At 44.2% G+C, this 144,179-nt stretch overlaps 4 protein-coding genes across 8 annotated transcripts in view; all 4 read right to left on the minus strand.

Annotated features, from left to right (window-relative positions):
- Positions 1-5,291: 5,291 nt before the first annotated feature.
- Positions 5,292-10,175, minus strand: LOC133141153 (UDP-glucuronosyltransferase 3A1-like). Its single transcript, XM_061261578.1, has 7 exons — positions 10,037-10,175; positions 9,312-9,413; positions 8,782-8,902; positions 7,889-8,417; positions 7,437-7,668; positions 7,058-7,277; positions 5,292-5,958 (listed from the first exon to the last, which is right to left on the minus strand). Exons 1-7 carry the CDS (start codon positions 10,122-10,124, stop codon positions 5,694-5,696), a joined length of 1,557 nt encoding a protein of 518 aa, XP_061117562.1. The 5' UTR covers positions 10,125-10,175; the 3' UTR covers positions 5,292-5,693.
- Positions 10,176-18,897: 8,722 nt separating this feature from the next.
- On the minus strand, positions 18,898-77,216 carry spef2 (sperm flagellar 2). Its single transcript, XM_061260465.1, has 38 exons — positions 77,105-77,216; positions 76,200-76,302; positions 73,907-74,159; positions 71,639-71,809; positions 68,999-69,139; positions 62,162-62,241; positions 61,684-61,831; positions 61,258-61,446; positions 56,978-57,165; positions 56,569-56,737; positions 56,076-56,295; positions 54,182-54,273; positions 53,284-53,377; positions 52,364-52,422; positions 49,629-49,732; positions 48,738-48,991; positions 45,483-45,555; positions 44,701-44,942; positions 43,767-43,943; positions 43,360-43,461; positions 39,423-39,565; positions 37,072-37,199; positions 35,266-35,404; positions 34,327-34,464; positions 33,012-33,172; positions 32,253-32,333; positions 31,070-31,187; positions 30,095-30,227; positions 29,260-29,388; positions 28,683-28,821; positions 28,220-28,449; positions 26,677-26,783; positions 26,415-26,597; positions 24,909-25,001; positions 23,169-23,342; positions 21,956-22,141; positions 20,586-20,708; positions 18,898-19,833 (listed from the first exon to the last, which is right to left on the minus strand). Exons 1-38 carry the CDS (start codon positions 77,160-77,162, stop codon positions 19,777-19,779), a joined length of 5,379 nt encoding a protein of 1,792 aa, XP_061116449.1. The 5' UTR covers positions 77,163-77,216; the 3' UTR covers positions 18,898-19,776.
- A 914-nt stretch (positions 77,217-78,130) lies between these two features.
- lifra (LIF receptor subunit alpha a) lies at positions 78,131-119,248 on the minus strand. 4 transcript variants are annotated; one of them, XM_061260274.1, is made up of 19 exons: positions 112,716-112,882; positions 105,794-106,026; positions 97,593-97,749; positions 97,070-97,218; positions 96,354-96,507; positions 95,713-95,994; positions 94,202-94,331; positions 92,266-92,432; positions 91,791-91,936; positions 89,943-90,096; positions 88,795-88,859; positions 87,637-87,856; positions 86,905-87,078; positions 86,549-86,650; positions 85,789-85,938; positions 85,467-85,601; positions 83,709-83,802; positions 83,490-83,556; positions 78,131-83,116 (listed from the first exon to the last, which is right to left on the minus strand). In XM_061260274.1, the coding sequence occupies exons 3-19, from the start codon at positions 97,657-97,659 to the stop codon at positions 82,475-82,477; spliced, it is 2,898 nt and encodes a 965-aa protein (XP_061116258.1). In that variant the 5' UTR covers positions 97,660-97,749; positions 105,794-106,026; positions 112,716-112,882; the 3' UTR covers positions 78,131-82,474. The 4 variants fall into 4 exon arrangements, with proteins under 4 accessions (XP_061116258.1, XP_061116261.1, XP_061116257.1 ...); XM_061260277.1 differs by lacking the exons at positions 105,794-106,026; positions 112,716-112,882 and adding an exon at positions 119,156-119,248; XM_061260273.1 differs by lacking the exon at positions 105,794-106,026.
- A 5,071-nt stretch (positions 119,249-124,319) lies between these two features.
- Positions 124,320-144,179, minus strand: part of rictora (RPTOR independent companion of MTOR, complex 2 a) — a 56,023-nt gene continuing 36,163 nt past the window's right edge. For both annotated transcript variants that reach the window (XM_061260638.1, XM_061260639.1), the window contains 16 exons: positions 143,892-144,056; positions 143,399-143,475; positions 141,662-141,740; positions 141,087-141,196; positions 140,252-140,339; positions 140,011-140,103; positions 139,528-139,634; positions 138,767-138,999; positions 136,212-137,226; positions 133,252-133,429; positions 132,323-132,407; positions 131,556-131,768; positions 130,160-130,315; positions 128,725-128,848; positions 128,294-128,432; positions 124,320-127,557 (listed from right to left, as the gene is read on the minus strand). In XM_061260638.1, coding sequence (XP_061116622.1) covers positions 127,483-127,557; positions 128,294-128,432; positions 128,725-128,848; positions 130,160-130,315; positions 131,556-131,768; positions 132,323-132,407; positions 133,252-133,429; positions 136,212-137,226; positions 138,767-138,999; positions 139,528-139,634; positions 140,011-140,103; positions 140,252-140,339; positions 141,087-141,196; positions 141,662-141,740; positions 143,399-143,475; positions 143,892-144,056 — 2,937 coding nt within the window. In that variant the 3' untranslated portion in view covers positions 124,320-127,482. The remainder of the gene's footprint in view (positions 127,558-128,293; positions 128,433-128,724; positions 128,849-130,159; positions 130,316-131,555; positions 131,769-132,322; positions 132,408-133,251; positions 133,430-136,211; positions 137,227-138,766; positions 139,000-139,527; positions 139,635-140,010; positions 140,104-140,251; positions 140,340-141,086; positions 141,197-141,661; positions 141,741-143,398; positions 143,476-143,891; positions 144,057-144,179) is intronic.

Genomic DNA, 144,179 nt, shown 5'->3' on the forward strand with positions numbered 1-144,179 from the left:
TTTCCAAAAAAGACATTTGGACACATTGAAACTAAATGACATTATGGGTCTTAATGTGTAAAATACTGTATTTTGCTTAATAAAGTATACAACACTTTTTATCCTGAAAAAAAGTGTTTGCACTTCCCCCCGACTGTCACCCTCCCCTACGGTAGTCCCTCTCTCTCCTTGCGCTCTCTTCAGACAGCAACAGGTCGACAATATTGTAAAATAAATAAGTACAATAGTCACAATAACAACATCTTGTATACTAATATTTACATTGAGGTCCATTGATTTAAGTTTTTGTCAAATACCAAACCCCCATCAACTAGTCAAACACATTCCACAATTTCACATGCTATTTATTATTCAAAAGTAGCCTTGTTCCTTATTTATAAGCATACTGCATAATAATAAAATATTTTTGAGAATATATTTAAATGCTCACTGATATAAAACGGACATCCTCTATTTTGACATAGGCATCGCGAAATACATCTTTTGTTGTAAAACATCAACCTTTTTGGCCTTGAAATATGTTTTTGCCAAAGCGTAACAGTCTCACTGTGTGTATTGAAAATGGTACAGTTTCCTTACGCAGGCCAAAAAATACTGCATTGTTTTATGCAAGCCTGACAGACTATACATCATTGGAAAAGTAATGTCTTCAGCTAAAATGCTTCTGCATGTTACTTGAGCACCATACCACCAGCCGCAGTGCTACGGCAGTATAACAGCTGAAGTTATAATGTATTTTTTGCCTATGGATGGGGATCATATCTTTACTCTGCAACTGGATTAACGATACTGGTCAGATACGCTCGTACGTTGGCTCATCCTGTTCGAGAGAGCCGATACAAAATGTAGATAATCGCATTCCTATGTACAGGAACTTTTGTACAAGTATGCAATGGCTAGGTAAGCAGTGTTTGGGTAGTTAACTTTGGTCACTTTTGCTCTGTTTGTTTGTTCAAAAAAAAAAAAAAAAAAAAATGGCCCTTGTCCTTATCTTTGTTGTACAGGTAGCAGTTGAAATTGTACTTCCCTCTAGGGTCTTTCAGCGAACTTATCCCTGGTTATGGGTATGCACTTTGTTGTACGTCGCTCTGGATAAGAGCGTCTGCCAAATGCCAATAATGTAATGTAATGTAATGTAAACAGACAGAAATGATAAGTCCTCCAGAGACATTCTAAGTAAACAATGGACACCATTGCCACCCACCTTAAGGAAAAAAAATAAGGAACTGTTGTCGCTAAATGGCTTGACCTCTTACTATAGTGATTGAAAATTGCCACACTGGCCCTGCCCTAGGCCGGTGAGACTAAATAAAATGGTTAAAATGGTTTGTTATTTCATGCTTTGTATGCTGTACAGTACAGTGGCTGGTTTTTCCATTGGAACATTAACTTCATAAATGTACTTTTGTTGTGGAAAAGCATTGTAACCTAACTTGAAGCTTATATCCAGTTGCCTCACTGTTGCTTCATACTGCATGATTTTCTTATGAAAATGTCATTTTCAGTACAAAACCTCCACTTGGTTCAGACAAATGTTATTTTATGAACTGCAGCCCATAGTCATACACTTTTGAAATCCTTTGTCATTCTATTTGTGTGTAATTGTTTCCCATTTCAGATATTTTATTGGCAAATACAAAGTCTACGTTTGGTAGGTATGCGGCTTCATGGTGGAATTTAGATATAAATATATAATATAAATATAAAAGCCCAGCAGTCGGTCCTGCAATTTGACTTTTCAAGTAAATTGATATATGGGATATTCTGCAGAAGTTGCAAATTGAGGGTTGGAAAAAAGGAAATTTGTTTTCTTTCTCCAAACATCTCTATAACTTCATCGAGGATACATTAATATCCCAGTTTAACTGCAATATTGTCATTTTCTCAGTCAGGATGAATTTAGTAACTGCTCCAAAATTTGTTACAAACGAAACATGATGCAAACCCTGCTACAGAGATTACATTTTCACACCAAAATGATCATTTTTAAAAACTGACTGCTGTTGGAAAATTGTCATTTTATATCTTTTGTATGTCATTTTAGATTTTTGATCGATTTTTCATTATTATTCTACATTTTAAAGACATACTAGGATTTTCACCTTATTATAAAACAAACATGATCAGACATTACTGTGATACACAGGCAACCTGTGTATTCACTTCTGAACACAGAAGAGGAGACGGTTACAGTGGTAAGCGGGGTTTGAGAGAGTAGCCTTGGTGGCTAACCATTAATCAAGTGGCTGGCCAGCTTTCAGTAACATTATTTAGCTTCCACGTTATAAGTAAATAACTAAATTCAGTTTTGTATAGGGCTGAGTGATTATTCTATTTCACACCGAAATCTCGCTATGAAAGAACGCAATTTGCAAACCGCAAAAATTGGTGTTTAGATTAATTCTGGACCAACAAGATCCAAGTTCATTAATTCAATTTCATTAGCTATTTTACAAAAACACAAGCTGTGCAACTATTAATGGGCTACGTTTACGACCGTCTTATCGTTTTTATGAGTTTGTATCAACATGCAGTAGCCTACAGGCTGCGGAGTGCAAGAAACAACTCCCTGGCTACCTGGCCATCTAGCCAAAATACACTAATCGATGCATCTAAAAAAAAAAAAATACTGAACGGCTTATGGTGGTTAACATTTCCAAATAAAAACTTACCCAGTTTAGAGAGTAGCAGGTTTTGCACACAGTTGCATAAATACTATGGGTGTTATATTCTATCAGCCAAATATTGCATGACCTCGGAATTTTGAGTGCACAATCCAGTCTGCAACAAAGTTGTTCACAGCAGCATATTTACAGATTACCTGCCAATCAAGTCTCAAGCAGAAGCCATAGGGAGGAGGGATGAAAAAATTTTAAAAAATGACGCACAATCGACCTGGGATCAATTTCTACAGGGATTTCTGCAACTGTGAGGTTACACTGAACAATGTCAATGTAAATGTAAATATTTAATGTTGCAATTAGGCTGACTTTATCGGACTTACAGTGTTGCCATTTAACTATTGAGATGGCCCAAAATAAAGTAGTGCAATTCAATTTCTCAGTAATTCAGTTGAAAAATACGAAGCAGTATCGGTTAACCGTTAAAAAATGAATACAATGAATAGTTCAACCTGCTGATTCGGATAATACCCGTTTGGTTCCTTCACAGAAAGACATTGTAATAAAACAAAAAATCCACGAGTCGTGGAAAATATGTTTTTTATTGTATTGCTATATCCTAAGCTAAGCTGCTAAACTAGCTTGCTATGATAATTCAGGAATGGATACATTAATTTATGAGTTAACTGGTTAAATCTTGGCAGTGCATAGTAGCCTGCATTTTGGGTGTACTTCCCATCCTTCTTTCATGGGGCAGCTGCTCTGGGCTCACGGACATTGAGAAGAGGGGGTATGCTATTTTTGTAGGGGGAAGGAGCTGGGAGCTCAGGTGCCTCAGGCCACCTCGTGATTCCCACCGGCGGATCACGGCCCCCAGAGCTCGGCCCAGTTAATGAAAGGCAGGTCACAGATGACCCGTCCTCAATGGGGCTGGCTCCAGTCTGGGCGCAGGGGGAGGGAGGGGGAGCCTGGCAGCGAGGCGTGACCCGCGGGCCTCATTTGCGGTGGTGTTGGGTCCGGCCCGTCTCTGCCGTGGAGCCGCACAAAGCTGTTCACTGTGCCGAGAGCTCGTGTGCAAAATGTGAGAATCCACAGATCATTACAACCAATGTTTCTGTAGCTGGAGGAGTCACTCATAAAGAGCTGTGCCTGCTTGTTTTAGGGCATTGCATATTCATTTTGATGGATGTTTGGTTACAAGAGTTAATTGTACCTCAGTACTTTAGGACTATCATTGGTACCATGATTATTAGTAATTTCCTAGTAAATGTATTCCCCCAACATAACATTGTATTACCTGGACATTGTGCATGGACTTGTTCAAGTTATTTAGAATAATGTAGGCAAAAGGCTTTCATAACAGGGGCGTCACCAAGGTTTGAATACATTTGGGGCTGAGCCAAAGTCATTTGTGTGTGTGCATGTGTGTGTGTGCATATGAGGTCATGATCTCAGTATTTTAATGATATATTTACACCAGATTGATGCATTTAATTGTTAAAATTGTATAAAATTATATATTATTTTGGGGGATTTTCTAGGGGGGGTATAGTCTGTAGTCTATAGTCTGTCAGTCTGTATATATAAATGTAATAAACAATGAGCCTGATGACAGTAAATTGGATCGACTTATTTGTACTTTGGGAAGTCTGTATAATGCAATGGGTGCATACACAGCCACCTAGTGGGTGGTCAAAACCTATTTACGATATTTTTCTTATCCAAATGTTTTTAACGACCATAAAATGTAGGCTACATAATCTCACAAATCCCAAAGAAACATGTCTACTTAATGTAGTTGGTAAGTTTATGTTGCTATTTAGTGCTTGAACAATCCACAGCAGTGGTTCACAGTCCACTGCAGTGGTTCACAATTTTTACCTGACATAGTTAAATACATTACATAGCTTACGTTAACATTAGTTACATAGCTAGCTAAGGAAAATGCTGTCAAGTTAGCAGCTGACGTTAGCTAGCTGCAACAGACAATGCTAAGGATACCCTCGGTTAGCCTCATCATGTTTTTGGGATGTAACATTAAGTTAGTCCTTCATAATTGACACTTACTTGTATTAACCATATTATCATATGTTTTTTAAATGTACCTTTTCGTTGTAATGAAAAACACCTGCTTCAATCATCACACGGTGTCAAGATCACAATATCAGATAATCTCCTGCCTAAACCTGGTTGTAAAAATGATCCCCATTGATCAACACATCTGATATTAAATAAGCCGGGACTAAACTTAAACTCACATGGGAACATTCTCATCCAATGTTCAAGTCAGGCAGTTAGTTTGCCTGCAAGTTTGTCTGCACTAATTTAACAGTAAGTTAATGCAAGTGGTGAATAAAGCGTATTACTGTATGCTAAGAAACTTATAACACACATTTTCCAATACGTCCAAAGTTCTGCCCCTCTCACATTGTGGCTAAAATGAAGTAGGCTGGTAAATGAATGCACTAAATACCTAATGCCTAAGATTGGTACCAATATTTCAGAATCTACTGTATCTAAACCATATTTACATTATTATTTATGATTCAAATTCCATGAATATAATAAAGACTGGTTCCTTGAATTGTTTTATTCATTGTTACAATCATTTATAAATCAAATAATGTGAAAAAAGATACAAATTCAGCTACTTGCATAAAAATAGCAACATACACTCCAGTTGTTGTATTGTGTGTACAGATGTACAGATATACTGGATGTTATATCATTAAAGGTACGATAGGTCATTTCAGACTTTGAACGGTCAAGAGAGGAATTGCAGCAATACGCACCCTCAAACCACAACACTGTTCATCCCTCCCCCTTCTCTGTGAAGGTGCTGACGTTGAAACGCCATTGGCTGTGTGTTGGTCCGTCAACAGCATATTTTGAAACCCGAATTTAAGGACTATAAACACAGGCAGAGGGTGAGTCAGCATGTCAGTGAGCCTTTTTCAGTGATAGGAAGGGATTTACAATGGTCTTGTATCAATGTTTTAACACAAAAATCTTATCTATTGTACCTTTAATATCTCTGCACGCTTCACATTGTTGTAGTAATGGCGCACTGACTTAACTGACTTTGAGTTTTTGGGTACGGCACACACAGCGCACAGCCAGAGCCCCCAGGCCCAGGATCCCGAGCAGCACCAGAGCCAGAAAAAGGGCCACGTCCAGCAGCCAACGCTGGTACCAGGGCTGCTGGAGGGACCGGGGCCGCAGGTGGGACCCCCCTCCACTGTGCAGGATGTGCTCCACCCAGTGCACCAGCCGTGGCCCTGGGGCGAGGGGCTGGGACTGATGGATCCTGCTGAGGGCCGTAGCCGTAGCCTTGAACCTGTGAGGAGTAGAGACGGAAGTCATTTACCCCTCCTTCCCATCGGTCAGACCTCACTGTACACAGGTATCTCCAATGTAGGCCCTCAGATACAAATAGTGGATAGATTGCCTTTTATAGATTAATGATATGTGCTGCACTTTTAGTAGCTTCGCCAAATTTAGAATTTTGGGTGCAGGCTGCTGGAACTGGGGAGAGGGATTTAATAGCAAAGGTAGTTGAAATTAATTATGAACCAGCGGGGAAATTATTCGTACTGGAGATTTAACATTGTCCAGTCGGGACTACAAAACAGACCTATATAAATCATTTGAAAACTGGACAAAAAACATCCAGCAGCCCTAGTTGTTGCAGGTGACTGGCCCTTTCAGAAAGCCTGATTTAATTAAGTTGTTACATAATGTTCCAAACTCAATGCGAAGGATAAACCAGAGCAGAATATGTGGCTGCCTGATATCAAACAGGAGTGTTCTTTTTCTGTTACTGTGTATGAACTGAGGTTAACTGAGTGCAGTGTAAACACCAACAGTCTGTTTTGACGTGTTTTCAAACCAAAGACAGTAATGTAGTGCACAGTGGTGAAGAGAGGAGGGCAGTTATGGTAGCATACCCTACGCAGATTGCAGAAAAGGTAATTGGGTGGGACCAGGGCCATAACTACCATTGAGGACACCAAGGTCCTCTGTATTTATTTCATGTCTATTTCCAAAGGTTATATTAACTACATATTTTTAATGAGAACATCAGTTGAAATGTATTTAGATCAGGAATGAATAGTCTCAAATATTATATCTAATTTAAGGCAGATTTAGAAGCTTATGTACATCACTTACACCTAAAAATGCCTCACTATTTTGGTCCTGGCTACACACTTTGGTGGGGCTTGCAGAGGCAACCCTTCTGGAAAAAAACAGCTTAAGCTAGGTTTTGAAATAGCTGGTAGTTGGTTGACCAGTTCAGACCAGCTCAATTGTCAAGCTGGTCAAGCTGGCATAGCTGGAGTTTACAGCAGGGAAGAAAGCCCTCTCTCAGATAAAAACAGAAAAACTTCCTGTTACAGGAAATAATAAATGACCCTTCGAACCAACAGCTTCCCCACCTTGTGTCCTCTATGAGTCGCTGGATTGTGGAGCTGAGGACCTCTCTTTTCAGCTCAGTGGCTTTCAGAACCAGACCCAAGCCTTTCACTTCAGCGCGTACCAGGTTATCAAACTGGTCCCCAAAGAGGGGGATCCCCAGCACAGGGACTCCATGGTACACTGCCTGCAGAAGGCTGTTCTGGCCCCCGTGGGTCACCAGCAAACAAGCCTTTAAGTGTCCTGTGGGATGGAACACGCACTGTCAGATCAGGTCAGGGAGAGCACTCGGTTTGATTCTCTTTGCATCCAATCCATAAACCCTGGGAGGTATAATAAAATAAGTGGGAATGGGAAGGGTAGTTGGGCGTTCAGGGCTTTAGGACTCTCAGGGGGCCTCACCCAGCAGGTCATTCTGTGGCAGCCATTTCAGCAGCTTGATGTTAGGAGCAGGCTGCAGGTGAGGTGGCCAGCGTGAGGGGTCGTACCTCCAGATCACCCCATAGGGGACCCCAGCAAAACCTGCATTCATCTCCTGCAGGATGTGCTCTTGGGATACGGTGGACAACATGGATCCCAGGGTCACCACCACAAACCCCACTTCACTATAGTCTGAGATAAAGTCTTCCAGCTCCTATGACAGAGAGAAAGAGACTTCTTTTTGTTCCGTCATTAAAACATCATAGTCAATTCATTACACTAGAATACATTTAACCAAAAAATTAACCAAAGACACCTGCCAATACACACACACACTATAAAACCCAAAAAAATAAGATGTTACTGTAGAATACACCGTATCCATGTTGTCATTGCATCAGTTGAGTAATGGAAGCAGAGTGTGAGGAGCAGACCTGAGGCACAGGAGCGGGCGGTTTGGAGAGCATCCCTCCGACGCACACGGTGTAGGGCAAGAGAGGCTGGGGGAACTCCAGGGAGAAGTCGGTGTTGAAGGCCCAGAGCTCCGCCTGACTGTACAGCTCGGGGAGGGAAGGGGGAGTGGCAAAGTGCCGTTCTCCCACCTCTCTGAACTGATCTTGGATCTGCCGCTCGGCGACGGGGGACACTAGGCCCCAGGCCACGTTCTTCACGCGGCCCCAGAAGCCCATGCGGTCTGACAGCTGGGAGTTGAAGACTGGCACGTAGGAGAGGGGGCGGGGGAGGCTGACGGTGAGGGGACCACTGAGGCTGCCGGGGTAGAAGGCCACATAGCGCAGGCCCAGGGAGTGGGCCAGCAGGAAGGTGCAGGGCATGAAGGCGTCCAGGATGGCCAGGTCAAAGTTCTCCCTCCGCAAGCTGTCCATCAGGCCAGTGTCGCTGAGGATGAGGTCGCACTGGTAGGCAAGGTGGCCCATGAAGTGTAGGAAGTCACTGAATCTGTCCCTGCAGGTGGAGGGGGGATACAGGAAGGATTTGGGGTACAGTGATAGTGTGCTGAAGGTGATACACATCATCATCACCCCATCATCTTTACTGAAGTTTATGGAGTTATTCTCAAAAAGCATGACACAGTTTGGGGGTTCACATTAAGGTACATGACTGGGACACGCAAGGTCGGTGGTTTGATCCCTAGTGTAGCCACCATAAGATCCACACAGCCGTTGAGCCCTTGACCAAGGCCCTTAAGCCTGCATTGCTCCAGGGGAGGATTGCCTCCTGCTACTCAACTGTATGTCACTCTGGATAAGAGTGTCTGCCAAATGCCATTAATGTAATGTAGTTGCTGCAAGTAATAATTCAGCCAGACCTGCCTAAGAGAAAATCTTTTTGCCGCTCCAGGAACCATGCATTGTATTCCTTGATGTAGCTCTCACTTGTTGACCATGTGGTGATTTTGTAGCTGTTGGGACGTCCAACATACTCAAAGCCTAAGGTTTGGAAAGGAAGAAATGTTTCTTTAGCATTTTAACTCAAGTGACTGCAGTCCAGAGTATTGTTTTACTGCTGGTTCAATAAGTGATGAATTGAAGAAACTTAAAATGTGTCTTTTTGTTTGTTTTGGGACTTCTTAGATACAAAATTAATATTGTCCAAAAACAGTTTATCATAAGATACATGTGCACTACTGTGTTGTTACATTTTTGTAAAAAATGGTTAAAAAGCATTTAGAGGTTTATTCTTAGTTAAGATTAGATTTAGTATTTAAGATTTAAGAATCAGTACAGCTGATAGCAACATTCTTACCGGCTATGTGCTGCAGCTACACTTCGCGGCTGCACTTAGTTTCGAGGTTGCCCTCGTTGAGGGTAAGTTCATGTGGAGGTTGGTGCATCTTACCTTGGATGACAGGGTTTCCCATCTGCACCAGCATTTGCACTTCATGGCCTCTCTGGTGGAAGGTGTGTGAAACCTCATCCAGAAGCAAGTAATGGCTCCCTCCTGCAAAACCCATCCCACCACCACAAGCAGACAGTGCTGACCAGATACCTCTATCACTAAAATCACCGTTTGACTTTGGCAGCAAAAATTTGAACATCACTTCACTTAAACACAGTGAATGGCACACAATATTGGTTTACAATTATACTGCACTACTTGATAACAAAATATGTATTCAGCAATTGTAGGTTGTGTGCTGCAAGTGTGCTGTAGAAACCTTTGTGTCAGTTTAGAGAGAAGTTAAATCATGACAATTTGCCAAGTAGCGGTATTTCCCCAAGCAAAGTTTCCCCTCCTGAGATATTGACTCTACTTTGCTGTTTACCCTTAGAGTAACCTTACAGAGGAATTCTGACCAAGCTTGCAAAGAGTACTTGTTAAAAAAAAGTACAGCAAATTTCACAATCCAGTTTATTCCCACGTGTACATGTTCCTTCAGATTTCTACACTTGCAGTACAACATTTCTACATTGACTGTACTGAGTGTACAATATGTGGTCAATGTCCCAATGTCTTTGAAGGAAAAAGTTTGGACTAACTCCCACAATCTTTCCTCTTTGCAAAGGGGGGTTTCCTCTCACATTGCCAGTTTCCCATTCCCAATCCCATTCAGTGTGACTTACCTAGCAGGCATAGGGTGAGGATCTTGGCAGACTCCTGCAGGATGGGGTAGTCCAGGAGGAGAAACAGCACCAGTGCCAGTCTGCTCATGTCAGCGCTCCAGAGCCAGTGTGTAAGGCAGATTGTGTCTGAGTGCGTGTGTGTGTCTGAGAGATGTTTGGACTCTGTGTGTGGGGAAAGCCAGTTTTGGCAGGATTGAGAACTGAGATAAGCATGCGTGAGAGTCAAAGTTTGAGGGAGGGAAAATTAGTGGGAGGGAGGCAGGGAGAGAGAACGTGTGTGTGTGTGTGTGTGTGTGAGAGAGAGACTGTCCAAGCCCCTTCCCCCTCTCATTCCATTTAACAATGAGGACAAACTAAAGAGAGGACAACCTACATGTGGTAATGGAAGATATACCCTATAGAAACTAGAGAGGAGGATTGGGGAGAAGCCCTGCATGAGTTGTATGCTGGAGCAGTAGAGAAACATTATGTGCTATTTCATGTAAAAAGCAATTCTAATAAATCTAATATACAATGTAATGTAATGTGATGTGCTATCTCTAGGCAAGGAAGGAACAGTATTCTCCATTTGAAATGAGACTACAATGAAACAGAGCACACTATCTATCAGGTTTGTAGAACACCAGACCCAGATGCGAGACCAAGACGTAGATTTTATAACAAAGTCTTTATTATAGATAAAGCTGGTCAGACAGGCAGAGGTCGAGAGCTAGCAAATGGAATCAGCAGGGATAACGCAGTTTGCAGTAGAGTGTCCAAGCAATGGGTCAATACACCAGCAAACAGGAACAGTGAGGATAATTCAAATCGGGGTCGTGGTCACAGACGAAGGGTCGATAACAGACGGGCAAAGAAGACAAAAACAGAATCTGAAAACAAAAGTCGTAAAGCTAAAACGGGCCGATAAACTACGGTTCCAAACTTGACAGACGGGATGCAGAAGTCGGGGGCGAAACAGGTCGTAACAGAAATCTATCAGATAACGCTGGAGATTATGATAAAGACACATAAGAATATGGCGACGAGGGGTTTTTTGGTAACAAGAGGAAATGGCAATCAGGTGTGGGAAACAATCGGGAAATGAAAATGCAGGTGAAGCGAATACCAATGAATAAACAAACTGACAGGGAGACTACGGTGTACACAGAGGATACAAAGACACGGAAACACAACACAAAAGATGACAGTGAAAAACACAAAACCTGACAGAACCCCCCCAGGCGCCCCTAGTGTCCACTTCCGGGTGTTCCCAAAATAAGTCTCTGATAAGGGAAGGTGGTGTTTGGGCACCCAGGAGTTCTTCACTCCACCAGGAACGACCCTTCGTGCAGAAGGCCTTCCAGAACTGACTGGAGAACTGAGGGCCCCGGTCCGAGGTAACCTCCAGGGGAAGACCGTGCAGGCAGAACACATGGAGGACTAGGTGTTCGGGTATCTCTTTAGCTGATGGAAGCTTGGGTAAGGCGATGAAATTCACATTTTGAAAACTGGTCTACCACCATCAGGACATTCCTTGGCTGGTCAATTACCCATCGCATCTCCTTGGAGAGAGCATGGGAATCAGATCATGCTGGGGTTTGTTGATACCATATAGTGGTGGCCCAGGAAAGGGTGTTGCCCATGAGACAAGTGATTAGAGAAGCAACTGCTGACTCCCAAGAGCCCGGGAGCATAGCACTGCTAGATGCATCTCCAGGCTCTCATACTGCCTCCCCTTACGGATCTGTAACCACCAAAGAGGCTATTCCTTCAATGAACTACAGACTGTACTACTCCCAACTGCCACTCGGGACACACCACTGCATAGCTGTACAAATAGCTAATTTCTTCTTTATTATGTTTGTTTTTCTTTATTTTTCTGCAGAACAGGAAACCCGTTTCTAACTGAGTTGAGACCAGGTTTTGTTTGCACTTACCGAGCCTCATTTATGAAGCGTGGAAATACATTTCCACAAATAATGTGGGATTCATCAAGGTGTCAGTATTTTCGTAGGAGCCGAACAAACTTCACAGCTGTTCGTATTGGGCACGGAAATGGAAGCACATGGTTGTAAAGCGTGTTTTGTTATTTTATTATTCCATGAATTAATATTTTCAATTTCAAGTTCAATTTCAAACATCATGGTATGGAAGTAGCATGATATGTGGCTGATGCGCTTCATTTGTTTATGAGTTTTGTTTTTTGCCTCACGTTTAATGTCAGAGGGTGACGTGAACTGTTTTTCCCAGTAGGAAGGTAGTAATTTGGTCATTCCGATATGACATGAACGCAGCATTAGTCTCTATTTACGTTACATTTACATTTATTTCATTAATAGAACATTAAAGCAGGGCTTACTCCATATTCATATTCAAAGATTGAGCTGATTTCTCGAGTCGGTTCTGACTGCCTAGACACCTCCTTCTCAGTTTGTGCAACACACTGGAGCCAGAACAGAGCTTGTGCTGACAGGGGTGATAACCCCTTTGTCAGGTTTGTCTAATCAACTGTACGTTGCTCTGGATAAGCAACGTCTGCCAAATGCCAATAATGTAATGTAATGTATTTGTTAGACCACCCTTACTCCCATGCCCCGCCTAGGTTGTCTCATTCCCCTGTGTATTTATACCTGTCCTTTTCAGTTGCACCCTGCTAGTTTGTCTTGTCCTGTTTCTGAGTCCCGAGCCCTTTTCTTACATCACTCTGTTCTAGCCTCCTTGTTCCCAAGCCCATGTTCCCGAGCCCTTGTTACCGAGCCCTTGCCCTTGTGGCATTCTGTCTTGTTTTGTTGATTTCTGTATCTGGATTTTTGTTTATGACCCCTGCCTGCTTTTTGGATCAGCTTGTGTGCCTGTGTGGACTGACCCCCTGGATTTGATCTTCGCCTGTTTTTTGATTATGCACTGCCTGCCCCTTCATCCGTCATTAAAAACCTGCCATTTTCCCACACCCCTGTATCTGCTTCTGGTTCCTCTGCCCACTTGTTCTGCCCACTTGCAGAACAAGGGCTCGGTAACAAGGGCTCGGTAACAAGGAGGCTAGAACAGAGTGATGTAAGAAAAGGGCTCGGGCCTCAGAAACAGGACAAGACAAACTAGCAGGGTGCAACTGAAAAGGACAGGTATAAATACACAGGGGAATGAGACAACCTAGGCGGGGCATGGGAGTAAGGGTGGTCTAACAAATACATTACATTACATTATTGGCATTTGGCAGACGTTGCTTATCCAGAGCAACGTACAGTTGATTAGACTAAGCAGGAGACAATCCTCCCCTGGAGCAATGCAGGGTTAAGAGTCGCCCATAAACATCAGGTGAGACACATGAAAGGGTAATAATACAATAACGAGGGGGAAACGAAAACGCGGACTGGATTCACAAAGACACACATGTAATACAAACGGCTCCGGACTAGGGAGTAGACAATTGTACAGAATCAGGAGATGTAGAGATACGGAGACACAGATGTGAATACTTCACTGAAACTAAGCAAGTAATCAGTGACAGAGTAGGGAGGCGGAGTTACAGAACAGAATTGAAACTGGAGATGCGTTAGTAAGTTAGTTAAATGATTTAAATTACAAATACCCAAAACTAGTGAATGTTAGTTTGTTAGTTTGACGAACATATTAGTGTGTTAGTATAATTAGTACTGTACAAATTCTATGTTAGTTGGGTTTGGTATATTAGTGCTATCTACAAACATGAAATGGAGAGAAAGCAGGAAGTAAGGAATGCAAGATTGGAAGGAAGGTTGAACCCTGGAACTACCGTAAACACCCGAATAGTGAAGCACACAGACAGGGGAGTGACTTGGACTTGTAAACATTCAGACTTGGACATCACAGGGGAAAACGAGTGCAAAGACTAATAAAAAGAACACCAGACATGAATATGAAAAATAATAAATGACAAAAATAACGATACTAAACAATGAAACTAACAGACAGAACTCAGGAACATAACATCATCATATGTTGTATAACAACATGAAAACCTAATGAGATGTTTAAAAAATGTCTTCCCCTTTCCTTTTTTCCCAGTTTTTCCCTTGCTATCGTTTCTCTCGATGTAGAAGGGTTTAAAGGTCCTCATTACTGCTTCTGAACTGTCAGTCTAGAGGCAATTAAAATCTGTTTACCTATGGTAATCAAAACAGCACCATTATTACTTGATGAATAATTCAATAATGAGTCTTTGAGTTTTATGTACGCTGTAAATGCATAGCCCGGGACCTGGATCAATTGTATCGCGTCGTCAGTGATTTGTTAAGATCGTCCCCATTAAGAGCTATCCACAATAGACGCAGTCCTAGGACGGCACACAATTATCATTGTCGCTCAATCCAACAATCAAATCATTGTTGCTGGTTCATGGACCAGGGCCTTTGGAAGTGGACATTACCAATGCTGATGGAAGCCAAGAATGCCAGCTGTCACATCAGCCTGGATCAGGAAGAAAATGGAGGCTGGACTGGTCTTAAAATAGCAAGCGGCAATAACATCCCCAAAGCACTGAGGGGTGAAATTACTGGGATGCATAGTGCAGGAAAATTATAGTCTCAATAAACTCAGTCAAGCACATTTGTATTTACTGTGCATGTACATATCCCACAGACAGGGGCTCCAACTGTGCCACCATTTTGAAGAAGTCTGTATAGTGTGCAGTTCACTCCAGTGTTAAGCATAAGTTATTTTATGAGGAGAAACGTGTGCAGTAACAGTTGTCCTTACCTGAGTGTAATTCAGTCCTCTGACTGGGTCTTTTTCCATTCAACAGCTGCCTGGATCCATTTCTAGATGCCCAAGCCCACCCATTTTTCCCCCCTTTTCATTGCCCGTTTTTGCTTAGCTTTGGCAACAGATAACCCCCACGTACGGTCATATGTGTACATCAATTCATTATGTATTGCATTTAGCCCGCAAATGTACCTCGCTAGCAGCAACAAAAGTTAATATTAAATCTTAAAATAAAAAGCTTGATACAAAGGAGTATTCTTCAGTGGCAGCTGCCATTGGAAATGTTGCATTGGTACGACTTTTCCCCAAGAGCTGAAACTGTAAGGGAGCAGGGACGGAGGACCAGACGCGACCGAAAAGGGAATCTTAAAGCGACCCACAGAACGTGTGATAACCACTAATATAGTCTAGGGGAACCACTAGAGGAGAAAGGGAAAACTGAAAAGTCCAACTAAAAAAAAAGTACTGAAAACGTGGTAGAAGAGTCTATTTAGACTTAAAGGTACAATGGGTAATTTCGGACTTATAACGGCCAAGAACAAATACACTCAAATCACAACACCGTTTATCCCAGCCCCTTCTCTGTGAATACGCTGAAGTTGAAACTCATTTTCAACCAATGAGCTTTAATTATTGTACAGCTATAGATGTTTTGGTACAGAGTGCCGGCCCATCAAATGCACATTTTGAAACCCGAATTTAAGGACTATAAACACGGGTAGAGGGTGAGTCAACAGGTCAGTGAGCCTTTTCAATAATAGGAAGGGATTTACAACGGTCTTTTAACAGAAAAATCTTACCTACTGCACCTTTAAGAGGCACTCCCAAACACGGAAGTATCTACAGAATCACTGGAGCAGGGTTCTTCCAACTGACTGAAGACAACCAAGTAATTTTCTAAATCTTGCTCACAAACCGGAGGGCGTTAGAAAGATGTGAGAGAACATTCAAGAAAACTGATATGGCTACCCGAATACAGGGCACACGCCTTTAAAATATAAAGAATGCCAGTCTCCCAGGCTACCTCTAATTGGCTTGGTGTCTGAAGCGAAATGCAACACTCAAGCAGAAAACAGAGGAACAATGAGCCTTAAATAGAGTAGAGCCTGCCTACCAATAACAGATCATGTGTGTGCCCTGCGATGGACTGGCGACCTGTCCAGGGTTTATTCCTTCCTTTCGCCCAATGTATGCTGGGATAGGCTCCAGCCCCCCTGCGACCCTGTTCAGGATAAGCGGGTTAAGATAATGGATGGACCGCCAAGTTTTTTGCGGTGAACTTTCTATTTTACTCTTAAAATTCAAGCAAAAACTGTTGTACTTGCTTCAAGCTAAATCCGTGTAAGTATTGTGATGCAGCACTCACACTAATTAAGTTAGGGAGGTTTATGGCTTTGGCTTAACAGATTGGCCGTTAGTGATAACTCATGCCTGCCACGATACTGTGTTGAGCAAAACCATCATTGTGTGAAGTCAAAGAGCTTCGGCTATGTCTCTGTAGCCATTACGAAAGCCAGTCATTCAGTAAAACTGGGTCAGGTGATTGTGCAGCACTCTTTCTTTGGTCTTCAAGTAGTAACTTGGAAGTAACTTCAGTTGGTTTAAAATATTTCAAAATCCTAAAACTTTGTTTATTTTTCGGATATGTTTATTTGGACCGCACTGTATACCATCCTATGTTTTCATTCCAACCCTAAAACAGCAAAAAAACATGTGTGAGCTATTCACATTCAAAGCTGCACAAACACTGTTGGAAGACACATCCTCCATGTGTTTTTAGGGACCAGACAGAATTACTTGCTCATGGGGGTGAGTCCATGAGCCAACCTGTCACAATGTTTGCCAAGCAAAATAATTTGTTTCGTTGGATACAATACTATTGATGGGACCAAACAAAAGTTGTACTCTTGCCTGCACCTTCATTAACAGCACTTCAGTGTCGCATTCAGTGAGAGATTTTTTTGAGCTGCGAATTAGTCTGGTCAGGTGTGCCAAATTAGGGTTGAAATGAAAACCTACAGGATGGTATATCCTTAGGAACAGGGTAGGTCACCACTACTCAAACCGGTTTCAGGATGGTATATCTTTAGGAACAGGGTAGGTCACCACTACTCAAACCGCTTTCAGGATGGTATATCTTTAGGAACAGGGTAGGTCACCACTACTCAAACAGCTTTCAGGATGGTATATCTTTAGGAACAGGGTAGGTCACCACTACTCAAACAGCTTTCTGGCCAAGATGGTTCTGGCCAACTCTAACAGAGTTTCAGTGTCAGCAATGATGACTGTGGAAAAGGGTGTGAAAAAACACCACATTAGCATTTTGTAAATGGACTCTTTTTGGTGCATGAAATCAAGCGTTAACCCATTCACAGTTATGACAAATTTATACAGTGGTGAAAAAGTGTTTGCCCCCTTCCTGATTTCTTATTTTTTTGCATGTTTGTCACACTTAAATGTTTTAGATCATCAAACAAATTTAAATATTAGTCAAAGACAACACAAGTAAGGTTTTTATTATTAAGGGAGAAAAAAAATGACAAAGTGAAGTAGACCAAATGATCCTCAAAAGCTAGACATCATGCCGAGATCTAAAGAAATTCAGGAACAAATGAGAAAGAAAGTAATTGAGATCTATCAGTCTGGAAAAGGTTATAAAGCCATTTCTAAAGCTTTGGGACTCCAGCGAACCACAGTGAGAGCCATTATCCACAAATGGCGAAAACATGGAACAGTGGTGAACCTTCCCAGGAGTGGCCGGCTGACCAAAATTACCCCAAGTGCGCAGCGACGACTCATCCAAGAGGTCGCAAAAGACCCCACAACAACATCCAAAGAATTGCAGGCCTCACTTGCCTCAGTTAAGGTCAGTGTTCATGACTCCACCATAAGAAAGAGACTGGGCAAAAATGGCCTGCATGGCAGAGTTCCAAGACGAAAACCACTGCTGAGCAAAAAGAACATTAAGGCTCGTCTCAATTTTGCCAGAAAACATCTTGATGTTCCCCAAGACTTTTGGGAAAATACTCTGTGGTCTGACAAGACAAAATTTGAACTTTTTGGAAGGTGTGTGTCCCATTACATCTGGTGTAAAAGTAACACCGCATTTCAGAAAAAGAACATCATACCAACAGTAAAATATGGTGGTGGTAGTGTGATGGTCTGGGGCTGTTTTGCTGCTTCAGGACCTGGAAGACTTGCTGTGATAAATGGAACCATGAATTCTGCTGTCTACCAAAAAATCCTGAAGGAGAATGTCCGGCCATCTGTTTGTGACCTCAAGCTGAAACGAACTTGGGTTCTGCAGCAGGACAATGATCCAAAACACACCAGCAAGTCCACCTCTGAATGGCTGAAGAAAAACAAAATGAAGACTTTGGAGTGACCTAGTCAAAGTCCTGACCTGAATCCTATTGAGATGCTGTGGCATGACCTTAAAAAGGCGGTTCATGCTCGAAAACCCTCCAATGTGGCTGAATTACAACAATTCTGCAAAGATGAGTGGGCCAAAATTCCTCCACAGCGCTGTAAGAGACTCATTGCAAGTTATCGCAAACGCTTGATTGCAGTTGTTGCTGCTAAGGGTGGCCCTACCAGTTATTAGGTTTAGGGGGCAATCACTTTTTCACACAGGGCCATGTAGGTTTGGATTTTTTTTCTCCCTTAATAATAAAAACCTTCATTTAAAAACTGCATTTTGTGTTTACTTGTGTTGTCTTTGACTAATATTTAAATTTGTTTGATGATCTGAAACATTTAAGTGTGACAAACATGCAAAAAAATAAGAAATCAGGAAGGGGGCAAACACTTTTTCACACCACTGTAGGACATATTTTCGGCACGAAACGCAAGTTGGACTAATTCATTTGGGAGGACTTTAGAGACCCGTTGTGGTTGCACTTTATTTTCTGACAAACCCACATCACATACATTACTGATGTTTCATTTCAGTTCTTGCAGATTACCCAAGAACACTTTTAAAACTATTATTCAGGAAGTGAGAATTTAATTGATGGTGATATATACTTGTATGTACTTGAATGTATGGAAAATGATTATTGTTGCTGATTTTAACGATACACATTTCATAAAAACAAATTGCACAATTCTATTGTTGTTGAGACTGAAATAAAAGACAGATCTATACAAAATAAATACATTATTTATTGTGATTGTTCTCAGTTTGCCGAGAGTTTAAGATAGATGACTACAATCTCATTTAACCATTTAGCTTCTCAGAAATTAAAAGGTGAAAAATTGGCTTCTCCGTTTCTGCAACCAGAGTTGAGGCCCAGGGATGATTGTGACCCTAAATGACCTCACAGAGTTCAGTGTTTATGCCAGCAGCCGACTCCGGCTCAACAAACTTTTTTTTACCTGCATTTACAACAGCCTGCCATAAGGGGTCACTGTAGCCACTGTTTAGAGCAAGCTTTGCGGCAGCATCACAGAATACTCATAAAAGGCAAAGAAAGATAATCAAATGGAGAAGAAATACAGTACAAGTGACATGCCTGACAACACACTATAAAACATTTCTGACACTTGGCAAGATTACACATCACGGACACATAAAAACAGAAAATGATTTCAGAGAAGAGGGTACCTTTCAAACATGACAAACTATTACTGACCATTATTAATAAATCTCTTTAGTAAGATAGAGATTAGACATCATAGCATCTGTAGCACCAAGACACAGAAAATCACAAGCACACTATGATTACACGACAGTATTTGCTATCGGTTATGTCTGAATTAATTGGAATAGTCTCCATTGGAAAGGGTGTGTTTTTTGCATCTAAACATTTTTAGGATTTATTTTATTCAAGACTAATTTTGTAAAAAAAAAAATCTAATTGCACACATATTATACAGTATTTTAGATGATAAGTAATAGTACATCACAGTGAAAACACATTGATAACCTTGCACTGAATTAATGAACTGTATGACAACTATAACAAACAGGGACATGAGACCTCATCGCTGGCGTCTCTCAGTGGATGAGATGAGATGCTCTAAGACACCGCAGACCCCCCCTCGCCCACATGGGCCTGCAGAATGCCATGGAAGTCCTGTGAAGCCACACAGAAAAGGTCACTAGTCAAAGCTGACATCATCTCTGCTTCACTGGGAGGACAAAGAGCGGCCTTGTTTAGGATTCAGTCACACATTAGCATCCTGCTTGTGAGTGAACCCTACATTTTGGACTATTCCCACCAGGATCACAGCTTCTAAACTGAAGCGATTGTAACCACGGGTAGAATGCTGGCTGCATGACAGCTGCTCTCTGCCTCTGGGCCATGCCATGCCAACTCCAGGAGGTTCTACCACAGCACCTCTTGGATTGGTATATTTTTCAGTGTGTTGATAGACAGTTATGAGATATAAGATACCTGAAATCTCGAGGTTCATCTTCCATTTTGTTTTCCCAGTAGAGCCAATTAAAGTTTGCCAGGTGTCACAATGAAAAACACGTTGTGCCACGGAATGTGGTATTTAGAGGTCCATAACTTTGTATGTAATTATGTATGTACTTTGTATGTAGGTTTCTATAATTCTACATACAAAATTACATATAGATACACATTTTCACAGATTTATGGCTTTTCCTTGCTCAGTTATGGACCTCTAAATATCGCATGTCGTGCCACAGTGCATTTTTCATTGCGAATTTCACACTGCTTTCTTCACTTCAACTTCAGCACAATCCATCACCTCATGCTCTGACATGAAATTGATACATACAGTCGATGTCCTCAAAATGGACGGACAGGGAAAGTGTGCTCTTATGTGGGTGTAGACTTTATGGACCCTCTGAACTTACAGTCAGCTGGTACTGTGGGGCAGAGTCCATCAGCTCCTGGAGCAAAGGATGCTGGGACAGGACCCCAAAGGGGACTTTCTCCTCAGTGCTGAATCCCAGGTCCCTGAAGACCTTCCTGAAATCCTATTCACACCATGACGATCACAAATCAATGTTAATCATACCCAATGCTTTTCATTAGACTACACACCTCTAGGAACTAGATGTGGTTGTCATTTTCTTGAGATCTTGCTGCGATATCATTAGATATCAACCAGCATTTACTTACACTTACATGCATAGGTTCTTCCACAAGTTAAAGCATCACATCCATAACTAGTAAAATACACATGAATACAATCATCGATATATAGCATTTATAATCTAGGTCTTGAAATTTCAGCTTTATAGTTTCTCAGCTGCATGTTTATACTTAACCCAAAAATAACTGACAAGGTACATTTTTTGTACACCGTCATAGTCTGCATTACCTGACTTAGGTACCAAATAGGTGTGATTTGAATGTCACACATACTTTTCAACATTATCTACAAAGTACATACATTACATTACATTAATGGCATTTGGTAGATGCTCTTATCCAGAGCAACGTACAGTTGATTAGACTAAGCAGGAGACAATCCTCCCCTGGAGTTAAGGGCCTTGCTCAAGGGATCTTATTGTGGCTACACCGGGCGGGAATCGAACCACCGACCTTAACCACTACTCTATAGGCCACTCTACTGTATACAGTACATACTGTACATCAGAGTTAATGAACTTAAGTACAGATGCTACAATAGACCTTGAAAATAAATGTGACAAGAGTTTATAGTTTAGAGTTTACAAATAACATAAGGTAATGCAACAGGCCATTCAGCCCAGCAATGCTTGTCTTTTCCTACTCCTCTAAGTGTACCTACTGCCTAATTTGCCTAAAAGCTAAATCTAAATCTAACACCGTATCAAGCCTGGTCTTGAAAACCCCCCAGTGATTCTGCCTCCACTACATGTACTGGCAAGCTATTCCACACATTGATCATTCGCTGAAAATACTTCCTAATATCTGTACAGAATTTCTCCTTTGCCAATTTCTATTTGTGTCCTCTTGTTCTGCTAACCGAACTCAACCTGAAGATTCCCCTATAATTCACTTTGTTAATCCCGTTAATAATTTAAGCCTCAATGAAATCCCCCCTAAGCCTCCTTTCACTAAACTTAAAGAGATTAAGCATCCTAGTCTATCCTTGTAACTCTTATCTTTTATACATGGAATCAATCTGGTTGCCCTCCTCTGAACCTCTATGTCGTTCTTATAATGGCTGATAGTTTTGTATCGTAGGCTGTAGATGAGAAGTTCATAGCTGCTGTATATTCATGTGAATGCGTACCTCCTCATATTCCTCTTTGCTCTTCCAGTCTGGGTGAAAGCGGTTGTAGCTCGCTGACATGGTCCCCCCGTGACAGATCACCTTCAGGAGATTGGGAATGGACACCTCTCCCCCCTCCTCTGCTCCCAGAGTCTCCGGCTCCTCCGCCGTTTCAGTGGATGCACATTCCTCAATGTATGGCACTGACTACAGGACACGGCAACAGGTCAGCTAATGACCGTCTGTAATGAAGTCTGGATTGATGTATTTAGGTGAGGCCATTTAAAACAAATCATAAAATAAGCAGAAAACACACAGATCCCCACAGTTATAAGATTAGTAATAATAATCCATCCATCCATCCATTATCTGAACCTGCTTATCCTGATCAGGGTCGCAGGGGGGCTGGAGCCTATCCCAGCATACATTGAGCGAAAGGCAGGAATACACCCTGGACAGGTCACCAGTCCATCGCAGGGCACACACACCATTGACTCACACACTCATACCTACGGGCAATTTAGACTCTCCAATCAGCCTAACCTGCATGTCTTTGGACTGTGGGAGGAAACCAGAAACCGGAGTACCCGGAGGAAACCCACGCAGACAAGGGGAGTACATGCAAACTCCGTACAGAGAGGCCCCAGCCGATGGGGATTCGAACCCAGGACCTCCTTGCTGTGAGGCGGCAGGGCTACCCACTGCACCATCTGTGCTGCGTAATAATAATAATAATAATAATAATAATAATAATAATAATAATAATAATAATAATACAAATAATAACAACTATAACAGCCTGTTGCACCAGTATAGTGTAAGTTTGATTACAACTTACAGTGTAGTCGAAACTAAATTGTATGTTTTAACTAGTTAATAATACATTTATACTTACACTACATCTTAGCTAAGTTGACTTTAAATGATTGAACTGAATGAACTGAAACATTGTCACATCCAACAGCTTTTAAAATTGTTCAAATCAATGTGCAATTTCAATGGCTGTCTTAGGAATAACTTTACACCTAGTAGGGAGTAGGTGTACATTTTAAGTCGCATCTCAACCATACGTGAGAACTAAATCAGTTGGTGCTGATTTGGTAACCTTAAATTAGGTTATGGCGCAATTCCGAATTCCCGTCCTAATTATTCTAAATTTGAACTTAAGTTATACTGGTGCAGGCTGCAGATGTTTTATTTTGGTCTGCATTTCCACGGCACGCTGGAGGGTCACCTTCAGGAGCAGGGGGCTGCCGGGCCGGAAGCAGAGGGCCTGTCCAGTGACCACGCTGAGCGCGCGGGCGAAGCCCAGCGAGGGGTCAGGGTGCGCGGCGAAGTACAGCAGCATGTTCACGTAGTCCAGCCGGCCCGGCCGAGACCCGCCGTCCGCAAACAGAGTGAAGAAAAACTACACAGAGACGCCAGGCCTGGGTCAAATACGCTACTGTTTTGCATTCAAATACTTTTCTGTGCTCAATTGATCTTGCCTGGTGCAAATGAGCCAACCGAAAGGACCAGAAGGCAGGGTTTGCCCTTTTTTTTATTGAGAATATTTAATCATTTCAGTGTCTCAAAATGCACACTTGTGTACCTTTTCACTCCTGTTCTTATAAGCTTAACTCACAAGAGCACCAACCAGCGCATCTACTTACAGGCAGAATGCAAGAACATAGAATCTGCTCATTGGCGATGCACTTGTATTACGAGGACTAAAAAGACACGCATCCGACTAGAAGCAGCAACTGACATCTGAAGTGACATTTAGCTATGTCATACAAAAAAAAAAAATTTGTTGTATGCATTTTTGGTGAACATACAGTATTGTGCAAAAGTCTTTGGCACAAGTAAAAAAAATCATAAAGTAAAATTCAGTAAAGCTTTCAAAAATAATGAAATGAAAAGTTTCTAAAATATCAAAAAAATGTACTATAAAGAGCAGTGAACAGTTAAAAAACTAAATCAAGACAATATATCCTTCACTTTAAAAACTTCATCAATTATCTGAGGTACACTGCCCAGTTCTATAAGAAAATCAGCTGGTAGGTTGTTCCGAACAAGGGGAGGGTGAATGAAAGCTCAAATTAGCTATTTTCTACAGACACACTAATGCCAATAAAAATAATAAAAAGAAAATCTAAGACCCCGTTTATATATTCATGAAATCTTGGGTACTTAAGACTTATGCACATTACTGTATGTTGGTATCCTTTTTTATAAAGTAAAAAGGAAAAATGCTTAGCAGTATTAAGGTGAAAACTTAATATTCACAGCTGCATGTCTGCATTCATTGTGCTGCATTTTTAGTTAGATAGCTTACATTATGTTATATTTGATTAAATATTTAAAATTCCAGTAAAATCCAACTGACAGAAAATTCTTCTTTGCTGACAGCTCTCAAAACACAATGACTACTGGGAACGGAAAGTTGTACTTGAATTTGGGACACATGATCACATCCGTCACATCAACTTCTGTGTTTGATTTACGCACTAACTAGTCCACAAGTCTACAATTTGAGTCACGGCCATGGATTCCAATAAACCAGACAAGCTCAGTAAAGCATAGAAAAGGATTTGAAGCCAAGACAATGACATATTTGAGGTAAATATCTCTTTTTCATCGATGGCAAAATATGTGAAATAAATATTTATCAATCCATTATTACAATTAAAATGAGTTCATATTCATGACTATTTACAACATTTTTTACAGTAAATGTTACAACTCTCATCTCTAAAACAATATACTATATAATGCAATACTATACTATACTGTAAAAACTGTCAATGCCTCTTAAACTTTGAGATTGTTATGTCATATGCGATATGAACAGTTGTTGATTCACAAAATAAGGAATACATTCAACATAAATTCCTGATGTTATGGACTATTCGACAGTTTGGCTGTCCGTACATGTACAGTACACGTGGTGTATAGTCTGTGAGGCTGCTGATAGGAATGGTGGAGCACTCACCTTCCTCAGGTTGCTCAATCGGTCATAAGGCAGCGGTTCCGATGGGTCGTCTGGAATGGGAAGGTTCGTCTTCCGGGGAAACCACAGGTCCGTCTGGCCGCAAGACACAAAACTCTCAAGACTAAAGTTCAAGCCATGAATGGACTTTCCAGTGACACTAAAAGCTGTTTCCAGTCTTCTCAAGGGTAAAACATTCCATGCGACACCTGCATTAGCTCACATTTCCCATACCGTACGTGTTTGCTATGAGATGCGTGGCAATGCAATATGATATTGTTTTACTTGGCTTGTAGTCAATATGCATGTTGTATCGCTTTAAATATGACAAGCTTAAGATGATCTTAACCTTCTGACATCTAAGTGAAAAAAAAAGTATTAAAGTATTTGGACAGTGACACATTTTAGTTTTTTTGGCTCTGTGCTCCAGCACATTGAATTTGAAATAAAACAATGACTGTTAATTTACTTGCTTTAATTTTACATCCATATTGGCTGAACATTGTGGCTGTTTTTATACAGTCCCCCCAATTCTTTGGACAATTGGCTGCTCAAACGTTTCTTGGTGTGTCAAGTTTCATCATTAGTTCATGCATAAAAGGGCTAGACTAGTAAAAGTTCTAGAGTTGCATTTGGAGTCTATTGTCTCTCAACATGAGAACCAAATAAGTGTCCATGTCGGTAAAACAGGCCATCAATATGTTGAAAAATCTGAATAAATCAGACATTTCCAAAAAATGACATGTGTCAAAATCAACTGTTTGGTACATTGTTAAGAACCTGGTAGACCGCAGAAGACCAGTGTAGTGGATGGCAGAATAATCCATCATGATCATCATATTGAAGAAGAAAAATCCTTAAAATTGGGGGGACTACACTGATCAGCCACAACATTAAAACCACCGGCTTAAACCAGTTTTTTCATGACTAAAATGTTTTAAACTGTCTAAACTTTTCTATAAAGCGGCCTGTAGCGTAGTGGTTGAGGTAAATGACTGGGACAGGCAAGGTCGGTGGTTCGATCCCCGGTGTAATCACAATAAGATCCGCACAGCCGTTGGGCCCTTGAGCAAGGCCCTTAACCCTGCATTTCTCCAGTTGGAGGATTGTCTCCTGCTTAGTCTAATCAAATGTATGTCGCTCTGGATAAGAACGTCTGCCAAATGCCATTAATGTAATGTAATGTACAAACACCTAATATTTCACTATATGATATGCGTACTTATATAAGCAGATAATTATATGTGAATTGCACATTTATCTTAACGGATGCTCCAGGATTTGTAGAATTTTTCATATTTAAAAAAAAGAAAGCCAGCCATATTTCGAAAATGCATGGGCTCCATTCCTACGTAGGTTTCACCACATGTAGTACCATGCAATTCCAATGGAAGGAAGAAGGGTGAAACTGATGTACCCCTGAATATGTTTCTTGAGAATAAGACCAGAGACTTGTGAGCTGTACAGGGGAGAATTGCCGGGTCTTAGGAGGAGGACGTGGAGACAGACCTGTAAGTAGGGCTCTTCAGCGATAAAGCCTGTTTCTCCAGGGTCTGCAGCCCTGAAGCCAGCCAGGGCCTGCAGCAGCTGCTGCTGGGAGGGGATCGGCCAGGGCAGGGCTGCCCCCAACAGGAACTGCCGCCAGTCCAGGATCTCTGAGCCCCGGGCTGCCGCGGACACCAGCTCCAGGATCTTGGAGAAGAAAAGTACGTTGTGAAGAGCAACCAGGAGGCGAGTCATTCTCCACTAGAAGCTCTCTGCTGCACCTTACCTGGGCTTCAGACAGTTGCATCCAGGGCTCAGGTAAGGCATCGCTGCCGATGCTCATAGAGATGAGCTGCTGCAAGCTCTCTGCAAGCTTCTGACTGGATAGGACACCTGAGGGGATGGAGAATGGCAAATATTTTAGTTAACGATGCAAAATGTGGCCTAACTGTGGACCGATTTAGTTTGGTTGTTTTTTACAGTCTGAAATAGTGTAGACAAAATGAGAAGGAGTCACATCACAGACCTGATTTACGGAGTGATATTTTCAGTAGCTTCCTTTTATTCACCTTTCTTATGATCTCGTTATTCTGATGTTTTTGCAGAAGCACGTGATCACAATGCAAACTGTATGCATTTGACTGGTGTAACACTTTGATTGGATTAAAACGTGACTAAGCTTCCTAAGCATGTTTGCATGCTTTATTTTACCTAATGTCAGAGTGGACGGGAATGTAAAGTATTTTTACCGCAAGTGTTGCAACTTTTCCTTGAGTGCCAGGATGAGTGGGGAAACAGAGAAGGTCAAACTGGGGGGGGTCCCCTGGTTACCAGAGCATTATGGGATATGTTGTCACGGTTTCCCCGGCATACATGGGGAAATTCTGGGTTTTACTTCTCTAGACCGTGAGAGGGCGTGCAGGACACGTTCATCATGATAAAGTACCTGCCGGATGTGGAATGCACGTGTTATCATTGCCAATCACAGCCAGCTGCGTGGAGAGCTATTTAAGCCTCTTCCTGGCATGCAAACTAAAGAGGTAGTTGGAGGACTGAATTGCTTTTGGCCTTGAAAGGCATTCAGGAACCTCCTAAGAATGAATTACAAGCATAGGGACTGGTAGTTCTACTTTTCTTTGGTTGGGTGGTTCACTTGGACTTTCCTTATTTTTTGGTTTCTTTAGCCCTCTTCACTTTAGAGGAGCAAGAGGTGGAGTTTGCCTCTGGGGTTTTCTTCCATGTCTCCGGAAGAACCCTGAGATAGCCTTATCCAGACTCTTCTGCTGAGGAATCTCGTTTTATCCAAACCAATGCTATTTTCTGTTGCCGAAACGCCGGGGAGTTTTGGTTTGGTTTTGGTCATTTTTTCAAATGAGACTTGCCTGTTTCTTAGGGAATTCCGTTCTAGTCTGCAGACCCTGCTCAACCGATTTTGCGGTTTCAGTTGGTGTTTCACCAGGGAGTTTCTTTCCTGTTTTCTGTTTTTCCCCTCTCCTCTAGTGGCCCCACACATGAGGAGGGGTTCCTAAATTATATCAGTGGTGATCCAACTTATCGTGGGTAACTTTGTGATCCCATCCTGGCCGCTCTTGGTCTCCCACCCCTGCTCCCTTACATATATAGTGTAACAGTTAATCTCCTGTTCCTTTAGACCTACTAATAATATAGTAAACACAACTTGTATAAAACGTCTCACTTCTTTAAAACACTTTTGACGAGACTGTACATAAACCTCGACAGTCTATTCTGCTATTGTGTGACAGAATTACATTTTTGGGCTTTTGGGGAGCTGGTAAAGCTAAAGGAACTGGTGGGTTGGGGTAGCTGACCTTCTGGGGCGACCTTGAGGAACTGGGCGTATAAAGCCTCCAGCTGAATGACGGTGAGGCTGCTGCCCACCAGCACCTCCACTGCAGGCGGGCGGGGAGCGGGCTCTGGCACGGGCACCACGCGGACGTCCCCGTTGAGGAAGAACTCTGTGCCGCGCAGAACCAGCTCGTTCTCCAGCTTAGCGGCGAGCTCGATGTGATGTCTCGCCACCTGTGCCAGCTGGTCGATGCTGTGGGGCATTTCAGAGGAGTCGGGCTAACGAGGCTGTTCTTCAGAAAGCCTTGAAACATTCTCCTGCCTTTATTCCCTAAATACCCAGCTGCAGGTTCATCCAATTATGTACCATCATTTAACCGTCTCTACAACCTTCACGTTCGATTACTGTCCCCCTATACATAACAGTATCAGAATTGGTTACCACATATTCTACACGTCTCCTGCTTCCTCTGGTTGTTCCTTTACCTGGTCATCTCCGCCAGGAAGCGTGCCCCCAGCCACTCCTCCATGTCCGCAGTGGCCTGGGCAGCCCGGTGCTGCAGGCTCTGCACCACAGACAGAGCTTGCACCTTGATCAGCTCCAAACGCAGCGTCACAGCGCCGTCTGGTGTGAAGACAGGTCGCGAGAAAGACAGAACATAAGTTCCTTTTTTGGGGATCTGTTTTCCAAAAATGATTACGACATTAACTATAATCTCCTTTTTGATTGTCCTACAGTTTTCCTGGAGATGATTAATAATTATTTATCTCTACAGATGCTTCTTCACAATATGGTTGCTTAAGAGAAAGCAGGTTACTTTTATTTAACACCAGAATAGAGAAAAGTAGAAAGTAACACTACAGATATGTACAAAATGTGGAGATATGTAGTGGAACCCAGATCAGCCACAACACAAAGTAAATAGCAGAAATGATTGTGCTCTTAGTACTACTAGGAAAAAAGAGAAAAAAAAAAATATATATATATATATATATATATAATAATAATAATAATAATAATAATAATAATAATAATAAACTACAGGAACAGCTCTGGCTCTACCTTCGTGCTGGAGCGCTGCGCTGTACTCCTGCTTGATCCTGGCCCTGACCGCCTTCCTCTGGAGCTCCGCTGCGTCCTCTTCCACAGGGGGGGGCGGGGGAGTGGGCTCTGGGGCTGGGGATGAGCCGCCTGAGGGGACAGAAAACCGCTGCTTTGCCTTATGTGCACCAGCGCAACACACTGCTTTGTCTTATGTGTACCAGTGCAACATGCTGCTTTGTCTTATGTGTACCAGTGCAACATGCTGCTTTGTCTTATGTGTACCAGTGCAACATGCTGCTTTGCCTTATGTGCACCAGTGCAACATGCTGCTTTGCCTTATGTGTACCAGCACAACACTTAGCTTTCATTCCTCAAGTGACTCATTGTATAAACAACCAATAAAAGGCCTTTTCTAGTTAAGCAGATGCTGATGAATCATGACGGTATCTGAAGTATGTGAAAAGAACATTAAGAAGTTCACTAGGTATTTCAAGGTACGATTCAGTTAAATATATTTTAGTAACTCTTGCACCTAATATCTGCAGACATGACAGGGCATCAAAATGAACAAATGAAAATTGTTTTGGATTCAAATAATTTACTGAGCTCATCTGCTGTTTTGGAAATATCCTCTTCAATATCCTACACAATGAAATATCCTCTTCAATATCCTACACAATGAAATATCCTCTTCAATATCGTACACAATGAAATATCCTCAAAAATGGCTCGACTGCACCAGGTGAGATCAATTTGAGCACAGAAAACTATTAGAATCCAAAAGAAATGTTGGTTTGGTGAGAGACTGGCATGAGCATTGTGTGGCTGTGCAATGTCAGAGGAAGGCGCTCACTCTTCTTCTTGGCAGCTTTCTTCTTGGCGGAGCTGGCTCTGGCCGAGGCCATGGACATTCTGGGTGCGCGCGCCCTTTGCCTCAACTGCTCCTCATTCTCCTCCGCCTCCCGCTGCTGCTCTTCTGCTGACACCTGGGAAGCAGGAGGGAGGGAGGAAGAGAGGGAGGGAGGGAAGGGGGAGCAGGAGAGAAGGAGGAGCAGGGGAGAGGGAGGGAGGGGGGAGCAGGAGAAACAAGGAGGCAAGCACACAGAATTACTCACATACTATACATGCAGGTATGTGTACAGTTCCAAGTGCTAGAAGTGACCACATAGATTGTAGATTAATCAGTTGGGAGGGTTGCCGTTTGATTCCACCCTGGGTGTGTCAAAGTGTCCCTGAGCAAGACGCCTAACCCCCAAATGCTCCTGACGAGCTGGTGGTGCCTTGCCTGGCAGCCAATCACCGTTGGTGTGTGAGTGTGTGTGTGAATGGTTGAATGAGAAACATGAATTGTACAGCGCTTTGGATAAAGGCGCTATATAAATTTGAACCATTTACCAAACCAAATAGTAAAATAAATATACATAAGTGATAATGACAATATACAGTACATGGCGATTAGAGAGAACTAATGTGAATAAACGCTAATGTGCCTACAGGCATGGTGAATAAACGCTAATGTGCCTACAGGCATGGTGAATAAACGCTAATGTGGGTACAGGCATGGTGAATAAACGCTAATGTGAGTACAGGCATGGTGAATAAACGCTACTGTGCATACAGGCATGGTGAATAAATGCTAATGTGGGTACAGGCATGGTGAATAAACGCTAATGTGGGTACAGGCATGGTGAATAAACGCTACTGTGCATACAGGCATGGTGAATAAATGCTAATGTGCATACAGGCATGGTGAATAAACGCTACTGTGCGTACAGGCATGGTGAATAAACGCAATAATGCAATAGTGCCTCGTGCTCGCCACACCCACCACGTTCCTGACGGCGGTCATGGCCATCTGCCAGACGTCGCACAGCAGCCTCTCGTGGGCGGGGCCGCTGCCGGACATGGCCTCGGAGGCCAGGGGCCCCCTGGGGATCAGGGGGAGGCTGAAACACAGGAGAAACTTGTGGCATGAAGACGGCACCGCACTGGACACACTGAAGAGGAGATGGTCTACGGAGAGTCTATGGACAGTTAGATAGCTAGATGTGACGTGCAAGGTGCGTTGAGTTGTCCTGTGTAGCCTAGCTTTCTTATTTTTGCCTTTAATGTTAAAAAGTTAAAAGGTCCTTGACATTGTCCCAGACAGACTCGATGATGTTGAGATCAGGGCTCTGTGGGGGCCATACCATCACTTCCAGGACTCCTTGTTCTTCTTTATGCTGAAGAGAGTTCTTAGTGACATTGGCTGTATGTTTGGGGTCATTGTCCTGCTGCAGAATAAACTTTTTCTGACCAAATCCACAACTCCATTTGCAGAAATGCAGCCCCAAACTTGCATGGAACCTCCACCATGCTTCACTGTTGCCTGCAGACACTCATTCTGGTACCACTTTCCAGCCCTTCGGCGAACAAACTGCCTTCTGCTACAGCCAAATATTTCACATTTTGACTCAGCAGTCCAGAGAACCTGCTGCAGTTCCTGAGTTTTCATGCATAGTTGAGTCGCTCGGCCTTGTTTCCTTGTCGGAGGTCTTCTGACATTAAACTGTCTTCCACAACCTCACATTGGAAGCAGAGTTTGGCTGTTCCTCACCCAGTTTTAACCCTCCTACACAGCTGTTTCTGTTTCAGTTAATGATTGTGTTTCAACCAACATATTACATTCACGATCATTAGCTCCTGTTTGGTATAATTGGTTAATCACACACCTGACTGTACACCTGACAAAATCCCTGCCTTTGTGGAAGTGTACCTAGAAGAATTGATGCTGGTTTGAAGGCAAAGAGTGGTCACACCAAATATTGATTTGATTTAGATTTCTCTTCTGTTAACTCACTTTGCATTTTGTTAATTGATGTTAATTGATTGTGTGATTTTTGAAAGCATTCTTACTTTTGCACAGTATTGTATGTCTGTGGGAATAATTATGCATTGACTGTGAAGTCAGTTTTCCTCTCTTGAGGACAATAAATCTATCTATTACTCTGGAGACAGCACGTCAGGCTCACATTCTAGTCTTCTTGTCTTCTCCACTGTCTTCCATTTTCTCAGGGCTGCTGGTCTTCTCAGAGTGGGCGGAGCCTGGGGGACTTAAAAAAGGCAGTTTCAGAGATCAGTCAAGAGAATGTTGTTCAGACAAAATGTCAAAATGGGGAAGAAATGTGATCGAAGTGACTTGACACCGTGGAATGATTGTTGGTGTCAGACAGAGTGTTGAGTTTGAGTATCTCAGAATCAGCTGATCTCCTGGGATTTTCATGCACAACAGTCTCTAGAGTTTGCAAAGAATGGTGTGGAAAACTAAGAACATCCAGTGAGCAGCAGTTCTGTGCACAAAAAGGCCTTGTAAGTGAGAGAGGTCAGTGGAGAAAGGCCAGACTGGTCAAAGCTGACAGGAAGGTGGCAGTAACACAAATTACCACGCATTACAACAGTGGTATGCAGAAGAGCATCTCTGAACACACAACACGTCAAACCTCTTAAGTGGCTACAGCAGCAGAAGACCAATAAGTCTAATACCCAATAAAGTTCTCACTGAGTGTATATTTGGTTACTAAATGTAGTTACCTGAAGGCTTTCATACACACACACATATTTAAAATGTTTTTGATTAATACCAAATTTCCACCTCAGACACACTTTGAAAGAATAAACGGCACCAGCCTTCGCACATGTGAAGGCCAACATGTATTGTGCGGAGAATAGTTTGGGCAATGACCAGTTTGGGCAGAAAGAGGGTTCTAGTGGCTGGTAGTTCTTCCTCTTGCCTGGTTTTCTTTTCAGGCTGGTTTCCCTCCTCTTCGTTGATGATGTCCAGCAGAGGAATGCGCACAAACTCGGCCTTCGGCAGTGGAAGGCTCTTCCCAGACATCGCTTTATAATAATCCCGCAGGACGTACAAGGAGTCCTGGAACCTGTCCACTTCCACCTGGAGCATACGTCTCAGACAGTGTTACACAGGTTATACAGACTGGGCCATTTCAGTGGATGAAGGTTATACAGACTGGGCCATTTCAGTGGATGAAGATAATCTAATCTAATAGGCAGCGTAGAACCAAAAACTGAGACATTTTGGAGAGGTGTACGAATCAAATGTTATTTGTATAGCGAAGAAGAGTATGACAAAGGACATGTTACTGGGTCCAACATTTTTGTTTATGCGTCTACGGCAGGGGTGTCAAACTCCAGTCCTGGAGGGCCGTCTGCTGGTTTTTCAGCACGAGAGATACATTTCAAAGTCTTTCATCGTCCACACACCTTGTTCTCAAGACCTTAATTGGCTGCTGATTGAAAGGAAAGCACAAACGCCTGTAGACACTGCGGCCCTCCAGGACTGGAGTTTGACACCCCTGGTCTACGCTAATACTTTGGATTGATCGTATGGGGAACACTACTATCGTGTAGGCTGAAATAGTAAATGGACCAAATCTCTTAAAACGGTAATGAGATCAGGTACGTTGATCCTACACTATCACTATATTTGTATATTCATTTTATCCTCTTTACATGAGCTTTCTTTTGTATGTATGCTATACAGTAGTGTCTGCACATTAGCAATGTGTATCCATGTAGGTCTGTGTTCTTTGTCAAATAAACAATGTGCACATAGGAGTTATATTTATTGGAATGTGTTCTGAGGGCAGCATTAGATGTAATTGGGTCGATCAGACGCCCAATCAAGAATCATTTCCCCCTTTTCTTAGAGATGAAAGGTAATGGACAAAATCACAGGAAAAATTTAAACTGCCTTTCCCCAAACCCCCTGAACTGTGAGCAACGCAAAGAGAAAAGGAAAGAACTGTTAAGCCAGGAACCCAGGTCTTCAAAGACCATCACGCTAACCACCAGACTAAACATGCTGGATGCTAACACTAGCATAGAGACTCTTGTGCGAGCATGTTGAATACTGACTCTGCCAAATGCCAATAATGACTCCACCTCTTTGTTTTTCTGATTGGGCGTCTGATGGAACCAGTCACATCTAATGCTGCCCTCAGTTACACATTCCAGTAAATAGAACTCCTGTGTGCAAACAATGTTGATGAAAGAAAAAAGCCGTGGCTGCAAGGCCAGTGTTGGCACCTGCATGAGCGAGCAGAAGTGGTTGATGAGCACCGCGCTGTGGTCGCCCAGCCAGCCGTCGGCCAGGACCCCAGCCCGCTCCCGCTCCGCCTCCTCCCTGCGGCTGTCCGTGACGTCCCAGAGCCCCTCCCGCAGGTCCTGTGCCCGCGGCCCGGGAGGGGAGGGAGGGAGGACAGGGGGAGAGAGCGGCCGGGGGACGTTAAATTCTGACAAAATCAAGTGCTTACAGCGGACTCTTTACAGCAGGTTGCCTTGGTAACATTGTGTGAACTTCCATTATATAACGTATAAAGCATTAAAGAATACCTGTGAGTGTGTGTGTGTGTGCGTGCGTGTGTGAGTGTGTGTGTGTGTGTGTGTGAGCGTATGTGTGTGTGCGTGTATGTGTGTGTGAGTGTGAATGTGTTTGTGCGTGTGCGCGTGTATGTGTGTGTGTGTGTGTGGTTGCGTGCGTGCGTGCATGCATGTGTGAGTGTGTGTGTGTGTGTGAGTGAGTGTGTGAGTGTGTGTGTGTGTGAGTGTGTGTGAGTGTGTGTGTGTGTGTGTGTGTGTGTGTGAGTGTGTGTGTGAGTGTGTGAGTGTGTGTGAGTGTGTGTGTGTGTGTGAGTGTGTGTGAGTGTGAGTGTGTGTGTGTGTGTGTGAGTGTGTGAGCGAGTGTGTGTGAGTGTGTGTGTGTGTGAGTGTGAGTGTGTGAGCGAGTGTGTGTGAGTGTGTGTGTGTGTGTGTGTGAGTGTGTGTGTGTGTGAGTGTGTGTGTGAGTGTGTGAGTGTGTGTGTGAGTGTGAGTGTGTGTGTGTGAGTGTGTGCGAGTGTGTGTGTGTGTGAGTGTGTGAGTGTGTGTGAGTGTGTGTGTGTGTGTGTGTGTGAGTGTGTGTGTGAGTGTGTGTGTGAGTGTGAGTGTGTGAGTGTGTGTGTGTGTGTGTGTGTACGTCTCCCTCACATCCAGGCGCTGGTGCAGCTCTGCCTTGGTCTGCTCGTCCTCCCTCATGTCCTCTGGCAGGGAATTGTAGTCCTGCTGCCATCGGGACACAGCCTCCTGCTTGTCGTCAGGTCTCTTCAGGTACTGCTTAAAGTCCTCCCTGTGAACACCACAAAGGTCGCCAGGTTGTCCCTGCCTTCTTCTAACTCAAACTTCCATTTACAGGAGAGCAATGAGTCGTACTGTACACTTGTCTCCCGGACTGGGATCTGGGATGAGTGTAAAAAGCTGTGTCTGATGCCACGCATGTGATGGAGGATGATGAGCTTTCTGGCTTGATGTTAAGCAGGTTGGTAGCTGCTGATTGGTGCAACAATTATATTAAAATTAGCATTAGCCTTTTATTACAACTGTATTTTAACCAGAAGATCAATATTGTATTTACAACATTATAATTAGTCTTTGTGAAATGACTTTTTCGTGTTGAAGTAATCATTTACAGCAAGTTATTTTGACTTGGTTTTCAAACAACACAAAAAACTTGTGAGAAAGCTTTTGCAAGCAATGAGTTTGGAATGTGGAACAAGCAATGTCTTTAAATCATTTCAAAAACAGTACAAGACCAACAATTTCTATAACAGTGCCATTGTGCAGAATCTGTGTAATTACATACACGATCATATAAGGTAAACATGTGAGATAACAATATATTATAAGTGAACTACATATAAGTCCACAACACTATTTTAACCTCCTAAGACCCGCACTCTTTTTTGGTATGCATTTTTTATTTCTCTTTGCAATTTGGGCTTATTGGGACCTGATAAGTATAAAAACTAAGCATCATCTTTTGACATGATGTAGTTTTTGAGAAAAATGATGTCCACATATGTGGACTCTCGGTCTTAAGCATTAAGTATTATGGTTGTACAGCCCAAAATGTGGAGTCCACGCATGTGTACGCCAGGTCTTAGGAGGTTAATATATAGTCCCCTCCAAAAGCATTGGAACAGCAAGGCCAATTCCTTTGTTTTTGCAATACACTGAATATATCTGGGGTCCGATTCTTACTACTGATGAGTGGTTTGCATCTTGTGGTATAGCCTCTATATTGTTGCCCTCTAAGTCTTCTTCAAACAGTTGATTGAGACACCGTCTCACACTGTTTCTGTCATCAACTGCTATTGTTTTCTTTGGTCGACCTGTTCGATGTCTGTTGCTCAGTACACCAGCGGTTTCTTTCTTTTTCAGGACATTCCAAATTGTTGTACAAGCTATCCCCAATGTTTGTGCAATGGCTCTGATCGATTTCCACTCTTTTCTAAGCTTCAAAATGGCTTGCTTTTCTCCCAATGTTCTCATGTTGGTTTTTCTTTTCTAACACAAATGCAGTCTTCACAGGCTAAAACCAAGAGTAGACATTCAGAACTATTTATTGTCTAACCAATCAATCTAACAGGACACATCTGGGCAACAAGAAACACCTGTCAGTCACATGTACCAATACATTTTCTCACCTAAAAATTGGGTGGACTGATTCAAAAGGTGATAGGTTTAAAGTTAAACAAATCTAGATAAAAGTACCACAAAGTAAAAGCTGAAATTCGGATCTGTCATCTCATGTACATCTTCTGGCCTCAAACCCAATTGTCTTCAGGGTATAGGAAAAACAAGGAATTGACCTTGCTGTTCCAATAATACTTTTGCAGGGGACTGTACTTTGATCAAAAGGACACACATCTAATGATGATAATGTTTCTGTCTTTGTAGATAAAAGGCGTAACCTGACGCTGCACGTGTAATGGAGTCGGGCAAAGCCGATCTCACCTGATGTTATACAGGTGACTGATGATCAGGTTGCGTTCATTGCGAAGGTTCTGCATCACGGTCTTGACATTGGACACGTAGGAGCTGCATGCATTCTCCCAGTATGGAAGAAGGTATTCTGAGATCTCCTGAACAAGCACATGCACGCTCCCTTTAATGTGATGAGTAGACGTTTCATACACACAGAAATTATAGAAGATTTTATTAGAAAATATAATTTTTTCTGAACACATTAAATTGATCCATAACCAGCCCATCGGGAGAATGCAGGCATCCATGGCCCTCCTCCAGAACACCAGCCTGCTTCTTTTCAGCTAACCTCACTGAGTGGAATCAGAGGAGGACCTTTCATCTGGCGTCCGAGGCGCCCGATAGGCCAGAGAGGGTCACTAGAGAGCGGTAAAACATGGTGCTTCATCAACTGACCCTCAACACCCTGGACCCTATAGTGCTATCAGCCAGTTTCCACTGCCATGGTGCGGATTCCATCCGAGAGGATCATCCTGACCCAAATGGGCGGCCCAGCAGCTTGTGACTAGAAGTTTCCGTAAAAATGAGGTGGTTAGTAAATGAAGTGAGGTGGTTAGTAAATGAAGTGAGGTGGTTAGTAAATGAAGTGAGGTGGTTAGTAAATGAAGTGAGGTGGTTAGTAAATGAAGTGAGGCGCTGCCTGGTGGTTATTCACGGTGCATGGCTGTTAGCTCTAGGCATTTGCTTGGGATTTATGTGGAACAATATGTATCAGTGTAGAGAAAATGATGTGAACAGGCTCCTCTCTCCTTGTCAAATCATTAATGGCTTATTACTTTCATGGACTCCTTTCTGTTTGGAGGAGTGTCACCTCATCAGCTCCCTTCCCCAGCAGAGTAATACACTCTCTGAGCACTTTATTAGGTAGGCTTGTACACAAGCATGTTAGTGCAAATATTTAATCAGCCAATTATGTGGCAGCGACTAAATGTATAAAAGCATGCAGGTTTGTGGTCAAGAAGTTCAGCTGTTTTTCAGACCAAATGTCAGAATGGGGAAGAAATCTGATCTAAGTGACTTTGACCATGGAATGATTGTTAGCGCCAGGCAGGGTGGTTTGAATGCTAGGTTAAAAATGAGTCTGTGCAAAAGGGCCAAGTGACAGACACTATAAAAAAAATGTTGTCCCCTGTTGCACAAATTTAGTGGAATGAGGATTCAAATTGATACTCAGGGGTGCAATCATGTTGCTTGCATTCTTCTATAAAAATGCCATGTTCTTCAATAGTGTTTCACTTCCCTGTTCTCCTGTCCCACCTGCTGCAGTGGCCTGCCTCTGTCACTTCCAGCACCTCCATACACTACGACTCCAATGAAGCATGCACTCTTCAAAAAAGAGTCCATCCATTTCCATGCATTAATTCCCTCAGCATCCGATGGCTGATGGCGATGGCTGGAGTGGGGCTGTGCCATATAATCGTTTACAATTTAAGCAATATTAGTGGTTCTGTGCCATTTTGAACTCTTACACCTAACTCTGCCAGCCCAAGATGCAAACAGAGATATGCAAAGTGTTGGCTTGTGGACTGCTTATTGTAGGTGGGCAAGCTGTAAAGGCATTCACGGTAATATATGTAATGACTGGAAAAATAAATAACCATTTTCCTGCGTTTATTACTGATATATAGTCTTTACAATGTGTTAGATACAATTTTCTACTTTCAGTAGTTTGAAGAAAATTGTAAATGAAAGCTGATTGGATTTTTTGCATGTCCATCTTTTTTATTTTATTTCAGTCACGCAACAAAAATTCTACCACAGCACAAAGAAGCACATAGCTAAAGATGAATATTTCCATGCCAAACAAGGCCTGAGTAAAGTTGAAACTTAATCATAAATACAATGGCAGCTACACAATACTTGTCACAAAACTGAACAATCGCCCTATCATGTCATATTATGGAAGCTAGTGGTGCCCTAACTTATCTTTCCCTGCGACGTTAGAGCACTGGACTCTTTCTCTTGCACTTGATTTACTAAGACATTCAGCATTATGCAAAGCTAATAGCACCACCAATGATTGGTGCAAAACAATTACCACAACCAATCATGGTGGTCTTATTATTGGTTTTGCGCGTGCTAAAAAAAATTGCACATGCAAGTAAATCAGGCCCTTGATGTAATGTTGGAGGTTTATGTATTACCACAATCGGCCGTGTAACTCACATCATCTCTGCTCATTGCCTTAAATCTCATGCATGTACTTACACAAGTTGCTCAGGAAAAGACCATCAGCCAAACTGCATGTAATGTATGACATTTATAGTGCTGTATTGTGTGTGGGACAGAGGAGGCCCATTGAGGCCCATTGGAGATTGTACCTTGGGCAGGGGCTCCTCCACATACACCCAGCCCTCAGAGCCAGGGCTGGGGCCCAGAGCCTCTGCCGTGGTCCTGGGCTCGCCCTGCGGAGCTTCAGAGGCAGAAGACACCGACGCTTTGCTGGAACGACCCTGGGAGCCAGCTGGAATCCGGATGACTCATTTCATGCATACTAATAAACTGCTGTATTCTGCTTACACTTCCTGAGTTCTACAGATGACTACCAGTTCTACAGTTACAGCTACAGTACACTGCAAAAACCAAAACAATCTGAACAAGTAGTTCCAGTCTTGCTAAATCAGGCAAAACGATTGCCAATATGGTGGTAGTTTTATGTAAAAAATTATGTAAATTGTAACTGTAACTTAAAGCAAGCTAACATTATCTACTTGAGAAAAAGAAGATTTTAAGTAGCATTACAGAACTAAAACACCTAAGTGTTTTTTGCAGTGTAGCATGATATTTACGATTGTAAAATTATATGACACATTTGTTTGATAAAACACACATTCCTCTAACTTAATGTAATTCTCTAGAAAGAAGGCCTTAAGATGGTGGTTTCACTGAGACGATACCGTGATGATCCCTACCAGAGTGTGGCGTCCCTACCAGAGCAGAGTGTGATGATCCCTACCAGAGTGTGGTGATCCCTACCAGAGCAGAGTGTGATGATCCCTACCAGAGTGTGGTGATCCCTACCAGAGCAGAGTGTGGTGATGCCTACCAGAGTGTGGTGATCCCTACCAGAGCAGAGTGTGATGATCCCTACCAGAGTGTGGTGATCCCTACCAGACCAGAGTGTGGCGTCCCTACCAGTGTGATGATCCCTACCAGAGTGTGGTGATCCCTACCAGAGTGTGGTGATCCCTACCAGAGTGTGATGATCCCTACCAGAGCAGAGTGTGGCGATCCCTACCAGAGCAGAGTGTGATGATCCCTACCAGAGCAGAGTGTGATGATCCCTATCAGAGTGTGATGATCCCTACCAGAGTGTGATGATCCCTACCAGAGTGTGGTGATGCCTACCAGAGTGTGGTGATCCCTACCAGAGTGTGGCGTCCCTACCAGTGTGGTGATCCCTACCAGAGTGTGGTGATCCCTACCAGAGTGTGATGATCCCTACCAGAGCAGAGTGTGATGATCCCTACCAGAGTGTGGTGATCCCTACCAGAGCAGAGTGTGATGATCCCTACCAGAGTGTGATGATCCCTACCAGAGCAGAGTGTGGCGATCCCTACCAGAGTGTGATGATCCCTACCAGAGTGTGGTGATCCCTACCAGAGTGTGGTGATCCCTACCAGAGCAGAGTGTGATGATCCCTACCAGAGTGTGGTGATCCCTACCAGAGCAGAGTGTGATGATCCCTACCAGAGCAGAGTGTGATGATCCCTACCAGAGCAGAGTGTGGTGATCCCTACCAGAGCAGAGTGTGGTGATCCCTACCAGAGTGTGGTGATCCCTACCAGAGCAGAGTGTGGTGATCCCTACCAGAGCAGAGTGTGGTGATCCCTACCAGAGTGTGGTGATGCCTACCAGAGTGTGGTGATCCCAACCAGAGTGTGGCGTCCCTACCAGAGTGTGGTGATCCCTACCAGAGTGTGATGATCCCTACCAGAGTGTGATGATCCCTACCAGAGCAGAGTGTGGTGATCCCTACCAGAGCAGAGTGTGGTGATCCCTACCAGAGTGTGGTGATCCCTACCAGAGCAGAGTGTGATGATCCCTACCAGAGTGTGGTGATCCCTACCAGAGTGTGGTGATCCCTACCAGAGCAGAGTGTGGTGATCCCTACCAGAGTGTGGTGATCCCTACCAGAGCAGAGTGTGATGATCCCTACCAGAGTGTGGTGATCCCTACCAGAGTGTGATGATCCCTACCAGAGCAGAGTGTGGTGATCCCTACCAGAGTGTGGTGATCCCTACCAGAGTGTGATGATCCCTACCAGAGCAGAGTGTGGTGATCCCTACCAGAGTGTGGTGATCCCTACCAGAGTGTGATGATCCCTACCAGAGCAGAGTGTGGTGATCCCTACCAGAGTGTGGTGATCCCTACCAGAGTGTGATGATCCCTACCAGAGTGTGGTGATCCCTACCAGAGTGTGGTGATCCCTACCAGAGTGTAATAATCCCTACCAGAGTGTGATGATCCCTACCAGAGCAGAGTGTGGTGATCCCTACCAGAGCAGAGTGTGGTGATCCCTACCAGAGCAGAGTGTGGTGATCCCTACCAGAGTGTGGTGATCCCTACCAGAGTGTAATAATCCCTACCAGAGTGTGGCGATCCCTACCAGAGTGTAATAATCCCTACCAGAGTGTAATAATCCCTACCAGAGTGTGATAATCCCTACCAGAGTGTGGTGATCCCTACGAGAGCGTGATGATCCCTACCAGAGTGTGATGATCCCTACCAGAGTGTGATGATCCCTACCACAGCAGAGTGTGGTGATCCCTACCAGAGTGTGATGATCCCTACCAGAGTGTGGTGATCCCTACCAGAGCAGAGTGTGGTGATCCCTACCAGAGCAGAGTGTGGTGATCCCTACCCGAGTGCGGTGATCCCTACCAGTGTGATGATCCCTACTAGAGTGTGGCGATCCCTACCAGAGTGTGATGATCCCTACCAGAGTGTGATGATCCCTACCAGAGTGTGATGATCCCTACCAGAGTGTGATGATCCCTACCAGAGTGTGGTGATCCCTACCAGAGCAGAGTGTGGTGATCCCTACCAGAGCAGAGTGTGATGATCCCTACCAGACCAGAGTGTGGCGTCCCTACCAGTGTGATGATCCCTACCAGAGCAGAGTGTGGTGATCCCTACCCGAGTGTGATGATCCCTACCAGATTGTGGCGTCCCTACCAGATCGTGATGATCCCTACCAGAGTGTGATAATCCCTACCAGAGCAGAGTGTGATGATCCCTACTAGAGTGTGGCGATCCCTACCAGAGCAGAGTGTGATGATCCCTACCAGAGTGTGATAATCCCTACCAGAGCGTGGTGATCCCTACCAGAGTGTGATGATCCCTACCAGAGCAGAGTGTGGTGATCCCTACCAGAGTTTGGCGTCCCTACCAGAGTGTGATGATCCCTACCAGAGCAGAGTGTGATGATCCCTACTAGAGTGTGGTGATCCGGACCAGAGTGTGATGATCCCTACCAGAACAGAGTGTGGTGATCCCTACCAGAGTGTGGTGTCCCTAACAGAGTGTGATAATCCCTACCAGAGCGTGGCAATCCATACCAGAGTGTGGTGATCCCTACCAGAGTGTGATGAACCCTACCAGAGTGTGATGATCCCTACCAGAGCAGAGTGTGATGATCCCTACCAGAGTGTGATGATCCCTACCAGAGCAGAGTGTGATGATCCCTACCAGAGCAGAGTGTGATGATCCCTACCAGAGCAGAGTGTGGTGATCCCTACCAGAGCAGAGTGTGATGATCCCTACCAGAGTGTGATGATCCCTACCAGAGCAGAGTGTGGTGATCCCTACTAGAGTGTGGTGATCCGGGCCAGAGTGTGATGATCCCTACCAGAACAGAGTGTGATGATCCCTACCAGAGCAGAGTGTGGTGATCCCTACCAGAGCAGAGTGTGGTGATCCCTACCAGAGTGTGATGATCCCTACCAGAGCAGAGTGTGGTGATCCCTACCAGAGTTTGGCGTCCCTACCAGAGTGTGATGATCCCTACCAGAGCAGAGTGTGGTGATCCCTACTAGAGTGTGGTGATCCGGACCAGAGTGTGATGATCCCAACCAGAACAGAGTGTGGTGATCCCTACCAGAGTGTGATGATCCCTACCAGAGTGTGGTGATCCCTACCAGAGTGTGGTGATCCCTACCAGAGCGTGATGATCCCTACCAGAGCGTGATGATCCCTACGAGAGCGTGGCGTGCCTACCAGAGCGTGATGATCCCTACGAGAGCGCGGCGTGCCTACCAGAGCGTGGTGATCCGGACTTCTTCCGTCGGCTTCGCCCCTCCGGCGTTTCTGGCTTCTTCCCTTTTCCGTCTTTTCCTGAGCTCATGCGGCTCCGTGACCCTGACAAACAACCAAACAGCATCTTTCTGCCAACCTCCAGAAATGTACTTCCTGCCAACCTCCAGAAATGTAAGTGTGCAGAGGTGTAAAATCCAGGTTCAGAAAGTAAAAGTGTTCCCCAGTATTTTGTTCTAATAACCTGGATTTGCTAATTGGCACAATTCATCAAAATGCTTAGTCTTGTAATGTAAAGACTGACTTTTCTGCTGTGCTGCCAACTGATTTCAGGAATTGGTTCTAGCTCCTGACTGAAGGCAGTCACTTTTTGCAGTGTAGTGAACAAGACGACGGCGACAATGGCACACCTTTGGGGGAGTGGGAGGTGGACTTGGACCTGGAGCGCCTCCTAGCCGGCCCCTCCTTAGAGATGGCGGGGGTGGACTTAGAGGGAGCGGAGGGGGAGGCTGGAGCGGGGGACGGGGTGGTTGGCACAATGGGAGTGGAGTGCACCATCTTCTCTCTGTTGTACTCAACATCCTCACCTGTACGTGAAAGGTGAGGCACTCAAAGTAGTGGGTTGCGACACAAAAGATCTCAGTTAAAGGTGAAATAGGTAATTTCGGACTTATAATTCAAGAGAGGAATTGCAGCAACAAACACCTTCAAACCACAACACTGTTTATCCCACCCCTCTCTGTGAATGCGCTTACATTGAAACACCATTGGCTGTGGAAATTAAAACCAATGAGCTTGAATTATGCAATGTTTTGGTACAGAGTGTCAGGCCGTCAACTGTATATTTTGAAACCCGAATTTAAGGACTATAAACACAGGCAAACACAGTCAGCATGTCAGTGAGCCTTTTTCACCGACAGGAAGGGATTTACAATGGTCTTGTAACAATGTTTTAACACAAAAATCTCACCTATTGTACCTTTAAGTATGCTGCTCTGTCAGCTAAAAGCTGGTCCACTGAAGGGCCAACATAACACCAATTTAGTAAAACTCTAAACATACAGCTAAAAATGTATTATTCTGTATGTTGTCACCCATCCGAACAAACAATAACTGATCTGAGAAAGAAACACCATACCCATCTGTGCCCTTTACCATATCGTGTAAATAAAAGGGTACCCCTGTTTCTTTGCATTAATATACAGTATGTCTGCTTGTAAATATGGGGTGTCACCTGCCTCCAAAAATGTTCTCACTCAGTAAAATGTTCCGTCTAAAATCTATTCTGCAGGAGTACTTTTAACTCTTAGAGAGTACAGTACATTTGGTCCCTACTGGGCTCACTTAGTGTTGATTTAGACAGATAGCTTTGCACTGCTTGGAGATAATGAAGCACTGAGAAGCAGGTCGAGTGGTCATTCTCCGAACCTTTCTCCCCCTTGCGTTCCACGGCCTGGTAGATGGTGGACTCCACTTTTTTGAAGAGTGCCTTTTCGTCCACCTCAGCGTTCACCTTCACCAGGACGCCCCGTCCCCCGGAGAACCACTTCTCCAGCTTGGGCCAGGTGTCGTGGAATGCAGTGATCCTGTTGGGAGATTGGGACGATGTGGCTGACATGCGGCGTGGCAGGAGCACAATTCCCAGCGGGAGCTGCACAATTCCCTGTCCCAAGGGCATCATTCTTCCAAACGAGACACTTTAAATGATTTTGGTCCAGTTAAGGACACATTAACATTAATGAGGGACCTGTCAGGTCTGTGGTCTGATCCCCGGCCACAATAAGATCCGCACAGCCGTCGGGCCCTTGAGCAAGGCCCTTAACCCTGCATTGCTCCAGGGGGGGGGATTGTCTCCTGCTTAGTCTAAATCAACTGTAAGTCGCTTTGGATAAAAGCGTCAGCCAAATGCCATGTAATGTAATGTAATGTAAAAGAAGATTCATCAGATATGTGAGGGGCTGCTGCAATAGTGCAATTCTTGCAATGATGTCATTTTTCCAGCCCCCTACTGTAGAGAAAAGCGAACAGACAAGCTTATATACGCCCACTGCTGGTGGCAAAGTGAATACCTGCAGTGCAAACATCACAATGCATCCTATACTCTTCCCCACCGGACTCTACGGCACCTGTGCTGAACCTGTCTCTTCTCAAGGCCCTGGTCCACTGCGGAGTCCTGCTCGGCACGGGTGTCCAGCTCATCTGCACAGACAGCTGAGTCACTCCACTGCTAACAGCCACACTGTACGTTTTACTTATTTACTTGCAGAATTTGCTCATCATACATCTTGCACATTGCACTTTTACCATTGCACAATTATACTGTAAGCTATCCGCCTGTTTACTGTTTTACTCATCTTGTTTGTAATCCATGTTACAGTTTTTTACAATCGTTTTCACACTTGTCTCAATACCATGTCCACTTTTTCAAAACTCTTAACACATTCACCATATCATTAGACTATGTGAACCAAACTGTGGATATTTTTGCATTGCTTTCATACTAAAGGCATTCAATCACCACTTCTTCCAAAATTCATGAATACCTCTCTCAGTCAGTGTTCACTACCAGCAAATGTTTGTACAAATACAGCAAATTTTGCAGACATTTAGATACTCTGTTCAAAACAGTTAACTTTCAGTTCAAAACCCAATAAAATTCTGATCATTGTGGAAGGAAATATGCTGCATTTTGGCAGAAAAATGAAACTATATGCTTGAAATACGTAAGACAGATCATTCAGATTTTAGCAGAAAGTTTATTCTTTTTTTTTTGTTTGCAGCCTTGTTACCATCTATACAAAAGTGATCATACATGCATTGAAATGTGCATGCATATAGGGTAAATACAGATGCAGTTGTCACTGAATAGATTTTTCCACTATTACTGCTGTATATGTACTGTTGAAACACCTGGCTGTCATTTCAGTGAACAACCTACCCAGGTGTTTGTTGTTTGTGCCCCGTTACCACATATACAAAAGGGGCCACCTTTGGATTGGCATTTGCATTCTTTAGCCTTGGTGGGGAAAATGGATGCAGCCAGAGGTAGAGTAAGAAGACATCGTGGAAGAGCAAGAACAGTTGTGGCTGGTGAAATCAGAGCCACAGTCATTGATCATGTGGTAAATCATGGTCTGTCCCTGAGGGAATCAGGTTGAGGGTTCAACCAAACTTGCCTAGATCCACAGTGGCTTCAATAGTGAGGATTTTCAGGCAAACCAACAGGTACTATACAGTATTTACACCATTCTGACTGAAGGAGTTCAATTGATGTGTATATTACAGCAGTACTGTGATTTGAGAAGTCTCCAGAAAAAGCAGATGTATCAGTGCACATTTGTCTTTCACTCACTACAGGACCCAGCGGTTACCTCACACAGTCACACAGGGGGCAGGGGAAGAATGTTTACGCCTCAACAGGAGGATAGTTGGGATGGTCATTGTCAACAACAGCATCAGGCTAAGATAAATACGCAACAACATAATCGCAGACAAGGACATATTTCCAAACATTGACAGTGTAAGCACTACAACCATTTCAAGAGTGCTACCGAAACATCAGATCAGGATGAAACAGTTGTACACTTCTTTGTAGTACACAGTTGTACACCGCTTCTTTTTTCTCTTTACACTCGCTCCCTTGGCCCTGTGATCACTGCACATGGGCTATCCTATCACTGCTACGCGGACGATACCCAACTCTTCGTCTCGTTCCCGCCGTCTGATACGCAGGTTTCAGCCCGTATCTCTGCTTGCCTGAGGGACATCCATCTACCACCATCTAAAGCTCAACCCAGGCAAGACTGAAATGATATTCATCCCTGCTAATACCTCTCCCCATCTGGATCTCTCCATTTCCCTCGGGGATACCACACTCACGCCGTCACCCAGTGCAAGGAACCTCGGCGTGGTGATGGACAGCAGACTGTCCCTTTCCGAGAACATTGCGGCGGTGACCCGGTCTTGCAGGTTCTTCCTATACAACATACGGAGAATCCGCCCCTTTCTCACCCCCTACTCGACCCAGCTTCTGGTCCAAGCGATGGTTCTGTCCCGCCTGGACTACTGCAATTCCCTCTTGGCTGGCCTCCCAGCATCCGCCATCAGACCCCCCCAACTTATCCAGAATGCAGCAGCTCGTCTGGTCTTCAACCTTCCCAAATACTCGCACGTCACCCCCCTGCTTACTACCCTCCACTGGCTGCCTGTCATGGCTCGCATCAAATTCAAAACATTGGTGCTAGCCTTCCAAGCAGTTAAGGGGTCTTCCCCAGCTTATCTACAAAAAATCATCAGACCCTACACCCCTGCCAGACCTCTTCGTTCAGCCTCCACAGGCCGCTTGGCACCTCCCCCTCTCCGAACCTCCACCTCACGCTCACGACTGCTGTCTGTTCTGGCTCCACGGTGGTGGAACGAACTCCCCGTTGAGGTCAGAACTGTAGAATCTCTCCCCACCTTCAAACGCAAGCTGAAGACACACCTCTTCAAGCAGCACCTCTCCCCATCCCTCCCCCACCACCCACATGAACAGATAGATGCAATGGCTGCTGGGTGAATGGACATAACAGTGGAACACATCCAGGGCTGGAAAAGGCACGCAAAGAGATGTTTTCCTCGGTGTATAGCAAGAGATAACATTCGGAGTGATGTTGATGAAAATCTATGGCCAAATGCAGAGGACAGGATGGATGGGCCAGGCCAACAGTAGACATCTGATACTGATAGGCAGACAATATATGTGCAAATTTTTGATTTGTTTCTTTATCATATGTTGTTTTACGTTACACAGTAAAAAATGTTATTCTGGGATTCCAATATAGTAAAACATTCATTCATTTACAGTTTACTGTAAATTTACCACACTCAGTCATGACATCTATTGTGAGAGGCAAACCAACAGATCAAAAGTTTCTTGAGCGACTTGGCTTGAAATATTTGTGGATGCAAAAATAGAGGAAAGGGAAACACATAATATATGTATTTAGCAATGCTCCAAGTTGTTTGTGCTTTGTAGTTCATTGTACATTGAGTGACAAAGTAGTCTTATGGGAGAAAGTATGTGCTATAGTTATGGCAGCAAGAGTCACTTTTGGGTGAAATATTAAGTGTTTTGGTGCTTGAAGTGCCTTTTGCACCAAAGGTTAATTGATGTGCTCAGGTGTGTGTTTCAAAAGCACACTGTTTGAAGAGTTTTGAAAAAGTGGACATGGTATTGAGACAAGTGTGAAAACGATTGTAAAAAACTGTAAATGAAGCCAAAGACAATTTTCCACATTGTAGACAATAAAATCTACCTACCTACCTGTCTACCTGTCTACGCTCTAAGTGTCTGCTCACGTGTCTGCTCATGTGACAAAATGCTATGCGGTTATGCATACAGGCCTGCTGTCCGGCACGGTCCAGAACCACGCTGTCGGACAGGTCCAGCAGCAGGACCAGGTCCAGAATGGGCCGAGGGGCTGGCAGCTCTCTGGGGGGGTTTGGGTTCACAGCCAGGCTGGCTCTCCTCCTCCCTCTCCTACGGTCGGGCTTGTCCGGGCCGGAGCCCCTCAGGGCCTTCTCCAGCAGCTTAGCCTGCGTGAGGTCCACAGGGAACCCGTCCAGAATCCAGCCCGACTCGGAAGGGACCTGTCTGCAAGGGGGCAGAAAAACAGAGCCACTGACGGGGAAGGTTTGATGCACTCGATAAAGCACTGGGACACTTGGCATTTCATTTTCATTTCCTGCACCAACGTGTGTGTAAGCAATTTTGGCATGCGTTGCTTGTAACCAACTTTCATATAAATTTTCCTAATCATTTGAAATGAAAAATTTAGGTTGCGACGGTCCTTAAAACCCTTGTTTACATTCTTATAGGAGCATGACTCGTACATCAGGCGTGCTGGATTTTAGATATGACCTTGGGTATTTATGTGTACAGATAAGAGGTCAGATAAGATTAAATAAATGCACATCATCTAGAAGCAGGGTCTCTTAAGTCTGCCTTGGACCACATACCCTGTACAGTATTAAATCAGTGTTCGATATTCCAACAGAAAAACCAGGCTAAATCAGGTGAAAACAATGTTTTTACAATACAATGGTGAAGCCACTACATCCATGTCTTCAGCCTACTTTCACAAAAACAAAAGAAGAAGTTTCTGTTATGTTCTCATGCAGGGATTTTAAGACACATTTGCCTGTAATAAACATGGACAATTGCCCAAAAAATACGTGAAAGGATTACTGGCGGAAAAATAGACATGGAAAAGAGAAACACAGTGGTTCACCTGATTCCTTCGACAACAATGTCCACTTGAAGCTCATCCGGAATGGCCTGTCCTTTCCTCAGAATCTTCTCCACAACAGCTCCATATTGGGCTCTGACAGACAGCTGAGGAAGAGATACTGTCATTACTGTCATCAGTGTGTGTGTGTGTGTGTGTGTGTGTGTGTGTGTGTATAAGCGCTTGTGCGGGCGTATGAGGGCGTTTGTGTACACTGGAACAGAATGCAACCGCGAGGCTCGTAACCCAAGCCAGACAAAGGTCTCACGTCACATGGGATCTGGCCTCCCTGCACTGACTGCCAGTGGCCTAAAGGATTTACTTTAAATGACTGGTATTTCTATGATTGCATGGTTCCATGTATCCCCTGATGCATGGAACCCCTTATAGCCCAGTGAGGCCGTAGGACCTCTGCTTTCACCTGTCCTTTTTTCTCGGCTGAAAAACAGGCGTGACCTTCGCAGCTCTAGCCCCACTCTCTGGAACAGCCTCCCATTAGACATTGGGTCAGCTGTTGAATGTTTTAAACAACTTTAAAATACGTATTTTTATAGGTCAGATTTTTCCTTTTGTTAAGCAAACTCCATGGGCCTCATTTATCAATATTTTCGGTCTGTTAATGGAAGTACAACAAGCCAAAAACATACACCGATCAAGTATAACGATTAAAACCACCTGCTTCAACCCGTTTTTTCACAATTCAAATTGCTTTAAACTGTATGAACATGCCTATAAACACTTAATAGTGCATGTTTTGTTGTGCATAGTAAAAAACACATTAAGTGCTGTTCTAAACAAGAAATACAGTCATCGTAAGTGCACTTTGTTTTTCTTTTTTTGGGGGGGGGGTTAGACAAAAGGGATATCAGAAAAGGGGGGGGGGGTCAGGAGGTAGGACTAAGGTACAGATTGAAAAGGTGTGTTTTTAGTCTGCGTCGAAATAGGGGGAGGGATTCTGCTGTCCTGACAGTGGTAGGCAAGTCATTCCACCACTGAGGAACCAGAACGGAAAACAGGCGTGAACGTGCAGCTCGACCGCCAGGTGCTCGTAGTGAGGGAACCATAACACGACCAGAGCTGGCAGACCAGAGTGGTCTCGCCTGGGAGTAGGGAGTGATTAAGGATTGGATGTAAGGTGGGACAGTCCCCTTAGCAGCCTGAAATGCCAACACTAGGGCCTTGAAGCGGATGCGTGCAGCAATAGGAAGCCAGCGGAGGCCAATGAGGAGTGGGGTGACATGAGCCGACCTGGGCTGACTGGTGATCAGGCGGGCTGCGGCATTCTGGACCAGCTGGAGGGGCTTGATGGCACAAGCTGGGAGACCGGCTAGGAGGGAGCTGCAGTAATCCAGGCGGGAAATGACGAGCGCCTGGACTAGGAGCTGGGTGGCTTTCTCCTTCAGGAGATGATGGATACAGCGAATATTGTAGAGGAAGAACCTGCAGGTTCTGGCAGTGGAGGATACTTGTGGAGCCAGGGTGAGTCAAGAGTCACCCCAAGACTCTTAGCCGTATGGGAGGAGGATACTACAAAGTCCTCAACAATCAGTGAGAGGTCGATTGTCGGAGAGGACTTAGCAGGGATGTAGAGAAGCTCAGACTTGGCAAGGTTAAGCTTCATGTGGTGGGAAGACATCCACACAGAGATATCAGCCAAGCAGGCAGAGATCTGTGTGGTGACCTGGGTATTGGGGGGGAAGGAAAGAAAGAGTTGGGTGTCATCGGCATAAGAATGGTAAGAAAAGCCATGGGAACAGATAACCGAACCAAGAGACATGGTGTATAGAGAGAAGAGGAGAGGACCAAGAACTGAGCCCTGCGGGACTCCAGTTTGTAGGGGGTGGGGGTCAGAAATGGAGCCCCTCCAAGTCACCTGGTAGGAACGACCAGAGAGAGAGGAGGAAAACCATGCTCGTGCAGATCCTGTGACACCCATCCCAGTCAGCGATGAGAGCAGAATCTCTTGGTTGACTGTATCAAAGGCGGCCGACAGGTCGAGGAAGATGAGGACAGAGGAGAGGGATTTGGCTTTGGCAGAGTAGAGTGCCTGTGACCATGAGCAGGGCGGTCTCAGTGGAGTGGCCACTCTTGAAGCCGGACTGGTTGGGATTGTGGAGATTGTTCTGGAGAAGATAAGTGGAAAGTTGAGAGAAGACCGCCGGTTCCATTTAAAAATGCATGGGATCTATTCCGACATAAGTTTCACCACATGCAGTACCATGCAATTCCAACGGAGGGAAAAACTGGTTTAAGCAATCGGTTGGCTGATCGGTGATTTTATTTCCATAGTGTAAGCAGTTAATTGTCAGAGCTGTGGAAGAATAAAGCCTGACAATACAGCCTAGCTCTTTCTCAAGTAACACGCACTATGCAACAGGTAAAAATAAAATGGTTACGCATTTGGCACTTTCCTTCGCCGACCATAGAAATAAGTGTACATTTTTAGGAAATGTATCTATATTTATGTTACTGAGCTAGCTAGTTTGCTAAACCCGTCGCGATTAGTTTGGGTAATCATAGGAAACATCGTTCACATCATATTAGAATGAACGATTTAACACCTTCCGACTGGGAAAAACAGTTCAAGTCAACCTCTGTCATTAAACGCGAGGCAAAAAACGAAACATGTAAACAAATCGGCCACATGTCATGCCATTTCTATAGCCTACCGTGATGGTTGCAGGTGTAATTTGAACTTGCCATTATAGTTTGTTGTTTCGTAGGCGTAGTAGGCTTACCTTTGATTTGATGTCCTGCTTTGCGGACACTTTCCGCTCAGTATCCTGGGAGACGGATCCTGGGAAACACACAGGGACCATAAATTACTCGCTTTATTTTACAAACCTGTCAGTGACCCATCAGTGACCTGTAATGGCAAATACAAATGTACTTTCAAAGGTTTTTTACTGTTAAAACTAAAGCCTGAGAATGATAATCGCTTAAGATTTATCATAGAGGATTACAATATTGCTGATGTCATGAAGCAATCCAATAGAGGGAATCATGAGGCAATTATTTCCATCTAAGAGATGTAATTTCCATCAATAGTGGGGTCTGAGAATTGAACATTGAAATTCCACAACCACCTGACCTCAACCCCATTGCACCCTTGAAAACTGACAAAAACCAAGCATTGAGTAACATCACAAGATGCTTTTTGGAACATTGTCAAATAATGCTGGGATAACATGAATCACCAGGTTTTTGCAAAAGATTATGCCAGCTTGAGTGCACGCTGCCATTAAAGCAAAAGGGGGACATACAAAATACTAAGAAATCCTGATAATATAATTTGTAATGAGAAAATTTAAGTCAGAAAAGAATGCAAAATAGAAGCATGTTCACTCGTGGCACCTTTAGGGTATCGCCCCAGAAACAAGCACTTTTCGTACCTTTATTTCTGAGGGGGCACTTGCGCATGATGATATGATTATTGTCTAATTACTTCACCCAATAGCACTTTCAAGACTTTTGGTCTCATTTCCAATAGTACTGTTCATCTAGTGATGCAGTAAAATGTAATCTGGGTAAGCATTTAGCATTTGTTAAATAAATACATGGCAATGAAAAAGAAGGTATGCATCCCTTGAAGACCCACAGTAACCACAGTTGTATGTCATTTAGCTATTCAATACCCACAAGATAAAACACATCTAACCTGAATTACGTGATCCAGACGGTTCCTCCTCTTTATCAAGGCCGTTTTCCACACGGCCAGGTACAGTGGATGAAGAACTGCAACTCTCGGCCATCTTGCACAAGAAATGATCATTAGTTCATTGATTTAAAATATTATCGAGCAGATTCACAGAGAGTGTATTCATTTGAAGTGAGGAAGTGATGGAAATTGATTGAGGCTTTAAATAAAAGGGATTAACAAAGTGAACCACAGGAGATTCTCCAGGTTAAGTTCTGTTAGCAGAATGAGGGGTCATAAAAGGAAGATTACAAAAGATAAATTCTGCACAGATTTTAGGAAGTACTGCTTCACACAGACAGTGGTCACAGAATCAGGTCATATTGCGTAGGTAGGCAGAAACGGGATTTTCAAGAGCATAATTGATACAGTGCAGGATGCAATCCAGTCTGTAGGTAAACTAAGTGTTAGGTGCACTCTAGTGGTTGGGAAATGGCGAGCATTGTTGGGCTGAATGACCTGTTCTCATCAATGGTAAATGATAAATGGTCTGCATTTATATAGCTGTACAATGATAATTTCCATTCACCCATTCATACACAGACTCACACACCAACGGCGATTGGCTGCCATGCAAGGCACCAACCAGCTCGTCAGGAGCATTTAGGGGTTAGGTGTCTTGCTCAGAGACACTTCGACACACCCAGGGCAGATCAAACCGGCAGCCCCCCCCCCCACTGCCAGACCCAGGGCGGATCAAACCAGCAGCCAGACCCACTGCCAGACGAATCCTGAGCCAATACAGCCCCAGCAGTATAGTATGGTATGCACAAAAACACATTGAACTGAATTATGTTATGTTATAAAGACAAATTCAATAGTAGCATTAGCCTCTCTGGTTGAAGTCAGCATTACGAACCTCTTTCCCATCCACGGTCCCCTGTATTATCTGGAAGGCCCGCACCGCCTCCTGGATCAGAGCGCTGGCCGACAGGACGTGGACACCATGGACTGGAGGAGAAACAACAACAAACAGCACAGGACTGAACCATGCACTCAGACTGACACAGTGCAGAAACAGCACAGGACTGAACCATGCACTCAGACTGACACAGTGCAGAAACAGCACAGGACTGAACCATGCACTCAGACTGACACAGTGCAGAAACAGCACAGGACTGAACCATGCACTCAGACTGACACAGTGCACACATAAAGCACACACACATACAACACAAGGCGCACGGCTTGGGTAGGCGCTACATAAATTATTATTTTTACTTCCATTCAGAGGTGGAAAGTCCAGGGGTCAGAAAGTAAAAGTCCTGCCATGTGTTTCTTCCACCCATGAACTCAGCTGATTTCACCAATCGGTTCTACCTCCTGGCTGAAGAATTGTCCTGATCAGCAAATGCAGGTTGTTTGAATAAAATACTGGGGAGGGCTTTTAGATTTGAACCTGGAAATTCCACCTCTACTTCTATTGATGCCAATTCATTATTAGCAGTACCGACCTCGCATTGCGATTGGCTGAGAGATATTTGAAAGAGTGATATTATCATGCGATAGGTCACTTCGAACATGGCAAAACCAAACTCACCAAAGTTCAGTTGATTCATGGCATCAGAGATACGCAAATGCCTAGCAACACTTCAGAAGAGAGCCGTTCTGGCATTAAAATGGCATAAGTTTGAACCTGAGTTACTGTATCATTCTTTAAATGTACAATAGGTAAGATTTTTGTGTTAAAACATTGTTACAAGTAAACCTTCCTCTCATTGAAAAAGGCTCACTGACATGCTGACTCACCTCTGCCTGTGTTTATAGTCCTTAAATTTTGGTTTCAAAGTGTACATTTGTAGGGCCGTCAATCCATATCAAAAGCTGTACAGTTGTACAGCAATTCAAGCTCATTGGTTGAAAATTGGTTCTAACTGCGACAGCCAATGGCCCGAGGGCTTATTCAGATTTTTTGTATAGCTGCCCAAATTGCACTCCAGACAAGCGATCACTGAAACTCTGTATACTATTGCTTATTATCCAAGGGAAGATAACATAGTCTAACAATAGACTGTGGGTTGTGGTTTGAGGTTGTTTGTTGTTGCAATTCCTCTCTTGACCATTAGGAGTCCGAAATTACCTACTGTACCTTAAAGCTTTAAATGTATAAACATGTTGGTAAAACTGTATAATTTGTGCCTGTGAACGCAGCTCAGCAGTGACATTACCGCTCCATCATTGCATAATTAACTGTGTATGGGGTAGTGTTTTTATTTGTATTTTTTTATTATTAAAAAAAAATATATATATAGCGACCATCCAAGGGTTTTTAACGCACATCTAACATAAATATAAAGCACCAAATCAAGGGGCAAAATTGCAAATTAAATGCGGATTTATTTTCCTTTTAAATCAAACATAGGGCCACGTAGGCTGAGAAAAGTTGAGTGAAAATAATAAACGTCCCAGTTCCAATTTCCAATATACTTTTCAATACGTGCGTTGTGTTTCTATTTTGCGTGTTTTCATGGTCAAAAGACTATACTGCTCGCCCATCTAGCCAGGATTCCTTTCTCCCAGGAGGTTTACTTCTTATTTCCTCCAATTAAAAACTATTTGTGCTGCCGGGAATGGGCACCAAGGGAAGACTAATTCTAAATGAAAAATCAATGTATCCACAGGTAAGTATAATTATGAATATTTACATAATTTACATTTGTCTGTTTTCTGTTCTAAGTGTTAATTTTGGCTCTAACAGTGTGGATAAGTGTGAAAGTACAGTGATGATAAGAATGTTATTTTAGAAGACGTACCTTGGGCGATCTTGGCCAGGCTGGTCGTCTTCCCTGAGCAGACCTTCCCCAGGACACAGGCCTTGAGAGTGAAGGTGGGAAACTGTGGTGGGGGCGAGTCTGGTTCCGGCAGGTCCACATTCCCCCGCAGCCGGCTCACCACATGACCCAGGACGTTGTTGTTGGGGGGGGGCTGTTTGGCCTCCTGGTCCTCTGGCCATGCCCACTCACCCATCATGCTCTGCAGAATGAAAGCAGACACACACCTTACGCCAAGACGCAGGAGCTGCTGTGAGTCACACAGTCACGTGTGTGGGGTGCTCATCAAAGACCTCAGATATTTACAAATCCGCTAGGGTCCCCCCTTAAAGAAAAAAGGTGTCTTTTTGTCATTTTATAATTTCCCCGATGTGACTTTGTACATTGTTTGCACGTACGTGTGTGTGTGTGGGGGGGGGGGTGCACATGAATTTGCAGATGTGTGTGTGTGTGCACATCAGTGACTGTCGCTCACGTTGTACTCATCGTAGTCCTGGCAGTTGAGGATCTCCTGCTTCTCCATGTCGACGAGCTGCACTGGCTTGGGGTCGACAAAGACAGGCTCCGGCGGGCCTGCCTCGTACAGGGGCTGCCCAGCAAACAGGAGCTCCGCCCACTCCCGCATCATCTTCCCAGGGATCGCACTGCTGAAACAGAGACTGAAACTGAGGCTGCGCTGAGACGTGCATAAGGCACGTACCTCCCTGTGAGCACACGCTATGACAGGTGCATAAGGCACATACCTCCCAGTGAGCTCACGCTATGACAGGTGCATAAGGCACATACCTCCTGGTGAGCTCACGCTATGACACGTGCATAAGGCACATACCTCCCGGTGAGCTCACGCTATGACACGTGCATGGCCTGTCCTGTAAGGCACATACCTCCCGGTGAGTACGCGGTACTCCCCAGCCTTGGTGGCCAAGTCCACGATCTGCTCCAGGACCTCTCGGCAGAAGAGGAAGTGCTTCCGGTAGCGCTCCTGGGCTCGCTCGGCAGCGATCTGGTCGTGCAGCTCCATCTCCCTGCGCATCTCTTCCGCACGCTCCCTCTGGGCCTCCTGGGTCAGGGCCTGGAACATGGGGGGTTAGTGCATCCTTAACTAACAATTCCTCACATAAAAATACACTAATAGTGTTATGGGTTATAGTGCTAAAATCCAGAAGTGAGTCAGCATTTTTGCATGGGTGGCTGCTTATTTTGCTGCCGGTAGTATTAGTTTCCCTTAGTTTTGGGGCATTTAAACCATGTCAAGCAGGAGCTGGTCTGAACTGGCCAGCCTGCCACCAGCTGTTTCAAAACCTGTAGCTTGACTTGCTTTCAATCAGCAGGAAGTGAAGGTTTGTGTATCGTTCAGCCAATCAATAACCAATAATCACTGACACACAGGAAATCAGCAGACTGCCTGTTCCTTCAGGACTGGGGTCTCCCTGGCATTAGAAACATTTGGATAAGATGTGCACCCAGCAGAACCCCATGAAACTTTAGGCATATCTTTCTGTTCTAATCTTCTTCAGCTCATCCACCAATTGCCTCCACAATGGAGACCAGGTGGAGACATACAGGAGGTGAGTCTGCCCCTGCTGTACATCACCAGCCTGGACACACTTAAGCTTTTCTTTCACCATTTTAGCTGTGTGTAAACACCATCTCGCAGCACTTCCCATGATAAAAACCTCTTCATCGCTGGCCTCTATGCAGTTAAGTCGATTGAATATAATTTGTTTCTCTCTCCTATCTGCTGCTCTTTTCTCCAGGTTAAATGCAGGATGTACCAAAATAAGTAACAGATTTGTTTATAACTTCTTACAGTACATGGTTCATTATGTGTGCCCCAGCTACATTGTGCAAAGATGTTTTTATTTCATTTTATTATTATGATTTCATTTAGTGACAGAACAACCAGCTCATAAACTCTCCAAAGAGAAGTTTTTTCAAAAGCTGATAGAAAAATGTATTGGTTGCATTAGTTTCAGACGCCATGTTGATTTTTGTATGGGCCTTCCTCAGAAGCCAGGCTAAGGGGATATACAGTATATTGGTTAAAGACATTACAATTGGAAACTGATAACCTCGTTATGGTTCACATAAAAGGGCATTGACACAGCACAACACAAGAAGATCATATTTTTAAGGATAGTTAACTTATGAACATCTTTCTACAACTTTATCCCAGTCTAGTTGTTTTAGAATAAAACAGGATTTTATTGTGTCATCACATAAACGTTAAACGGGTTGTGCAGTGCAAGGCTGGTGAATATTCCTTGCTCTCTGTGATAGGGAGCTGGCTCTGAAGACCACAGTCAAGGCCAAACCAGTTCAATGCATCCTTAAAGTGGCACAAGAGTGCCAGAATCTTCTGAAGGACAATGGAAGCAAATTTACCCAGTGCTAATAATAATGCACTAATACTGTAATAACACTTTCCAACATTGATGTGAATGTTACTGCCATTTAACTCCCTTTTAGTGGAGTGCTTTGATTAGACTCAAATCATTTTGTAATTTCAAGCAGTTTGTCCCTTAAAGCAGAGACGGCTGTGCTCAAATAACATTTGTCATTGTACCACGTAGCCACTGTATCAGGTACTATGAATTGCTTGAAATTCCTCCAATGATTCATCATGCATTTTGTGCTACCTCTCTGTCACCGGTCTCTGTACAGATACAATTTCAGAACAGATACGAGAAAAAGGTTCTGAGGTAATGGTAAGGACGCAGAGCAGTTTTGTGCTAGAACATTTTTAGCCACAGCAGAATGCTGACTCCTCCTCTTTACCTCCAGGTGCCTTACCAAAGAAAGGAGATAGCACTGGCCAGCGAGAGGAGAAGCCAGCTGACCTGCACAGCATTTGGGTTCAGTAGCCACAGAATACCACTTCAATAGCACACTGACACACACTGGGCACTAGCCAATCAGGGACATGGGACAGACATCTGTTTACATTCTCCTCCTTGGTGAGTGCGATGGGCTGATATTTCTTGGAGGGTAGAGACTGAGGCTGTCTGAAAGGCTACGTGTTTGTTTGGTTTCAGGCCGGATGAGCCAAACAGAAAGCCTGCTGTTCTCTCCCTGATATCTCGGGCAGCTCTGAAACCTCAGACACCCTGGGTTTGAACGTAAACAATACGTTCCTCACAATCATTAGGCATTTTCAAAAAACAATTGAGATACGCTTAATTTGACCCAGAAGGATGACCAGATGTGGAATAAATATGGTTTGTAGTCAGCTAGCTTTGCTAAGTGGCTGTAAGTTAACTGAATGAAAAGACTGGGTAGCTAGCTAAGTAAGTAGTACTTTTACTTATCTCAGGACAAAAATACACCCAGAATGTTATCCAGAATCCATTTATAATGAACTACAGTTAACCCTAACCTTAACGCTGGAGGAAAACTAATGACCACTTGTAGAGATTTGCTTCCAAGAGGGCGAAAATCCTTGATGGTGTGGAGTCTAGTTTTACTTGCACCTGAACATTTTCTGAATCTGCAGCCTGTTGCACCAGTATAACGAAAGTTCAACGTAGGTTTGAACGTAAATTGTCTTGCAGGAATGACTTATTAACCTTTCCACTTTCCCCCCCGAGAGGGCAATTTCCTCCTATTTCATACTAGTGCTATAAAAGTGTCAATATCTAAAAAATGATTTACTGCATACGCAAATGAAAGTACAGTACAGGCTTGTGCCATTCAGAAATTTGAGGAAAATGACATACAGTGTACATAACACATTTTTTAAATTTTTATATTTTTTTACATTTAGTTGGAATAACTCAATTTCAAAGTCAAGGACAACCCAGAACTACTTTATATTTGTGCACCAACCTGATGTCAACTTGTGTACAAAATATGGTAAAGATATCTACAGGCATTCAAATTCTACATGGGTTTTCCCCAAAACTGCACCCACAAACCAACCTACAAAATGCATCGTTTGTTTTCTAATATTATACACCACCAATGAGTTCTACACCAAAAAACTCTTCATCAAAAGAGTACAAGTGAGAACATTTGCAGAAAGTTGGATGGCTGATGGGACAGGCTATGCAGCGACCTTCTTACTATGCATCTGCTACACTCATGTTAAGGCTTAACTAATTATTACTTCTATTCTATGGTTTGCTAATGTATTAAAATAACTAATACATTAGTTAGTAGTTAACACACACACAACACAACTAATGAAAGGTTCATTTTATGTTTAATGAATGTATTAGTACATAATTAATTCATAATTCAACAACCACATTAGTTCATTCCAATTCATGTAACCTTATTGTAAAGTGTAACTATTCATAGTTAAAGGAGCACTGTCACGCTTGTTTTACCGTCAGTGTAGCCGTTTCCTAAATATGGGGCAAAACCTCTAGTGACGTCACTGGACGTGTTTGGCTTGAATCTCCAGCCTGTGTTTCCCAGAGGATAATGGGAACTCAAACTCTACCCTTGAGCACAGAGACTGGTTTATGGGCAGCCACCCATCTAGGCGATCACATGACACTCCCACAAAAATATGCTAATTTTAGCATACAAATATAACGGAACCTAACTTGGCTAGCCTGAGCAATATGGCGGACGAGCAAACCAGCCACCCTCTGACTGCCAGACGGCTGCGTTTTAGTTGGTTATACAATATCACAATGATTTATGTGTCAAGCTCTAGGCGTTAATTTATAGTGGGGAGAAGTTGCCCCAAAGTCATTGAGACTTGCCCCAACCTACCCCGACCTGACTAATTAGGGCAAAATTTCAAGGTCACCTTAACACAGAACCGCGGCTTAAGCAAGACACTTCATTTTCTAACATTCTAACATTTCATAACACATAATGTTTTGAAGGTGAAAAATAAGAAAACTATCCTCACCTCAGAATAGTGTGATTTTGACCACATCTAAGAAATTGACCTCAAAGTAACAGAAAATGGCAATTCAATTTTTAAAATTTTAGAGCCTCTTCTTTGAGAGAAATGAACAGTATGACAACATACTCATATGGCAACCCGCTCTCCCCTAAATGTTTTCTGTGCTTGGTCCTTACAAATAAACCAACACATAAATAATTATTGGAGGCAGATGGGCCTTCACTGACCCGATCAGGCTAAAATAGTGGTATTCCCCATGAACCTACTGGGCATCAAGCCCAACCCTTCTGCTGATGATCTCACCGCTTCCCTGTCCAGCGCCTCTTCAAAGTCCCGCTCCCGCTGCTCCTGGTACTGCCTCTCCCGGAAGATCCGGTTCTGACGGATCACCTCCTTCTGCTGCCGGACCTGCAGGAGCTGGACGGCCAGCCTCCTCTCCTGCTGGGTCTGTCGGGTCAGGCGTTCCACCAGCTGCTCCTCCTGGATCAGATCCTGTGGGGAAAAGGGCCAGCCGAATTTACAAGGATCACATCCTTCCACCCATCTTTACCGGTTTCTGGGTCTTTGCTGGTCTTAGTTTAATTGGGAGATGGCACGTTCTCACATCAGTGATTCCATAACACCTTTGTGTGTGGGACATGGAGTTACTTAATTGCATTAACAGTTGATCTGAATGAAGCGATTTCAGCTCTCCCAGGAAACCCCAGGCTGTACAGCCGGCAGGGTCACCTGTAGCTCCTCGTGAGCCTGCAGCTGATCCATGAGGAAGCGCCTCCTCCGCTTGGCCCGTTCCTCCCGGGCTGATGCGTCCTCAGGCCCCAGGGCCTTGCTGCGTTGGGTGCTGGGAGCTTCACTGTGGAAGGGCTCTTGCAGAGCACTGTCGACAGAAAGCAGGGGACACCCAAAAGAGGGGCCAGTGTTGTTGGATTCTGAGTTGCTATTGAGCAATCAATGAAGCAAACAAATGTCTTGCTCAGTCAGATAAATAAAACATAATAATCAGGCTTCGGTGTAGAAAATCCACACTATATGACTGCCCGCCCATCTCCATTCTGATCAAAGACAGAACATGTTATGAAGGTGACTACAGTTCTATAGTACAGTATATATTATATGGAGAGTGTCTATATAAACAGAGGTGAATAAAGGTGTATATTATATGGAGAGTGTCTATATAAACAGAGGTGAATAAAGGTCAGAGGCTGACCTGAACGATGAAGTGGTACAGCCTGCTGGAGACAGCTTCTTCATGTTCTTCTCAAACTGGGCAATCTCCTTGTAAACGCCCTGCATTGACACAAAATCACAGAAAAGATAGCATCCAATTACAGTCAGGTCCATAAATATTGGGACATCAACACAATTGTCCTTTTTGGCTCTATACACCACCACAATGGATTTGAAATGAAACGAACAAGATATGCGTTAACTGCAGACTTCCAGCTTTAATTTTAGGGTATTTACATCCAAATCAGGTGAACGGTGTAGGAATTACAACAGTTTATATCTGTGCCTCCCACTTTTTAAGGGGCCGAAAGTAATGGGACAATTGGCTGTTCAGCTGTTCCCTGGCCAGCTGTGTGTTATTCCCTCATTATCTCATTTACAAGGAGCAGATAAAAGGTCTAGAGTTCATTTCAAGTGTGCTATTTGCATTTGGAATCTGTTGCTGTCAACTCTCAATATGAGATCCAAAGAGCTGTCACTATCAGTGAAGCAAGCTGAAAAATGAAAACAAACCCATCAGAGAGATAGCAAAAACATTAGGTGTGGCCAAATCAACTGTTTGGAACATTCTTAAAAAGAAAGAACGCACCGGTGAGCTCAGCAACACCAAAAGACCCGGAAGACCACGGAAAACAACTGTGGTGGATGAAGAATTCTTTCCCTGGTGAAGAAAAACCCCTTCACAACAGTTGGCCAGATCAAGAACACTCTCCAGGAGGTAGGTGTATATGTGTCAAAGTCAACAATCAAGAGAAGACTTCACCAGAGTGAATACAGAGGGTTCACCACAAGATGTAAACCATTGGTGAGCCTCAAAAACAGGAAGACCAGATTAGAGTTTGCCAGTTTGATCAACTTGTACCAGAATGATGGGAAGAGAAGAGTATGGAGAAGGAAAGGAACTGCTCATGATCCAGAACATACCACCTCATCAGTGAAGCATGGTGGTGGTAGTGTCATGGCGTGGGCATGTATGGCTGCCAATGGAACTGGTTCCCTTGTATTTATTGATGATGTGACTGCTGACAAAAGCAGCAGGATGAATTCTGAAGTGTTTCAGGCAATATTATCTGCTCATATTCAGCCAAATGCTTCAGAACTCATTGGACGGCGCTTCACAGTTCAGATGGACAATGACCCGAAGCATACTGCGAAAGCAACCAAAGAGTTTTTTAAGGCAAAGAAGTGGAATGTTATGCAATGGCCAAGTCAATCACCTGACCTGAATCCGATTGAACATGCATTTCACTTGCTGTAGACAAAACTGAAGGGGAAATGCCCCAAGAACAAGCAGGAACAGAAGACAGTTGCAGTAGAGACCTGGCAGAGCATCACCAGGGATGAAACCCAGCGTCTGATGATGTCTATGCGTTCCAGACTTCAGGCTGTAATTGACTGCAAAGGATTTGCAACCAAGTATTAAAAAGTTTGATTTATGATTGTTAGTTTGTCCCATTACTTTTGGTCCCTTAAAAAGTGGGAGGCACATATAGAAACTGTTGTAAATCCTTTGGATGTAAATACCCTCAAATTAAAGCTGAAAGTCTGCAGTTAAAGCACATCTTGTTCGTTTCATTTCAAATCCATTGTGGTGGTGTATAGAGCCAAAAAGATGAGAATTGTGTCGATGTCCCAATATTTATGGACCATCCTAGTACATTACTTCTCTGTTCTTCCTTCATGCTTGGGCCACTTTGTCCCTTCATCATTCTGTGACTTGACAACATTAACAGTTTAAATCCCTATTGTTTTATTTCAAAGATAGTATAAATCTTTAAAAAATAAATTATTCAGACCCCTTCACATTTTGCACACTTTAGTTGTAGATTTCATTTAAAATGGATAAAAATATCAATTTTTGCCCATCAAACTACAATCGATAACCTGTAATGAAAAAGTTAAAAGATGTTTTTAGAATTTATGAAAAAAAAAACTGAAAGAAATACTTTCTGAAGCCACTGCATTATTTTAAGTTTCTGACTGGCTGATGCATATAGCTTTCCCCCATTGCAGCACAGGGTGCAGTGGTTCAATCGGGACCATAAGTGAACACTGTCGGTGGCATGAGGATGGTCCAATTGTGGAAATTTCATCACTATGAAAGGGAAAGCATTATGGGAGGCTGAGTTTTAGCCTGCCTATGTCATGGTTACCTCTCTTGCATGGCAGCCAATCGCCGTTGGTGTGTGAGTGTGTGTATGAATGGGTGAATGAGAATTGTACAGCGCTTTGGATAAAGGCGCTATATAAATGCCAACCATTTACCAATTGACCTTGCTGTTTCAATACATTTGGAGGGGACTGTACATATTGAAGCAGGTGATAGCTGGTCAGAAATGTACTGGTACTCATTTCTAAAGAATCTGTGTGTCAATGACGCTTGGTTTGACGTTCGTTCCAAGGTAGAATAGACTTTATACTTTCTGGAACGGACCCCAGATGTAGCGTATGTGTTCTGTGTTTGGGCAGTGTTATAAAGTACGAAAAAGAGTAGCCCCACCACAAAGAACAGTCTCATCATCAGTTTGCTTGAGCAAGCTTCAGAGTTATAGGCTACCGTTTGCTCGTTCATTTGGTACTTTCCTCCTGCTACAGAAACATTATTATTTTTTTATTTTTTTATCTGCGTGGCTCAACCTCTGACTTGAACAAATGTAGCCCTATTGTAAATCTCAATATCGCTCTTCGTGAAACTGCAGAACTGTATTTTCTGGCTGCAAAGGGAAGCAGATCGATAGTCGAAACATGGATCTATATCCATGGGCGTAGCTTTTCATTGACGTTTTATATCCCGTTACGATGAACGATATATGAAACCATAAATGGAGGACGTGGTGGTGATAAATGCCAGCTCTGTTTTTAAATCAAATAAACACTACTTTAATCAAAACGCATACATGTTATGTACGGCTCTGAGAACCCAAACGCAGACCACACGATAATCCAAAATCGTGGTTTATTAGTCCGAAATCGTAGCCAGGAGATCCAATACAATGACAAAAACGAAAGGCAAAAGAATAGTCGAAAAACAGGCGAGGGGGTCAAAAATCCAGAAAATCAAAAGGCTAAAGTACAGAAGGACGAAGGCAAGAATCTAAACCAGAAAACAAAGCAGAATGTAGAAAACCAGAAAAGCAGAAAGGCAAACAAAACAAAAGGGCAAAGCAGGCTCGGAAATCAAAAGGCAAAGGGTCTATCAAGAATCTCAAGAATTAGGCTTACGAAGTATTTGGCACTAAGACTGATCATCGTTCTGACAAGGAACAATACAGAGAGGTTTAAATACATGAGGGAAGGTAACAATCTAGGTGGGGCTGGGGGAAAGGTGGGCTAAACAAATAAACAACAGGTGGGGAAACATAATGGGGTAGTAGCATAATCATAGAGGGGAGACAAAAACGCGGACTGGATGCACGTAACCAACATGTAAAACATATGGCTCCGGTTAAGGGAGTAGACATTTGCATAGCTTGAAGATGTAGTGATAGTTAGAGACAGGTGTGAACACTTCGCTGAAACTAAACGAGTAATCAGGGATAGCATAGGGAGGCGGAGTTACAGAACAGTGCAGAAATACTAAGAGATTGGGTTAGTGAGTTAGTTATGTGAATATTTCTAAACTACCCAATAAAAGTGATTGTTAGTTAGTTAGTTAGACAGACAGTAAGTGTATTACCGTAAATCCTCAAATTGTGTCCGGGGTCTTTTATTTACGTAGGCTGCACAAAGCACAGGCCTTTATTTGGGGCAGGCTTGTATTCGAGGCAGGCCTTTATTTCTTATTAGGCTTCTGTTGTGGAATTGTATTTTTAGAAATAAAGTAAAAGGTTACACTTAAAGTGGGCCAACACTGTTCAAAACTTCCTGTAACCGTTCAGAAATCAATTAGTGTAGGCTAATCAGGAAATACTGTTTGGTAAGTCATAGTGTCAGTCTTAACAGACTTACTTTATTGCTAATATTCCCATAAAACAACAACTTGCCAGACACGCCTTCATGAACAATAACAAATTAACGTAGATAACAGCAAGTTAAGGATCTTTTTTTCCTAAAGTGCGTTTTATTGTGAGACATGCGTTTCGTTTGGAGCAGCATACCGGTATGCTATCAAAAGATTTTCGCTTTGGTTTGGGATTTAATTTACTTTTGGACTGTTTGATTCTATTGCTAAATGTTGGGACTGATGGGCACTGAAATCTGGGGGGTATTTGATGGTTCACTTTTAAGTTTTATGTGTCGGGATTTCCACCCGTCTGTTTATTGCGTAGCCAAGTAGCCTAAATTCAGTTAATTTTTTATTTTGCCTGATTTCGTAGGCTGGAATGCCTTGCGGCAACAATTGTGTTTAAATGTATACTGCTTCAGCCTTTGGCAAGCTACTGGGGCGGCAAGCGACTGGTAGCTTGAGAGCAACGTGTTGCAGACCCATGGTGTAGGACAACGACTTTTCATTGGCAACAGTATTAAACCAACCAACAATATAACATTCGCAACATTTTGCGAATTAATGTGTTGAGTTTGCATGCAATGTAGTTGTTTGTTAATTCACCTGTTGAGTTTTCATTATTAGACATGGTCGTTTCAATGAAGGCCGCTTCTCATTGGCCTCCACTGGCTTCCCATTGCCGCACGCATCCGTTTCAAGGCCCTAGTGTTGGCATTTCAGGCTGCTAAGGGGACTGTCCCACCTTACATACAATCCCTGATCACTCCCTACTCCCCAGCTAGACCACTCCGGTCTGCCAGCTCTGGTCGCCTTACGGTTCCCTCTCTACGTGCACCTGGCGGTCGAGCTGCACGTTCACGCCTGTTTTCCGTTCTGGTTCCTCAGTGGTGGAATGACCTGCCTACCACTGTCAGAACAGCAGAATCCCTCCCCCTATTTCGACGCAGACTCAAAACCCACCTTTTCAAACTCTACCTTAGTCCTCCCTCCTGATTTCCCCTGCCCCTCCTTTCTGATATCCCTATCCTTGTCTAACCCCCCCCCCCCCCAAAAAAAATAAAATAAATAAATAAAAAAAAATTCTGATGACAACTATGTTTAGAACAGCATTTCCTGTGTATTTTGCTAGTTTCTGGATGTGATGCTCTGACTTATGGTAGAACCTATGCACTTCTAAGTCGCTTTGGATTAAAAGCGTCTGCCAAATGACTAAAATGTAGAATGTAAAATGTAATTGTAAATGTGGCACGGAATACCTTCCATAGCAAGCTAGCTACCTATTTGCAAGAATAATGCGTATAGGCTACATGTGCCTCCATTACCCCCATTGAGGCAGCTTTGCTTACTGTAGTGACACTGTACACTGTATCTCTCAACAATGTGAATACCAGTATTTATTAATTTACTTAAGATTGCATACATGATGCATTTCATTATAGTGTCTTTCCTGTGTTTTGTGTAGCCTGGGTTTACAGTTTTATGCTATATACCTGCCTTTAACAACAATTTCCCTGAGCTGGGATAATGAAGCTGAATATGAATTAACATATACCTGCTAGCATACTCACAAATCTAATTAACTAATTTTCTAAAAAGTTAAATCATATAATTTTAGCTCAGTTGGTCATGTTTTGACTTTTATAGTAGCCTACTGCTCATTTTACCTTGTATGGTTTGACTGAGACTGAAACAAGCCAGGCATTCAGGAAATAATAGTTTAGCATGTTTACCATTATTTCTGCACAATGCAATTTAAGGAAATGCGTATGCAGGGTATATTGGAAAGAATTACACATAGCCGCAGAAGTTTGGGTCGACTCAAGCTCTTAGAAATCCTTTTGCCTGGATACACCAAGCAGCAGCTTGTATTTTATTGATTATAATAATAATAATAATAATAATAATAATAATAATAATAATAATAGTAATTCCTTGCATTTATATAGCACTTTTCTCACACTAAAAGGGCTTTACAGTGATGAGGGGGAAACTTGCCTCAACCACCACCAATGTGTAGCACCCACCTGGGTGATGCAACAGCAGCCATTTTGCACCAGAATGCTCACCACACACCAGCTGAGGTGGAGAGGGAGGGAGCAATTATCTATGCAATTAAATCAGGGGATGATTAGGTGGCAGGTTGAGAGAGCCATATATGGAATTTCGCCAGGACAACGGGGAACCCCCCTACTGGAAGAGCCTCAAGGGATCTTTAATGACCACAGTGAGTCAGGACCACAGTTTAATGCCGCATCCAAAAGACAGCGCCTCACACACCTCAGCATCCCCATCACTGTGGCATTGGAGATTATTTGACCAGAAGGAAGATCGCCCCCTTCTGGCCCACTAACACCACTTCCAGCTGCAACTTAGTTTTCCAGGGAGGTCTCCCATCCAAGTACTAACCAAGTCAACAGCTGCTTAGCTTCAGCTAAGTTCTGTTCTTGGGCTGTTAAATATGAGTTCACAAGACCACAAGTACGGACAAGTACAGACATTGAGAAACACCCCATGATTCGTGGTACAGGTTGAGGCCACTCGTAAGTTTTGTTCCTACCTAAGCCTTTTTTTTAAACCCAAGAACATTTCTGAATGCGCCAAGTTCTCTTAAATAACTCATACAAGCGATTTAAGAACAAATTTATTCATGCAAATGGTTCTTGCATGATGCCTATTGATCATTATTGATTATTGATTTCTGTTCCCTTCATAATATACTTTTTATGGATGACTACAAATTCCTCTCTTAAAAGTTTAACTGTCCAGCTTCCCCTCTCTGCCCCTGCCACAGGACTGAGGATTGGCCTTGAGCTGAATAAGCCTCAGAGCTTCAGGCGGGGAATGCGATTGGGAAATACAGCGCAAATGCACCTGAATTTCCTGCTGTTTCCGGGACTGCCTTTGGCTTTCCAGGGCCTTCAGAGTGCGGTTAGGCGGAGGCTTGGGAATCTGGACGATTGCTCCCTGTATCCGGGTCATAACCTCTTGCTGCTTCCGATGACCAATCCTGTGCTGCAACAGTCAAGGAGACATTATCTTCAGTGTCCTTAAGTGAGGTTTCCGTTTGTAATTTTACAAAGCAATTATACATACATTTTTATAAATACAAAACTTCACAAGCAATATGCTCAAGTGTTTCACAGCAAAACGGAAAATCATATGCAGAAACGGTTATTAAAAAATAGTACCACAACCAGCGCTGAAATGATGCTGAATGAAAAGAGGGGAAGCAGCGTGGCGTGACTCAGCGTGACTCAGCGTGGCGTGACTCAGCATGACTCAGCGTGACGCAGCATGACTCAGCGTGGCGTGACTCAGCGTGACTCAGCGTGACGCAGCATGACTCAGCGTGGCGTGACTCAGCGTGACTCAGCGTGGCGTGACTCAGCGTGACTCAGCGTGGCGTGACTCAGCGTGACACAGCATGACTCAGCGTGGCGTGACTCAGTGTGGCGTGACTCAGCGTGACTCAGCGTGGCGTGACGCAGCGTGACTCAGCGTGGCGTGACTCAGCGTGACTCAGTGTGGCGTGACTCAGCGTGACTCAGCGTGGCGTGACTCAGCGTGACGCAGCATGACTCAGCATGACTCAGCATGACTCAGCGTGGCGTGACTCAGCGTGACTCAGCGTGGCGTGACTCAGCGTGGCGTGACTCAGCGTGGTGTGACTCAGCATGACTCAGCATGACTCAGCGTGGCGTGACTCAGCGTGACTCAGCGTGGCGTGACTCAGCGTGACTCAGCGTGACTCAGCATGACGTGACTCAGCGTGACTCAGCGTGACGTGACTCAGCGTGATGCAGTGTGGCGTGACTCAGCGTGGCGTGACTCAGTGTGATGCAGTGTGGCGTGACTCAGCGTGGCGTGACTCAGCGTGACTCAGCGTGACTCAGCATGACGTGACTCAGCATGACGTGACTCAGCGTGACTCAGCGTGGCGTGACTCAGCGTGACTCAGTGTGGCGTGACTCAGTGTGGCGTGACTCAGTGTGGCGTGACTCAGCGTGACTCAGTGTGGCGTGACTCAGCGTGACTCAGCGTGGCGTGACTCAGCGTGACGCAGCATGACTCAGCATGACTCAGCATGACTCAGCGTGGCGTGACTCAGCGTGACTCAGCGTGGCGTGACTCAGCGTGGCGTGACTCAGCGTGGCGTGACTCAGCGTGACTCAGCGTGGCGTGACTCAGTGTGGCGTGACTCAGCGTGACTCAGCGTGGCGTGACTCAGCGTGACTCAGCGTGGCGTGACTCAGCGTGACACAGCATGACTCAGCGTGGCGTGACTCAGTGTGGCGTGACTCAGCGTGACTCAGCGTGGCGTGACGCAGCGTGACTCAGCGTGGCGTGACTCAGCGTGACTCAGTGTGGCGTGACTCAGCGTGACTCAGCGTGGCGTGACTCAGCGTGACGCAGCATGACTCAGCATGACTCAGCATGACTCAGCGTGGCGTGACTCAGCATGACTCAGCGTGGCGTGACTCAGCGTGGCGTGACTCAGCGTGGTGTGACTCAGCATGACTCAGCATGACTCAGCGTGGCGTGACTCAGCGTGACTCAGCGTGGCGTGACTCAGCGTGACTCAGCGTGACTCAGCATGACGTGACTCAGCGTGACTCAGCGTGACGTGACTCAGCGTGATGCAGTGTGGCGTGACTCAGCGTGGCGTGACTCAGTGTGATGCAGTGTGGCGTGACTCAGCGTGGCGTGACTCAGCGTGACTCAGCGTGACTCAGCATGACGTGACTCAGCGTGACTCAGCGTGGCGTGACTCAGCGTGACTCAGTGTGGCGTGACTCAGTGTGGCGTGACTCAGCGTGACTCAGCGTGACGTGACTCAGCGTGACTCAGCGTGGCGTGACTCAGCGTGGCGTGACTCAGCGTGGCGTGACTCAGCGTGGCGTGACTCAGCGTGGCGTGACTCAGTGTGGCGTGACTCAGTGTGGCGTGACTCAGCGTGACTCAGTGTGGCGTGACTCAGCGTGACTCAGTGTGGCGTGACTCAGCGTGACTCAGCGTGACGTGACTCAGCGTGATGCAGTGTGGCGTGACTCAGCGTGGCGTGACTCAGCGTGACTCAGCGTGGCGTGACTCAGTGTGGCGTGACTCAGCGTGGCGTGACTGAGTGTGACTCAGCGTGACTCAGTGTGACTCAGCGTGACTCAGCGTGACTCAGTGTGACGTGACTCAGTGTGGCGTGACTCAGCGTGGCGTGACTGAGTGTGACTCAGCGTGACTCAGTGTGACTCAGCGTGACTCAGCGTGACTCAGCGTGACTCAGCGTGACTCAGTGTGGCGTGACTCAGCGTGACTCAGCGTGGCGTGACTCAGCGTGACGTGACTCAGTGTGGCGTGACTCAGTGTGACTCAGCGTGACTCAGCGTGACTCAGTGTGGCGTGACTCAGCGTGACTCAGCGTGGCGTGACTCAGCGTGACTCAGCATGACTCAGCGTGACTCAGCGTGACTCAGCGTGACTCAGCGTGGCTCAGCGTGACTCAGTGTGCCTCAGTACCTTCTCCATGTCCTGCAGCCGCAGCTCGTCCTGCATCCTCTGCAGCCTCTGCTCGTCCCGGCGCTGTGCGGCCGCGGCAGCGTCACGGATCTCCCGGCCCCTCACCTCAAACCTCTGAGAGATCCTCTGCAGGTTCAGGTCCGCCTCCCGCCTCACCACCGTCCTCATGCGCTGCGGGAGGCAGTCACCCCGCGTCAGAACACGGGCTTCGGGCAGGGAGCCACGATGGATGGAGCGGATACTAACATTACATTACATGTCATGTCATGTCATTTGGCAGACGCTTTTATCCAAAGCAACGTACAGTTGATTAGACAAAGCAGGAGACAATCCTCCCCTGGAACAATGCAGGGTTAAGGGCTGTGTGGACCTCATTGCGGGGTCACCGAGGATCGAACCACAGACCTTGCGGGTCCCAGTCATGTACCTTAACCACTACACTACAGGCTGCCCCAGTCATGTACCTTAACCACTACGCTACAGGCTGCCCCAGTCATGTACCTTAACCACTACGCTACAGGCTGCCCCAGTCATGTACCTTAACCACTACGTTACAGGCTGCCCCAGTCATGTACCTTAACCACTACACTACAGGCTGCCCCAGTCATGTACCTTAACCACTACACTACAGGCTGCCCCAGTCATGGACCTTAACCACTACACTACAGGCCGCCCCAGTCATGTACCTTAACCACTACACTACAGGCTGCCCCAGTCATGTACCTTAACCACTACACTACAGGCCGCCCCAGTCATGTACCTTAACCACTACACTACACGCTGCCCCAGTCATGTACCTTAACCACTACACTACAGGCTGCCCCAGTCATGTACCTTAACCACTACACTACAGGCTGCCCCAGTCATGTACCTTAACCACTACACTACAGGCTGCCCCAGTCATGGACCTTAACCACTACACTACAGGCCGCCCCAGTCATGTACCTTAACCACTACACTACAGGCTGCCCCAGTCATGTACCTTAACCACTACACTACAGGCCGCCCCAGTCATGTACCTTAACCACTACACTACAGGCTGCCCCAGTCATGTACCTTAACCACTACACTACAGGCCGCCCCAGTCATGTACCTTAACCACTACACTACAGGCTGCCCCAGTCATGTACCTTAACCACTACACTACAGGCTGCCCCAGTCATGTACCTTAACCACTACGCTACAGGCTGCCCCAGTCATGTACCTTAACCACTACGCTACAGGCTGCCCCAGTCATGTACCTTAACCACTACGTTACAGGCTGCCCCAGTCATGTACCTTAACCACTACGTTACAGGCTGCCCCAGTCATGTACCTTAACCACTACACTACAGGCTGCCCCAGTCATGTACCTTAACCACTACACTACAGGCCGCCCCAGTCATGTACCTTAACCACTACACTACAGGCTGCCCCAGTCATGTACCTTAACCACTACACTACAGGCCGCCAGTGGTAAGGCCCTACGGGCCGCCCGTGGTAAGGCCCTATGGGCCGCCCGTGGTAAGGCCCTACAGGCCGCCTGTGGTAAGGCCCTACAGGCCGCCCGTGGTAAGGCCCTAAGGGCCGCCCGTGGTAAGGCCCTACAGGCCGCCCGTGGTAAGGCCCTACAGGCCGCCCGTGGTAAGGCCCTAATGGGCCGCCCGTGGTAAGGCCCTTTGGGACGCCCGTGGTAAGGCCCTACGGGCCGCCCATGGTAAGGCCCTACGGGCCGCCCGTGGTAAGGCCCTACAGGCCGCCCGTGGTAAGGCCCTAAGGGCCGCCCGTGGTAAGGCCTATGGGACGCCCGTGGTAAGGCCCTACGGGCCGCCCGTGGTAAGGCCCTACAGGCCGCCCGTGGTAAGGCCCTAAGGGCCGCCCGTGGTAAGGCCTATGGGACGCCCGTGGTAAGGCCCTATGGGCCGCCCGTGGTAAGGCCCTAAGGGCCGCCCGTGGTAAGGCCCTACAGGCCGCCCGTGGTAAGGCCCTACAGGCCGCCCGTGGTAAGGCCCTAAGGGCCGCCCGTGGTAAGGCCTATGGGCCGCCCGTGGTAAGGCCCTACAGGCCGCCCGTGGTAAGGCCCTACAGGCCGCCCGTGGTAAGGCCCTAAGGGCCGCCCGTGGTAAGGCCCTACAGGCCGCCCGTGGTAAGGCCCTACAGGCCGCCCGTGGTAAGGCCCTAAGGGCCGCCCGTGGTAAGGCCCTACAGGCCGCCCGTGGTAAGGCCCTACAGGCCGCCCGTGGTAAGGCCCTAAGGGCCGCCCGTGGTAAGGCCTATGGGCCGCCTCACCTCGGTGTAGATGTTGTTGTCCACGCGATTCAGGCGGGCGTTGGCGGCGGGCTGCAGGGTCTCCAGGGCAGTGCCCGTCAGACCCAGCCTCTTCTTCTTCTGCAGCACGATGTACAGCTGGTAGAGCAGACTGGTGGCAGCCCCCTGCCTCTCCTGAATCACTGCCTTGGCCATGCCCAAGTCAAAGGGCACCCCTAGCAGCAGCAAAGTGGGCTCCAATCGGATAAAGTTGTTCAACTTTGAATTTGCTGCGCTAGAGGTTGGAAATGTTGATAAACAAATCAGCCTTTGATTTCTCTCCTTTACTATATGCATGTGTAATTTAATTAAAGTGGCTTCAGAAAGTATTCAGACTTTTATTAAGAATGACATATAGCAGGCCTATATGAATGAGATCATAGCAATATACACTCTATACTCTACAATATACAGTTTATTGCAGGATCTATCAATTAGACACACTAGTTTAAAAATGTGCTGACACTGTTTGTGGGCAAGCTATGTTGAAAGAATGATACAATATACAGTATGTGGTACCAAATGGGACACATTGAACATGTTGTAAAGAAAGCATGCTTTAGAAAAGTGCAAAATAAGTATATTGCCTCTAACTTTAATATGCAAAATTGCCAATACACTTTACAGTGCACTACTGTAAGATAGTGAATTATTTGAGAGGTTTGAATCTTAAACAATCTGCCCAGTGGTGAGCGTGTGTCTGACATACAGTAGGCATGATACATGGCTGTAGCATGTTGTCAGAGATCATTATACATGGCTGTAGCATGTTGTCAGAGATCATTATACATGGCTGTAGCATGTTGTCAGAGATCATTATACATGGCTGTAGCATGTTGTCAGAGATCATTATACATGGCTGTAGCATGTTGTCAGAGATCATTATACATGGCTGTAGCATGTTGTCAGAGATCATTATACATGGCTGTAGCATGTTGTCAGAGATCATTATACATGGCTGTAGCATGTTGTCAGAGATCATTATACATGGCTGTAGCATGTTGTCACAGATCATTATACATGGCTGTAGCATGTTGTCACAGATCATTATACATGGCTGTAGCATGTTGTCAGAGATCATTATACATGGCTGTAGCATGTTGTCAGAGATCATTATACATGGCTGTAGCATGTTGTCAGAGATCATTATACATGGCTGTAGCATGTTGTCAGAGATCATTATACATGGCTGTAGCATGTTGTCAGAGATCATTATACATGGCTGTAGCATGTTGTCAGAGATCATTATACATGGCTGTAGCATGTTGTCAGAGATCATTATACATGGCTGTAGCATGTTGTCACAGATCATTATACATGGCTGTAGCATGTTGTCACAGATCATTATACATGGCTGTAGCATGTTGTCACAGATCATTATACATGGCTGTAGCATGTTGTCAGAGATCTTTATACATGGCTGTAGCATGTTGTCAGAGATCATTATACATGGCTGTAGCATGTTGTCAGAGATCATTATACATGGCTGTAGCATGTTGTCAGAGATCATTATACATGGCTGTAGCATGTTGTCAGAGGTCTGTGCTGATGCTGTGATGGACAGCAGGCTGATATTAGTGTTGGGGCTGATCAATATAATTTCCTGTCTTTTGAGGCTTTCAGCAAATGCAAACATTTCACTTATAACATTGTTTTTTGTGATTAATATGCCTTTTATTCAAGAGGCTTCCTTATGGCTTCCTTGGCCTGATCTATGCCTTGCCACAATTTTATGCAGTGTGAATTGTGGGACCTTATACACAGGTGTTTGCCTTTCTAAACAATGTCCAATCAATTCAATTTGCCACAGATGGACTCTCGTTTTTTTTAATAACAATTTCTAAAAACATAATTTCACTTTGTCATTATGGGTTATCAAGTGTAGGTTGATGGACAAAAATGTCAATTTTATCCATTTAAAATGAAATCTACAACACAATAAAGTGTGCAAAAGGTGAAGGGGTCTGAATACCTTCTGAAGCCACTGTAAGTGGCAAATATAACTTAAAACATCAATTGTGATGATGAACCTGAGCTACGTGTGGAAGATATAGGATCAGGTAATATCAAACAACCAAACAATTTGCATGCCTAAATTAATTAGTTTGACTTTAAACAGATGGAGGGAAAACCAGTTCAAGGTTATTTTCTGAAACATTCCTGGGGAAATGGGATACAGGTAATGAACCTTCACTTACTTATGATATCAAATTAACTGAAATTAATTTAGATAACTGTCTAGCAAATGGGATGCTTTTTGAAAGCTCAATGTTACCTGCTCTTTGAAAACTGGTCGAAATCATCCTGGAGCTGGTATTTGTGAAGGACTTTTCCAAGCAGATATCCACTGGAAAAATCTCGTGCTAATGAACTGGCATCTGCAAGCAACATAAGCTTAACTAGTATCAGCAAGTTATCGACTGGAAATGAGACAAGTAGCCGAACTAGCCAACTATACCGCCACACTGTCAGTTTAATAGTGTAATCAATTTGGATGACATCTGTAAATGTATCTTGCAATTATAAAGTCACTTGATATTCAAATTCAGTTATTTCATTCCTAACCTAGCCTTTGCTTAGAAATGGGAATTTGGTTCTGCATTGCATGATTTGTGAATTTATTATGTGAGTTATAATGGTTTCTTCACTTTTGTTAGAGTAACGTTACAGTCGTAAGCCAATGTTAATTTTCAGACGCTCATAATTGCATACTTGCCTACCGATTACATACCGCGTGGACGTAATACTGAGAGCTATTTTTTTGCTCATAATTTCATAAATCATCTAACTTACCCAAATATTTGAGTTCACATCGGTTATATTGTTGTGGGCTATTTGTGTTTTTCCCAACACCAACTTAGGTTAACTTATACCTCCCACCATCGTTAATTCTTCGAGTAATGTCTCGAGCGACTTGTCATGGAGGAAATCTATTTTTAAATTCCCAATCTTTGATTTAACTGAAAAAATACTTAACTTAGCTCATTATAGTAACTAGTAGCCTGCAGCGTGTTAGTTGTACCAATGCGGCTTAGCAGTAGCTCCTCGTATTCGCTCCAACGCTGGATGTAAAATATAATTATGGTTTATAATAAAATAACCGAAGCAGCAGACCAATCCACTCTATTTCGAACTGCAAGCTAATCCTTGCCCCGAATTTCTGCGCGATGCAATACTTACCAACAGGTCTAGATAACTGAAGCTCCGAGTTAACCCACCGACACAAAATATCAGTCATTTTGCTTGAGTAAATCCTTCCACAAATCTAAGAGATGTTCCGGACGAAAGCACCCGGCTAAAGGTAGGTTAATACAAAAACACAAACACCTCCGTGGTGTCTGGGACCTCTTGGCGTCTCGTTGCCGTAGCAACATGTCAACTCACGCCGCACCCCGCTCTTCGAGCTGTAACCAGACTGGAGCAGCAATGCTCGTCAGGCTTCTCTGTGCCAATCGGAACAGCACATGCGTGCAACACGGTAGGATGTCGATGTGGTGCTGTTATTTTGTTTGACACAACATGTATCTACACTCAATGAGCACTTTATTAGGTATTCATTAGACTTATTTCTTAGACTCAAGTCTTCTGCTGATGTAGCCTATCCACTTAGAGGTTTGGCACATTGTGTCTTCAGAGATGCTTTTCAGCATACTACTGTTGTACTGCCTGGTTATTTGTGTTACTGTCACCTTCCTGTCAGCCATTCTCCTCTGACCTCTCACATTAACAAGGTGTTTCTGCCCAGAAACTGCTGCTCACTGGATGTATTTTTATTTTTTGCACCATTATCTGCAAACTCTAAGGACTTGTGCATGAAAATCCCAGGAGATCTGCAGTTTCTGAGACACTCAAAACACCCTGTCTGGCACCAACAATCATTCCCTGGTCAATGTCACTTAGATCACATTTCTTCCCCATTCTGACATTTGGACTGAACAACAGCCGAACGTCTTGCAGTTAGTTTTTGCAGTTAGTTGCTGCCACGTGTTTGGCTGAATAATATATGCATTAACAAGCTGGTGTACAGGTCTACCTAATAAATGAGTGCATATCTATATCTATGGAAGCATCTTTTGCATCAGGAGTGAGGACCACTGTTGTACAATGAAGTGTTGAATTCATAGTCAGCCTCATGGCTGTTAACATTCTTCAGGGTACACATGATGTCTCCTTGAGGGTTGAGAAGCAAAAAACTCCAACACAGCATGGTATTATTCATATTTTATTTGATAACCTGAATATTTTATTTAGTAGCACAAATGGGTTTCTAATGACAATGTATACACAGGAAATAAGCCTTTTTCAGTATTCACAAAGCACCATCCCATTTTTTTTGTGTCAGCAACTTTCTAAATCTGTGTTAGTCAGTTAAAACGTGTTTCACACCAACTGAAAAAATAATGTTGGCATAATTTATTCAATCTTAATCCAGGTTAGTTTCATGCATTTTTGCACAGTCAATATAATACTAGTGTTTACATATTTAACTAGTGTAAGTGTACATACCATTATATCTTAGGTAGTTGTTAGCCTACACACGAACAAGTTCTGCAACATGCATGTAGGAAAAGATAAAGCCATTAAAAACCAGAGAAAGACCAAGACACTGTAACCAGATTGCTTTGGTGGTGCCAATCAACATGTAGAATCACGGAGCAATGAACTCAGTTTTAATTTCACCCAAACAAACTCCCATCAACCAAAACTCCACTTGTTGAAATGGCTCAACCTTCAGTACAACCTGCATCTTTTTAATTGACTTTTTCTTTTCCGCAGGACTGAAAACCGGTGGCCTTCTTAAGCACCCAGCTCACACTTCCAGTTATAGCTCACTTAATTTCGCAGCCAGTCTCTCCAAGGTGACCCAGAGGAGCCCTGCCTGAGATGCACATTAACCAAAAGCAATTTCCTGGTTCCAGTTAGTCTCCACAGGCCTGCCTACGACCTAGAGTCTTTAAACCACAGCACAAATAAACACACACAGTGACAATCTATGTAACTTCACAAACTGTAAGGAAAGGACAATTGGGCATTGTGGCTGAAGATTGCTCAATGCTACTATTTACAATGAAAATTCTGGCCTTTTCCTGGAATAATTCCATACTTGGCTCTCCTTCCACAATGAGCCCCGTCATCCATTCCAAACTGCGGATTGATCCCTCAAATCACACCTTAAAAGCAGAGGCATCCTGTTGGTCATACCTTCAGTTCCTTCCCCAGGGACACGTCCATGTCACAGTAGTATTTAAAGCTTAATTGTTTAAGGCTCAGATGTAGAATAATGCACAATAATTCTGTCAGTCCGTCAAAACCACATAAACTTCTGTTTTCCCGAATGATATAGGCTGCGTCTTGAATCCCGCTCACTGGTTAGCCGACTCCAGCGCCAGTCCTGAGGATTACATCATGCCCGGACAGCCAATACATTAAATCGCTCACATGTTTGTCCATGTGAATGAAGTCCCAGATGACCCTGCATCAATAACCTGGAGAAGACCTAACGTCAGAGGAAGCACAATCAGCGACAAGCACACACTCCCAAAGACCACTGTACACAGCTGAGTAGTGAGTTTTTAAAGGTACTTAGGGTTGCTCTTTGAAAAAAGATCAGTAGTTTACCTCATCATTGTGAGACATGAACATCTCATTAAAATTGTAATTATTAATATCTTCTCTGGGGAGAAAAGGCAACATATATTTGTGAAGGAATTCAAAGAAAAATGTCTGGTTGGAGTCTGGTTGGATGTTCCAATCCCATATCAACTCAACAGCCCTTACAAGAGCAGATTTCTACATTTTCAGTTTGTATAGTAAGTCCAGTTTGTATAGTATATCCAGTGTTAATTGAAGTTTATTAGTGATGGGCAGTTTGCAAACTTAATAATACTTTTGAAAGAATCTTTGAACGAACTAGTCTCTGTGAAAGATTTGTTAGTTTGGCTCTCTCCCCAATCAGGCCAGCATTTGTGTGAAGGCCGATCAGTCAACCGCAAACGAACGACCGTATGTACCTACGAGAGGGGAGCCATACTGGGCCAGTGAGCGAAACGTGACTGAACGGAGCCAATGAACGATAGTGCCAAACGAGCTGGTGTTGAACTGCAGCTCAGATCAGTAATACAGATCAGTTGAGCCATAAGACGTAACGTTAATGCCGTCAGCAGGCAGCGCAAGTCCATTCCGCGGACCAGATGAATAGTTAGGATATCACAGATAATATTTAGCTAAATGTTGTCTTTGAATTTAGAATTTTCTGTACTATAGTCAGCTAGGCTATGCATTAAAAGTGATGGTTTTTCAAAGACCACAACGTACATTGCATCAATTTATTTTTTTTAGGTAGCATATTGAAATGTAACTAGCTATCTGTAGGCTGCAATAATATATTTCAGGTATTGTCTTAATTGCATTAATGTTAAACTTTAGCTAATGTTACATTATATACAATGTAATTGGAGCCTTTTTGGAGCAAATTTTATTTCCCATTTTAAATATGTCTTAACTTTGACAACAATGTCTCCTAGCTTACAATTTCTTAAGGGACCTGAAATGAAGCTGTGGAAGATTAAACGTTTCTTCATGCCATTCATAGTTGATGTATTATTTATGCTACTAAGCAGATGGCTTTCGTGCAGTATCATCCATACTGCAAAGCATAATTATACAAATGAGCAATTTATTGACCAGCTGCCCACATAGCAAGTGACTCCAGACTGGATCTGTGCCGGCTGACAAGATCCGACCGGGAGTCACTTGCTTTTTAGGTGCAATCCAAGAAATAGGCTACAGCAAGTGGTGTCAACAAATCCTGTCTAAAAGTGGAGGAATGATAATGGTTATTTAACCAATTACACTCTGGCTGCGGCTTAACGTTAATGTTAAAATGGGAAATTGTAAATCGATTGCGTAACGGGACTGAGTTACAGTCTGAGGTAGCCACGCACAGGCAACTTGTTTACATTGTGAACCGACAGTTGAAAGCTGTGAAGAACAATGAACATGAGACCCATGTGTGCACTTTCCGGAAGTACAAGTGAACGAACGAGTGCGCCAAACGAACAAATCTTTTGAATGAAAATGAACAAATGTTCCCATCGCTGAAGTTAATCAAGAGTGCATATGAGCCCAATAGGGACCATATGTACCCTATAAGGAAGGGCCGGGCGTAGGCCCGTTCTTTCCACCAACTACCCAGGCTAAATGGGCTCACTGGCTGTACACACTGTTCACTGGTAGATTAGATCACAAGAGTTTTCATATAGGGACGTAAGAACAGCCTTCAGTTGTAATTCATGCCTTTATCAACAAATGTAGCTAAGTAGTCAGATAGCATACAGGGTGGTTTAGGCTAATTAAGGGATTGGGGCTAATTATGTAATTAAGGCCAGAAGTTGGCATGAAAACCAGAAACCGATATGGCCCTCATCACACAGATTTGCTGTAAGAGGTGATTTAACACTGAACATTTCATTATTACACTTTTCCCAGGCGAACAACCCATCGTGCCTTTTAAGACTCAGATTGATTGAGCTCCGTTTACATTTAGTGCACAAGTAACACATTCACAGTTGTCATAGTTGAATACATAGTGTAAAAATATACATATGTATGAGTGATGCTTAGTGTCAACAACATGCTTCGTGAACTATGAGTGGATCTGGATCAACCGAAGCTCAACCAGCATCTGTCGGAGGTCAAAAATGATACCAAAACAAAAACAGCGATTGAATAAAATGTCGGCTGCAACTCGGTTCAGTGATTTCTCTTTGAGGAAATAATATATCACAAGGAAGCACAATATTTAAAGGTAAACATGTATCTGAAAGTAATTTACAAGGACTGAAAGTCATAAAATAGGTTTTAGTCAAAATTAGTTAAAACAGTAATTTGTAGTAATGCCTCAACAGGTAAACACAGAAATAAGCATACTATAACCACAGAGTCTAATAATAAGAATAAGAAAAAAAAGCTGCCTCACTTGCTAATTTCTTAATGCGAACTACAAGGACAGGGAGGTAACCAATTTGGCTACTAGGAAGTGTAGATCTGTGGCAATATTTGGCAGTTTTACATACTAATGAGCTTATTGTGGTGAATCTTTTTGTCTGCTGCGATGGAGACAATAGTTGGGAGTTTAACCAACATTTGGGGGAGCTGGGTGGACGACAGGATTCATCATCAATCACCAGATAAATTCCTTTAAGTGGATATCTCATAAATCAAAAATAAAATAAAAGAGTAGAATACTGCTTTGGTGGGGAAAATAGAAACATAATGCGCAGCAGCTGCAGATGAAATGGTTGAAAATAACCATGAAATGAAACTCGCACTCCATTTCATTAGTTTCCTCCCCTTTTGGTAGTACTCTAGTTCTCACACACCTAGTGTGCAGAGCACAAGTACCCAATTGTTAATGTTGTGCTAACGATGACAGTGGGGTGTTTCTCTCAGCATGTACTTTGAAATTCAATTAAGAATTCAACATGCAAAAAAAATAAAACGTGAATAAACCCGTGTCCCGAAAAAAGAGACTGCAAGGCAAGGGTGGGATCAGGGTTTGCCCGACAGCAGGTTGTGAAACCAGGTGGTGGAGGGCGCGTGCTCGGCCTCGTCCTCGGCAGAGGGGTCGGGGAGGAGGAACTGGGAGGAGCTGACTGAGGTGGGGCTGCCCAGGGAGCAGTTCAGGCTGTGGGACTCCGGGGAGTCCTCCCTCCAGGTGCTCTGGGGCTGGTAGCCCCCGAAGCCGCCCAGCAGGGGGAGGTCAGCTGGCTCGCTCGTGTCCAGCTGGGGCTCCTGGAGCTCCGGTGCCGGGGCCATCTGAGGCCTGTAGCTCCCCGCCTGCACAGCCTCCAGTGGGGCCACAGCTGCAGAAGAGCAGGGGGAGGTCTGGATCCCGGTGTACGTAACATCCGTGCGGGCGGAGGCCATGGAGGTGGATGAGGAGGCGGAGGAGTCTGTCGACGGGGGCCCTCGCGAGCCGTCGTCCACCACCTGGTTGTAGTATCGGAGAACGACGGGATCGGAGGAGTCGGTGTCGGTCGAGCTGTCCCCTGAACTGTCGTCACCTTCCACTTCGTCCTCCAGCACCACCGTGGGCTCCAGTTTGCCAGACTCGCGCTCCGGGTTCTCCACAATGTGCACTGTGTTGTGCGGACAGGGCTCCACATCTAGAGTCCGGCTGACAAACATTCCCTGAGAAAAAGAGAAACACATCTCAGACAACATAACATATGTCAAGATCAGGCCATCAAGGGGTATGTCAGGTTAAGGAGTCTTGAGGGGAAAAACTATGTCAGGTTGGGGACTCTTGAGAGAAGGACTATGTCAGGTTGGAGACTCTTGAGAGAAGGACTATGTCAGGTTGGGGACTCTTGAGAGAAGGACTATGTCAGGTTGGAGACTCTTGAGAGAAGGACTATGTCAGGTTGGGGACTCGTGAGAGAAGGACTATGTCAGGTTGGAGACTCTAGAGAGAAGGACTATGTCAGGTTGGAGACTCTTGAGAGAAGGACTATGTCAGGTGGAGATTCGTTTTGAGAGGACAGGCATTGCCCTGTACACTCACAGGTGTGGTGGGCCACTCTTCTTGAAGCTTGGGCTCTGGAATCTCAGGGTAGAACGTCTTCTTCACCCTGAAACAGACATAAAACTGCCTGTGAGACTGTACTGTAGTTTTACCCAATATATTAACATAAAGCTTTTCAGAAGAGACTGGATGTGACCAGTGGGGCACTCAAAAGAATGAAAAACAATACAAACAACAAAGGACACCACTATTTCCTACCATCGCCTCTTCTTGTAGCAGATGATGGTCATGAGAATCAGAAAACCGCTCATTGCACCCAGGGCAATAAGAATCTCCCCAACCAGCCAATCCGCTGAAGGAAGAAATATAACATGGTGTGTATATAAGGAAGAGGCAGACATGGTAACGCAAGGCAATTAGAAATGTTTGGTGATTACAAAACTAACGTCCCCACTCCAATCCCCATGATGCAAGAAGGTAGCAAACACATTAGGAGCACTGCAATGGTTACTTCTCAATAATAGGACCCATTTGTTACAGCTCATATAATTACTGCACGATTGATATACTTAGCATTGTGTCCAATTAAATTACAGGCATTACCCAAAGCAAAACAGGACCCACTTACACTGCTGGGTATAAAATGAAGCAATTTACATTAAGCACCTAGGTCAAGGCTATAATAGCAGTGCCTTGCAAGGGAATCAAACCAGTAACCAGTGGATTACAAGCTCCATTGCCTAACCATTATTACCCTGTTGCTTCTTGCCATTATTAAAACAGCACTGCAATGTATATTTTCAGTGCATCTCAACAGCTAAGTACTGAGCCCAGTACAATCAGGTTTTAGATCAGCCACAGGACTACAACTGCTGCCACACATGTATTCAATTATACTGTACTAGCCCTCGATAACCAAAAGTGCTGCGCTGCATTATCTAACGCATCAGACTTCTCTAAAGCATTTGATACTGTTGATCCATGCTATCTTAATCAATATGCTCTTTTCTGACAGGTCATAGAGCGTTTTTTGCAGATGGTAGCAGATGTTTATTTCTCAGGGTGTACCACAAGTGTCTATTCTCGGGCTAGTCATTTTTACTATTTACATCAGTGACATTGATCAGCTATGAAGAGCTCAAAATTAATCAAAATGCACATGACACAATTCAAAACTCCTGTGCTGTTTCCGTGAATAAAAGCTGTCCAAGACATTTAAAATGAGCTGTTAACTTAAACTGAGATCTTTAACTCTATTCAGGCTGCTCTCAGTGAATTTAAATTGGTCTTAAATTTGGATACATTGGATACACATTGACAATCTTGTTAAAAAGCTCAATGCTTTTGCCAACTCCGCTTCAACTTTCAATAGTTTGAGGCATTAACGCCAATGACTGATAAAGACGGCATTCTTTATATGAATTCATCAGCTTCTACTCTACAGGATTTCAACACAGTTTATCACGCTGCCTCACGTTTTATCAGACATGGCAAATATCTTTACCCACTGTTGTATTCTGTACAGAAGGGCATGCCTGACATCTCTAGTTCACTGTAGATGGCTCCATTGGTGCACTTTTATTTATAAAGGCATTATTGGGTAACTCCCAATTATTTCCATTTTAACAGGAACACAAGTTCCTATAAGTTCGCCTCTTTTCACACTACATCGCCCTTCCACAGAACTGAGGAAAAAGGCTTTTAGTTATTATGCCCCATGGTCCTGGAACCAGCTCCAGAAGAAGACTAAACTGTTAGACTATTCCATGTCTCTGGATGTTTTTTAGAGATTACTTCACACCTTAAAAAATAGTTTAGTAATTTCATAATCTGTGGTTTTATAGAATTTTCTTTATGTATGTGTTCCTTGTACAGCTTGCATCTCTTGAAAAAGAGATTGAAATCTCAATTGGACTCACCAGCTAAATAAAGGATAATAAATGATAAAAATAAGTATATAAATCACATTACTGTTATCTTAACATGCCGTTGTTGGTCAGGCGCACGGCCACTTACTGGACGGGTCCAGTCTGAGGGACACGGTGACCCCACCGTCCGGTCCAGCGGACGTGTACGCCTTCACGGTGAACTTGTACGAGCCCGGCTGCAGGTTTTTCACCGTATGGTTCCTGGCAGGACTGCTTATATTCTCTGGCAACACATAACCATTAGACAGCACAAGAGTCAGTCCCGTATGTCATGACAATTACAGGAGACTGTGATACAACTTGCTCTGTCTGTACTCATAGCCATCACTTGCATTATGTTATTATGACAGCCATTTAACAACTACCAAGAAGTGTTTGGGTGAATGTAACATGGGTTTAGCAGACATTACCTATTGGAACAAGGTGGGACCCATTGGATATGTAGATGGTATATCCACAGATGAACCCCCTCCGTTTCTCCAAGGGAATCTCATCCCAACTAAGCAGAGCGTCGGAACCATACTGCTGTACAGTCAGCCGACTGACGTGCTGGGCAGGGGCTACAAAGCAGGAGAGAAGAGTCAGTACACGAGAGAGAAGAGTCAGTACACGAGAGAGAAGAGTCAGTACACAAGAGAGGTGTCAGTACACGCGAGAGAAAAGTCACTACATGAGAGAAGAGTCAGTACATGAGAGAGAAGTGTCAGTACACGTGAGAGAAGAGTCAGTACACAAGAGAGAAGAGTCAGTACACAGTGGTGAAGAGTCAGTACACAAGAGAGAAGGGTCAGCACAGTAGGGAGTATTCAGTGCAGAGAGTCAGTACACAAGAGAGAAGAGTCAGTACACAGTGGGGAAGAGTCAGTACACAAGAGAGAAGGGTCAGCACACGAGAGAGAAGAGTCAGTACACGAGAGAGAAGTGTCAGTACACGAGAGAGAAGAGTCAGTACACGAGAGAGAAGAGTCAGTACACGAGAGAGAAGAGTCAGTACACGTGAGAGAAGAGTCAGCACACAGCGGGGAAGAGTCAGTACAGAGAGTCAGTACACAACAGAGATAATAGTCGGCACACAATGGGGAAGAGCCAGCGCAAAAAGAAAAAAAAGTCAGTAGAAAAAGAGAAAAGAGTCCATTAAAAGTACACTGAAAAAGTGGAGGAGAGCCTCACCCAGCTCCTTCACATATCCCACTCTCCTCCCCAGCAGCTCTGGAGCTCCCGGGGTGCAGGCGTAGATTGAGAAGCTGTACTGAACTCCAGCCTCAAAGCTCTCTGTGAACAACAAAAGCAAAGATCACAAAAACTTTAAAGTCAGATATCTCTCTTACACACAATAAATAAATACCTAACTTACTGCATTTGCAATTTATCAGAGAACATCAAATGCAGTAAGGTGCTAGAGTGTCAATAACAACCATAGGCAAACCCACACGCGAGCATTCAAAGCAAGTACAATTTGGAACTACAGACGCATTCGGAGAGAAAAAGACCAGCTTTCTTCCATTGTAACAGTATTTTAGACTCACCTGACTCGATCCTGGCACTAGTATTTCCGTCAGGCTCCTTCTCCCAGTTGCAGTCCAGTTTGCCGGTGCGGTGCCATTCCACCACGTAGCCGCAGGTGGTGTTGACATCAGCAGCCCAGGACAAGTCAAACCCTCCATCGCTGCCATACACCTTGTAGGGGGTGTGCACTTTTTCTGTTAAAACAGAGCCGGCATTTTCAAAGGAGAACTGCTTTCCTGTCACAGTAAATTAGGGGGAATGTTCACCGATATAGAATGTCTTAAATGGCGGCCTGTAGCGTAGTGGTTAAGGTATATGACTGGGACAGGCAAGGTCGGTGGTTCTAATCCCGGTGTAGCCACAATAAGATCCGCACAGCTGTTGAGCCCTTGAGCAAGGCCCTTAACCCTGCATTGCTCCAGGGGAGGATTGTCTCCTGCTTAGTTTAATCAACTGTACGTCACTCTGGATAAGAGCGTCTGCCAAATGCCAATAATGTAATGTAATGTAATGTAATAATGTAAATGCACACTCGACTTAAGCAAGATATAATCTCCTTATTCTGCAAATCCTGTTCCTCTTAGAAATGGCCTCTTAAGAGCCTTTAATGGTCATATTTGTTTTGCACCAATAATTGGCTGTATTTTGTGTGTGCTAAAAGGTTTTGCACTTCCTGAAAGTCACCCCATAAATGATATGTTTCACTTCTCATTGTCACTCCATCATCTCACCGCCCTTCCCCCCTTTCGTACCCGCTCCGAATTTTGGGACGGTGATGCTGGCGGGAGGCGAGTCGCCCGCAGAGTTTCGGGCTGTGACCGTGATGATGTAATCGCCGTCGAGGCCGAGCTGGAGGCCGGCGCTGTGATTGGTTGGCGGGAGTGAGAGCGTCTGCCAGTCCTCCTGGCCTGGTCTGCCGTAAGTCACCTGGTAACCCAAGATCTGCCCGTGGCTCTGCCGCTTTGGTAGGGGCTGAGGGACAGACAGCACAGTGCGGTTTTCAGTCTTAAGTCATGCCTCTCAGTGAGGAATGGAGCACGTCACAGAGAGGAGTAAGGCAGAATGTACTTGGAGGGCGAAGAGAACGAAAACTCTGCCAAAACAAGCACCTGATTTATCGAACAGTCACAAAAACTCAACATTCCAGAGGTATTACAACGTTGCATTCATTCATTTTATGAATTAATTTGAAGGTCTCATATTTCACATGGTGTGAGCTACCTTAAGAATTGCTTAAAAAAACACTGTAAAATGTTCATAACATGTTATTATTTAGTCTGTAACAGTAACTGACTGCATAACCTTGATCTCGCTAAAAATAAGTGAATTCTAGACCTATTAGCGCAATATCTAATGCAAAAAAAAATTATTATCTGTATTTAGATGTATAATCTAAAATGTAAAATGTAACCCAACAAATGTATGACAATAGACCACAACTATGTTTTTATTAATTTCTCCAATTAGATGCCCTTTTAGACAAGTACAGAAAAACACATTTCATATTAAGTGGAGTAGCAGAAAGCAATCAACATACTGTTGGGGGACAGCAAGACTGAGGCATTCAGGTAGGAGCTTCACCTTTAAGGCACACCTTAACTACCTCTACACCAGGGGTGCTCAGGGGTACTGGTTTTTGTTCCAACCAATTGCCTTGTTTTTAATTTGCTGACAGCTCTATAAATGACCCTGGTTCAAGCCTGTACTTGAGCACAGTAAAATCATCAGGACACACTTGCAGCTGTAGCCAGTACTCATACACATAGATAAGATCAGATAAGATATGATTGAGTCAATTAGATCATGAACACCAGAAGTCGGCGCAAAATCCTGAAACGGTTGGGCCCTTGTTGTGCACCCCTGCTCTTCACACACTGGAGAAGTAATGAAATGTAATGAAGTGCCCTCACTTTCCACTTGATGTACCCAGTTTGGTTTGTGTCCATCCACGCCCATATGTCCAGAGCATCAGCACCTGGAGATAAGTCAGATAAAACACACTTATTGTACTGTACAACTGTAACCGCGTACAGTCACCAAGTCAGAACGTGTGTGGCTATCTCACAAGATCTTAAATTCAATTTGAACACATCCACAGCTTGTATAGGAGCACACAGCACTGCAGCCCTCGGTAACAGACCGACGGCCACCTCCAGGAATAAGGAGGACCTGAGCGTGTGCCTGGAGAGGGATGACCTGCTCCGTGCACTTCCACCACGCATGCTGCAGGTTTACATTTCACTACATTTTCTACTTTAACAAACACGATTAATCCTTAATTAATCCTAAATCCTGTACAGTAGGCTTTTGTTTTGGAACTGTTTTGTTCTGCATATCCATTGCTTTCAGTTACCAAGAATCATCAGCATTCAAATGTTCAGTTAAAGGTACAATAGGTAGGAGGTAGGATTAAAAGATTGTGTTAAAACATTGTTACAAGACCATTGTAAATCCCTTCCTATCATTGGAAAAACGCTCACTGACATGTTAACTCACCTTCTGTGTTTATAGTCCTTACATTCTGGTTTCAAAATATGCAGTTGACAAACAGACACTGTACCAAAACATATATAGCTGTACAATAATTCAAGCTCTTGGTTGAAAATTGGTTCAAATTGCCAATGGCGAGGGGGGGTTTCAACGTGCATTCACAGAGACGGGGTGGGATAAACAGCGTTGTGGTGTTTGTTGCTGTAATTCCTCTCTTGACCGTTAAGAGTCCTAAACCTATTATACCTTTAAGAACATTTTAATCATATATTTCTGATATTGCACCTTAAAGACACATTTCAATCACTATTTCAGCCTGGCTCCACCTTCTATTCAATTTTTTCTTTCCTCTTAGGGGTATGCTGAAGTGTCCCAGAGCAAGACACCAAACCCCCCAAATGCTCCTGACGAGCTGGTTGGTGCCTTGCATGGCAACCAATCGCCGTTGGTGTGTGAGTGTGTGTACGAACGGCTGAATGAGAAGCATAATTTGTACAGCGCTTTGGATAAAGGTGCTATATAAATGCCAACCATTTACCGTTGAAGATCACAGGTGAAAGTCACTTACACTCCTCCTGGGTCTTGAGGGTATAATCCGAGCTCCAATCGCCCCACTTCCAGAGCGCTCCACGCAGCCGGCAGCGGACTCGAGCAGCATACACCAGGTCAGGCTGCAGGCCCTGCACCACGGCCTGCGTCAGGCCTCGGCCAGAGGACTCAAACTACACAGCAGAGCAAGAAGAGCAGAACTAATGGTCCAGGCACTGCACCTTACGTCAGCCATTTCACAGAATAGCAGAAATGCAACATTGCATAAACACGGAAAGGGCCGGTTCCCCATGTAATGTATGAAGTAAATTCTTTCCCATGAGAGTATGCAAAAAAAATGATTTACGATTGCCAGGAAACAGATCAGCCCTTAACAGCCCCAGAGACATGTCTGGAAAAGCATGGCTCCCTGAACAATCGGCCAACTAGTCTAGTTCTTTACCCACACAAAGGTAAAAAAAAGAAAGAAAAAAAGTCACATCCCGCACTTATATGAACAGCAAACACATCGGGAATTAAGGTAGTTTGGAACACTAAACTCTGAAAGTTACATAATAAACCCATTTGTGGAAATTAAATAGTTAACCAATGGGCCAAACCTGTAACATAGCCAACAGCGGAACTTTCCTTGCAGGCTACTCTTTAGCAACAGGCGTTAAGATCAGTGCCTTGTGTAATTTTAATATAATGCAAAGTTCTCAATTAAGCATGTTAGAAGGAAGATTTATGTTTATACATTTCATTTCATAAAATAATTCACGTGCCGTTTCAATTGAGGCAGAGTAGTCGAAATATAAGACCAAGAAAAATATTTGATTATTTAAATTCTTTAATAAAATTGCATGTTTAAACAACATTGTATGAACTTATTTGATTTGGGCCATAATTTTTTTCTGTCAAACCAACAACATTCAAACAAAAAGTGATTGATACTAACTCTAAAATATTACCAATCAACAAACTGAATAACCCAAGATCATTTGCTTAGCTAAAGTGGTAAGCAAAGCATTGTCATGTCACAGTGAAGTAGACCTTTGACCTTTTGGATATAAAATGTCATCACTTCATAATTTTATCCTACTCACCATTTGTGTGAAATTTTGTCATAATTAGCACACAAATTCTTGAGCAATGGCCAAAAACGTCTTTTGTGAGGTCACAGCGACCCTGACCTAATCAGTTCATCGTTGAGTCCAAGTGGACGTTTGTGCCAAATTTGAAGAAATTTCCTCAAGGTGTTGCTGAGATATCGTGTTCACAAGAATTGGAAGGACGGACAGACGGACAACCCAAAAACACAATGCTGCCGGCCACGGCCATCGCCGACGCAGAGGCATAATAACAGGAAATACCTGAGCCATAAAAGAGCTGTGTCACTGTGCAGCATGAACGCAGTCATCATGACCTCAGCACTTTACTTTAGTCGCTTGGGGAGAAGGATAGCCACTGTGGGAGAAACTGACGGCTTTGCTCAAAAACATCTGGACTATATTCAGATACTGCTGACTGGAAATGAGCTTGTGACAAACACGGATCAATAAACAGACTTGGCACGAATATGCAAGCTGTGTCACGATGATTCCAAGCACCCCATCGGTGCTACTGTGGTTCACCATACTGCAGACCTGGGTGCAATATGAAACCATTTTGGATTAAAATACTTTTCTACACTTTACTGATCTATGAACACCCAACCTTCTCGCCCTCTTGGTTGGCTCAATTGACACCAGGCAAGATCAATCAAGCACGGAAAAGTATCAGAATCCAAAACGATCGCATATTTGAGCCAGGCCTGCAGTGCGGTGAACTCACTCTCTCACGCTGTGCAGAGTTCTGCGTCTGGAGGGATGTGTTGAGGCACACTCACCGTGCGTGAACCCTCCTCGCTGCTGTTCACCAGCACCTGGCACTCCAGGGGCAGCGTGGCGTACCCGCGCGTTCCCCAGCGCCAGCGCAGGCTGGCGTTCCGGCTGCGCACCTCGCCTGTCACCCCCAGCGGAGCACGGGGCCGCACTGTGGAGCACACGCACGCACTGAAGAGCCGGCTCCAAACCCAGCTTACACTACTGAATGCGCATTAATACTATTATTCCTATTCTTTTTAGTTCCCTGAAGAGTGTGAATCCAAACAGAAATCCCACATGCTCAGAAAATTGTAGCCACATACTGAAATGTTATGTCCTGGTTGTAGACTTACTTTTATTTTTAAGGGAAGTATGTCCTGCACTTTTGTACTGCTGTTGTTCATTTCAATTTCATATCTCAATGAACAATGCCATAGTTACAACAAATTCATACGTAAAAAAAAAAAAAAAAAAAAAAAAACCTCTGTAAGAACTCACCTCTGTGATTCAGGTCTGCCGTGTCAGTGAGCTGGATTGTACCAAGGGGGTTTTTGGCTACTAGGGTCCAGTTTCTATCCCCCTGCTCCAAGGTCACACTCAGTTGGCATTGCAGCCTACTGACCTTCTTACCACCAAAGGCTCGTTTATTGGCATCTGTGCAGTTCCTGAAAAGTAGGCAAGGAAGAGGATGAGGCTTTTGCTACCTCTACTATAGACTGTAACACTACTAATGATATGGTTGAGACTGCAATGGCAAAACACTGTCATAACCTATTTAGAATGGCAAGCATGGTTATCCGAAGGCAAAAAGCTTCTTTATGGGATTTGGGGTGAACCCTGGAAACCTTGCAGGGCTGCAAGTAACGATTATTTTGTTATTGATTAATCTGTCGATTATTTTTCTGATTACGATCTAAATGATTAATTTACTTTGGGGTTGGGGGTGGGGGGGGGGGCACCTGATTCAATCAGCAGTTGAACATTTCAAAATGTATTCACATGTTTTACAAGTATGATGTCTCACTGCTTTTAATGTATTGACTCATTATAGCTACTTTATTCTCTTGAAATAAAATAACACCCACCAGTTACTATGACATTCTTTTTCATTATATACAATTTATCTCTGCCTGTAGTTGCATGCTGAAAAAAATGAACAAGCTTATCTGATGGAGGAGCTGCACTATGATGACAGATTACTTGGATGCTTGTATTTGTGTCGCTTGTCCTTAGGCTACGTGTTTATTAGGGTGGAAAACGTTGGACTTGGACATGGAAACATTGAAATTCTAATTTGTTGAATAAACATATGTATTTAGTCATTTATATTTCGAATGTGACTCATTAATTGCGCACTAGTCTGCCAGTACCACTGCAAAGACGGCACATAGCGTAAGTAAAATCAGTGACGTTATTAAACTAACCGTACCACTGGTCCATTGAGACTAGATTTTTTTAAGATTGCTTTTGAAACGGGATATCCATATTTACATCGAGAATTATAACAGCTGCTGATGTTGCTTTTTGTTTGTCTTACAAAACGCTCGTTTGCTGATGCCATTAATGGAAGTTACACAGTAGCCTAAGATTGCTACCGGTATGCATAACGTTAAGTGGCTGGAGCCGTCAGAACTCGGCAGTGGAAATATGGCTTTGTAACGTTAGAGTAACTGTGGTGTTATAACAATTCCAACAATTATCATGGCTGTATTTACATTAATACGAGAGCTCTAGCTAGATTTAAGACATGCGTGTGTTTCTGGTTAATTTCACTAAAATCACGCAATCATCACTCTGTAATTAAATACAGCTCATTCAATGGCATGTCTGAGAATAGCAATGTTGACCACGTTTCAGAGCTACATATACATAACAATAGCAAGCTAGATAACCTAGCAACCTACAACCCCCCAGATCCTTTCCTTTAAGGTGTTCGTCATGCTGCTGTGATCTGCCGTTTCCTGTTTGCACAGCGTGCAAAGTATCATATTATTGGGTTTTTGCTTAAAAAATTCCCACACTTTGAATGCTCCGGTTCTTTGGATGAACCCTCTCCCGCACTCTCAGCTGGGTTTGCCACCATGTTCAAAACAATACGACACATATGAATATCCGAATCGACTAAAATGACATGGTCGACGTCACAGACGACGTTGGCTAATCGTTGCAGCCGTAAAATCGTGACCACCACAAAAACCTATCCTCCAGCACACCAGCATGAGCAGGGAGACTTCCTGATATAAGACCTTCCAAAAACATGTCACCCTGCTCCTCTCAGAAACTACTTTATTTTGATCAGCAAGATCATAATGACGATATAGGCTTTCTTATTTATATTTAACAACACTGGAAGCATGCTGGGCCCTCCTGAACTTTGGTGGTGCAGTGGGGAGGAAGAGGAGGACTATCTGGCATGTATTTGCGGAAAGCGTACCTTCCGTTGAGGGTGTAGTATGTCTGGCGGGACACCCCCTTCAGGTGCGTGTCCCGCCCGGTGCTCCACTCACACTCCACGGACACCAGGTCTCTGGTCTCACACACCAAGCTCTCGTCACCAGGAGGAACTGCAGGGTCACATCACAAAGTCTTACCCACGACATTGCTGGAAACGCTCAAAAGGTAAGCTCTTGAGAAAGTGGCAGGCTTGTATTTCATACACCATACAGTCTGTGTACGTCACACACACACACACACACAGTCACTCGCACACACACACACACCTACGGACAACAAGTGAAAATACATTTACCAGATAAGCGAGGGTAAGCTGACAGATGCAACTGGCAAAGTTTTAGAGCTTCATACAATATGCCGTTTCTGGAGCAGTGAAATCTTCCGTTTTAGGTCTGGGCTTAAAATGTTACCACATTGGCTTAGCAACAGTAGCTGTACACACTGACATTTTTCCATAGTTTATGCTGCTGTAGCCTATCCATTTAGAGGTTTGATGCTTTCTGTATTCAGAGATGCTCTTCTGCATACCACTGCTGTAATGATTGGCTGATTTGCATTAACATCCCGGCGTACAAGTCTACCTAATGAAGTGGTCACTGAGTGTATACTAGCAGTGAGAACGGTTAAACGATTAAACGCGTTCACTACCAGGTGTATTATTGTGGCTTACATTCTAAACTAGCAATCTACATGCTACAGTATTTCTAGCAAAAAAGCTGGCCATTTCAGGGGGTTTAAAACGCAAACACCACAGGGAACTGACTGCTACAGTATTACACAGGGAACTGACTGCTACAGTATTACACAGGGAACTGACTGCTACAGTATTACACAGGGAACTGACTGCTACAGTATTACACAGGGAACTGACTGCTACAGTATTACACAGGGAACTGACTGCTACAGTATTACACAGGGAACTGACTGCTACAGTATTACACAGGGAACTGACTGCTACAGTATTACACAGGGAACTGACTGCTACAGTATTACACAGGGAACTGACTGCTACAGTATTACACAGGGAACTGACTGCTACAGTATTACACAGGGAACTGACTGCTACAGTATTACACAGGGAACTGACTGCTACAGTATTACACAGGGAACTGACTGCTACAGTATTACACAGGGAACTGACTGCTACAGTATTACACAGGGAACTGACTGCTACAGTATTACACAGGGAACTGACTGCTACAGTATTATAGTTATCAAAGAACAGCATCGGTTACACGGTTAAAATAAATGGGTTGGTAACCGTTTACAAAAACTGATGATTTGTCCCCCCTAGTGTACACTGCACGGAATGATTTCTATTTCTATAAGAATGCCCGGTGACTTTCTATTTATATGAAATTGCTTTTCTGACTTCCATACAAGAGGAGTTTCCCCAGAGCAATCATTTTGTGAGAATAACCTATCCCGGGGGCGCACGATTTCTGCAGGTACTGCGTGGCGGAGAGAGAGGGATGCTGGGACGGCACTCACAGCCCACGAACACCACGGCGCCGGAGCCTGCGCGCAGGCCCTGCTCCTCATCCACGCACAGCACATTGGTCCCCGAGGGGATGGAGGGCCGCTGATTGGTCACTGTGCAGGCGTAGCTCCGCCTGCTCAGCCGGACGCTCGGCAGGTGGCTGCTTTTGTACAGGAATCTCCCGGACGTATTCCCCTCCTTCATGATGCAGCAGAACGTCATGTTGCTGCCCACGGGGACCACTTTGTCCTGGGGGTACATTTTGGCATTGCTGTTGATAGGTATGTCCATCCCTGGAGAGAGGAAAAACTCAATGTCATTTTTATTTTATTATTTGCACTGTGCTTTTCACGGAAGACTGTCACACGGACATTTTACAGTAACAGACGGGGGAAAGGGGGTAATACCAGGCCTGAACCCCAGATGTGTACACGTAATGCGCAAAAAAAAAAAATCGCCAGTGGGGAGAAAAAACCAAACCCTTAAAAGGACAATGCCAACCAGAGGGAAAAGAAATTATGAAAAGCATTTCCCATGGCTACAAGGTAGCGCAACCCGCAATTTCGACAAGGCACTCTTTGTTGACAACACTCCTGAACACTCATAAACTCGTCTTTGGTGAACAGCAGAGTGACCGGGGGACAATACATGCCTAGAACGGTCTCTAGGGGGCTCCACTCGCTGGTGAGCTGCTGGTGTTGGGAGCGGAGCCGCACGGAGTGGGAGGTGCACTCCAGGGGTACGGAGGAGGTCCAGTTCACGCGGTAAACCTTCCCGGGGAAATCTGCTCTCATCTCTATCGTCTCCTGCAAAACAGCACACACCTCAACGTGTTCAATATTTAACAACAACTGCACTTCACTATTGCTCTTTGGTTAGAACAGCTGTCCATGCATCATTTGCTATTTATGGATGTTTTTAACTTGCTGAAGAACCTATGGACTTGGAAGTCGCTTTGGATTAAAAGTATCTGCTAAATGACAAAAAAAAAAAAGAAAAAAGTTGAAAGTTGAAATATAAAATATAAGTATATATAAATATAAGTATTTTGCTAAAATATAGTATAGGGCCTAAGGAAGTGGGAAAAGTATATATATAAGTAAACTGACGTAACTGACGTAACTGACGTAACTGACGTAACTGACGTAACTGACGTAACTGACGTAACTGACGTAACTGACGTAACTGATGTTTGCCAGTGTTTCCTCTCAGGCACAACATTTACATTTTTTTGCCAAATATCAGTTATAATAATGGATTCTCTGTTATGTGGATACTCCGTTTATTTCAAACTGCCTTCTTCATGTACTTGCTGTCAGGACATTGCTCAAATGATCAAACCTCTATGGGGCAAGAACAGACACGTACGTTATATACAACTTCCATCAGTTCAGTGCGGAGGACCTGGACATCATACAGCATGGGGGAAGTGGGGTCCTTTTCCCATGAAATGGACAGGACCTGTGAGCCAAAATCTGCCTCCACTCTCACCCCCTGTGGTACTGGAGGTGGAACACCTGTGGAACACACACGCACGCACGCACACACGCACACACACACGCACACACACACGCACACACACGCACACACACGCACACACACGCGCATACGTCAACATTTCCCAGCATGAAGTTTCAGCAGACTAACTGGCAGTGGTATTAATATGCTAATAGGCACGTGGTACTCAAGCACAAACATGTTTCAGCGGTTTAGCGCATTTCTATCTTTGTCGCCTCTTGCGCACAATAAGCTAAAATTTATGTCACACAACTATTTTTTCTCAAACACTGTTACAATGACAACTTTCCTGCATGTGTGTAGTAGAGGCTAATGTGTGCAGTTAAGGTGTGCATTTCATATCATATTTAGCTTAGCTTTGCTGCCGGCTTACCATCTTGGCCCAGGCTTACACTGAAGCGCAGGGCCACAAGCAAGGCCCACCAGAACAGGCTGTTCATTCTGCCGAGATCCTGCAGGGGGCAGCACTGCACAGACGTGGCTCACGGCGACAGCACGCCCAACATCGCCGGCAACTTGAGCTGCTTTTTCTGAAAGCCACACGATGAGAGGACATAAGTCATCACCCCGCATCCCCCATCACACGCATCCCCTAAGTCTAATGCTTTCAAATTTTAAATTTCAACAATTTTCAATAAAACAAGATATTTATTTGTACAACATTTGAGAGAAACATTCCCAAGTACGTACTTGTATGCCGCATTAGGCCTACCCCATTTTAAGCAGTTTGTAAAGGTTCTAACACTAAACAAGTAGCATCCATATCTATTCTTTTAGACTGTGCCTCGAATGTGATTTTTTTTCCCGCCACATATTTCATTTAATATACTGGTAAATGTTTGGAAATAGAATAATATATAAAATATTTTCTGCATGGTTTTTGGGCAAGGGAAAAAACAATGTGAGTGAAATGCATTTGTTATGAATTGGGCATTCAGGTTCAGTGAGGGCTACCATTGCTCAACCCAGGGCCAGGTTTTGGCATGTCTGAAAACCGGCTCCACAAACTATCCTCGCTGTAAAAAAAACAAACCTGTGCTAAAAAAAGGCCATGGTGTCACAAAAACCAACAGCAGGGAAGGACAGCCTTATGCATCTGCACTGGCTCACTTGTGCGTGAGAGGGAAATCGGAGTGAGCTCAACAGAGGGGGGAAAAAAAACGCTTTTCTAGGGTGGTAAGCCCTGAATAACTGCTATTGAAGTCCTAAACAGTACACTACATCAGTGGCCACATACAGCCCTTTTCAACAGACTATTAGAAGTTTTCAAACAGACTTCCTTCTGGTTTTAAAACGCAGCACTCATGAGCAGATTCAAGAGATTCAAAAGAATCACAAGATACCACGATGATAGTTTAATTTACCCTTTATCTATTACGATGCCTTTATGGATTTGAACTTATACACTTGTTTGTTACTTTGTGTGTTCTTTCTTTCTTTAAACGCTGCAAAAATTCCTGTCTCAACAAATGCTGTGTGGTAATTAATATTTTTTTTCTCTCAAATAGAATATATTGTTTTAATCCTTGTCAATGACACCCGCCACTATGTTTAACACTGTGATCTTATTGCAACTTGAAATTTGATGACAAAGTTTGTTATGAGTGACAGGTTGTTTCTTCATACAAAATATATTATTTAAAATTTAATTAAGCTGCTATATTTTAGGGGTTTAGTGAAGGCGGGTCATTTTTTACCCTTAGGAAAAGGGTAATATACAGAATGTTAAGACTACAGGGTTGGTCAAACTGATTCTGCTCATTGGCTCTGCTCATCTTTTTGTCTTATTTATCAAAAAAAAAAAGTTTTCAATTGAGTTTATAATAATTTAAGACTAAAACACTAAAACAAGACGTGAGAAGCCTTGTGAACCCCATGAACAGGGCGGTTGAATGCAGGAATGCTCGTCGTGGGGTTCCAGGTGAAGTCATGCCTGCTGCAGTCGAGCCAGCTCCAGCTTTATCTCGTAAAGAAAAAGGTTCCCGTTGGGAAACCGAAAGTTAAGGAGGCGTTCTTGGCAACCGTCCCAGGCCTTCCTGCTTTGCCCCACTGTGCATGTCCCGTCCTGCACTTTACGGACAGGAAAAACAACCTGGCGACCAACCACGCCACAAAAAATAAAAATGTTCTCCCTGGCTGCTGAACAGAATGCGGGGGAAGGAGGGAGATAAAGCGTTTCTCTGGAAACGAAAGGCCTACAAGTTCATTATTAGTCAGAAATGAAGCCTTTTGGCAGTCTGACCAAATACACATCCAAAGCAGTCATTTATGTCATTTAACAGGGATGGTAAACGCACACAAGAAATTATATCTTGAGATTATTCAGGCTAATAACTAAAAATGTGAACGGACAGATAACTGCCTGCACATATTTCACAACTTAAGAAAATCCTTACAAAGCAAATACAATTCAAATATCTGACATCATTAATCATTAACGTGTCAAATGACTAAGAGATTAAAACACAAATACTGTATGTTCCACTGAGGAAATTCAGCAGGGAGAACTAAGGCCTAGCATTACAGAAAGCCTGTGCAGCCCTGTCTAGTGGTGGGAAATGTGGAAGGCACACAAAACATATTTCATAAATTATTCAATGAGTGTTCTTAACCGAAAGTGTTCCAGCTTAGTTATCTATAACAGAGGCAGTAGGGTTTTACTGTGAATTAGCATGATTTGTAAGAGCCGTTGGTGTGTGCTGGGCATGCTATCATTGCAGTTGCCATATTTTGCATGGTAACCTTGTGACGTTTCATTCGCAGTGCATGCATTATCTTTTCCTGTTTAAGGACTTTGGCTTCCTGAAAGGACAAATTTTACAGGAAAAAGCGAAAGTGATTGAGAGGTCAGCGACCCGCATCTCTGCAGCGTGCTCTGCTCCAAGTGCTGGGGCGGAAGGGGTCCTCCCCCATAAAACCGTCTAATGAAACAGATGGTGGTGGAAAAGGGCAAGCTTCACTTCTGAAAACAAACAGCAGCCCTCTTCTCTACCTTGGGTAGAACTGGATTGTTGTCTTTGGACCAATTCAAGCAAAGAAAGGGAGGGAGGGAGAGGAGAAAGGGAGGGAGAGGAGAGAGCGGGTTTGAAAGGAGTTGCGGGCAACAGGATTGGGGTTTTCCAGCATGCACTGAACAGCACCCCATAAGAACAGCACACGCTGTAGGCATACGTTCACGGCACAGAATCACGGTATGTTTCAGTGGAGCGATGTCCTCTCAGAGTCATAGCGTGTGAAGAAGAGCGTATAACAGAACTGAATAAACTGCAGGAGATGAAAACACACCCTGCTAAGAGACGATGACGATGTCACAGCCACAGCCAGCGTAGCGTTGCTGTGCCGCTCCGGCTTTTAGGGCGTGTGGCGCAGGGAGGGGAAGAGTGGAGAAGTCAAGACGAAAACCTCAGAGCCTCGCTCTGCGGCCAACCGGGAGGTTTTACAGGAAACTGTCAGGGAGAGCCCTGCTTGGAAGCGATGAGGGGGAGGCCTTCTTTAACTCTTCACTCGCAAAGATGTAGTTAGGAAAAATCACATCGGGGGTTTGCAGGGACCCCAAACACTTCGGTCAGGACATCCACTCAGCACAGAGCAGACCTGGCCAGCAGTCACAGGGCTCTACAGGGTTCTACAGGGCTCTACAGGGCTCTACAGGGTTCTACAGGGTTCTACAGGGCTCTACAGGGCTCTACAGAGCTCTACAGGGTTCTACAGGGTTCTACAGGGCTCTACAGGGCTCTACAGGGCTCTACAGGGCTCTACAGGGCTCTACAGGGCTCCACAGGGCTCTACAGGGCTCTACAGGGTTCTACAGGGTTCTACAGGGCTCTGCAGGGCTCTGCAGGGCTCTGCAGGGCTCTACAGGGTTCTACAGGGCTCCACAGGGCTCTACAGGGCTCTACAGGGCTCTACAGGGTTCTACAGGGCTCTACAGGGCTCTACAGGGTTCTACAGGGCTCTACAGAGCTCTGACACGGTGTGCACGGTGACTGGAGGAATCATTTAAGGGCACATATACAGATTGGGATACAACAGTGCACACCTAAAGCTTGATTGCTTCTTGGAAAAAATGCTAGCTTAGAACCCCGTTTGTCCCAACACTGTGTCGTCAGGGTGGGTGTAAGTGGACCAGGTTTCCTCGGGTTACAGCTGCGTACTCTCCTCCCGGTCACACGCAAGGGGACCGCAGATTAGCTGCATCCGCCACCTTACCAATGATTAAGCATGCAGTTGTGATCGCCTGCACGCAGCACGAAGTGAACTGCACGATTCTCATTTTAAAACAAATGTATTAAAAGCAGAAACGTATTCTAACTTTGTTTTAATCTTTTATATTTTAAACTGAAGTTAAATTTCAATCTTGGGCCTGACAATGCATTTTTAAGGTGGTTTGAATGACATTGGGATCTTTCCTTTTATTATACTATTAATGGTTAAATAATATTAATTAACAGTGCTGCAGTCACAGAGCACCGCAGTCACAGAGCACTGCAGCAGTAACAGAGCACTGCATAAACAGAGCACTGCAGCAGTAACAGATCACTGCATAAACAGAGCACTGCAGCAGTAACAGAGCACTGCATAAACAGAGCACTGCAGCAGTAACAGAGCGCAGCATAAACAGAGCACTGCAGCAGTAACAGAGCACTGCATAAACAGAGCACTGCAGCAGTAACAGAGCGCAGCAGTAACAGAGCACTGCAGCAGTAACAGAGCGCAGCATAAACAGAGCACTGCAGCAGTAACAGAGCCCTGCAGCAGTAACAGAGCACTGCATAAACAGAGCGCTGCAGCAGTAACAGAGCGCTGCAGCAGTAACAGAGCGCAGCATAAACAGAGCCCTGCAGCAGTAACAGAGCCCTGCAGCAGTAACAGAGCCCTGCAGCAGTAACAGAGCACTGCAGCAGTAACAGAGCACTGCAGCAGTAACAGAGCACTGCAGTAACAGAGCCCTGCAGCAGTAACAGAGCCCTGCAGCAGTAACAGAGCACTGCAGCAGTAACAGAGCACTGCAGCAGTAACAGAGCGCTGCAGCAGTAACAGAGCGCTGCAGCAGTAACAGAGCGCAGCATAAACAGAGCGCTGCAGCAGTAATAGAGCGCTGCAGCATAAACAGAGCGCTGCAGCAGTAACAGAGCCCTGCAGCAGTAACAGAGCGCAGCATAAACAGAGCGCTGCAGCAGTAATAGAGCGCTGCAGCAGTAACAGAGCGCTGCAGCAGAAACAGAGCACTGCAGCAGTAACAGAGCACTGCATAAACAGAGTGCAGCAGTAACAGAGCACTGCAGCAGTAACAGAGCACTGCATAAACAGAGTGCAGCAGTAACAGAGCACTGCAGCAGTAACAGAGCGCAGCAGCAGTAACAGAGCACTGCAGCAGTAACAGAGCGCTGCAGCAGTAACAGAGCACTGCAGCAGTAACAGAGCACTGCAGCAGTAACAGAGCGCAGCAGCAGTAACAGAGCGCAGCAGTAACAGAGCCCTGCAGCAGTAACAGAGCACTGCAGTAACAGAGCCCTGCAGCAGTAACAGAGCACTGCAGCAGTAACAGAGCGCAGCATAAACAGAGCGCTGCAGTCAGGTTGACTTTACCTCAGTGTGAGCACAGTAATGGATGAGGGCGGATTGGCAAACAGGCTGCATGAAGTGTGTTGTGGGGCCATGAAGTCAGTTCCGTTCATTCTTTTATTTACCATCTTGCATGCCCTTTAACCTCTGCCCCCGATAATATCCTTTTCCTTTACTTGAAGTAAAACAATAAAGTCATGAATCAAACCACTCAACTGAAGGAAATTGGGACTATGTGGCTGAAGGTACACAATGTACAACTTAAAAATAAAAACCATTCATACAGGTGAAGCATCTGAGCATGTCTCTTCTGGAATGTTTGTTATCAGAGAAGTCTTCAGCTTCTGTTTGACTGCACTGGAGCAGAGGGAACATTGCCCTGTACACTTCTGCTACTAGAGCGGCAGCAAAACAAGACTGGAGACTGGCAAACCCATGACATGCATACAGAGCACTAGGCCTATATTCTGTATCTGCTTACGGCACACAAAGTCAGGCGGTCGATTAGAACAGGCTTGTATCTCAGAGGCTACAGGTTCAAATCCCTGGTGGGGTGCTGAGCAAGACACATTACGAGAATTACTTCTGAAAATATCCAGCCAATAGATAAGGTGGAAAAATGGAAAACAAAGCAACAATGTAAAGTCATCCAAGCTGGGGTGAGTCAGAATATCCAAATATATATATATAAAAATAAAAATAAAAACAGTGACAGTGACAGTGGCGATTAGCTCGTTAGCGTTGTGTAGGCGTTATTTGATATGTATCTGGAACTGTAAATGAATGTGTATACGAAACCAGAAAATTGTGTTACACGTTAACTGGTGAAAAGCTCAAACTTCCATCTGGTGGCCATTTAGTGGACTTAGTGCCTGGATTCATCCTGGTGATAGAAGCCTTGTGTGCCAGTCTTAATTTGACTAGAAATCTAATTTTGCTTGCAAGCTGATCAATTTCAACCTCACTATTCCTGTGTCATGTGGCAATATAGTATACTATTGTGTCCATTTTTAGATTTAGCCCATGCCCTGCTTATAAGCTACCCATTTTAGTTTTATAGTTTGACAGGGGCAGTTAGTTTGCTGTGGCATGGGTGATTTAGAAGTGAGGTGCGAAGGTAAATTAGGTAACGAGCTGTCCTTTCAAATTTGCCCTTGTTAGTTCTGTTCAATAGGATTATCCATTTGCACTAATGAAGGTACTAGAAAAGTATTTAACCCCTTAAGCTGGCCCGTATTTGAGATTTTTAGTATTCATTCATTTTTTTGTTTTTGGGGCGGAAAAACACCTTCTCGGAATTTTGGGAATCCACAAGCTACACAGATCAGGGCAACGTCAGTGTCCTTTTCACGGTGAGGATCCAGTGAACCAAACCCATAATAGTTTATAATTCCAAAAACGTGCTAACTCAGAGAAACATCGATAGAATACCCAGTGCTTACTTAAAGTTTCTCCATTTGTCTATTTCACCCTTGAATACGTGTACAGATGTACTTGTACAGAGGAATGCCATTATATTACTGGCTCTCTGGAACACGATTAGTTCAACTACAAGGTTCTCAGTCGCATGGTATAGACATGTGAGCAATCAGCTGCAGCATAATTCCTGCCCATCAGACAAGTCAATTAGGAGTATGCTATTATAGTTATGACTGAGTAGCATTTTAGTTCCTGAAATCACGTTTCCAACAGTTTATTTTTTGTTGGGCTTCCATAAAACAGCACAGATCTTTTCACCAGCATAATAATTTTCCATTAATTTTCAGTATGCACGCTAAGACAGATGCACGCGCTGGAAAAAACTGTTCTTGGGACTTTTGCCTAAAAAGGTTGATGTTTCAAAAATATATTTTGTGATGACCAAGTCTAAATAGAAGACTCTACATTTGGAAAGAAATCGGCTGAGTAAATAGAGGAGGACAGTGAAAACGATGAGACTCCACACTCCACACATACATTCTCAAAATCTATTATTTGTCAATGAACCCCAATCAATATATTAGTATACAAGATCATATTATTGCAATTATTGTACAATTATTGAAATTATAGAGCATGAATGTGTGTGTTGCAACGCTACAAATAATTTCGACAGGATGTACTGCCTAGAAGGATGTTAGACAGTTTTCAAATTTCACTGGAAAATGGATAAAACTCAACCGCTAACTTCCAAAAAAAAAAAAAAAAGTTCAAAAGACTCAAATGCTGGCCTTCAAAAACACCATCTGTCCCTGTAACGTGTTATTGTCAGGGCACTGACCTGCAGCCAACTCAACAACTGCCACCCCCACAAAGAACAAAATGTACTGAGTGAGCGTGAAAGCATGCCAGGCTTACAGTAGTGACATAGAACTGTGTGTTAACATTACCCAGAGGATCTCTGCGGCTTTGAGGTGAGCAGCAGAGTAAAGGAGAATTGCAAAGATGTATCCGAAGTGGTGTTGAGAGGAAGGCCATAAACCAAATTTGGTATTATAATCCCAATCTATTTCAATCTGTTCCTTCCCTGAAGTGTATATGATCATTATGGAGGCGCCACTGGTTTCAAGGAAATGCAAACCCTAGCATTCCATGGAAGCGAGAGCATTAACAAATCCAATCATTTCTCGTCAGAAAATTTTTGCAAATTCATTCCATTCTGCGGGTGTAAATTGAAGAGAAAATCTGAAAGTGGTTGTTGTGCTAAACGTGAGAGGCCATGGAATGCACCTTCCAGAGTGCAGGACACACAGATGCCTTACACCAGGTGTAGATCATTCACCACGTCAACATTAATATTTATACGTGATGAGGAAACGGTTGGTTTACAGCTTTGTAATTTCTGCCTTTTATCAGACATGACAATAACTCACCATTGAGTGTAACTGCTGACAGGTTCAATTCTGAGGCGGTGAGCAGGCGAGCTTGGCTTAGCCTGATGTGGCTCAGGGAGAGTATATGTGTGGCAGAAACTATACCGGCAGAAGAAGAAGAAGAAGAAGAAGAAGAAGAAGAAGATCATACACTCACCGAGCACTTTATTAGGAAAAAAATAACACACAAAAATAAATCACTTCCCTCTGGCCAAGGGCAAAGTTCTGCCTTGTGTGGTCTTCAGGGAAAAAGCAGTTTGAAGACATTTGGCCTTCATTCTTCTCCATGCAGTCCACCGATCTATCCTCAAGGACAGCTCAGAAATGGGCTGCAATCCCAGCAAAATAATCGTTTTATCTCCATTTTCTTGTTTTCATGATTGTGGGAAGCTAAAATCGTAATTGAAAATTAAATTCTATTAGGTAACACAACACAAATTACAGTGGTGTTTATACATAGGCCCTCTATTTCAGGGCACTGTGTTTGGCTTCACAGGTGTAATTGCTCAGGTGTGTTTGATTGCCTCCTTAATGCAGGCATAAGAGAGCTCTCATGGGGCCGCGGTGGCGCAACAGGCTAAGATGCAGCGGACTTGCGGTTGCAGTTTGCTGCAGTTGCACACCGGGGACCGGGGTTCGATTTCCGGTCCTGCCAAAAGCCAAGTTTGGCCGGCTCACGTGGAGCAGCAAAATTGGCTCACTGCTCCAGAGGGAGGGACTGGTTAAAAAATCTTGGCCAGGTTACAGTTTGCCAAGAAGTACTTAAAAGAGCAACCACAGTTCTGGGAAAAGGTCTTGCGGACAGATGAGACAAAGATGAACATACATCAGAGCAATGGCAGAGGCAAATAAATAAATGATGGGTCTTTGTTCCAAACATTATGGAGGGCACTGTATATTCTATCATTTTAACTTCTATCATTTAAGTGTAGTACAAGAATGCAAAATCCCACAGAGCAGAGTTGGACATAAACCATGTCATACAGTTCCAAAATGGATAAGAATATCTCAGGAAGCCAAACTGAGGTTTCTGTGCCAAACCAATCACAAGACATGATGGGATACAATAGAGCAAGGACCTGTTTGCAGAATATCGGGTGAATGGATGGGTCTCACAAATGGAATTTTTTGGGGACTTGAAAGTCCAAAGAAACAATGGAAGGTATGAGAAATAACAACCTAAAAGGAAATGACCAAAAACTAAAAGACAAAAAAACAAGGAGCAAAGCAGCAGGTCTTTTAAGACAGGATAGACTTTAGTCAACAGTCAAGACCTTCTGTATCGTCAGTTTGGGAGTTCAGCAATCACATTACTTGCCAAAATGAGCATGAGAAGAAACACTTGGAAAAAGTTGAACATTAAGGACAAATGTTGATGGAACACAGGCTATAGTGTTCTAGTGCTTAGAGTTTAAGTCCCATTGGTCTGTGGTGTTTGCGAGAGGGCCAAGAACTTTTTTTTCTCAGTAGCAGATAAGAGATTGTAATCGCGTTAACTCTAAATTGCAATGCAATATCTGCACCACATATCTATATTACTGCACAGGGAAACGCATTCTAAGACTCACTTCAGTACAAACGCACTGACATTGTCACAGCCACATTTATTTTCTTCACTGGCATAGGCATAAAAAAAACTGGTATACGGTGAACCAAATGGTTTTGGTTTCTCCAAAAAAAATCCTGCTAGTTTTGTTTTGTTGGAAGAGCACAGCCAGTAAGAAATCACCACTGTCTGAAATGAACTGAACATAATGCTAACACTGAACGGATGTTGGCATCAGATTGTACCAGCAAAAGGTTTGGTTTGAGCCTGTTACATGTACTCCTGTGAATTTAAGAAGCAAAGCTTTCAATAAACTTTGGTTCGTTTTGGGTTCTGTCTACACTTCTCAAGAATCATATTCTCAACATACTCTAAATATTTGTGAGGGAGAATTATCTGAAGAAATCTGTGGATTCGGAAATAGCTGACAAATTTAACCTGGAGACCGAGATTGGTCAGACCAACAGCTAATGTAAATAGCACTGAAAACCAAACAATGCATGCTATAAATACCATTAAGAAAATACACAAGAAAGGGGAACAAAACATTAAACTAACAGTTGAAAGTGGCCTATGTATGGTGCTGGACAAAGACTCCAACTTTACTCAAGTCCACAGTTGCTATACCGAGAAGGAAATACCCCTCAGTGTGAGAAACAACACAACATGATCCCCATCATCCTGTAAAACCCTCTCACACATCACTACATAACAGCACAAAATGTTCTGTATGTTAATATTCTGAACTTATGGCATCGTTTGTCTTTCTTGATGCAGAAAAACATGGTCACTTGAGAAATTTGTACTTGAAGAATTAAAATATATAATAAATGTAAATGTAAATATGCTCAGAACTCTGAAGCCTTTCTCTTGTCTGCAGATGTTTGCAAAAATAATGTTTCATCCACTTTGATTTAGGCCACATTTCATTTCTCGGGAGCAGTAGTGATCATTAACGCATGCTGCTTGAAAATGTACTTTGAGGTTGAAACATATAATCAGCAGAGTAAAATATCAAGGTGTGAGATTATTTATAACCTGAATTCAGTCTGGGGCTTGAAGTAAAGACTAGTTTTAAATGAGGTTTTGCTAAGCACAAAATAGCTGGCGATACCCATCAGATATGTTCCATATTTCACAAGGCGGTGAGTATCCCAACAAAAATTAAAAAATCATGACACTTATTGACAGCGTTTCAAATTAAAATCTGCAAGCTCGACAAAGTTTGTGGAGAAATGCAAACATTGCAGGACCATGACCCACTACTTACTGGGATCAGCAATCACGCATGGCCTTGGTGTGTCTACACGCAGCAATAAGTCAATATTATGGACCGTACGCCATATCTGCTGCTGGGAAACAGTCTGCAAAGGATCACAATGTGCTGGCCAGGAGCCTATATTCTGACCCTTGCTGACACTCCGCTGTCCCACAGGAAGCATGCGAGTCCAGTGCCATGAGTCAGATTTGCACCCTGTTATTTCCGGTCTACTTGGTTACATTCACAGATAGACGATGGAATTTGGATTTCTGCCGAGGCTATTAAAGCTGCTTTACGCTCCCAGTATCTTGGCGGGCTACAATGTGGAGGCTAATTGGATGAATAAAACTAAATCAGCAGGCTGCAAAGGACAAGTCGGAGGAGTGCTCACCCAAGCACTGGAGACAAAAGCAGAAACATTTCCCCATTTTTTGGCTACTTCTTCTACATGAAAAACAGATGCTCATACAGGACCCAGTTTTATCTCACAAGAGTGAAAACAGCACATGCATGCTACATTTCCAACTTATAAACAACTAACTGAAATATTTCATCCAACTCTATGGTGTGTTCTCTGCTATTCACGGGTATAACTCAATTGAAAACATAAGGTTTTCATTGCAACTGTGTGTTGCGTGCTGTGTTCATAATTATTCTAAAATTTACAGAAAAGTCCAAAATGTGAAACATTGCTGAACAATGTGCCAATTTATCAGACTATAAGCCACATAATATAAGGGCAATTCCAGCGTTATGGATGTGAAATTTGGACACATGTCACATGATAAAAAATGTGTTAATGCATCTGAGCCACCAGCATCCACTTGGCTGAGGAGAAGGGCCAAAAAATTTAAAAAAAAATATTGTTCAGCCTGAAGAAATGTGACAAATAACTTGCGTTATGGATGTGATGCAAAAAATTTGATGCTCATTCAGCCAACTTGAGACAGGCAGAAATAAAATAACATACAAATTATGACTCAACAGCTAGTTGAGCCATAAATTGTTTATCAGTAAACAATAACAATCTCTTTCTCTCTTCCACATGGGGCCAATATAAATGAGATGACAGGTGCTTAGAATCTCTCTTCTATGCAACATGAGTTAGAGGTGGAGGTAGAGTTACTTTCTTCCTCATGATTATGGAAAACATAGGATTTATCGTCCTGGTGTAGTACCAGATTATTAAACATCAACATCAACTTCCAGCAGCTGCAGTCACATCAACACACATTCCATGCCGACGACAACAACAAATTTCATGGCAGTGACATATGTACACTCACTGAGCACTTAATGAGGTATTTATTACTTTTTTTATTTTTTATTATTGTCGTTCTTAAAGACAATGCACACACCAAGCTACACCTCGGTTTTTGTGGTTTAAATGATGGTGCTGAAATGCTGTTTCATAGGTAATGAATTTGTGACATATTTGGTGGAGTCCACTTTAAGAGCTGCACGAGCCAGCTGAGTCTGAGACCAGGCCAATCAGACTGGCCGTGTAAGGATTGTCAGACACAAACATATTCAAACTGACTTTTAAGCAGTGAATGCCCACTCTTCCTCTCCAAACTGAAATTCTTAATTAGGTTGTGAAAGCTGGCTGGGCCTGTCTTTGCAGTCAACACAAACAAGAGCATGTTTAGTGAGCAGAGCACATCTGACGATCTTTTCCACAGCCTTTGAGCCAAAGGGGAAAATGTTCCCAGAGGCAGAGAGATGATCTACGTAGCAGTTTTCACTTTCAAATTTATGCAGCCAAGCTGGACATTTTCAGCACGGAAGAATAATTGAGTATCCTGTGTCTTGCGTACAACAACACATCCCCTCAAGGAATTCAAACTCAACAGTACCGAAAAATATCAACACTGGCAGTCCGACTTGATATCTCTAAAGAATACGCTATATATAAACATATCAAGACAATGTACTTACAGAAGTGGACATTCTGATTTTTGCTTTTCCCATGAAAGAATAGAGCAATGCAGAATAGGTTTCCCGAACAACAACATGCTTTCATTAGTAGATGGCTCATATTGATTCACCTGCTGTGATCTTTACTGGAAACATTATTTTACTGTAAAACAGTCACAGACCAATGTGTAAAGATTATCTGAGTAAAACCAAAAAACTAAGTTAACTATACAAATTCTAACCCATAACATATTGATGGTAGTTTGCATTGAAGGTTACTGGTATGGTGTGAGACTATGTGTGTGATTAGTAACTGGTTTGGTGCGTTTATCTTTTTTAGCAAAAATAAATAAATCCACTGTTGCATCAGCAAAAGATGGCTAATGTGGCTACTCGCTTACTTTTCTAACATCAATTTCCAAATAAAGTTAGCAGTTATCGATCAGCTGATTAAGATGATGGTGGTTTGCCAGGAACAGTAATAAAATTTAAAAAAGAGTTATACAAAGTAAACATTTCAATGTCTTGGCTATATCCTAACCCAATTACAACTGCATTCAGCTAGCTAGCTATCGAGCTAACTATAGCTTTTCAGGATACGTTCATTTCCCTGTGCTAAAGAAGTGATTGAGGAAGAAAATTCTGGATCCCGAGACTACTTGAAAGAATGTCCTCCATATCTACAGTATTTATCGGACATCAGTTAATTCAATCAGTTCTTCAGCTGGCAGTCACCTGCTATTGTGGCCATGCACCAGATTAATAAAAATGGATATATTTATTGAGCAGACTGCACGAGTTGGACTCAACTAAATATGCTCAAGAAGGAAGAATAGCTCGTTAAAGTACACACACAAAATGTCACACAGTGCAACTATGAATAAAATATAAGTTGGAGACATCCTTTCATTTTATTCCGAGTGTAGCGGCCTTCAATTCCAAACGTGCGTCCCTATCATTCACACCCTATAGAATAATTAGGGCGTATGTAACAGACAACATAAACCGTTTTAAAACACTGGGTGCCAGATATACAAAGGAAACAGTCGCAACGCAAAAACATTCGCTGTACTGAATAAAACTAACAGTTACGTCAGATGATATGATGTTAGGCAGCATACAAAAGTAATAGGGCAAAAGACTCCGATGGTGGTCCAGCTAAAACCACCAGTAGAACAACAGGTGAAAAATGACTGTAAAAGGAGCTAGTCCGGGGGTAGAAATAATAAATGCGGATGAATGTGTGGTGAGAGATGGAAAAATTATACTCAGCTATTCTCAATTTTTTACGTAGCCTATTCCGCTGAACACATACTCAGAACTATGGTAAATCGTAAGTTTTTTTTATAGCCGAAGACAAAAAAAGGCGTCCTTAGACAGATACTGTCATGTTATACTGGCTACTTGAAATGGCCTAAATCAGAATACTTAATTCCCTTCATTTCCAGTATCCAATCTGTTTTAGCTAGCGCGTTCTATCCAGGTAAACATACCGTATGCATGAACAGATTACAGGAAAGTCGCAGTCACCCAATCCCCGCAAAATTACATCCGAAGCGATTTTCACCCATTGCGACCGTTTTTAATAGATATATAATATAGATATATAATTAGACATTATACTGACTGGTTTTACGTCGGAAAAGCAATTATTTAGTCATTCTGACCATTGGTGTAATATTGGGTCAATTCAACACATTCCACTGTGATAACATCAAGAGTGCTCACCTGCTACTTGAAACTGTTTTTTAACAAACCATTTATACATCAACCTTATGTTCAGTCAACATAACCTTATGTTCAGAGCAAGTTATAATTACCTAACGTTCACTTGTTTACTGCATTACGCATACCATTAGCTAGGTAGGCTACTGCGGGTTAAACCCGCGTTTTGACCTAATGTCAGTAAAAGCATTATAAAGCATGCGTTTTAGCAGTTTTGGTCTCGTTTAGCTTCGTTTAACTTGATCTCATCGTATGGTCCATTTGATTACCAGTCGTGGTCAGTTAGCAAAAGCACTCGCCCACTGCACCATTACCGTTAGAGCTACACATCTCAGCTGCCCAGCAAGGTATTCTATCATTCATGTAGCTAGCTAAGTTATATAATAACCTGTCTAAGCGAATGTCAATTAAACAAGTTGAAATTAATTATATGAAGGAAGCAGATTAACTGGGTCACAAATTCATAGCTAGTTACACCGCTAGTTAGTTAGCTAGCTAGCTACCTACCCGAATCCATACTCGTGTTTAGTAACACGAGCCGTTTCTCCACATTGTTGTTCCCAGTAGCTAGCTAGCTAAGCTTTCCCTAGCTACGTCATTAGCCAACAATACATTAATTCTACCACATACCTGAAATGTACTTGATCTTGATAATATCGTCTGATTTCTCGATGATTTATGCTGTTAGTAGATTGTCCGGATCACCAAAAATGAAACCAGTGTTCTGAAAAGTTTGTGAATTCCCTCTCACGAATTCACATCAGACCAGCGTTATGAGAAATCCTGGTAAAACCATAGACATTCGTTTTCAGGGCAAAACAGTTGTGGAAACTGGATGGGAGGATCAACACCCCTCGTCACCGGAAGCAACGTCCCGTGTTTCCAAATTGGGAAAAGGCAGCAAGTCGGGAGCGTCCGGGAATATCTCTGAGATGAGAAATCGCCGCAGTTTGTTCAATTTAAATGTAATATCCCACTACGAGTCAAATTTTTGAATGTACCTACTTTGGTCAATGTATCTATCTGCTTGTGAGGTTTTATATAAATAAATAAATAAATAAATAAATAAAAATAAACAAATAACCATTTGGCATTATCGTCTGTAAAATTGTCACGAGCCTGACGATTAGACGACAGAATTTTAATCCGCCTATGCTGAAATGGAAATAATCCTACGTTATCAAAAGCGGCGTTATGTGACTGCACGCCTCTGTAGTTCGACATGGAATGTAACGTAATGTTTGAATTGGATTCCGTATCAATTCTCAATATTTACTGTCGAGCGTAAATATTTACATTTGGGCGTATTGCCGATATAGGTGTCTCGTTAAGATACGATTGGTTCAGAGGTGCAATAATGGTTTTTCGTTTTTAGCAATCAGAAATTGTGAATAACACCCTAATACAAAAGGTTTATTATTATAAAAACATCAACAAAAACAGTAATAATAATAATAATAATAATAATAATAATACGTATATTATATGCTAGTGAATGCACTCTTGTTCAGACTGCTGATTACAGAACACTGATCATTACGGGATGTGCACTGCACTATTGTAGGTTGCAGGCTCAGCTGCCTGAAAGGAGGAGAAGCTGGGACATGGGCTCCCATGGGAGGATAATCAGAGCAGTAGAGCAATTATGAGGAAGAATAAAGCTTTTTGGATAATGGGGCAATATGTCTATTGGTCTGATTACTAGAGGAAATCAGCAACTGGAAGACCATTATTACATTTGCTTGAAAGAACTTTTGGCATCAGTGCTGTGGGAATGGGAGGCTTGAGGTAGGCCTATTATTAAGACAAATAAATTAATTATCCAAATCTACAGTGCTGTGAATAAGTATTTGCACCCTTCCTGATTTCCCCTGTCATTACATATTTGTCACACTGAATGGTTTCAGATCTTCATACAAAATGTAATATTATACAAAGGGAATCCAAGTAAATATAAAACAAAAAAAAGAAAAAGTAATTGCTGCTATTAACTTAATAATTGGTTGCACCAAATAATTGCATCCAAACACTTCCGAAAGTTTATTAGGAATATCAGGCATTTACATTGCTGCAGAGGACCTTTATCTCACTGTTCTTTGCAGATTATCTCCAAATAAAGAATACTTTACAGTAGGGAATCTTCCCAGTAATGACCGGCCTGCCAAAATCTCTCCAAGGGTGCAACGCAATTCATCCAGGAAGTCACAAAAGATCACAGGAGAACATCCAAAGAACCGCAGCCCTCTCTATCCTCAGTTAAAGTCAGTTTTCATGACTCCACAGAGAAATAGATTTGGTAAAAATAGCAGCAGATCAGAAACCACTGCTAACCAGGAGATCGTGAGATGCTTGTCACACATTTGCAAAGAATACCTGGAATCCCAGGAATTTTGGGATAATGTTCTATGGACAGATGCATCAAAAGTGGAACTTTTTGGGTAACACGGGTCACATTATGTCCGTCGTAAAGCAAATAGAGCCCTTCTCCTCTGACCTCTCTAATTAATAATAGGGCGGCCTGTAGCGTAGTGGTTAAGGTACATGACTGGGACCCGCAAGGTCGGTGGTTTGATCCCCAGTGTAGCCACAATAAGATCCGCACAGCCGTTAGGTCCTTGAGCAAGGCCCTTGAGCCTGCATTGCTCCAGGGGAGGATTGTTTCCAGCTAATCAACTGTACGTCGCTCTGGATAAGAGTGTCTGCCAAATGCCATTAATGTAATGTAATAACACCTTTTTGCCCTGCAGAACTGCTGATCTCTGGATGTTTTTTTCTGGATGCACTTTTCTGTGGAAAGAGACTGTTGTGCATTAAAATCCCAGGAGATCAGCAGTTTCTGAGATACTCAAGCCACCCTGTCTGCCACCAACAATCATTTCACGGTCAAAGTCACTGAGATTGCATTTCTTCCCAATTCTGATATTTGGTCTGAAAACAGCTGAACCTCTTGACCATGTCTGCATGCTTTTATGCATTTAGTTGCTGTCACATGATTGGCTGATTAAATATCTGCATTAACAAGCCGCTCAAAGAGCTCAGTGAGTGCACATACTTTTCTCTATGTAGCCAAAATATGTAAATCCTTTATGAATTGTGGGGATGGTATTTTAGGTAAAATATATCAATAACCTTGCTTTAAGTACACTGCATTCAGAGAAATTCAACTACAACAACTTTCTCATCAGGAGTAATCCATTTATACACTCACTGAGCACTTTATTTTGTGGCAGCAGTGCAATTCATACAAGATACGGGTGAGGAGCTTCAGTTAATGTTCACATCACCCGTCAGAATGGGGAAAACATTTGATCAAAGTGACTTTGGAATGATTGTTGGTGGCAGACAGGGTGGTTTGAGTATCTCAGAAACGGCTGATCTCCTGGGATTTTCATGCACACTAGTCTCTAGAGTCCATAGTAGGAATGCTTTAATCCAGCCTCTAATCTACAAATATGAAAACAGTAACATTTTTGTTGTTCTTTACCTCTTTTGCTGCAATACAGCTACAGTACAAAACTGAAATATGGAAACAATATGTGGTTGGCATTGTTAGACAAGCTGAAAACAGATGTTTAGTTGAACAGCATTCTGTTGTTGTTTGGGCTATGATTTCTAATGCTACCGCAAAATATGAGTTAATCTACAATTATTCTACAAGTCCAGTCCACAAATAAACTTCATAAAATCTATTGTAAAAGAGCAAAAAATATTTCCCACCAACTGCTTCAGAAGATGTTTATGATTTGAGTTCAATTGGAGAAAGTTTGTTCCCTCTATAATAATATGAGGATGATATTACTGTTGTAAAATAAAGGATGTCAGCACAAACCCCAAACCCCAAGCATCATCGTTTACTTTTTGTAGTCAGATTCTCAGCGATGCACAACATACAAGAAACGTAACGCAAGCGGAAGAGCCACAGTAATCAAGGGGCTAGGAATGCATGCCACTCTGAAAACGCACGAGGCCTGCAAATACAGTGCTCATGAAGCTAGGAGTTTAACACAGTTCTGTATTACCCATAGCCATGTTACGTCCCAGTAGGGGAAGTCATGGGCAACATCATTTTACAGTTTACAGTATGGTGGGCAATAAAAATAAAAAAATTTTTTTTAAAGCAAACAGGAAAATTGCATTGACAATGTCTCTGGATTTTTCAGTCATATGTCACCAGCATATAAAGAAACAAGAGCAGGCGAGCTTGGTTTAGCCAGACCCTGATGTGGCTAAGGGGGAGTATGTGTGGCAGAAACTATACCGGCTGACTCATTCCTGTCAGTGCAGAAGTGGAACTGGACCCTCTCTCTTTTTTTAAGAATAAAAAGATATAACCTTAAATCGGTGATAAAACAGCTCTTCCATGAAACCAGAAGTGAATATAACTCCCATTTATAGGCTACATTTAGAAGATAAGATATACTTCATTGAACCCCATGGGATAATTTGTTGACTGCATTTGACCCATCCTAGTTACATAGAAGCAGTGGGCAACCACAATGCAGCACACTGGGACCAACTGATCTAAGGCCTGTGCCTTGGTCAAAGGCAATGGCAGGAGCACACCTAACCTGACATGCATGTCTTTGAGTGTGGGAGGAAACCTGAGTACCTGCAGTAAACCCATGTGAACGCAGGCAGTAACAATCTGCCCGGCAGGATTGAAACACAGAACCTCCTGTTTGCTAGATAATTTCCATCTCAGTATTACGACAGAAAATTTGTTTTTTGGCTTTAAGAGCATTGCATTGTGGTCCTGCAGCTTTGAGATTGCCATGCCAGAAAAAAGGTTGCCTGTTTTTGAATGCATTGATTCTATTAGCTATAACGTGAATACTGTGGAAACAAACAAGCCACAAAATAAATACCATCTGCTTCACGGAATCAACGCCGTTTGACTCTGCTCTCACTTAACGGAGCGGAATAAATGTATTTGCGCAGTTACCTCAGAATTGGGCTAGGCATCATGGCATTCTGAACCTGGAGATTCTAAGTCACTTACTGCGCACTTTATTAGGGACGCCTGTACATATACAGTACCGTTCAAAACCTACCGTTCTACCATGTCTTTTTCTGATTTAATATTTTCTCAGTTTGTAATCAACAATTCATACGTGGTCAAAGCACAGACTCAGATCTTTTATTAAAATATATTTTTATACACTTTGGCTTCACGGTGTCTTAATTACAGCACTTTTTATATGTAGTCCCCCATTTCAGTGTTTGAGATAATTGACATAATCCATCCATCCATCCATCCATCCATTATCTGAACCCGCTTATCCTGATCAGGGTCGCAGGGGGGCTGGAGCCTATCCCAGCATACATTGGGCGAAAGGCAGGAATACACCCTGGACAGGTCGCCAGTCCATCGCAGGGCACACACACCATTCACTCACACACTCATACCTACGGGCAATTTAGACTCTCCAATCAGCCTAACGTGCATGTCTTTGGACTGTGGGAGGAAACCGGAGTACCCGGAGGAAACCCACGCAGACACGGGGAGAACATGCAAACTCCGCACAGAGAGGCCCCGGCCGACGGGGATTCGAACCCAGGACCTCCTTGCTGTGAGGCGGCAGTGCTACCCACTGCACCATCCGTGCCGCCTAATTGACATAATGTCAAATAAAATCTAAATATGTCATATTTTGTATATTATTTGCATTCCATTACTTTTTGATGTCTGTGACATCATCAGAGTCTGGATATCTTATTTTCAAGCGATACTAAAAGTCTTTGCATCGGAATGGATCTCAATGGGAAGTCGGGGGTGGGACTAGATACAGCTGTAAATTATGTTGATAGAGTATTGGAACACCTTTGGGCCCAAGGTTCCAGATGAGCCTCAAACCATCATGCAGCTGCCAGATATGCAGCACATACTACAAGAATGGTTTCTCCTGACAAATTTTCCCATTTAACTCCATGTAAAAAATATTCACAGTACTCTACTCTTTTTCAGTCTCCTGTTACCTCGCGATTTGAACTGTATTATAAGATCCTGACGAATTAGCTTGAACATTCAATATAAAATGCGCACAATACTTATCGGTACAACAGCATTTTCGATGTGCCGAGGTAGCTAACGTTAGCTAGCCTAGGTAGGCTACTTGCCTATTGCCTAACCTACTACGCTAACGTTAACCAGTTTAACTGAGAAAGCCATGGATATCCAAGTTACAAGGAATCCAAACTAGCGAACTACTGAAGATAACGATTAGCTGACGTTATATGAAATGATTTCCCAGATAAACCTAATAAGCAGCAACAAGCGAGCAACAGCAAATTCAATAGCTTGCATAGCAAATATTCCAACGTGTATTTGGTAACCGAGCTAACATTGTGTGGACTGCCAGAAAAAACTGCCAGCTTTTCATAAAGAGAAGCATTGTATAGTACTTGCGATGTTCAAATGAAAAGACCGCTATGTCATTTTAACAGAGACGCTGATATTTTTACTGCGCTGTCCACTGTTCTATTAATTGCTTGCTTTCTCCTAGCTAGCATGGATTTGAAGTAAGCCTTGAATTTGCTCTGCCATCTTGTTACAACTGTCTATGTACATACTGCGTAAGCCATCTCGTGCATGCGCGTTTTAACAAGGTATGTCAGTCACTCGATAATAGAAAACACGATTATTCTGAAAAAAAAAAAAAAATAAGGACCCTCACTCTCTGGTACCCTTTAGAGGTAGAATGTGCTAAAAATGCTTAATTCCTGAAAGTGAAATCTTATTGGTTAGAAATCTGTACATTCAAAACAGAGAGAATTGGGGCAGTGGTTTCTCTACAGTTCATTCATACAGCAAACTTTCATAGTTTCAACCTCCTTTCCCCTTCTCCCATTGCTTCTTTCGCCACTGTTGTCAATTAGCAGTATGGATGGTTACATCAGCATAATGTTCAGTTACAGACATTCTAATGGCATATTATGGTCTTACACCTTAAAGCAGTGATTCCCAAACCTCTCATCAAGTTCATTTGGAACACATGAAATACATGGATCCGGTTCGGGGTCCTCAAGGAAAGGTTTAGGAACCACTGCCTTAAACGGTTAACAATGCTTACCATTATTCCTGCAAAGAAAAACATGATGTGGAACCTCCTGCAGAGTTTCAGTAATGAGTAAACATCACCCACTGCCCACACGCAACACAACACAATGAGCTTACAGAGCTTACAACTGCCTTTTTACAATTTCTTTCTGACTCTAGAGCAGTGGTTCCCAACCTTTTTTGGCTCGTGACCCCATTTTGTCATCACAAATTTCTGGCACCCCAGAGACTTTTTTTTTTCTAGAATTAGTTCTTGATCATGTTTGTTATACTGTGTTGCAAATACAGAGTAGCCAGATTAGTGCACAAAGTGACATTTTATTTTCCCTGATCAGGAAATACATGTACAGTTAGGTAAGCTACAAGGCTGATAAAAAAAAAAAAAAAAATTAAATCAATTACTACACATTTCAGGCGACCCCATTTGAATTCCGCGGGACCCCAAGGTTGAAAAACACTGCTCTAGAGGTTGACGTCATCTTCTACTGTATAATGTTTCCCGTACCTGCTCACACTCCTGAATGCCACTACATGTGTAAAGCTATCAGTTTTACATGACTGATAGCTTGGGTAAATTAATTTCATGGATGCCTAGACAAGCCTCTGAATCCAACAAACCTGGGTCAAATAGGTAATGGTTTTGGATTCAAATTCTTTTGTACACTTTACTGAGCTCGTCTGGTGTATTGGGACCTATGAAATACCAAAAAGTGCAAACCCCGACTTCTGGTCTTTTGCTTGGCTCAATTGCGCCAGGCCAGATCAATAAAAACAATTACATATTTGACCCAGGTCTTCAAGAGAGACTTGCACCCCTCACGTGCCAACACCCCTGGGAGCATTGCCACAGCAGCTGATGCCAGGAGCCTTGTTACCGTGGTACCACAGAGTATACCATGGCAGATAGGTAAGGGCGCATCACCACGGTAGCACAGCCACAGTAAATTAAAATAATTTTGACCAAGTTGTGGAGCAGTCTATTTACCAATACCACACAATGCCACCAGACCTGGCTCAAATATGTAATTGTTTAGGATTATTTATGCTTTACTGAGCTTGACTGATGTATTGTATTGATGAACTTGTGAAATACTCTCAAAAGCAAACCCAACTTCTGGTCCAGGCAAGATCAATTGAGCACAGGAAAGTATTTGAATCTAAAACAATTACATATTAGACCAAGGTCTGGATGCCACAGAATTACAGATAGGTCGAGCTGGGAGATTTCTGTAACTACGGTGCCTCCAGGCAGATCACAAAGACAACAGGCAGACACAGAAAAAGGGCTATGGGATGCATTGTGTGGCAGGCAGAGAGAGTAACACTAGTGCACTGCTGATCAAGAAAACAATTAAAATAATTGCTAATGTATTTATATAGATGTGTCAAGGACAGGCGGCACGGATGGCGCAGTGGGTAGCACTGCCGCCTCACAGCAAGGAGGTCCTGGGTTCGAATCCCCATCGGCCGGGGCCTCTCTGTGTGGAGTTTGCATGTTCTCCCCGTGTCTGCGTGGGTTTCCTCCGGGTACTCCGGTTTCCTCCCACAGTCCAAAGACATGCAGGTTAGGCTGATTGGAGAGTGTAAATTGCCCGTAGGTATGAGTGTGTGAGTGAATGGTGTGTGTGCCCTGCGATGGACTGGCGACCTGTCTAGGGTGTATTCCTGCCTTTCGCCCAATGTATGCTGGGATAGGCTCCAGCCCCCCTGCAACCCTGTTCAGGATAAGCAGGTTCAGATAATGGATGGATGGATGGATGTTTCAAGGACATTAAATCTATCTACTAGTGCTTCAAATAGGCTAATGCACAGCATCCATCCTGTGACAAAGAGAAGGATTATAACGAATGAGAATTCACAAACTATTTAGAAACTAAAAGCTTCAGTTGTGCAATAACAAAAATAGTATTAAGGATGAGCAGCTTAATAACACTTCCCATCAAAAGCAATAAGAAGGGGCTGGTGTCTGTATTAGTCCATGGATGGGTCCATCTGGACCCTGCCAGTGCAGGCTGTGGCGAGCAGCCTCACAGGGCAACGTGTCCTAGAGACCTCTGCTGGTCATTCGGGTGCCTGCAAGTCTGCTTGCCTGTTGACCTGCACATGAAACCTCATTGTGCCTGGGCGATCCATTGCTTATTTTTGAGGACATGAAATGTTTTCAGGTTCAGGTATTTGTTGAAGCAATTCCTCAATAAATAGATAACATAGCCAGCAGCTAACACAGAACAAAGCAGGGAACTGAGAAAGTACCCGCTAATGCAGCATGAAAAAACGTTCGATACACATAAATGACATAGAAGACCAAAGAATTCTTGCCATAATGAATAAAAAAACCCAAATACCTGTCCAAAAAATCAGAAAAAATCATTGACTACACTCTGAAGAAGACATATCACAAACCTGTGGTTAAGGTAAATGACTGGGACACACAAGGTCGGTGGTTCTAATCCCAGTGTAGCCACACAGCCATTGGGCCCTTGAGCAAGGCCCTTAACCCTACATTGCTCCAGGGGAGAATTGTCTCCTGCTTAGTCTAATCAACTGTACGTCGCTCTGGATAAGAGCGTCTGCCAAAATGCCAATAATGTAATGTAATGCATATGGCTACCCTGCAAGATACAAACCACTAGTTAGCTGCAAAAACAGGATTGCCTGGTTACAGATTGCTAAGAAGTACCTTTAATAGCCCACAGAGTTTTGAAGAAAGGTCTTATAGACAAATGAGACCAAGATTCATTTGTATCTGAGTGATGGCAAGAGCAAAGTGTAGAGGCTAAAAACTCCCAAAGATTCAAAGCAGCCTCCTCATCTCTGAAACATGGTGGGGGGCGTGTTATAGTTAGGGTATATTTATAGCTGCCACAGGTGCTAGCTCACTTGCCTTCATTGATAATGTAACTGCTGATGGCAACAGAAGAATGAATTAACAACCGTACAGAAGCATCTTATCAGCTGAAGTTAATAAATATAGTAAATCAAATGCCTCCAAATTCATTGGACAGTGCTTTATTCTGCAACAAGGTAACGCTCCCAAACATACACCAGTGTGCTTTTCCTTTAATGATGTTCCAAACTGTTTCAGTAAGCCTATTGTTTGGGCTTTCTTTTCATTTCTCAGCCTCATAATGGCTTCCTTGACTTTCATTGGCACAACGCCAGTCCTAGTCCTGGTGAACTATCAGACCCCGAAGGTAGTCAAAAGCCTAGAATCAAGAATGGATGTTGAAAGTTCTTATACCTGCACTAAGGAAGTGACTGAATACACCTGACTTGTCAGAAACAACTGAGAAGCCAACTGTATTTTGATCCCAAAAAAGGGGGAACTACACATGAAATGGCACGCAATTCCCACACAGATCACCCAATAGAGCTGACAGTCTGCACCTTAACCTGATATTCATTGTTTCATCTAAAATCCAGTGCACTGGAGTACAGAGCCAAAAGAACAGAACAAAAAATACCACTGTCCAAATACTTACGGACTGTTACTTACTTATAACTTCTCAGCGCCTTCCAGTCCTCTGGGGGGGTGGGGGCATGTCTCATTATTACTAGAGTTTTCTTGGCTAGGATGGCTTTATTGGTACTTTTGTTTGGCTATGTAAGCTGTTTATTATTGTTCCTACATAAGTGTATATCATTCCTTCACATTGTGTTGCATAAGAACAGTTTTATAGATGTAAACCATTGTCAGATTAATCTACAAGGCCCAAGTCCTTATCTTTGTTGTATTATTAGCATTTGAAACAGTACTTCCCTCTAGGGTCTTTCAGCGCACTGGCATGGTTATGAGTAAGCACTTTGTTGTCCGTCGCTCTGGATGAGAGCATCTGCCAAATGTCTATGATGTAATGTAATGTAATGGATACAATTGCAATTTTCGACCATCGATCTACAGTGCCCTTAATGACAAAGTGAGAACATGTTTTTAGAATTCTTTGCAAATGTATAAAATATATGTATCTATAGATTGATGGGCAAGAATTGCATCTCTGCTCTTGCATTTTATCAATTTAAAAATACATCTACAACACAATAAAGTGTGGAAGAAAGTGAAGGGGTCTGAGCACTTTCTGATGCCACTGTATCTCCCCAGCCATACAGGAGAAGTGGGTGTGTTGCAAGTGTTGGTGCTCATTTGTCCAGGATTCTTTTGGACCCGGTTCCTTTGTGGCTGTTGTATTTCTTTGTGGAAAGATCTGTCCGATTTCAGTTTGACACGATGAAATGTGCTGAATGTCTTTTTGTCTGTTCACTAGGTGATGCAGAGACCCACCCCAGCCCTGCACAATATACAGGTCATATCTGTGGTGCATATGGGAAAAATAATACGGAACCATTTCTCCCTATTCCAGTTGCAAGAGGGTGTGCACGGATGCATTAAATGCAACTTAAAAGTTGCAAATGTATCCCTTGTGATACATTTTAAAAATATCAGTGGAGCTATTAACTTTTTTACCTTCTAATATTGAGTGTATTGTTTTTATACTTTAGATATTACTTATTCTTGTGAATCTTATTTAATTCACACTTCAGTAACTAATGCAAATGTGACATTTCATACGTGTTTGCATATCATCAGTCTGCAAATGTACACATAGCAAACGGGTAACCACTGCCAAGACCTTCTGCATTATTGCATTTAAATGGTAAATGGTTGGAATTTATATTGCGCCTTTATCCAAAGCGCTGTACAATTGATGCTTCTCATTCACCCATTCACACACCAACGGTGATTGGCTGCCATGCAAGGCGCCGACCAGCTCGTCAGGAGCATTTGGGGGTTAGGTGTCTTGCTCAGGGACACTTCAACACAGCCTGGGCGGGGGATCGAACCGGCAACCCTCCGACTGCCAGACTGCTCTTACTGCCTGAGCCATGTCGCCCCCAATTATACTCATAAAAAGTAGAAATAAACCTGGGATACAGCAGTTTCCTGAGAACAGGTCCACTTACAAAAACACTTTCAAATTTAGTGTCAAAACAGTGTCTACTGATGCTTGCAGTTTGATAGAAAGGATATGCATTTGCGTTTTTAGGTTATAGTAACAGATTGCATACCAAAGTACTCCAACCAAAAAAATCGAACATATTAGCATTTGTAGGTTAGAGTAATAAATGGCACATCAAAGCACTCCACCGGCTGTACACACAAACAGGCTTCAAGCAATGAGTCTGGGTAGTTGTATATTTTATTACCAATGTATCCCTTTGATAAGATTGTATGGTTCTCAAGGTCCATAATGCCCAAAAAAGTACTGTACACATTATACAAGGGAAACCACAAACTGGGCAAAAAAAACCTCCTTTTAAATTATACACAGCTTCATGAAATATTTTTCGTAAGGAAAAAATATAAATAATTATTTTCTCATATCTTCTCTCTCTCGCTCTCTCTCTCTCTCTCTCGCGCTCAGCTATGGTACAGATATATAATATAGATCAGGCCTCACATCCCTTCAGTGATCTACAAATACTCACAAAATCCACATGTGTAGCAGCATATTAACAAAAATAAACAGGTGAATCCTCCTCTCCAATTTTCCATGGAAAATACTTAAATAACTAAGCCTACGTTCTCTGGTCTCAGCCAGCAATGGAGAGATATCTTGGCCTGAATATATTATCCTACATCATGTGTTGTCAGCCAATTCAGAGGTCCATGAATATCCAGACATTTTTTCTTTTGTTCTTGCTTTTTAGACGTGTTGTCAAATAATTACAGGTGTTTTTCCAGAAATAAATTAGTTGTTGCTACTGTCATGGGAAAAGATGTGAGTAAAACAAATACAAAGTGTAAGAAAGATGTGGCTTAGACTAGTCATGCAAGTAGCGCATGCGGTTTTAGAGCTTAATAATGAGGAGAGGATGTGGTTTAACACAATGGAACACAGTTTGGTATTCCTGGTCTAGGGTTGGTTCAGTTCGTTATTGCAATCATAGAGCCAGAAGCAATCCTTACTTGCAGCCTACAGTTTAGATGGCACCAAGCAATTGCATTGTGTAATTACAGTATGTTGAATGTCTCCAAACCCCAAATTTAGATGGGTGAGGCTTTATGTTCAAGCCGTGTCACACAGCTGGGTTTCTCTGGAGTGATCCATAAATGAATCCTCGCTTAAAAGTAAAAGGTACAGCAGAGGCTTCTTGGGAGTTTGATCCTACAACCCAGTGGTTTCAACTAGCACCAAAATCACTGTTTCACACACTACTGATGACAATGTTACAAAAAATCAAACCAAGACCCACTATCCATGGAAGCAACTTAAGCAATGCTTCATGTTAACAATGTCCATGGAAGCAACTTAAGCAATGCTTCATGTTAACAATGTCCATGGAAGCAACTTAAGCAATGCTTCATGTTAACAATGTCCATGGAAACAACTTAAGCAATGCTTCATGTTAACAAGCCAGCAGGCTCTGCATTATCCAGATGACTTTAGGCTGTTCCATCTGTCATAGTGGTGAACTGCAATGTTAACGCTGCACACAAAAGAGGAAAACTATTTAACCATTTTCCCAAAAATAGCTACTTTTATAGCGTTTCTGTAAAAGACACCAACAACTCGGGCTGGTAGAGGGAGGTGTTCTGCGAGGTACCAGGAAGAAAAGATGCAATGTTTTAAAAAGGCCGAAAGCTCATCAAGGAAGTACCAGTGACTTAAATTCATTAGTTACTAAAATAAATTAAAAACCATTCTAAAGCATAATCTTTCAACTTTCATTGGAATCAAACTAGAAAAAAAAAACAGAAAGCTGCCTTAAAACAAAAAAACAAAAAAACAAAACAAGAAATCATGATGGTCCAGCCAAGAAACTCCTTTAAAAAAACCAAAACAAAAAACAAAACCCTGTCCATCGCTTTGGAACAAATATGGTATGGTTTCAATTAAGGGGCATGTTGCATAGCAGTTACTTGAATGTTCAGATGTGAAATGCATCATTGAAACACTATGCGTCCCCAAGAGGTTTGTACTCTCTCCCAATCGACTGTTTTCAGAGAAGGGTTAAAAGGCGGACATAGTAATTCTCGGTTAAAACCCTTTCCTCTGGAAAAACGTGAGAATGTGAGTATGTGCCTCTCCCCTTTGGGAACCTCAGTTCAGTCAGGCCTACACACGGTGTCTGACTCTACACAGAAAGCTAGGGTCCATTCCCATCTCACATTCAATCTGGTGTGCTGCTGCATGCATTCATTCATGTATGTGTCAATATTTGTACACACATACACGAACAACTGATCTATAAGTATTTTATAGAAACAGTATTTTTCACTTGGTATGGCTTATTTTGTCTCCAGAACTCCTCCTCTATCCAAGCTGTCCAATTAGAACTTCCCATGATAATGTGGCACTTATAATCCAGACTTTCTATTAAACAACATATTTAAGGGAATGAAATGCATTTTTGGTTTTTTCTTTGTTGTTTAAATTAGTTCAGTAACTGAATACAAACGCCATCCCCTACCTCCACCTCCTTTCATTCTACCGATAAAATAAGTGGCAACACTGCTATAAATGTTATCTGCAAACGGTGCTTTCCAAATTTCATACTTTTTTCTCTCTTCAGCTATGGATACATTTCTTTTCAGCCCAGGAGACAACTGCTGAGCTCCAGAAGAAAACAGAAAAGAGATGAGCAAAGGGTTTCAGGTCGAGACACAAACCAGCAAAAAAAAAAGTCAAAACAAACATTAATGATGAATCACTCTTCTGAATATTCCTCAGCGTTCGTTGATCAGAAGCTTGGAAGTGGCAAACTCGCCGAAGTGCAGAAAATGTCCGTTTCTCCCAAATTGAGGCTAAACCTCTCGTAGTGTTTATGCAGCTCGAGGAACAAACGAGTCCGAGAAATGTGGGGATGAAAAGAGCATGCCTTTGTCATTTCATATTGGTAACAGAACACAGTCCTCTTCAGAAGGGAAAAAAAAGAACAACTCATAACAAAAGGTACATCGTAGTATCTGGTGCTTTTCATCAAGGTGGTTTAAGTTCAGTTTGTCAGGTCGGGTGTTCTTGTGTTCATTGCTCAAGTTCATACGTGTTGTTCAGAAGAAACATTTGGTAAAAAAAAAAAAAAACCGGTCTGGAGGAATAGCAACAGGTTCATAGAAATGTTTTGTTCGCGGTGAAAAAAAAAAAAAGTCAGTCCATCCCACTTTTCGTCCCACTCCCCTCTGCACCGCAAGAGAGCTGGGTCCCCTCTTCATCCTTCCTGCCATCCTCTCCCTCCCTCTGTCCACTGCTGGAAGCTACAGGGGTTCTGTGGAGAATTCCGGGTTTTGTGGCGTCTGAGGGGTCAGAGGTCGTGTGCAGGGAGGAGTCGGGCGTGGGGGGATCACGACTCAGAGGGGGGGTCTACGGTGACGTGCTTTGGTGGCGTTGACAGGATCGTCTCAGCTTCCTCGTACATCTGCAGGAGAACAGACCAGGGCCAGTCAAGCAAGGTACAAAGGACCACCTAGTTCTGTCAAAATATACACGCTAAAGTCAAAATCATAGACATCCATGGCAATATGCCGTGGCTATGCCCTCCTACATTCAGAAGTGTCTTTGCAAAAATATGTTTCTAAAACATGTTCTCTACATGGTTCAGACGAGAAATTCATGAATGCGATTGGCCCTTTTGCAGTTTCTGAGCTGAGGGAATGCCTGGACTCATACTGTCACGGTGAGGGAGAATAATAGCACAAATACACAGGCGATAATTGAAGCGTCCAAATGTAATAGTTAAAATAGCCTAAGTGCAGCGGAAGGCTATTCTGTAAATGTAAATATTACTTTGTATAAAAATGAAATGTGGTTCTATCACAGTTCAGGAGCACTCAGGTCAGTGAGGTGAAGGTGGGGGGGGGGGGTACCGGGGTGAACAGTTCAGGAGCACTCGGGTAAGAGAGGTGAAGGTGGGGGGGGGTACCGGGGTGAACAGTTCAGGAGCACTCGGGTAAGAGAGGTGAAGGTGGGGGGGGGGGGGGGGGGGTACCGGGGTGAACAGTTCAGGAGCACTCGGGTAAGAGAGGTGAAGGTGGGAGGGGGTACCGGGGTGAACAGTTCAGGAGCACTCGGGTAAGAGAGGTGAAGGTGGGAGGGGGTACCGGGGTGAACAGTTCAGGAGCACTCGGGTAAGAGAGGTGAAGGTGGGGGGGTACCGGGGTGAACTGCACGTCCTGGAACAGCTCCTGGATGAAGCGTCGGGAGGGCAGCCGGAACAGGCAGTGGGCCAGCAGGTACGACACCTCCGAGTACAGGCAGATATCATCAAATGCGTAAGGGAACTTCTCCTTGATCCTGCGGAGGGAAGAAGAGGAAGAAGGGTCAGCTTCTCACGTTGGAAGTGGCGAAGGAGCTTGAAAGGAACCTGGAAGGTTGGTGGCTCAAGCCCCCAGTGTAGCCACAATAAGTGAAGTGCAGCCGTTGGGCCCTTGAACACGGCCCTGAACCTGCACATTGCTCCAGGGGATTGGTCTTAATCTAATCAGCTTGAAGTCACTTTGGATAGAAGCTGTAATGGGAAGCTGGTAAAAGCAGCGGAGAGGCGCAGATATTAGTCTGGAGAGGTGCAGGTTGGCAGCACTCTTACGTGAGCAAGCCCGTCTCGTGGCCCTTGGTTCCCACGGAGGAGCTGAGGTTCACCACCAGACGGAGGACCTCCTTCCTCAGGAGGACCCTGCAGGCCGGGGCGTCCTCCGGGATCATCTTCCCCCCTAGGTCACACAGAGGGCGGGGCTTCATTCAGCGCGGCAAAGCATCAGAGTCCACACCACAACTACCACAACTACCCCACCACAACCACAACCACCACAACTACCACAATTACCACAACTACCACCACAACCACCACAACTACCACAACTACCACACCACAACCACCACAACCACCACAACTACCACAACCACCACAACAACCACCACAACTACCCCACCACAACCACAACCACCAGAACCCCCACAACCACCACAACAACCACCACAACCACCACAACTACCACAACTACCACACCACAACCACCACAACCACCACAACTACCACAACCACCACAACAACCACCACAACAACCACAACTACCACAACTACCACACCACAACCACCACAACTACCACAACCACCACAACAACCACAACAACCACAACCACCACAACTACCACAACAACCACAACCACCACAACCACCACAACAACCACAACTACCACAATAACCACAACAACCACAACTACCACAACAACCACAATTACCACAACAACCACAACTACCACAACAACCACAACAACCACAACTACCACAACAACCACAACTACCACAATAACCACAACTACCACAACTACAACAATGACAATCATCCATCAGAGTCCACGCCACAACTACCACAACCACCACAACTACCACAACAACCACAATTACCACAACTACCACAATTACCACAACAACCACAACTACCACAACAACCACAACTACCACAATTACCACAACAACCACAACTACCACAACAACCACAACAACCACAACTACCACAACTACAACAGTGACGGACAGATCACTTTCAGATCATCTTTGTCCAGCTGCATGAATGATGCATGAAGACGGCCAAAATCCATCCTCACTTACAGGGCATCACGTTGAAAATGACAACTTGCAGAACGTCATCGTTCATCCGTGAGGATGCTCACATCGTTACAGTTATCGTTTATAATCATCCTTATGGTTATCATTATAGTTATGGTTATAGATATTGTTTATAGTCATCGTTATAGATATCACTACAGTTATGGTTATAGATATCGTTCATACTTCTAGTTCTTGCTGTGGGAAGGTCTTAACTCCGGGAAGGACAAACTACACGGAACTAGTTATGTGATTTGATCCCATAGGACTTTAATGTAGAACTCAATTAGCAGTAATAACCCTGTTTGGCAGTGATTCAGTCTGCCTGTGTTAAAGCCAGCGGGACCACGGCCCTGGCGGTGCAGAAATAGCACAAGGGGCTCTGAGGGGGGCAGGGTGCGGCCGGCGGGCTCACCCAAGACGATCTCAGTGCTGGGAGTGCTGCAGGCTGAGCCCTGAGACACGGCGTCGCTGCAGCCAGAAATCCCCGAAAACTTGGACTGGGGCGTGACCTCCAGGTGGTTGTGGATGGGCTGGGTGCACCAGTCAGAGTACGGGATATCTCCAAAGTCTGGATTAAAACACGCGCATATCATATTTACCCTCACTGTTCAGATGAAAACAAAACCTATACACACTCACTGAGCACTTCATTAGGAATATTTTTACTTTATTACACCTACTTATTCATGCGATTATCTAATCAGCCAATAGTGTGGCAGCAGTGCAATGCATACAATCATGCAGATACAGGTCAGGAGCTTCAGTTAATGTTCACGTCAACCATGAGAATGAGGAAAAAATGTGATCCAAGTGACTTTGTGGAATTATTGTTGGTGGCAGACAGGGAGGTTTCATTATCTCAGAAACTGTTGATCTCCCTTTTTTCCATGCACACTAGTCTCTAGAGTTTACAAAGAATGGTGCAAAAAAACCACCAAAGAGCAGCAGCCCAGTGAGCAGCAGTTCTGCAGACAGGTTAACGCTTGGTTAATGAGAGACGTCAGAGGAGAATATCCCGACTGGTCAAAGCTGACAGGAAGGTGACAGTAACACAAATAACCACACATTACAACAGTGGTATGCAGAAGAGCATCTCTGAACACAAAACGCAACACAACTCTAAGTGGATAGGCTACAGCAGTAGAAGTGTAAAAAAATAAGTCTAATGAATACCTAATAAAGTGCTCAGTGAGTGTATATTCATTTAATAAGCAAGGAAGAAACTATAAGCACCTGTGTAGTCAGCAATGGTGAAAATTGTATGCTAATGTAATTATTAACGTTCCCTTGTCACATTACATTTTGGCATTCAGCAGATCCTCTTATCCTGAGCTGTACACAGATTAAATCTTTAGCAACGATCTAATTTTACAGCCATACATTTACTGAAGCTGTTTGGGTTAGCTACCTCGCCATGGGATACAGTGGCAGTACCTCAGCTGGGAATCGATCCAACAACAAATGTGTAAAAGAAAACTCACTTCTTCTGCTATAATGGCGCCACGCACAGTAAAACAAAACTGACAGAGTCTTTCAGGATCCATTTTGGGTTCCGACTAGGGATAGGTATTGTTTAGACTTTGCCGATACCTATGATAAAATGATACTTTCAAAACATTGCCGTCACTGACTCGAGTTGACAGAGCAAGCGTAACGTCAGCTAGGGAAGGCTTCTGGTACGGAAAACGAAGGTGCCTAAATCCGTGCCGTGACTTGGTCTGGGAAGGCCGGGTCATACGGGACCCAGTTTGACCACCCCCCAGTTGTGACCCGGTTTAATGTGCGGTACGGCTGGAGCGGGCGCTCACCAGTGCGGCTGTGTGTGGAGTTGACCTGGTTGTGGGGCAGGCAGCCCAGGACCTGCACCCCCACGCAGTAGAGGCAGTTGTCGTCGCGGTGCTCCTGCAGGCCCGTCTCCTCGGAGCCCAGCTGGGGGTCGGCCCGAGTGTTGGCCATGAGCTCCGTGATGCTCAGCTGCTGCCTCAGCGTGGGCGTGGAGCGCCGGGAGCCGTCCCCTGGACCTGAGAGGGCGATTCACACAGCGCGATTCACACAGGGCACGTTCAGGCAGGGCACGTTCAGGCAGGGCACGTTCAGGCAGGGCACGTTCAGGCAGGGCACGTTCAGGCAGGGCAGGTTCAGGCAAGGCAGGTTCAGGCAAGGCAGGTTCAGGCAGGGCAGGTTCAGGCAAGGCAGGTTCAGGCAAGGCAGGTTCAGGCAAGGCAGGTTCAGGCAGGGCAGGTTCAGGCAAGGCAGGTTCAGGCAGGGCAGGTTCAGGCAAGGCAGGTTCAGGCAGGGCAGGTTCAGGCAAGGCAGGTTCAGGCAGGGCAGGTTCAGGCAGGGCAGGTTGACACAGAGCACATTCGCGCAGGGCACGTGAACGTGCTGTACCCAAAGCAACCCAAGACATCCAAGTGCATGCACGTCATTCTCGGAGCTGGAGAGGTTGTTCACTGCAGACATCTTCTATATGCAGGGCCGCAAAACACACGCACACACAAATACACGCACACGCACACAGCAAAAATGAGGAAACCGCAAGGAAGCAGCCGTGATGCTGAGAATAAATATTTACCGTCCAGTTCTCCAAAGGAAAACTTGCAGGATTTCTCCTCAGCTGGTGGGCTGGTCCTCTGTTGGAAGTATGGCGTGTCCTTAATCTGCGGAAACACACAGGATGCATCTCTGTTTATAAAGACAGCAGGTCCAGTTCTAGTGAAAATTCTGAATCACTGAACAGGCCTGGGTCAAATATGCGAGAGAGAGAGAGAGAGAGAGAGAGGGAGAGAGAGAGAGAGAGAGAGAGAGAGAGAGAGCGAGCGAGTGAGGGAGAGAGAGAGAGGGAGAGAGAGAGAACGAGCAAGTGAGTGAGAGAGAGAGAGAGAGAGAGCGAGTGAGTGAGAGGGAGAGAGAGAGGGAGAGAGAGAGAGAGAGAGAGAGAGAGACAGAGAGCGAGTGAGAGGGAGAGAGAGAGAGGGAGAGAGAGGGAGAGAGAGAGAACGAGCAAGTGAGTGAGAGGGAGAGAGAGAGAGAGCGAGTGAGTGAGAGGGAGAGAGAGGGAGAGAGAGAGAACGAGCAAGTGAGTGAGAGGGAGAGAGAGAGAGCGAGTGAGTGAGAGGGAGAGAGAGAGCGAGAGGGAGAGAGAGAGAGGGAGTGAGAGGGAGAGAGAGGGAGAGAGAGGGAGAGAGAACGAGCAAGTGAGTGAGAGGGAGAGAGAGAGAGAGCGAGTGAGTGAGAGGGAGAGAGAGAGAGAGGGAGAGAGGGAGAGAGGGAGAGAGAGAGAGAGAGACAGAGAGACAGAGAGCGAGTGAGAGAGAGGGAGAGAGAGAGAGAGTGAGAGGGAGAGACAGAGACAGAGAGAGAGAGCGAGTGAGAGAGAGGGAGAGAGAGAGAACGAGCGAGCAAGTGAGGGGGAGAGAGAGGGAGAGAGAGACAGAGAGAGACACAGATTGAGAGAGAGACAGAGAGAGAGAGAGAGAGAGAGAGACCGAGAGAGTGCAGCACCTGGAACATGTCGTTGATGTCCATGGGGAGCGCCAGGCCGATGTAGTCGTCAGAGCAGCCGTAGGTGGCGCTGGAGACCATGGAGCGCACGGAGGAGGAGCGCTGCAGGGTGGTCTGGTTGATGGGACTGAGGAGGTCCTCTTTGTCCAAGGAAGCAAAACTCAGCGCTTTCAGAAACCTGGCAAGGGAGAGGCAGAGGAAGAGCGGTGAGGCAGGGCGGGGCGGGGGGGCGGGGGGAGAGGCGGAGCGAGGGCGAGCTGCTCCCTCCCAGGCGGGGGGTGGGGGGGGTGTGTCGGGAGGAGGCGAGACGGGGAGGAAGAGGGAGACAGCTCCTGGGCAGGCACCGCGGCTAACCACTGAACCGCTAACCGCTGAGCCGCTAACCCACTAACCGCTGAGCCGCTAACCCACTAACCGCTGAGCCGCTAACCCACTAACCGCTGAGCCGCTAACCCGCTAACCGCTGAGCCGCTAACCCACTAACCGCTGAGCCACTAACCCGCTAACCCACTAACCCGCTAACCGCTGAGCCGCTAACCACTGAGCCGCTAACCCACTAACCGCTGAGCCGCTAACCCGCTAACCGCTGAGCCGCTAACCCACTAACCGCTGAGCCGCTAACCTGCTAACCGCTGAACCGCTAACCCACTAACCCGCTAACCGCTGAGCCGCTAACCACTGAGCCGCTAACCGCTGAACCGCTAACCCACTAACCCACTAACCCGCTAACCCGCTGAGCCGCTAACCCATTAACCCACTAACCCGCTGAGCCGCTAACAGGAAGGCTCCAGCCACAGAGCGATGCGCCACACAGCCAACGCACTGCTTTCACCCGGGCTGTTCTCAAGCCCAGTGATCTCCCACCCAGTTCCTGGAGATCTACCGTCCTGTAGATCTCTCGTTCTGACCCACACTTGATTCTATTAGTTAACAGCTCATGGAGACATCTGGCTATTGAATGAGTTGTACTTTCTTAGGGGTGGACAGCAGATCTCCAAGAACAGGGTTGGGAACCACTGGTCTAGCCTTTCTGAAATTAAGCAAACCGGGAATCTCAAGCAAACGCAATGCATTTGGTCCTACAAAACATATGGTACCAAAATAAATTATGTCCTGGTCACACAAAACAGGAGTACTGTACAGCTTGGTCAGAGCTGTCCACACAATGCTATGATGAGCCGCATTAGACATGTTCACAAGCACTAAAGAGTCTAAATTGAGAAGCATTTATAACAAAATACTGTAGACCACAAATCCTTGGGATTAACCCCTCTATGTTCTTCAAGCCATTCCTCTAGGAGACCACCTACCGAAATCCCTGGCATATGATAAAAAAAAAAACATTATTTTGTTGAGCCCTGAACAAGCCACAGGATCAAGCCTAGGCTACACAGAAGCAGGGGATTGTGGGGAGTTGAGTTCATACCCCCTGGCGTGAAGGTGCTACGAGCAGCACAGGGGTCCTTCACCAAGGGAAAGAATGACGGGGATTGGGGTGCAAATGCTCCTAACAAAAACTACGGTTTTGGAAAAGAGGGCAGGAGGGCGACCCCCGGACATGTCCACGCACCGTGGGAAGAGAGTTCTGGAAGCCGGGCTCCGGCCCGAACGGCCAAACCGCCGTACTGAACACCTGAGGGAGACCATCAGAAACAGCTCTAATTATTTGTGGGAGGGGGGACCGCACTGGGGGGGTATGGGGCATTTCTTGGCCAAGAGGACACCCACATTACGCTACATGTGTCCATTTGGGGGATGAAATGGAAGAGACAGAGACTGAGACCGTGCTGACATGGCTTTTTTTCAGCAACCATTACCTGCCAAATTACCTGTGACTGCTTCATACCAAGGTAATGTCAGTGCAGTCTAAGTATTTGGACAGTGGGATAATTATTTTGGCTCTGAATACCAGCATATTGGATATGAAATTAAATAATGAATGAGGTTAAAGTGCAGACTGTAACCTTTAATTTGAGGGTATTTACATCCATATCAGGTGATCCGTGTAGGAATTGCATCCCTTTTATACATAGTCCACCACATTTTAGGGGACCAAAAGTAATTGCACAGCTGGCTTCTCCACTGTTTCGGATTGTACGCACTCGCTTTCTTAGTGCAGACATAAGAAAAGGTTCAGTATCTATTTCCGATTCTCGGCTTTTGGATGCCTCTTTACAGTGGGTTTTTCAGCCTCTTGTTCAGTGTTCTTAACCCTTTTTCATCACACCCTGAAAAACTTGACACCCACACATGCACAATACATGCGGCAGAGATTAGCTAATGTTAATTCACACATAATTTTGACCAAAATTACCAGAAAGATAGAAACTGAGAAACGTAGAGGTTAAAAGAAACTGGCCAAAAAGCAAAGCCCCCCCCATCTGTGAAACATGGTGATGGGACTAACTGTCGACTGTGAGGTGAAAGACACTCTATGCAGGCTACTGGATCATTATTGAGACACTCAAGTGAGTGACTCATGATGCCGTCAAGATAAACGTTTCCCGTTTCCTGCCTGGCTTTGAGAAGGGTGTTTTACTCGACTTTCCCTTAGTTATTTTTAACTTGCGTATTATCTCAACTTCCCATTCATAAAGCTAAGAACACATTTTCTGAATATAAAAGTGTCACAAATGGGAGGGCGACATGGAAAAAAGGAAGGAAGCAGAAAGTGGAGGAAAATAGAGGAAGGGGTGAAGAGAACAATGGGAAGGAGGAAGAGAGAGAAAGAAAGGCAGAGGAGGCCCAGGAGGTCTGGAGCCTGTTGCCAACTTTGTGATATTTGTCACCAAAAAGAATAAGTACAGACACATGAAGTAACGGAAAGTCCCGTCTGAAGACCAAGTTACCGAGCCTCGCAACAAACTCAATAAAAATCCTCAAATCCTAAGCCGACATCGGTCTCCGAGGGGGTGAAAGGTGACTTTCAGGCAAGCGCAGCGGCGGGTGTCGGAGCTGACCTGCGGGGGGTGAGCCGGGAGTCCAGGCTGCCGGTCTTCATGGTGATGGTGTCGGTGAACAGCACGTCCTTGGCGGGGGAGGCCAGCGCCTCGCTGTGGGACAGGGAGGGGTGGATGCGCTGCTGCTGGAGGCGCTTCAGGGTGGCGTAGCCCAGGGCGTCCCGCGGGCTGGTGTACACGAAGCTGCAGTCCGCCAGGCTCTTGATGGCCGCCACTGAGGGGCTCTTCAGCGACTGGGCCCGGCGCGGGAGCGTGTGGGACGACCCGGGCGGGACCAGGGACACGGAGTTGGACTTGGACAGGGGCAGGTGGTTGGACTGGGGGGTGAGGGAGTAGAGGGTCTTCACGGTCTTGGCGCTGACCACCGTGTTGAGGCTGACGCAGTCCGTGTCGCCGGGCGAGTCGCCCACGCCGCCGCCCACGCCCCCCACCGTCTCGCGGGACGGGCTGGAGCTCATGGAGCTGATGCCGCTGGTGGTGGTGTCCGTGTTGAAGCTCTGGCTGCGGCTCTTGAACTGCGCCCCTCCGCCGGAGGACGAGGACCCGTCGCAGGCCAGCCTCTCCCGGCTGCTCTGCTCGCGCTGGCTCTCCCCGGCCCGCGGCAGCCGCGGCTCCGTCTCCCCGGGCTCCTCCGGGGTCTTGCTGCCCACGAACGACGTCTCCTGGCTGACCGTGGGGCTCTTGGGCAGCCGGCTGCCGTTGAAGACCGGGGTGAAGACGTCGCTCTGGCCCTGGGCGTACAGCGAGGGCTCGGTCACGGTGCGGTTGCGACGCAGGCCGCCCAGCTTGAGTTCGGCGGGGCCCTTGGGGCCGCTGCCGCCCTTGGGGTCGCTGGCGCTGCGCAGCTTCTTGCTGGGGAGGGTCAGGGAGTTGAGGAAGCGGCTGCGGACGAAGCGGCTGGAGGCCAGCAGGGTGAAGGGGCTGCGGTCCTTCAGCGGCTTGGACCGCAGGTACACCGACTGGTCCTCCAGCAGGTCCGGCCCCTCACACTTCTCATCGTCTGGCGTGTAGAAGACTGGAACCACACGGCACAACACACGCATGACCAGATGCAACCTTCTAACACACGCCCCAAAACCATGAGACCTTATACCCTCTGCATAAACATTGCGTAACCTTATACACTGCGATCACTCCAGTACACCTTACACACTCAAACAAAGACTGGTACATGTCACTGGGTACATTGTGGTATGCAATGATAAACGCACAATAACGTACATTCACAATACAACTGAACTAAAACTAAAAACTAAATGGTGTCTAGATACTCTAATAGTATATGGTACGCATAATACCACAGCGCAGTGTTATTTTGGAGTAGCTTATTGCAATTTTCAAGACAAGTCCTCAACTTGCCCTTGCACCACCCGCCTGCTCAGCCCAGGTCTAACTGCGCAACTTCTAGAGTTTTCTATGCAGTGTGCGCATCATCAGCCTACGCAAAAGCCAATTAACAGTTTTCGTTCTGACAAGAAAATACGTACAAATTCAAAGGGATTTCTCTTATATATGCAAATCAATTAAGTATACTTAATTATGTGTTTTTAATGTTGCTTTTATGTCGTCTGTAACACTGTAATGCTGCTTTCATGGCCAGGGCTCCCTCAAAAAACAAGATCTTGCAATCGCAATGGGACTCACCTGGTTAAATAAAGGTTAAATAAAATAAATAAAAATACAACACACTGGGTCCAGTTCATACCATGCTACGGGCAATTCCACGGTGACTGACTGCTGGACATTTGGGTGGTAAAGCCCAATACAGACACATGAGAGACTGCTGTATGCTTTTATACCCCTGAGGTGTCAATAACTCATCAGTCTCTGTTATGTGTCTGTATTGGGCTTCAGCGCTGAAGTATCTAGTCAGTCTCTGTTATGCGTCTGTATTGGGCTTCAGCGCTGAAGTATCCAGTCAGTCTCTGTTATGTGTCTGTATTGGGCTTCAGCGCTGAAGTATCCAGTCAGTCTGTTATGTGTCTGTATTGGGCTTCAGCGCTGAAGTATCCAGTCAGTCTGTTATGTGTCTGTATTGGGCTTCAGCGCTGAAGTATCCAGTCAGTCTCTGTTATGTGTCTGTATTGGGCTTCAGCGCTGAAGAATCCAGTCAGTCTGTTATGTGTCTGTATTGGGCTTCAGCGCTGAAGTATCCAGTCAGTCTCTGTTATGTGTCTGTATTGGGCTTCAGCGCTGAAGAATCCAGTCAGTCTGTTATGTGTCTGTATTGGGCTTCAGCGCTGAAGTATCCAGTCAGTCTGTTATGTGTCTGTATTGGGCTTCAGCGCTGAAGAATCCAGTCAGTCTGTTATGTGTCTGTATTGGGCTTCAGCGCTGAAGTATCCAGTCAGTCTCTGTTATGTGTCTGTATTGGGCTTCAGCGCTGAAGAATCCAGTCAGTCTGTTATGTGTCTGTATTGGGCTTCAGCGCTGAAGTATCCAGTCAGTCTGTTATGTGTCTGTATTGGGCTTCAGCGCTGAAGGATCCAGCAGTGAGGGCCGTGCCATGGCGTTGGCCTCACACACTCGCACAGGGAGGGAGGGAGGGGGCTCACTGGGCTGGGTGGTCTCGCTCTCGCTGTTGTGCCTGGAGCCGGTGGACTCGGAGTTGAGGCTGAGCGTGCTGGGCACGGAGGACAGCTCGCTGGAGACGGGCTGCTCCACCTCGTCGGGCACCACGGGCCACAGCTGCCTGCGGGAGTGCCGCACGGCGTCCCAGCCCTGCTGCTTCAGCAGCTCACAGCCCTGCTTGGTCTTGGAGATCAGGCCCAGGACGTACAGGCTGGTCCTGGGGGGGGGAGAAGGGCGTCTTTTCAGCGTTCCGCCAGCGTTTCGCGTTCATAGTTCGGTGGCGGGGTGTGTTGTCACTATGGCAACCAGCTTCTCCACAAACCCCGTCGATTTTGCTAGCTAGCAACGTAAACGAAACGTCTTCAGTCGTAAAAGCAAGTAGCCTAGTACCACGTTTCAAGTCAACCGATCACGGTTACCTGACGGTTCAGATGGGCGTTTGCAACCTTACATAAATCTGCAGGTGACCACAGACACAGCGGAGACATTGTTTTGACACAGAAGCATAAATTGGCACAGAACACAATATCGCAAGTACACAACCTAAATTCAGTGATGAGAAAATCCAGGTATACAACAGAACTACTTCTTGAGTCACCACATTTCACTGTGTCATGCATATGAACTGACTCCAATCCCGCCCAAAAGCTTCAGAATTAACTTATAAAGAGAGGATAAAAACTAAAAAGTAAACAACTTTACAAGGGCTCTAATGGGACACAGTGGGGCGAACCGCTCCTCTTACCCGCGAATAGACAGGACCTCACAGTGCTGGGCCAGGGCCATGATGTCTGGGATGACATTTTCCTCCTGGAGCAGGTTCAGACCCCAATTTGACGAGCCAATGTTGCCCTGAAAAAAAGATGAGATTACTGGTATCGAAAGGTGTTCATAGGGCCTTGCAAAATAATAATAATAATAATAATAATAATAATAATAATAATAATAATAAAATAAGACATTCCATCAAAAATAGACTAGAGGAAATGATAATACATTTTTTTTTTAATGTAGCAAAGGTTTACCATCAATACTGGTATACGAGAGGAAATATTTTCAATTTGCTATCACAAATGAATGCGGTCCAATGGGAAAGTAAGCTTTTTGAGAGAAAATATGAGTATCACTAGGGGCCGACATGGCGAAAGGAATAGCTGGAAAGCTGGCATACAAACACAACCAGGCCAAACACACAGAGCAGCGTGTGATGTGCCCACAGGGTACTGACCAGGGCCCAGAGCGCAGCCTTCAGCTGCTTAATGCCGTCCCACTTGTCCAGCATTGGAGAGCGCACAGTGTAGCTGAGGTCTGGAACCACGTTCTGAAAGCAGGGAGGGAGAGAGCCAGACCCGCTATTAACATCACTCTTCATGCGTTTCCTGAGCAGAAAGCTCCAGCAGCGCACCTTGTGCTCCACGCGAGGGGGAGGAGGGATATCTGGAGGCTGGCGAGAGCCAACATGCAGTTACCTGAGACTCCAGTAGATGGCAGCCTGTCTTATCGTGAACCAGCTGACCGTACAAGTGCACAGGAAGATAAACATTTGGTCTTTGTAACCTGAAACACAAGCCAGATACAAGTTAGGGAAACAGTCAACCGATTTAAACAACACTTTCTCCTAACTGTGACTAACAAGTAAATGCAGGCGTTGATGTTTCTCCTCACAAACACAGTTTGCGTTCAGCAAGCAGTGTTCATGGAGAAAAAGTACATTTGCATTTATTTGCAATGCGTTTAACATGTCCTCAAATCTGTCCTCAATCAGGTGTGCTGAACGGCTACCTTAAGTACCATAAGTAGAATGAAAGAAACAACATGCCAGGTCCAAATACTAATTTGTAAGTCAAAGTTAAGGAGAAATGTTGATCAGTTCTGACCAAATGAATGTTGATACCGTACAGTACAAGTTGAAAGGTATTTTGTGAAAATGAGGCTGTATTAACACTCTTTCCCAGAAAAGGGTTCAGGCCTGACAATCTCTCACTGCCTTCCTGCACTTTAATCTCATATCGTTTCATTTCAAATCAGAGCCAAAAGAAGAAAACTGTACGACTGTCCAAATACTTACGGACTGCACTGTAGAAATAAAAATGATTTAAAAATATTGTTTATTTCTACAGGTAGCCAATGAGACATTCTCTGGTTAACCCATCACAGTCTCCGCCTTGCATGACCTATTCGCACTTCACTCCTTTATGTTTTTTCAGGTTCTTTTGGTTTCTCCCTTTCCCTCTCTGCTGATCGGCAGCAGTTCCCAGCAGTTACGGACCTTTATTGAAAATAAGCACACAGACAAACGGACACCTTTGGTTGCTGCGCCGCACGTAATTGTCCCCGTCGACGGGCTTGCGGTACGTGGTCAGTGCTTCGTTCAGCTGCTCCTCGATTAGGTCCACGTACTTCAGGTTATACTCCTGGGAGGGAGAGAGCGATCTCAGTTCAACAGCAGAGGCCTTACGTGAAGCACTGCATAAAAGCAGCTTGTCTCCACCCTTTGTCTTCATGAAGAAGTTGCTCTGACTCGTTACATCACTCAAGAAAACAACAGGGAGCTTGTTTCTTTGGCTCTGGGATGTGTCAAGCATGGAATAATCCTCTGGAAGATCTGCACCTGCTCCACAGAGCAGAGCCTAATGGAGCCCTATGAGGCAATGGAAACGGACTCTGTGTAATCTGTGGGAAGAAGACCTGGGTCAAATTGTTCTGGATTCAATCTTACCTGATGCAATTGAGCCAACCAAGAGGACCAGAAGGCAGGACTTGCACTTTTTCACAGTACCACACAGGTGCCAATACACCAGACGAGCTCAGTAAAGTGTGGAAAAGTATCTGAATCGAAAGCGATTGCACAGCTGAGCCAGGTGTGGTGAAAAACGTACCTTCTGCCACTTCTCCAGCTGTTTGCTGACGTACCCCCTCTCGTTCAGGTAGGAGAACCCCTTAGGAATGGACAGGAACCTGGAGAGAACAGGGCCTGGCGTCAGCGAAAGCTTGGGCCTGAACCACAGCTGGAAATGCTAACCAAGCTGAAAGCAAACTGATGCTGTGTGGAGTTAGCTTGTGAGGTTAGCTTCTTAAAACAAACGTTGAAAAGCCAAGATGGTGCAAATATGCTCACAAACATCTGAGAGCTTTTCTTTTCGAGTAAAATAAGGGTAACTCAGAAAACCCCACAATATTATCATTTTTAGTATTATGTAGGCTTCCATACATAAAGAAGAATTTGAACCAGATATCATAGCTTTATTTATGCTTGTACTATGTAGTATCCTATATACAGTCCCCTCCAAAATTATTTAAAAGTATTGTTTTTGCAATACACTGAATACATTTGGGGTTGAGATAAAAAGATGAACACAAGACAAAAGTTCAGAATTTCACCTTTTATTTTCTGGTATTTACACCTAGATGTTTGAAACTACTTAGAACATAGCACCTTTGGTATCAGACCACCCCATTTTTAGGTGAGCAAAAGTACTGGAACAGAGAGTATGAAAGTAAATAACACTTAATATTTGGTAGCGTATACCTTGCTTGCAATTAACTGCATCAAGCAAGCACTGACATCACCAAACTAAAACCAAGAGCAGTCTGATACAAAAGATGATTTGTTTAGCCTCGTCTGTGAAGACCCTATTAATCGTCAGCGTAAATGTTATATTCAGTACTGAATTGAAAACTAAACGTATTCTGGAGATGCGGAATGCTGTATAGTCTATACCAGGGGTGTCAAACTGAATCCCCAGGGGGCCGCAGTGTCTGCGGGTTTTTGTGGTTTCCTTTCAATCAGCTTCCAATTAAGGCCAATTAAGGCCTTGAGAACAAGGCGTGTGGAACCAATCAGTGACTTGAATGAACCCAGAACACCCCAAAAACCAGCAGACACTACGGCCCTCCAGGACTGGAGTTTGACACCTGTGGTCTATACCATCCCATCTACACTCTCAGATATAAAGGTAGGAAAACTGACTAAAAAGGTACAAATGCGTGTTGCAGGGGCGATACCCTATAGGTTCATAAAATGTTACCCCTCGCCAGCAATATAAATTAATTTGTACCTTTTTTGCTTTGAAAACGTACTCATTTGTAAAAAGAATATTACTGTACTTTTTGAGAAATGTGATAGGTGAAATTTGATCCTTGATAGAACAAAAATTTACTTCTCTACTGTTTAAAAAAATATATATATATATTTCAGATTTTTCCATTTTTCTCCCAATTTGGTAGGCAATTGTATCCCGTCTGATCAATGAGAGCCAGTATTAGACACACCGGCCACACCCCGTCCCTCGACGGCCTGAAGGAGAGCGACACGCGTTCTTCAAGCCGTCCCGTCCCGTCTCATGCTCGTGACCGTGATTCCCAGGCGCTTATTGCGCAGCTATCAGCTAACCCTACCAAGTCCCCCTCTGGAGCAGCTGCTCCACATGAGCCGGCCAAACTTGGCTTTTGGCCGAGAACCCCGGTCCTCGATGTGCAACTGCAGCGAACTGCAACCGCAAGTCCGCTGCGTCTTAGCCTGTTGCGCCACCGCGGCCCGCTACCTCTCCACTGTTGTTATATGTCTGAGAGTGTGACCAGTATGCACTGATGGTGCATAAAGCAGCAAGACTCACCGTAAAAGCAGCAAGACGCCCTTATCGCCCAAGTGTGACAGTGCCGGCTTCAACTGGATCAGCGCGTGAAGGTTTGCCTGCAGACCGCCATGACAACAGAACCAATCACACCTTGCAGCCACGGCACCATCATTCAGCAATAAAACTGACATCAGGACTGACCAACACGAAAATCAGACACATATTGCTGAAGTTTCCCCAAGTTGAAAATATTGGAGGTGACGGAGGGGACTACAGTAGACAGGACAGTATCACTTACAGACTACTGTGCATAATATAGGTGAGATGATCAATGTGTAGTCGAGATGAAGGCTTTATTCATAGATTTGTCACGGTGCAAGAAAACCTTGGATTACAAGAACCACGTTTGAACAAAACGTCTCATTTAAAGAAGCTGTTCGTTCTCTAACATTTCGATGGCACCCTTGATTAAGGGAAGTGGCAGCTCTACAGAGACGAGGCATGGTTCAGACCCCAGGAGACCCACGCTCACCTTGTCCTCGCACGCCTCGTCCAGGATGTCCAGGGCCTCCATGGAGATGGCCTTGTTGTGGTCGTGCAGCTGGGTCACCAGCAGCTCCATGCCCCAGTTGCTGAAGAACTCCACATTGGCGCGTAGCAGCACCCGCAGATGTTTGGTGGCATACAGCCTGCAGTTCTGCATACAACCACAAGGGGGGGGGGGGGGAGGTTAAACGCCTGGAATGATGGATGTTGAACAGTATAACCGTATGCTAACGCAGTTAACGGGACATTTGTTTCAATAGAGCGAATGCCATCC

Source organism: Conger conger, chromosome 11 (assembly GCF_963514075.1).
Source record: "Conger conger chromosome 11, fConCon1.1, whole genome shotgun sequence".
In the NCBI taxonomy this organism is placed as follows: domain Eukaryota; kingdom Metazoa; phylum Chordata; class Actinopteri; order Anguilliformes; family Congridae; genus Conger; species Conger conger.

Excerpts from the sequence above, each read along its gene's own strand:
- LOC133141153 (XM_061261578.1), bottom strand. The coding sequence starts at position 10,124 with ATGAGCAGACTGGCACTGGTGCTGTTTCTCCTCCTGGACTACCCCATC. Across the intron at positions 8,418-8,781 it reads AAAGATTTTCTCTTAGGCAG|GGACAGATTCAGTGACTTCC; the intron begins GTCTGGCTGAAT and ends CTCCACCTGCAG. Across the intron at positions 5,959-7,057 it reads CGACTCATAGAGGACACAAG|GTTCAAGGCTACGGCTACGG; the intron begins GTGGGGAAGCTG and ends TACTCCTCACAG.
- spef2 (XM_061260465.1), bottom strand. The coding sequence starts at position 77,162 with ATGACTGATATTTTGTGTCGGTGGGTTAACTCGGAGCTTCAGTTATCT. Across the intron at positions 57,166-61,257 it reads AGGCGCTGGACAGGGAAGCG|GCCCTGACCCAGGAGGCCCA; the intron begins GTGAGATCATCA and ends CCCATGTTCCAG. Across the intron at positions 19,834-20,585 it reads CCCCACAGTACCAGCTGACT|GACTTCCATGGCATTCTGCA; the intron begins GTAAGTTCAGAG and ends GTGGCTTCACAG.
- lifra (XM_061260277.1), bottom strand. The coding sequence starts at position 97,659 with ATGAACAGCCTGTTCTGGTGGGCCTTGCTTGTGGCCCTGCGCTTCAGT. Across the intron at positions 95,995-96,353 it reads CCCCCTAGAGACCGTTCTAG|GGATGGACATACCTATCAAC; the intron begins GCATGTATTGTC and ends TCCTCTCTCCAG. Across the intron at positions 92,433-94,201 it reads TACTACACCCTCAACGGAAG|GAACTGCACAGATGCCAATA; the intron begins GTACGCTTTCCG and ends CCTACTTTTCAG.